Here is a 137,620-nt window from a genome sequence, read left to right as displayed (position 1 = left end):
TGGACCCTGATGCTATTCCTGTCCACTGCCATGTATGGTGCCCATGCACCATTCTTAGCACTGTGCCATGTGGATGGCCGAGTGCCCTTCCGGCCCTCCTCAGCTGTGTTACTCACTGAGCTGACCAAACTATTGTTGTGCGCCTTCTGCCTACTGGTGGGTTGGCAAACGTGGCCCCAGGGCACACCACCCTGGCGCCAGGCTGCACCATTTGCACTATCAGCCCTGCTCTATGGCGCCAACAACAACCTGGTGATCTATCTGCAGCGTTACATGGACCCCAGCACCTATCAGGTGCTGAGCAATCTCAAGATTGGAAGCACAGCTCTGTTGTACTGTCTCTGCCTTGGGCATCGCCTCTCTGCACGTCAGGGGTTGGCACTGCTGCTGCTGATGGCTGCAGGAGCCTTCTATGCATCAGGTGGCTTTCAGAAACCTGTGAACGACCTTCCTGGGCCCCTGTCAGCAGCCGGAACCCATCCCATGCCCTTGCATATCACTCCTCTGGGACTTCTGCTCCTCATCTTATATTGCTTCATCTCTGGCTTGTCATCGGTGTACACTGAGCTAATCATGAAACGACAGCGGCTGCCCTTGGCTCTCCAGAACCTCTTCCTCTACACTTTTGGGGTGATCCTGAACCTCGGATTGTATGCTGGCAGTGGTCCAGGCCCAGGCTTCCTGGAGGGTTTCTCTGGATGGGCAGTGCTTGTGGTGCTGAACCAGGCAGTAAATGGACTGCTCATGTCAGCTGTCATGAAGCATGGCAGCAGCATCACACGCCTCTTCATCGTGTCCTCCTCCTTGGTGGTCAATGCTGTGCTTTCAGCAGTGCTGCTGCAGCTCCAGCTTACAGCCGTCTTCTTCCTGGCCACACTGCTCATTGGCCTGGCTGTGTGCTTGTACTATGGTAGCCCCTAAGGCCTTGGCCACCCCCACTCTCACTTGTGGCTGTGTAGATTAGATGCAACCACCAGAGCCACCTCCCATCTCACCGCCACACCACATCCCAGCAGCCCTGTAACAAGTGCCTTGTAAGAAAAGCTAAGGAGGTCACGTTAGCCTTTGGATGTTAAGATGGGTGAGCGTTACCCCTAGGAGGCATAAAGGGTGGGCTTGGTTAAGGAAACGCCTAACTGCATCCCTATAAAGAACTGGGAACCCCAAACCCAGGCTTAGGCAGTCTATCCTTGAGGAACCCGGCCTTGTCCTGCATGAACATGGCTACTTCATGTGAAGTTTTGTTCCTGTCTGCAGTGGTCACTCCTGAAGACCCCTTGCCCTGAAGCTTCCTGCTGTCTGCTCCACACAGCATGACTTCCACATAAGGGATAATTAGTTTGCCCACTCCACAGTGCTGTTCCTCTTACCCAGCCGTTCTGGAAAGGTCAGAGGGGGGCTGGAGCTTGACTCATCTCAGGGAACACTGCCCCTGGACCCTGGCTTAAGCCTACACTCCTGACCCCTGTGCTAACTCAGGGGCCCTGTTGTAGCCCACTTCACCTCTAAGGCACTTAGGAGGTACTGTTTTTCCCACTCTTGCCCCCTCCTAGTGGTGTCCCAGCTCCCAGCAGCCAGGGAAGGCTCTGCAGAGTAACCAGGGACCAGGTACAAAAAACATTTATAGCTAATCAGTGTCTAACTACTTAAGCAATAAGGTCTTAATAAAGTGTTCAGGGTGTAGGGTGCTTCCTACAACCATTCACAATTGTCCATGTTGTGTGTGTTTCATGGCTCCCCTCAAATGACTTCCCTGAGTTTCCTAAGTAATTTAGGCTTAACATCTAGAGTAGGAGAGAAATCTCCCAGCTGTTACCAGTAGCATTGGTTGTGGATCTGATACCATCTTGGCCTGTTATGGTGGGGCACATCTGTGATTCCAGCCCTCCGGGAGGTAGGACAAGAAGAACTCGGGTTCAAGGTCAGGCTGAGCTACTTGATGAGACCCTGTCTCAGAAAAAGAAGCATTGAGGGTGTGGTGATGCAAATGTGAGCCTCTCCTTGGGAGAGAGGCAGAAAGACCAAGAATGCAAGCAAGTGGACCTGGCTAATAATGGTTAAGACTGCATGCTGCTCCTGCAAAGGACCCAGATACCCAGACAGACACAGCCACGTATATAATTCCATCCCTTGCCCTCCATGGCACTCATATCCACAACACGTAAAGTGTGTGTGTGTGTGTGTGTGTGTGTGTGTGTGTGTGTGTGTGTAGTGGTTTTTTGAAACAGGGTTTCTCTGTGTAGCAACTCTAGTTGTCCTGGAACTCCCTCTGTAAACCAGACTAGCCTCAAACTCACAGAGATTCGCCAGCCTCTGCCTCCAGAGTGCTGGCATGCACCACCACTGCCTGGCTAAAAGAAGATAGATAGATAGATAGATAGATAGATAGATAGATAGATAGATAGATAGATCTTTTTTTTTTTTTTAATGAAAGACCAACCTAGGCTACATAAGAGTTGATCTCAAAAAGAAAACAGAGCCGGGCAGTGGTAGCGCACGCCTTTAATCCCAGCACTCAGTGGGCAGAGGCAGGCGGATCTCTGAGTTCGAAACCAGTCTGTTCTACAGAGCAAGTGCCAGGACCGCCTCCAAAGCCACAGAGAAACCCTGTCTCAAAAAACCAAAAAAAAAGAAAACAAAGGCCAGGTATTGTAGTTCAATAGATAAGCACTACTTACTTGCCTACACATATAAGCCCTGTGTTTGATCCCCAGCACTGAAAAAAATATTTGTTTTTAAATCAAGCCCTGAGATGTTTAGAGATTCTTGGGACTGAAAAGTACTCTTCTCAGCAGAACAAATTAGGCTAGAAAACACTTAAGGCCACAAATATGTCTCGAGGCAGGGTTTCACATCATAGCCCAGATTACATAGCCCAGGCTGTCCTCAAATTGGAAGCAATCCTCTTACCCCAGGCTCCAGAGTGCAGAGTTTATGACCATGAGACTCCATACTCAGCCACTGTTTTGATTCATTCCCTCTGGTTCTGTCATGACTAGTATCTGTTGTCTGTCCTTTGAAACCCTGGCCAGAGAACTTTCAGACACTGCTCCCCAGAACACTGTACCCAATACTTCTGTTGTCCTGGTGCCAACCTGTAATCCCAGCACTCCAAAGTTGGAGGTATTAGAGTCAGTAGCTCAAGATCATCCTTAGTTATATAGCAAGTTCCAGGTCAGCCTGGACTGTATGAGACCCTGTCTCGAAAAAGAAAAGTTGCAGGGTTAAAGCTGTTGTTCAAAAGTAGAGGCCCTGGGTTCCATCCCTCGCACAGGAGGAAGAGGGGAAAAAGAACTTTTCCTTTGCTACTTAACTGACTGTTCTTGGGCAGTTACTAGGAGAGGTTATCTCTGAAATGATGGTTGAATGGCACAAACACAGGGAGGGGGGTTAAAAAAGCAAAATGAAATAATAGGTATTGGGTGCTTAGAAATTGGTACAAGGGGGGCTGGAGAGATGGCTCAGAGGTTAAGAGCACTGGCTGCTCCTCCAGAGATCCGGAGTTCAATTCCCAACAACCACATGGTGGCTCACAACCATCTGTAATGAAATCTGATACCCTCTTCTGGCCTGTAGGCATATATGCAGACAGAATGTTGTATTCATAATAAGTAAATAAATCTTAAAAAAAAAAAAAAAAGAAATTGGTACAAGGAGCCAGGCGTTGGTGCCGTTGGTGGCGCATGCCTTTAATCCCAGCACTAGGGAGGCAGAGGCAGGCAGATCTCTGTGAGTTAGAGGCAAGCCTGATCTCCAGAGTGAGTGCCAGGATAGCCTTCAAAGCTACACAGAGAAACCCTGTCTCAAAAAACCAAAAAAAAAGAAAAAAAGAAAAGAAATTGGTACTAGGAGACATGGTTAGATGGTGGTAATTGCCTGTAACGAGGGCCATCTTCATTGATATGCCCCACCTTCCTCTCCCTTCTGTGGCCCTCATGAATGAGGACAACGGAAAGTAGCCCCATAGCGTCCCTGGTCAGGTTCCTCTCCAGGCAGAACTCCAGCACAATCGGCACTCTGCTCAAGCTGCTGGTTCCTGGACTGGAGCTCCTGGGTCTTCAAGGCCAGATCAATGGTGTCTTGGAGGACTCCAGCCAGCAGACTGCGGTGATGGTGTTCTGTGGCCATGGCCTTCTCCTCCCACAGCCCCTGCCAGGCTTGGAAAACCTGTGTTGAGTCAGATATGCCTGTTGGTCCACCAGCCTTGGCACCAAATTAAGGTCTGCCCTCTGTCTCCACTGACCTGCAGCAAGTGGCATGTCCGAGCTCTGGTGGCCTGTACATACAAGTCATAGAGGGCCACCAGATCATGCTCTGCCATGTCCCGTTCTGCCTGCAGGGCTTCCACTTGAAGTTTCAGCACTGTCCGCTCCTTCCACTGTGTCTCTCCCTCCTCACAAGCCTGCAGGTAAAGTTGCAACTTTTGGTGAGTGCCACTGGCCAGGCTTTGTGTGCAATACTTACTGCACGTGATCTCATTTTATCCCAGTCAACCTTATTCGGACATTTCCCTTTTCCAGATTTGCAAATAGTGCATCAGGGAAATGATCTGATTGGCCAAATTCTATGTCTATGGAAATCTTTTAAGCAGACCAAGCTATACAACTGTCACATGTATGTAGAGGACCTGGGTCAGTTAGTCCCATGCAGGCTCCCTCATTGTTGGTTCAGACTCTCTGAGCTCCTATGAGCCAGGTTAGTTGTTTCTGTAGGTACATGTCTCCTTCCTTTCTCCCTCCCTCCCTCCCTCCCTCTTTCCCTTTCTTTCTTTCTTTCTTCCTTTCTTTCTTTCTTTCTTTCTTTCTTTCTTTCTTTCTTTCTTTCCTGGTTTGTTGAGACAGGATTTCTCTGTGTAGCTTTGGAGCCTGTCCTGGAATTTGCTCAGTAGACCAGACCGGCCTGGAACTCACAGAGATTCTCCCGTCTCTGCCTCCCAAGTGTTGGGACTAAGGCATGTGCCACCACCACCCAGCTACATTTTATTTCATAAACAGTCATTTTCTGAGCAACTTCGTGATGAGCACTGACTGCCCTCAAAGAGCTGAATGCAGTGAATTCCTGGGCTGACTGGTTTTCCTGAGTCTCTACTTAGACCCACTCTCCTCTGGTCCACTCCAGCCTGGGTAAAGTGGACCTCATTGTTCCCATCACAGAAACAGCACTGAGTGTGGCCTCTTCTGTACCCCATAGGGCATTTGGACCAGTCTGTTATGATTGAGTTTAAATCCTTGCCTAGGTACAGGAGCCTCAAGCCCCATACTTCCCCCCTCCCTCCTCACCTCTTCTGCCAACATTCCTTTGCTCTGTTTACAGGCTCCTCCCTCCTGATGTTCCACGTGTTTCAGCTCTTCCTGGATCCAAATCCGGTATTGCTCTCGAAGTCTCTGCCTCCGTGCCTGGGCCAGAAAGAACTGCAGGGCCACATCTGGGGCCTGATGGGCCTAAATGGCATCGTTTGAGGCTTATGCATTACATTTGGAACACAGACACCAACCTTTCCAACAGAGCTTCATTGCCAGGGCTGTTCCTAGAATCTAACTGGCTGAGGAGAGTCCAGAGACTCAGCTGTGGGTGGAAGGAGGAGATCTGCCCCTGCTGCTGGTGCTGTATAAGGGCCCCCTCACTATAATCCGTCCCAGGACAGCAGCTCCTCCCATGACCCTCCCCCACCCCAGGAGATCCTGGAAGACTTTATAGGTCCTTGTCAGAAACTCCATATTCCTCCCTAGTATCAGCACAGGGCTTGAGGGCTCCTTTCTCCCCCAAGTTTCCAGTTGTTTTGGGGGTACAAGAAGTGTTAATAGTACCTGTTCCTCAGAGTGCCTGAGAGGATGTGTTTGGTGGAGCCCAGACCCTAAAAATCCTCCTCTTCCTGCCTCTGGAGGAAAGTGTCATTAGTTACATCAAAGCTCCCCCCCCCCCACACACACACACACACACACACACACACACACACACAGACACACACACACACACTGTAGACGGATGAATAACAATGTAACCAAAGGCGGTGGGGGGGGTGTGTGTGTGAAGGGCTGGTTTCAACCATCCTACAGCAAATCCTGGAAGACACATCTTCCCCTTTTGGGCAAGAAAGGCTTTGTCTAAAGCTGTGGTTCTCAACTTGCTGGTCTCGACCCTTTCATAGCAGCCACCTAACACTATCAGAAAACACAGATATTTACATTACAAACCACAACAGTAGCAAAATTACAGTTATGAAATAGCAGTGAAAATGATTTTATGGTCAAGGATCACACAACAAGGGGAAGGTTGAGAACCACTGCACTCTAGAGGGATTAAAGCATCATTCCAGGGCCTAGGGTGAGACTGTCTGTGACTCTAAACTACTCATATTTCTTTTCTGAGCCTCAGTTTGCTTACCTGAAAAGTGAGTGAAATGTCTTCCCTGCATACTGTAGCTCGGTGGCTCACCTTTCACCTTCAAGAGAAAATCTGAATGTCCCAGGACATTTCCAAATCCATTCCTCCATCTCCAATCAATTCCTGACTATTCTCCAGCCGATTAAATTGCTTGCAATTCTCCAGAGATCTGCTGGTTTCAGTTTCTGTGTGGTTCTCTCTGCCTGGAATGCTCTTTGTTGTCTTTACAAACCTCCATCGGGAGTCACTTCCTATGAAATCTTGCTTTCCTCTTTTTTCAAGGCTATATTGATGCCTTGAAGAGTCAGTTTTGCCAAGCCTTTCAGAACATTGACCATGGCAGTGTGATTGTTTCTTCTCAGACTAAACTCTACCAGGGCAGGGAAATCCCAGGGCTAACATGGCTTTGTACCCAGCATATTGTGCATGGTCCATAAATGTCTGGGAATCAATAAATAAGTGGGATATTTGGTAAACAAAGAAGAGGGAGGCAGACATATACAGCATCCCCAAGAGTTTGGATGAGAAAATGTACCTGTGGCTCTGGGAGCTGCACAGCTTCAGCTCTAACCCCGTTGGGTGCATGGCTTCTTGGTCCCCAGGCTTTTACCACCTAGGAGACAAGGACTTGAGTGGGGACTGGCCACTTCTGATCTGGGTGTCCCCAGCCTCATCTCACTCACCTGTAGCTCCCAGAGTGCCCTTTCAAATTGGCTCAACCCACCATCTGTCAAAATGTCTCCAAGAAGGACTGAACGAAGTGTCTTCAGAGTGTCCCTGCGGGCCCTCATCTCCTCTACTGCATTCCACAAGGTGGGCCTCACCTCTTTCACCTGCACCCTCTTTCCTGAGGCCCCCAACAGAGCGGCCTGGAGCAAAGTCGGGGAGCTACCTAAAAAGAGACGACACAGTAGACTTCTCTTTCTGGTGGCTGAGACAAGATAGCAAGTTCAAGGCTTGGTTTCACAGATTAGTGAGCCCATCTCAAAATAAAAAATAGAATAGGCTAGGGATGTATCTCAGATGTAGACTTGCCTGGCATGTGTTAGGGTCAAGGTTCAATTTCCAGTCCAAAATCATCATTATCACCTTTATAGTCATCATCAGTGCCACCACCATCATTTTCATCTTCAACAGCACCATCACCATCATCACCACCATCACCTAAGCTCTTAGTTGACTTTCACTGTACTTAATGGCCTTGTCTCAACTTCTCTTGGATTTATATTTTTATCCACAGCAACTCTAGTCTATCTGCCACTTAAAGCTTGTGCCATTTATCAGAATATAAAACCAGCCTGCAGATAAACACACACCTGCCCCTCCCTGCATGTCTGCCCTCCCTTTCAGACAGGTGTTAACCTGTAGATTGGTTTTACTTTCTAATTAGTATCTCAAGGGAGTGAAATGCTCCAACTTATCTTCTTCTTCCATCCATCTTGAGATAGGGAGGCCTGGGAACTTGTAGCCAAATGAATGTTGGTTGTAGAGACAGGGTTTTTCGAGACAGGGTTTCCCTGTGGAGCTTTGGAGCCTGTCCTGGAAGTAGCTCTTGTAGAGCAGGCTAGTCTTGAACTCACAGAGATCCGCCTGCCTCTGCCTCCCAAGTGTTGGGATTAAAAGAGTGTGCCACCACCGCCCGGCTTAACTACTGCTCTTTTTCTCTTTTTATTTTTTTTCAGATGCTGGGAATCAACTCCAAGGCCTTAAGCATGCTGGGCAAGTGCTTACCAATAATCTATTTTCCAACCATTCCTTGATGTTGTTTTCCAGTGTGTGAGACTATCTGGCTGTGTAACCCACTCTAGCCTTGAGTTTGTAGTATTCCTACCCCACTCACTCTTCTGAGTGTTGGAATTACAGGTATGTGCCACCAAATTAGGCTTCATTGACATTGTGGTCTAATCTATATCCCCCAATGTAACCTCCTCCCAAATCTGGTATTACAGCTTCAGGATCCTCATTTGTAATGGGTATGTGGAAATAGGAAAGTGTTTTCTCCTCTGTAGTCCTTTCCTAATATATAAGTTAAGCCTGCCTCCCTCTCATTTGTGAATTAGACTTGCATTCTGGGATGTGGCTGCTTACTCCTGGAATCCCAGCACTCAAAATGCTGAGGCAGGCAGACTTCCAGGAGTTCAAAGCCAGTTTGGGCTACAGTGACACCCTGTTGAAGAAAAAAGGTGTTAAAATGCTTGATAAAGATCCTGAATATGGGGGCTGGAGAGATGGCTCAGAGGTTAAGAGCACTGACTGCTCTTCCAGAGGATCCGATTTCAATACCCAGCAACCACATGGTGGCTTACAACTATCTATAATGAGATCTGGTGCCTTCTTCTGGTGTGCAAGCATGCATGCAGATAATTGTATACATAATAAATAAATAAAATCTAAAAAAAAAAGTCCTGAATATGGTGTGGTGGTGGTGGCACATGCCTTTAATCCCAGCACTGGGGAGGCAGAGGCAAGTGAATCTCTGTGAGTTCGAGTCCAGCCTAGTCTACAGAGGGAGTTCCAGGATAACCAGGGATACACAGAGAATCCCTGTCTTGCAGAAAAAAATAAATTAAATTAAAAATTGAAAAAGATCCTGAATGAGGTGGCAAACAACTACAACCCCTGTAACCCCTGTAACCCCTGTAACCCCTGTAACCCCTGTAACCCCTGTAACCCCTGTACTCAGGAAACTAAGACAGAAAGATGGTGAGTTCTAGCTAGCCTAGGTTACATATATACTTCAAGAATAGCCCAACCTTCCTGAATGCTGGCCTCCCCAGAGAGTCAAGGACTCTCTCTGTCTACAACAGGGCAGTGGCTGGTTGAGTAGTAACATGAAACAAGCCTACCAAATCACAGAGCTTTCCAAAGAACTCTACCCCCACCCTCACCACCTTGTGGGTCCAGACGAAGAAGTAAGCTACTATAGCTGTTTCCCTCCAGGAGCCAGGAGACAATCCAGGGCAGAGAGCCCTCCTCCTCCCCAGCAGCCTCACCAGCCAGCACTCGAAGCAGGGGGCAGTCTCTGCCAGGGGGAGAGAAGAAAGGTGATGCCCTATGAGAAGGACAAACACTGGCCATAATCACCCGACCTAGACTTTTTCATTTTTTCCACATACCCACCAGACTGAGGTTAAGAGGACTTGCTGCTCTTGCAGAGGACTGGGTTCAGTTCCCAGTATCCACATCAGGTGGTTCAAACTGCCTATAACTCCAATTTTAGAGGATCCGTAAGCTCTGGGCACAAGCAATGCACATATAGACAAACGGATACATGAATAAAAATGAATTTTTTTATTTTGTGTTTTTAATTTATTTATCTTTATTTTATGTGCATTGGTGTTTTGCCATGGGTGTCATGTTCCCTGGAACCAGAATTACAGGCAGCTGTAAACTGACATGTGGGTGCTGGGAATTGAAACCAGGTTCTTTGGAAGAACAGTCAGTGCTCCCAATCACTGCGCCATCTCTCCAGCCCATAAATTATTTTTTTTGTTTTTTTTTTTGAGATAGGGTTTCTCTGTGTAGCTTTGGAGCCTATCCTGGCACTCGCTCTGGAGACCAGGCTGGCCTCGAACTCACAGAGATCCACCTGTCTCTGCCTCCCCAGTGCTGGGATTAAAAGCATATGCCACCAACGCCCAGCCTCATAAATGAATTTTTAAAGAAAGAATCTTAGCTGGATGTTGCTGGTGTACACCTTTAGTCCCAGCACTTGGGAGGCAGAGGCAGGCAGATCTCACTCAGTGAGTTCGAGGCCAACTTGGTCTACAGAGCGAGTTCCAGGACAGCCTCCAAAACAATACAGAGAAACCCTGTCTCAAAAAACAAACAAACAAAAAAACAAAAAACAAAAAACAAAAACAAAAACAAAAAAAGAATTGTAAACAATAAAAAAAGAAGAAACCTTAGAATACTCTGAAATTTAGGTTACTTTACCCACTTCTTTTTTGATTTCTATTTTGTTTTTAAACACTTCTGAGTTTGAGAATATTCCTGTGGTACTACACATTTTGAAAACTGGCCTGAAATGATTATTCACTATGATAACTTGAAGTTTTCATTATTATTATTGTTATTTGGGGGGGGGATTTTTTGAGTCAGGGTTTCTCTGTGTAGCTTTATAGACCAGGCTGGCCTCGAACTCACAGAGATCCACCAGCCTCTGCCTCCTGAGCGCTGGGATCAAAGGCGTGCACCACCACCGCCCAGCTGGTTTTCATCATTTTTATTTATTTTATAAATAGGCATGCTCTTTCTGCATGTATGCCTTTATGCCAGAAGAGGGCATCAGATACCACATAGATGGGTGTGAACCACTGTGTTTGTTAGGAACTGAACTCAGGCCTCTGGAAGAGCAGCCAGTGAGTGCTCTTAACCACTGAGCCACTCCTCCATCCTCCAGTTTTCATTATTTTTGAACACTGAGGGAAAGGTATGAATAGGGCGAGAAGATGGGCTGGCTACTTGGGGGAACTTTCCAATCTTGGCTTTGAACATTTAGATTCATATCCATACTTTGGTGTCCACCTCACCTTCCAATGCAACCACAAGACCTCCTCAGACTTACGGGTCTCCTGGAAGCTGCATGATCCTCAAGGAACCGCGACACACCTGCTGGCTCTCAGGCCCAGGGCAGGACATGGTAAGAGTGAGCAGAGAGCAGGCCCTGTAGAGGACATGGCCGGCTTGGGAATGAAACCTACAGTTGTATAAGGATTGGGGGTGGGCAGGGTGACAGGTGTCTTGTCCTCACCTGGCTTCATGCCCAGCAGCCTTCAGGTACAACTCAGAGGCAGCTCGGGCGTCAGACACCTCCACTTCACGGGCATCTTTCACCACCCTGAAGAAAGGGAGGTTGAACACAGCCCTGTAGCCCCTGTGCTATGCAGCAAGCTCCGGCATCTCTGTGTTCAAAGCCCACGACAATGTCCATAGCACACAAGAATCATCCCAAAGGCTCGGAGCTCATTATACCTTCTTAAATGTCTCTCATCTTCCTAACCTTGTTTTTCTCATATGGTCTGCCCAGGAAGGGACCATTTCAAAGATGGAAAAACTGCTCTGAGAGGTGTTTGGAACCACTAGGTGTGATACTGGACTGATTCAGGCCATGAAGATGGGCATGAGAGCTGAAATGTATTTGATATGAAGGGAGTGAGATGTGGGAAAGGAAAGAGAATGGGGAAGAGATTCTGGGAGTCCATCTAGGCCCAGTAAGCACGACTCCAAGTGGAGGACTTCATTCTCCATAGTTGACAGAGTAGAACCCTCATCCCAAAGCTTATCTTGATCTGGTTTATCTGGAAGGTGTCACTGTGGCTTTAAGGCTAGCACTCTTGTCCCATTGGGCCTTAACACTTACAAGCCCAGAGGGGTCACATCCAGTACTGGCAGGTCCTCCAGACATGGTGAGAGCAGGTCCTGAGTCTGCCCACTTGGGCTAATCTGGGATCACACAAAGACATTCATCAGAGGCTAAGCCTTTTCTCTCCTATAGGTCCTATGAACTAAGTGAAGATAAGAACTCAGCTATTAGCCAGTGGTGGTGTCACACACTTTAATCCCAGCACTCAGGAGGCAGAGGCAGGCGGATCTCTGTGAGTTTGAGGCCAGCCTGGTCTACAGAGTGAGCTCCAGGATAGCCAGAGCTGCTACATGAGAAACCCTGTCTGAACAAACAAAGACTTCAGCCATTGACCTCTGGCATATAAAGGTGATCCCAGAGAGGCAATCCCCAGCTGGAGTAGCAGGGAAGGCTGGACCCATTTCCCTTTCCACTCTCCACAAGCCTCCAGGGGCTTCTGTGGTGTCACTTAGCTCTGCACCCTCATCCACCCCCCTCCCCAGTTTCCCCTTCTCCTTTTTTCTTCCCCCAGTGATCTCACCTGCACCAGACTGAGAGTACAAAGCACAGGACCAGAGCCACAGAGAGGCAGAGCCTCCTCAAACAGTACCTGCAGGACCTAAAATAGAGAGAGGGGCTCAGTGGGGGGGATGAGAAAGCATCAGTCTGTCCTCCGGCATTTATCTGTAACAGGCCCTATGTGTACTGGGTACACAGTGGACAGAACAGAAAGTGTGCTAGCCCCCCTCCTCCCCTGAATGCAGACAGACTAACAAGCAGGCTTCTTCAGTGGGCCTTCCCGTCGCTGGGCAGGGTTGTGGTAAGGTTCTGAGGCAGCTGTTTTGATTTGAAGGTCTTTTGATGAGACTTCATTGTAAAGCATTACGCGTACTATCAGCAGTATTACCAAGAAGTGTGGAAGCTGGATGTCTGTCCTGGGGATTTGATCTGTGTGTGCCACTTCTCCCTGCTTCTCTCATCCATGAGCCACAGCTTTCCATCTTTCCTAACTTCTCGGCTGCATAAGGCTGCATAAAGCGGCCTTGGTAAAATGTCCTCCAAGGACTAGAGGGTACACGGAGACCTAAGCTGTCCCTAGTCTGGCTCGATTGAGCAGGCAAAGATTTCCCAAATAATATTTGAACACCAGGAAACCCACTGGTAGCTGGTGGCTCCTCACCTGAGGCACAAACCGGGGTGCCTCTGTTTCCCGGCCCTGGAGCAGCAGAGCTGTATTGTACCCTTGTCCCACAGAGGCCAGCATGGGCTGGATTTGTGTCAACAGCTCCTGCTCTGCTTCCTGTAGGAACACAAAGGCACATCCCTCTGTGTCAGGTGACCTGGTACAACCTGCTCTGAGCAAAAAGACTAGACCAGTCAGAATCCCAGGATGCAGAGGCCTGGGAGCCTTCGTTCTCCTCCCCGTCCCTTTCTCAGAACCCTACCTGAGCAGCACCAGGGCCCAGAACTCTGTCAAAGATGAAGCAGTGTTCCTATGGACACAAATGGCGTCAGTAGTGGCATTTTCGTCTTCCCCTGATCCCCTCAACCCACACCATCTACCTGAGGCTCCAGAGTGCCTGGTTGAAGTAGGCGAAGGCTCTTGGATCCCTCCAAAAGAAGTGTGGGGCCATGGCTTTCCTTGAGGCCTGAGAGGGGTGGGCTTCATGTAGGTTTTCCTGAAAGATGAGCTCAGGGATTCCTCAGTCTTGCCTTCATCCCCAACCTCCAACCTGAGCTGGCTTAGCCCCTCCTCTCTGGCTGCCCTCCTTACAGCCTTCTTTTCTTCTTTTTAATGCAATTTTGGGAATTAAACTTGGGACCTCTCATACACTAGGCAAGTAAGTATTCTACCACTAAGCTACATTCCCAGTTGTTGTTTCTTCCCCCTTCTTTTTTGATACAGGTTTTCATGGCTTGTGGCTCAAGGTGGCCTGGAACTGTTATTTAGCCAAAGATGACTTTGAACTTCTGATCCTCCTGCCTCTGCTTTCCTAGTAATAAGATTACAGGTACGTGCCACACCGAAGTTGGCTTATGCTGTGAATCAAACCCAGGGCTTCACGAACGCTAGGCAAGCACCAACTGAGCTACACCCAGGCTCCCCAAAGTGTCTTACCTGATCCTTGACCGGGCTCCACTTCCACCACCACAATCAGTTTGGCAGGTGGGATGGGAGAGGCAGTGTGAGCCCCTTGAGGGCACAGAGCTTTCAGGTCCACAGCAGGCCCTGTGCTCACCACCTTTCCAGGCTCCATAGCTTCTGAGCCTCTCAAATTCCCCTTAATAATTCACTCCCCTCATCTGTGGGTGGGGTGGTCAGTGACTCTGGGCAGGTTACCTCTCAGAGGAAGTGACACTCCTTTCTCTTTAGTGTGTTTATCCCTTTATGAAAAAGTTCAGACAGTGCAGTGGTGGGAAAAACAGTATAATGAACCCTCAGGTGACCAGCTTCATCAGTTACCAACTTCTGGCCATTCTTATTTCTTTGGTTTCTCTTCCCACTAAACAAACTTTTAAAAAATGATTCTTTAACACCCGACTTCATAACTATTTCAGTATATACTTCTCATTTTTTTTTCTTTTATTCTTTTTCGGGACAGTGTCCTATCTAACCCAGGCCGAACTCACTATAGCTGAGGCTGGCCCTGAACTCCTGACTATTTTGTATGTCTGTTCACTCAGGTCCGTGAAAGAATAGGGGTCCTTCTAGGATGATTCTTGGCCTTTCCAGATGCATGGGAGTCAGCTTCTGGTGAACTGACTGTAGCTTCGCAAAAAGGGTTTTTATTGTTATACAGTTTATACCTTAGCAAGTCAGTTTCTGCATACCAAAACCTCTTATCTGAAGCTCCCCAAAGCAATTTCCAGTCACAGGACATCTCCTCCCAGAACCAAGTTTTGCATAGGCTTTGAACCTTTAGGAAACTCTCAGATAAGATTAAAATACTTCAAACAATAGGTAGCAGCTACAAAAGGCAGATCAAAGCCAGGTGCTAACACTAGGGAATCAAACCATCTGCAAGGCTCTGCGGGAACTCAGGATACACCGGAGCCTGCTGCGCCCACCTCCCAAGTGCTTCAGGGTACAGGCGTGTGCCACTATGCCAGGTTACTGTACATATTTCTAAAAGATAACCATTATTTATTTTTATATCAGTTCTGTGAGATGATGTAATTCATATGACATATAATTTATCCTCTGTGTATGTGTATGGGGGTGGTGTGTGGAGGCCAGAAGCTGATGGTAGTGTCTTCTTCAATTGCTTCTTAATCTTTTTATCTGTTGGTTAGTTGCTTTTCTGTTACTGTGCTAAAATACCATGACCAGAAGAAACTTAACAAAGAAATTTGGATTATGGTTGCAGTTGCAGAGGGCTAGAGTCCATAACATGGGGAGAGCGGGGGGGGGGGGGAGCACTGATGGAGAGAGGGGTGGGGTGAGGATGGGATGGGATGGCTACAAGAGCAAGCAGTGGTAGCACACACCTTTAATCTCTGCAAGTTCAAGGCCAGCCTGGTCTACAGAGAGAGTTCTAGGACAGGGCTACACAGAGAAACCCTGTCCAGGAAAAAAAAAAAGAAGAAGAATGGAAAGCTGACTGATCACATTTCTTTCACACACAGGAAGCAAAGACCGAGAACTGGAAGTGGGGCAAGTCTTTAAACTTTCACATCTTACCCAGAGACGTCCTTCCTCAAACCAGGCTCTACTTACTAAAGGTTTCATGGCCTCCCTAAACTGATCAGGAAGCAAGTGCTTCAAAGACCCTATAGAGAACATTCTTTTAAGTTACCACAGTGAGTTATTTAAATATTTATTTGTTTGTTTAGAGACAGCTTTGAATTTAGCCTTGGCTGGCCCAGAGTTCACTATGTAGATCAGTCTGGCCTTGAACTCACAAAGATCTGCCTGACTCTGCCTCCTGAATGCTGGGATTAAAGGCATAAACCACCATGCCTGGTTCATTTAATTTTATTTTGAAAGAACCCCGGAGGCTCAGGCCCCTGGGATCTTGGCCCAGGACTGCAGGGACGCTAATCATGGGCCTTTCAGCCAACCATCATGACGGATGACTGGGAAAAGACCCTGAGAAACCACAGGACAGAGATCTTATAGGGCAGCGTAAGGGGAGTGTCTAGGGGTACGCACAGACTCAGGATTGGTGTGCCTCCAGGCTTGGAGGGTTTGCCCTGTGTTGATTGGTCAACTGGTTGTTATGGTCCATAGGCCCTCCCAGGGCAGTTGCTATGCTCTGTGCATCATTGCTGTGCACTTGTCCATAAAGCACACCCAGAGCTGTAAAGCATAGCACCACTAGCTAACTTCTGATTGGTTCCTTGCCATGAGGCAGGCATCTGACCTCCTAGTGACTAAGGCAAGGTCAGGCAAGCACGTGTTAGGCTGTTATGGCTGCCAAAACGGGGAGCTGGTCCCTTCAATTTCATTTATTTTAGGACAGGTTCTCTGTTTTAGTGTTCCATGGCTGTAAAGAGACACCATGACAAAGGCAACTCTTATAAAAGAAACCATGGGATCACTTACAGTTTCAGGAAGTTAGTGAAAGGTTCAGGCATTATGCTGGCCTGCCTCTGTTACCTGGCGCAATCCATTCAGGCAGTACCCTGGTCAGCCCAGGGTTCCATGGGAACTAAGTCTACACACAAGTGTAGAGGACCCCTTTAAAAGACAGACCCCTGCCCATTTACTCTCTCTACTCTTCTCTTTGCTCTCTGCTCTGCTCTTCTCTTCTCCCACCTATGCTCTGCCTCTCTATGGCAAACGGCCATGGCGGTTAGCCATCAACCCTGTTCCTCTACTTTCTTAGTCTCCCTACTCTGTCGGGCCTATAATAAACTGGTTAATATGTCTAATAGTCTCATGTCTCATCTTGCGTCTCCTCTTCATTTCTAATTTAAGCAAAAGAATAACAGTCCATTCTCATGGTAAGAGCAGGCAGACAACCTCCCAGTGACACATCTCCTCCAACAAGGCCACACTTCCTAGTTCTTCTCAAGAGTCTACCAACTGGGGAACAAGCATTCAAATATATGAGCCTATGGGGGCTTAATCACATTCAGACTACCCAGTCTCTCTCTGTAGCTCTGGCTAGCCTGGAACTCATTACATAGACCAGGCTAACCTCAGACTCACAGATCAGCCTGCCTACGTCCTCTGAGTAATGAAATTAAAGGCATTTGACACCACACCTGGCTTTGTGAGTTTTTGAAACAGGGTCCATTTTGAACCTAGAACTCATAAATTTGACTAGTTCAGCAAGCCCCAGAGACTTTGCCTCCCTAGCTTTGGGTTTACAGGCATATGTGGGGAGTTCAGTTTTTTTATGTGGGTATTAGGGATCCAAACTCATGCCTGCATAGCAAGCACTGAGCCATCTCCTCATCCCTTCTCACGTCTTTTGTAAATAGGGCATCACTAAGTAGCCCAGGCTGGCCTTGAACTTGTGATACTCCTCCCTAACGCTGAGAGTGAGTTTAGGAGTGTACCACTATGCCTAGTTTACAACTCATCATATGAAGTTTAATTCACTGGCTACCAGTATATTCTCAGACATGTGTAACTACCCCAGCACAGTTAATTATTGAACATTTCCAACACATGAAGAAACCTACCAACTCCCAAATCCCTCTGCACTCATCTCAACCTCAACACTCAAACCTAAGAAGACATCACTGATCTACTTTCTATTTCTGTAGATTTAATTAGATTAGACACTGTATAAACAAGTTCATATATTCCATCCTCTTCTGAGTCTGGTTTCTTTCAAGTACCATAACATTGTCAGTGTTTACTTATGTTGTAACATGAATTCATGCCTTTTTCATTCCCATAGCTGAACAGTGTTCTATGTAGGCCCTGCCATCACCTACCTGGAACCCAATAGAATTTCACTGTAAGGTGCATGATCTCCCACAAGGTTGTACTCACTTCAGACACCAGACTCAAGCACAAGGTCTCTGAGCCATCTTTGTCCCACCTAGCTGTTTACAGTTCAGTGTTTCTTGGCTCTCCCTCACAGAACTTGTAAAAGCTCTATGCTTACTGCATTCAACAGAAACTTTTAAAAAAGATTTGTTTATCTTTATGTGTAGGAGTGTTTAATCTGTATGTATGTATTTGTGTCATGTGCATTTCTGTTACCTTTGTGGGGACATGGAGGGCATTAGATCCCTGGAACTGGAGTTATAGTTATGAGCCACCATGTGCTGGGAACAGAACCTGGGTTTTCTGTAAGAGTGGCAAATTCTCTCAGCCACTGAGACATCTCTCCAGCCCCTCCTCCCCACCCACCACCAACTTTCTGACACCGGACAAACGTTTTACAATTGAATTTTTGTTTTTTTAAGACATATTATTGCTTTGAAGCTTTGGTTTGCCTGGAACTCACTTCCTGTCTCTGTTCTTCAAAGTCTGAGATCATAGATGTTTGCCAGCCAGCCTGGCTTATAATTGAATTTAATTTGGACACTGACTACGTGGAGTTAATGACAGTGACCACAAGTTTAAATGCAAACAGACGGCCTTTAACTTAGAGGCCAGCCACAAGTGAAGTTCCCAGGACTTCTATACTTCAGTCTAACTTCGGGGTCAATAATTCATTAGAGGGGCTGGAAGTATAGCTCAGTAGTAAAGTGTGTGCTCAGTACCAATTCATAACACCGGGAATGATGACAATAATGGCTGGGGAGAGATGACTCATGGGTTAAAAATGTTTCCTGCCCTTACTTAAGCAAATGTTTTACTATTAACTTTGTTTCCTTATCTTAAAGATTTATTTTTATGTATGTGATTGTTTTGCCTGCATGTTTGTCTGTGTACCATGTGTGTACTTGCTATCCACAGAGGTCAAAACAACTTATCAGATCCCCTAGAACTGGAGTTATGGATGGCTGAGAGCTACCATTTGGGTGCTGGGGACTGAACCTAGGTCCTCTGTAAGAGCAGCAAGTGTCAGAGCCAACAACTGTTTTGAGTGCTCCTGTTCTCTACCATACCATCACTTTAAAGAAAATATGCAACATAACGTGTCCATTAGACACTAGATATATCTCTCTGCTCACTATTGGATACTGTAGGCTGTAAAATTTGATTCTTGGTTACAAAAAAACAAGACAAACAAACAAAAAGAGTGGCCCAAACTAATGTGGTACCTGTTGTTTCAATCATTTGCTGGTATTTTGTTTCAATCATTTGCTGGTATTTTGAGTAATCCCCTCACCCAGGAATGGATTTTTTTTTTTTTGCACTGAATGTGAAAACTCAGATAAAATAAGTGTCTATTGTTAGATTTCTGCTTAAATTAGAAAAAGAGAGAGACTCAAACTATAGAGAACACATTAGCCAGTCTACTACAGAGAAGAGAGACACAGTAAGAGAGAAAAGTGAAGCGAAGGGAGGGAGAGAGAAGGGCCAGAGAGACAGAGAGAGAGAGACTCGGGGAGGAAGTTGGAACCGTTAAAGGAAAAATCGAGCATGCGCACTGAGGTACCACACATGCGTAGAGCCCTCACACAGGCCCGTAATGCGTAATGCGTGTCAAGTGACGTGATGATTGCATAGCAGTCCCTGTGCATGCCCTGCCTGTGGTCAGTTGGCTGGGTCAGCCAGGTTGTCCGTCCTAACATCTATGCCTGTCAGGATGTGATGGGGGCAAGGCAGAGAGTTCTCCATTATGTCTTCTTATTGTGGTCTTTTCATATGTAACTAGAGTTTGATCTTGATAGAGAATTCCACGGAAAATTACCCCAATTCTGTTCTGTTCTGTTTTCTGTCCTGTCCTGTTCTATTTATGTCAAGATGACCCACTTAACTTACCTTAGCTTCCATTCAACTGCCTGCTTGTAGAAAAACCTCACTCTGCAGTTGCAGAACAAGACACCAGGGTATGGTTTTTTGCCTTTAAGATTTCTTTCTCTAAACACTTGGGGCTATACATAGGTCCCTGAATATCTGATAGTAGTCCCAGCAGCTGAAATAAAGACTTAATTAGCTGCGTCTGGGTGGTCCCCTCTGGTAGGTTCGCTGTCACATGGACAACAGTTATGACATTTTATTCTTCCAAGGGTGAAGGATGGATGTCCTTGCTGCTTCAGTGACTTACTGTTGCTGAAGGGGGTCTCAAGGTGTCCCATGATGTGATGTCCAGGTTCTTTGTGTCTTGAACAACAAACTGGACAAGCTACTGAGTAGTAGTGAAAGTACAGATTCATTAAAAGTGAGAGTAAGATCACAGGAATCATCCCACGGGATGGGAGCAGGGCCTAGCAAGGGCTCTTTCTGAGCTTCTTTTTATGAATTTAGATGAATGGAGATGAAGAGAAAATTATGGGGGCACGAGGACGAGGAGGGTCCCCTCACTCAGGAATCTGGTTGAAGCCTCTGGATACCATAGAAACAAGAAGTCCAGCACAATTAACAACAGTGTCTCCCTGCCCAGCAGTACACCTGGAATTTCTCTGGAATCTCATCAGAAACTCGGTTTACAGGGAAAGAACATGTACCACCTGCAACCCTACTGTCCTAGTGTCCCTCTATAACACCATCCAGTTATGATTAACTGGAGTCAACCTACAATCTCACTCATGGAGAGTAAAGTAAATGTTTCTTAGCAACCTTTTGAGATGTAACTTGAGAGCTAATAAAATGATAAGCCTGCTAATGCTAACACAGCTCATTGTGACTCTCCCTTGAGGAGCCAGTAGCCACACTTGGACTGTCTTAGCTCCTTCCTGTCCCTTAGGATGCATGCAGGTGTGACTCTCTGGGCATCTCTTTCCCCCTTAACTGTCCCGCTCAAGCTTCTAACTCTGCTTCAAACTGGAGAGACCTGAAATTCTGTTCTGCTTTGAAGCCACCAGTCTGATTTGGCCTGAGTCAAGGTCCCTGAAAGATCAGAGATATTCCTTAGGCCACTGAGGGTGACAGGGTAGAACTTGATCTTTGTCCAGTCCCGGCCTTCGGAGGGAAAGGTTTCTCTCTGCTGGGAATAGGACGCATCCTTGCCTTGATTGACAGATCGTCTATTATGTAGCGCATACTCGGACATACATCTCATAAATTTTATACATATTCACACCCACTTATACCGTATAAACTGGTGATATGACTGCTCCATGGTGTGGTTAGGGAAAGGTTTTTGTTATAGCTATGAGAAAGAAAACAGCCAGAGACATCTGGAGGAGACCAGAGCAGAGAGAGAAAGGAGCAGACTGAACATGGCCAGTGCTCCCTGAGAGAGGGGGGAAGAGTAGAGAACAGAGAAAAGGGGCAAACAGTGAGTCTGGTGTGGGCCACTAAAATGCATAACAAGTACTTGTGAGAGGGACTCAGGGAGCCTGGAGGCCAGCACAGTGCCACAGGTTATGTTAACTGGAGAGCCATAAGCTCCTTTTGCAGGAAGTAAGGGAAATGACCCTTGAGGAATGCTGGCTTCTATCTAACCACCAGAAATCCTCTTGTAACCAAGCTTGAGCTCATTCTGGATATTTGGACAGCCTTTTTGACTTAGGGAATTGGAGTTTCCTTTGGACCTGACACATACAAACAAGAGAGGGCAATTAGGGGTTTTCCCCTGACAGATTGCTTTTAGAACAGATCAACTCACACAGTGTTTGTGCCCAGTGTCCTCTAACCCTTGTTTATTCTCTCCAACCAGGAAGTGACTTGCACTGAATTACTCACTAGTAGGGAGGTGCTGGGTGTTGACCTGCCAGGAAGAGGCCCACACATTTTTCCAAGGGAAGTTGCTCCAGAGCATGGGGCTGTTTCTACACTTGCCCATCTCTCTACAGCCACTCATTTCACGCTCCTAAGTAGTCACCTCAAGTGACTGTGTTGGGAAATTTCCTTCCAGTTTCAGAACCTTGTTCTAAAAGCCTTCCTTCATTCTATTTTTTAAAAATAACTTATTTTATTTGATGAGCAGTGATTGATGTTTTTGCTGCATATATGTCTGTGTGAGGGTTTTGGATCCCCTGGAACCAGAGTTCCAGACAGCTGTGAGCTGCCATGTGGGTGCTGGGACTTGAATCTGGGTCCTCTGAAAGAGAAGTCAGAGCTCTGAACCATTGAGTCATCTCTCCAGTCCCTCTACACTCACTTTAACCTTTCAAATTTAAATAGTGAATTCCATAAGGGCATTCCTTTGTTTGTTTAATTATTTTTTGGAGACTGTCCTCAAACACATAGAGATTTGTTTGCCTCTGCATCTCCAGTGCTGGGATTAAAGCTGTGAGCCACTGCACCCTGCTATCTATTTTGAAGAAGAGCCTTGCTATGTAGCCCAGGCTGGCTTGGAACCTGCTATACAGCTTAGGTTGGTCTCAAGCTCGACATCATTCTACCTCATGTGCCCTGGCAGGGGTAGGCCTTTGATAGGCTAGCTTTCTGTTATTTCTCACTGACCCTTTGAGCAGACCATCAATTCCAGTTAGGAGTCCATAAAAACCAAATGTAGGAGCAAACAGCATTCAGTTCAACCCTCTGAGTTGATTTTTTTTATTTAAAGATTCATTTATTTATTAACTACACAGTGTTCTGTCTGCATGTATGCCTACATGCCAGAAAAGGGCACCAGATCACATTATAGACGGATGTGAGCTACCATGTGGTTGCTGGGAATTGAACTAGAGACCTCTGGAAGAGCAGCCAGTGCTCCTAACCTCTGAATCATTTCTCCAGCCCTCTGATCTGGTTTTTAGATCAGAGCAGTGGCTTCCCCCGAGAAGATGCTGAATGCTCACTTGGAAGTGCTATTATAAACCAGCATTTCTTCGCTGGTCAGAAGACATGGTCAGATGATGACTGTATCTGGCAACGTCTCAATCCCAATTTCAGGTTTTAGGGCAAAAAAAAGGAGAAGAAAGAAAAAGAAGAAAAAAAGAAACTTATATTTTCTAGAGAACATGGTGAATATGTTATCTCCTTTCAGTTTCCCACTATCATGGTCTTATATAAACCATTGGCTTTTTGCTAAAGAACATTTTTGAGTATTTCATTTGCCATGAAAGAGTTTTCCTAATACCTCTAAAACATGCACATTTCAAGTCTAAGTCTTTCAGTACTATGGAAAGTGCCATTTAATATCTAACAGCAAACTTGGAATTTTTCCTCAAATGGAAATCTGGTCCAAAGTGTCAGCCGTCAGCCAGGCAGGGGATTTTAATGCATGACTTTAATCCCAGCACTCAGAGGCAGGTGGATTTCTGTAAATTCCAGGCCAGCCTGATGTAGAGAGTGAGTTCCAGGACAGCCAGAGCTACACAGAGAAACCTTGTCTTGAAAAACAAAATGAAACAAACAAAAATCTCAGCAGTCATCACTGGCTGATTCCCACCAGCTCTTAATGTAAACTCTTGATATGTACTTCATACCAGCCGTTATTTCTCTTCTTAATGGCACTTCTTTTCTATACTCCCCTCACCATCTCATCTCTCTCTTTCTCTCCCTCTTTCTTCCTCTCCCTCTTTCGAGAAAGTATCCTGTAGCCTATGCTGGCCTCCAACCCCATGTAGATATGAGGTTGACCTTGAACTGATCCTCCTACTGCTACCACCCAAGTGCTAACATTGCAGCCGAGGGTCACCATGCTGGGTGATGGGGTGATGATGATCAAACCGAGCGTTTTGAACATTCTACGAAAGCACTCCTTGCTGAGCTGTTTCTCCAATAGTTCATCTCCCTTCCTTCCCTCCCTTCCTCCCTCTTCTTCCCACCCTCCCTCTCTGTGTTCCTTCTTTCTTTCTGCTGTGATCAAATCCAGGGACTGCTTATGCTAAGCAAATGCTCTACCTCTGAGCTGTATCTCCAGATCCCCCATTGACACTTCAGCTTCTTTTTAAAACTTAAAAAAAAATATTTTATGTGTATGGATGTGTATTATGTGCATGAGTGTGTGTACAGATGGTTGTGAGCCACTGTGTGGGGCTGAGAACTGAATCTGAGTCCTCTGTAAGAGCAACTAGGTGTTCTTAACCAATTCCCAACCCCAACTTCTTCTGTTGATTTGTTGTTGTTGTTATTGTTGTTATTTCTAGACAGGGTTTCTCTGTAGCTTTGGAGGCTGTCCTGGAACTTGCTTAGTAGACCAGGCTGGTCTCAAACTCACAGAGATTCACCTGCCTCTGCCTCCTGAGTGTTGGGATTAAAGTCATGGGCCACACCACCCCACCAGCTTCTGTTTTATACTCATCAAGATTAACAACCTGTGTAGATTTAGGCAATCTTATTGGTCCCCATTTAGCTTACCCATTTAATAAGGTTGTATTCCTTCTAGTTTACATTACCAGGGAGGGAAAACATTATCCAGTTCGGTATATTGCTCCTCAAGTGCATTTAGCTATTAGAGAGGTTATTCACATGTAAAGTCTGTTAAAACATATCTATTTTACTTATTTGTTTCTTTCACTTGAAACAGGGTCTCGCCATGTAGCCAGGCAGGTCTGGTCTTGAACTTGCAATCCTCCTGCCTCATTCAGTCTCCTCAGTACTGAGATCATAAATACAAGCCAAAACTTGTTAGGTTTCGTTTGCTCTTTGCCACGTTTTCACCATGTAGACCAGATTAGCTGCCCCTGTCTCCTGAATGTGAAATTAGGAAAGATGGCTCAGTGGTTAAAAGTACTTGCTGCTCTTGCAGAGAGAACCATAGTTCTGTTCCTAGTCCCCATCACAGTCAGCTGTAACTCCAGTTTCAGGGAACCCTTCTGCAGGGCACCAGACATGTCCATGGTGCACATATGTACATGCAGGCAAACATCTTTTTAAAAATATTCTGACTTCCTTTTTATTTTTAATTCCTTTTATCTCTTACTTTATTTTTTTATTCATTTTTTATTTTATGTGCATGGTGTTTTGCCATGGGTTTCAGGTCCCCTGGAACTGGAGTTACAGAGAGTTGTGAACTTCCATACCAGTGCTGGAATCGAACCCCGATCTTCTGGAAGAGCAGTCAGTGCTCTTAACCATTGAGCTATCTCTCCAGCCCCCAGAATGAATAAAAAAAAAAAAAAAGTGTGCCACTACATCCAGAAAAACATAGTGGGTTTTTTTTTGTTTGTTTGTTTGTTTGGGGTTTAGGTTTTTGGTGCTTTTTTATTTTGTTTGTTTTTATTTTTTGTTTTTGTCAAGTTTGGGATGGGGTCTCTCTGTCTCTATGTAGCCCTAGTGTTATGCCCAGTCCACAAGACCCCCAGAGAGGCCACCACTTGGAGCTGACTCTCCGAAGGCAAGCACAGGGTTTCTTTATTGAATTAAAGCCTAGGCAGGAACTTCATTCCACTGATTGGTGCAGCAGCTGCAGGAGGAGGTCATGAGCCTCATAATCTAGGGATTCAAAAAGCAAAGATCACAGAATAGGGTTAGGGATACGGGTTTGAAGCTGATTGGCTGCAGAGTCCAGGGGTACTGGGGACTTTCCAGGGTTTATCTCTTGTTCCATTTGTCCCCATAAAAGTTGTTTCTCAACTTTTCAGGTTGGTGGCCCTGGGGTCAGGGCCATCTGTCTCCCCTTCCTGCCTGCAGGGCGATTGTAGTTATCTCACTTTTCTCCCTATAAGCTTTTCCGGGTGGATGGTGTAAGCCATCTGCACAAGTCTTGGGGCCAGGGTCTCACATAGTGCTGTTTTGGGCCCTTTTTCTCTAGGATGGCTCTGGTTTGGCCTTTCACTAGCTATCATGAGTCTCACTGCTGTGGAATAATCCTTTTGTACACTGTGAAGATGCGTTGCTCTCATTATTATTAAGAGCTGCTTGGTCAATAGTTTGGCAAGAAGAGATTAGGTGGGAGAGCCAAACCAAGCTAAGGTGGGAATGAAGAAGGTTGGAGTCACCAGTGAGATGCAGAGGAAGCAGGAGAAGAACATACCATGCTGAAAAAAAGGCGGTAGACATTCCACATAGAGGAATACTCCCTGAGCCAAGACACACAGGGGTGGGCCTAGGCCCTATCCCAAAGGATATGATAGACTCTGATGACGCCCTATGGAAGGCCTCGCCATCCAGGGGGAGCAGAAAGGGTATGTGATAGGAAGGGTTTTAGCTGGGGGGGAATGGTGGTAGGGGAGTAGGGGAGAGAGAGGGAACTGAGATTGTCATGTAAAACAATCTTGTTTCTAATTCAAATAAAAAATCTGCAGAAAAAATAAGACATTAGAGGCTGATAAGAAACATGGGTTAATTTAAGTTGTAAGAGCTAGTTAGTAATAAGCCTAAGCTATGGACCTAGCATTTATAATTAACAATAAGTCTCTGTGTGGTTATTTGGGAGCCGGCTGGTGGGACAGAGAAAGTCCTCCAACATCTGACAATGTAGACCCGTTTGGCTTCAAACTCATAAAGATCTGCCTCTCTTGTCTCTGTCTCCTCAGCACTAGAATCAAAGGCATGAGCCAGCACACCAAGCAATGACAAGTTTTCGTTCATGCTTTGGCCTTACTTTCATCAACCCTGGCAACTCTAACTTTAACCTCCATTAGAACAGCAAAACACTTTAGTTTACATACGCTAAGTAAGGAAAGTGTTCCCCATTCAAACATAACATTTATTCCCAAAAACTACCCAGATAAAGCAGGAAACAGTTTCCTATACACCCTGTTTCAACAATACACGTCCATGCTTTAATTCCACCGGTTTGCCTTTGAATATGGTCTTGGTCTAATTGTGGTCTCCACTAAAGCTTCGCTAAGGGAATGCTATCACAAATATGGCTCCAACATCAGAAAGTCCCCCAAATGTCTCTTTCCCATCCCTGGCTACTCTCCTCATTCATGTGCATCCTAGGTGCTGGCGTAGGAGCAGAGAGGTTGAACTGAAGGGCTCTGGCTCTTTGTTTTTAGTCCCTGTTCTTGTTTGGTTGTGGGGCGTTCCCCAGGTGATTCAGGTCAGGCTTCTTGAATTCCTCCAAACAAAGGTGAATAAATCACATTGTGAGAGCAGCATAACCAGCTCCCATTGATCTGCCTATCCTCTCAAGAGTGTGCATTACATTCTACCTGTTCTGTTCACTCTGGGGCAGGAAGAAAGATGGGGAACACTAAGAGGCAGGGCATGGGAAGGACAAGAAACTTCTTATCCTGGGCTCTTAGTTTTTGTTTTCTGCTGGCAGAGAATCAAGACAAATATTTATCATGTAACATAACTGACAAAGCCAAAGTTACCTAAAGATATTGGGCATGTTTTCCTGAAGTCATTCTTACCAGAGTCATTAGGGACAGAGCATGGACCTTGGCAGTGCCTACAAGCTGGGCATGGCCACCTATTCTCAACAGGCCAGACAGACATATAATAGTGAAAGGCAGAGGGAAAAAAGTTTATTCAGTGATGCCACTTTGGGGAGAGGAACCAATAAAAGTCCTAGTGACCACTGCCAATTCCATCTTGACATTCTGACCCGGGGTTTGGTTTAAACAGAAGGCAAGAGGCATACCTAACTAATAGGTCTAGCTCAAGGTGCTGTTAGTCCTAGTACTGACCCACCTTTGTCTGGGCTCCAGTACTTCCTGCAAGGGGGTTTACCAAGTTGTCAGAACTGTGAACTCTCAAGCCGGCTGTTGGTGGTGCCAGCCTTTTATCTCTGCATTCAGAAGGCAGAGTTCAAAGCCATCCTGGTCTGCAGAGCAAGTTCCAAGACAGGCTCCAAAGCAATATAGAGAAACCCTGTCTCAAAAGAGGAAAAGAGAGAGAGAGAGAGAGAGAGAGAGAGAGAGAGAGAGAGAGAGAGAGAGAGAGAAATAAAAACCAAACCAAACAAATATTGTGAACTCTCTCCCAAGAGACAACTTTCCTCTCTGGCTGGCATCAGGCCTCAGCCCTTTTCGTTTCCCAGCAGGAGATGAGATTCCTGGCCTGGGGTGGGGATTCCAATTTATCTGGGGTTCATTGTTTCAATAACCTGAAAGCCAAAGGCAGGGGCACAAATGTCTCTTTAGAATGTTTTGATTGGACCAGGATGGTTACAACATCTCAAACAAGAATGTTAAAAATAGCAAACTTACTTAGAGCCAGAATGTCTGTGGTTGACCTTTTAGCATCCTTTTCTCAATGAGTCTCATAAAACATCCTGAAATCTAATTTATAAAAAGAAAGAAGGGAAACCTTTGGGGCTGAAGGGAAGGCTCAGCAGTTACTAGCACTGACTGCTCTTCCAGAGGACTCAGGTTCAATTCCCAGCACCCACACAGCAGCTCACAACTGTCTGTAACTCCAATTCCAGGGCTTCTAACACCCTCACACAGACACACATTATGACAAAACACCAAAGCTTGTAAAACAAAAATAAACAAAACAAAACAAAACAAAAAACCTTCAACACAAGACAAGCAAGGGCTGTTGCTGTCACTCAGTACTAAAGTCCTGGATTTGATATCCAGCACCACAAATAAACACCTTTACATTGGTGAATTTGATTTTGCCTAGTGCGGTGGTGGTATGTGTTTTTTTTGGGGGGAGGGGTTGGTTTTTCGAGACAGAGTTTCTCTGTGGCTTTGGAGGCTGTCCTGGAACTAGCTCTTGTAGACCAGGGTGGCCTTGAACTCACAGAGATGCCCCTGCTTCTGCCTCCTGAGTGCTGGGATTAAAGACGTGTGCCACCAACGCCTGGCAGTAGTGGTACGTGTTTGTAATGCCAACACTTGGAAAGTGGAGGCAAGAGGATAAAAGCCAGCCTCAGGGACACAGTGTGACTGAGGGGGCAGTAAAAAAAAAAAAACTACAAAAATGGCCACCCCATGGTTAGGGAAAGGTTTTTATCATAGATAAGAGAGAGAATAGCAAGGCTTCTGGGGAGTCAGGGAATGGGGAGAGCAGGGGTGAAAGGCAGAGAAAGGAGCAGCCTGCAGATTGCCAGAGCTATCTCTAGGGCACAGAGAGGATAGCAAAAATGGTGGGGAAAGTCCTGCCAGTTCTACAAGGTTATACTGAGGCATCAGGAGGGTGGCTTGGCTGGAACAGCCTAGAAAAGAGCATCAGGCTATGATCTGTTGGAGGCTTATTTGAGTTAATAAACTAAAGCTTGAGTTAATAAAGAACTAGATGCTTTCTCCAGCGGTTCAGGGAAGGGGGTGGGGCCAGGTAAGAAAGCAAGCTTTTCCTGGCAAACAGAAACACACTCTACAAGATTTTTGAAGAATGCTGACATTTACTGGGTCAGAGTTCAGCCTGAGCTGAGCCCGAACTGTCATTTTGGTAGAATGAGACTGAACACATAGATCTAAGTTTTCTAGGCTATATGAGAACTGTCTCAAAAGCCCTGGAAAGAGAGAGACAGAGAGGGGGGGGGGGCTAGACCACCTTGTATGTTTTTCACCTTTCCACCCCAATTTTAAACTTTGCTTAATATTTAAACCTTGCTTTAAATTGCATCACTTAGATGATATAATTCAAAAAGCCATAAAATCATCTATATAGCCACTGTAAAGATACTTAAGGAAGTCTCTGCCTTTTGAAAAGCCCACACCTGTGCTTGAGGTGTGTAAAACAAAATTAATTTTGTTTTACTCCGATTTGTCCTAAAATTCTCTTCTGCATGTTCAAGAATCTGACCTCGTCAGACTGAAGGTTGTGAAGAATGACTGCCTCCAGGTACCAACAGCAGTGCTGGCTGTGTCTTTCTGCTGCTTCTGACAATTCCATTTTATTTAAGTTTTTTCTAGTTTTTTGTCTTTGTTTCTTTTTGATGCACGGTTTCTCTGTGTAACCCTGGCTGTCCTGAAACTCACTCTGTAGACCAGGCTGGCCTCGAACTAAGAGATCCACCTGCTTCTGCCTCCTAAGTGCTGGGGTTAAGGAATAAAGGAGAGTGTCACCATCGACCAGCTGACAATTCCATTTTATTAATAACTGTTTAAAGATGGATTCCTTGACCCTCCTTGCTTCTGTTCTTCTCAGACTTGGGCTAATAATCTTTTCTGTTGCCTCAGTATACTGCTCCTTTGGAAAGGGCTCTGAGAACATACATACCTCAGGTCAGCCAGCATCTAAGTAACTCAACCAGCAGCTTCACCAGTTTGTTCCTTCAGTGAAACCCTGAGACTGAAGACTGGGGCTCAAACCAGTAGACAACATTAGGGTCCATTTTTTCCTATCTTTTTAGTCATTAGCAAATTGTATGCTTAGCTTTAATTTGTTTATCATTTCGCTTTTTAAATAGTATGTATATGTGTGATCATAGGTATAGGTTGTGCCAATGGCTGTGGAGGCAGAGAATGGAAACACTGTTCCTTGGGTCAGGAATGTGCCCATCTTCTTAAAGACAGGGCCTTTCACTGTCCCGGAGCTCACCAGTTAGCTTTCTTGTTGGCCAGGCAGCCAGCCCTAGCGACCTGCCTGTCTCTGCCTCTACAGCACTGGGATTCCAGTGTATGCCATCATGCCTGGTTTTTACATGGGCATTAGGAGTTGAACTCGGAACTTTGTGTTGTAAGATGAGTACTCTGTCAGCTGACATATCCTCCAGCACCAAGTTTAAATTTTCCTACACATGAAGTGACCCAAGTCCACATGAGTTGGATAAGTAACTTCTAAATTCCACTTATAATTTTATTTCTAATGACTAATCACACAGAGCATAGCTGCTCCTGCATGGTAGGGTTAAAACTGTGGCAACCTACCCAGGAATTACAGTTCCTCATTTTCCTTCCTTTTATTTCTTCTCTTCATAGGTCATACCCATAAGTCTCCCCTTATTCATAGCTTCAGGCACCTAAGGTCAACTGTGGTCAGGAAACAGCAAATGGAAAATTCTAGAAATCATCCATAAGTTCTCAATTGCACCCCATTCTGAGTAGCCTGATGAAACTCGGTGCTGCCTCATCTAGTCCTGACAGATGTGACTCATCCTTTCACTCAGGATCTTGACGCCATGCGCTGCTACCTCTCAGCCACTTACTGGTCAGAGCCATGTTGTAAGCACAGTAATTGTGTTTGTCACAACTATTCTATTCTATTCTATTCTATTCTATTCTATTCTATAACAAGTCATCATTGATAGTGTCTTCCTGTGCCTTATTTTAAAATCAGGGTTATTCATTTTATTTTATGTGTGTTTTGCCTCCATGTACATATGTGTACCCCTCTAGTGCTTAGTGTCCTCAGAGGTCAGAACAGATTTCCCCTGGAACTGGAGTTACAGGTGGTTGTGAATCACCATATAGGTGCTGGGAATTGAACCCAGGTACCCTTCAAGTAACAAGTGCTTCCAACCACTGAGCCATCTCTCCAGCTCCTCCTGTGCCTAATTTATAAATTGAACCCCTAACTCTCTTCCTTTTACCACTTGAGTCCTGTGGGTTACAAGCATGTGACACCAGGTCTAGTTTATATAGTGCTAAGGACCAAGTCCAGAGCATTCTAGGCAAGCACTCTACCAACCCAGCTATATCCTGGCCCTGTGAGATTTTGTTGTTATTATGTTTTCAGATAGAGTATCATATAGCCCAAGCTGGCCTAGAACTCACTGTGCAGCTTTGGATGAGCTTGACTTCCCTGGGTCTTCCTGAGTGATATCTCAAATGTCCTGGAACTCACCATTTAGTCCAGGCTGGCCTCAGACTCACAGAGATCCCCCTGCCTCTGCCTCCCAAGTGCTGGGATTAAAAGTGTGCAGCACCACACTCAGATCTTCTGATTTTTTTTATTGCGGTAAACATATGCTATTAAATTTGCCATTTGATCATGTTTGAATGAATTAATGTTGAATTGGTGTTTATATTGAGGTGAAGAGCCAATACAGTAAAACGTGATCTTATTTAACTTCACAATGTCATGGAGCCTTCGTCATTTTTGTTTGTTTGTTTGTTTGTTTGTTTTGAGGGGGTGTGTGTTTCAAGACAGGGTTTCTCTGTGGCTTTGGAGACTGTCCTGGAACTAGGTCTTGTAGACCAGGCTGGTCTCGAACTCACAGAGATCTGCCTGCCTCTGCCTCCCTGAGTGTTGGGACTAAAGGCGTGCGCCACCACGGCCCGGCTCCATCATCATTGTTAAGGATGCTTTCCACCACTCCAAACAGAAACTCTGTTTTTGTCAAGCAATAACATTCCCATCTACCCTATTTCTAGACTCTGGTAACCTTCAAACTATTTACTATATAATTTATCTTCTAAATGTTTAATATAAATAGAGGCACAGCATGTTTGCCCTTTTGTATGTGTCTTATTTCATTTTACATATTTATTTCCAAGGTTCATCTTTGTAGTTGCAATTAGAACTCCATTGTTTTTGATTGCTGGATAATATTCTATTAAATTCATTTTGCATATGCATTCAACTATTGATTGGGTCTTTTACAAGTTTTTGCTATTGTGAATAATGCTAAAATGTGTGGGAATGCTTTTTCCTGAGAAATGTCTTTTTCCCTCCTGAGACCAGTTCTAGCTGTCCTGGAACTCACTCTGTAGATCAGGCTGGCCTTGAACTCACACAGAGATCCATCTATCTCTGCAGCCCAAGTGCTGGGATTAAAAGGAGAAACGCTTTTACAAATCATACTTTCACTCAACTTATAACCAAGTTAGTAATGTGCTTCAAGATCGTTTTTAACTAAGTATTCATTCTGCTCACATACAGTGTGCTTAACCTGTTTGGAATGATCTGACCTCTAAGAAAAATGATTCAGCCAGTAGTACAGTACTTTAGACTTCCAACATAATTAACTCCTCCTAGCTCAGCCAAACACACAGCTCTCATTGTCCCATATTCTGTGTTTTTCTTTTTTGAAGAAAGACATTCCTGTCTCTGACTCAGAACACTGTGTATGTGTGAGATGTGGTGATGACCAGGTGTGAGATCATTCTCTGGGAGCAACCAGGCATTGAAAGGGATGTCTTTCAGCACCCCAAGTTATGGGAAGCAAGCGATACCTGGTGCCTTTGTGTGGTGTTCTGAGTCAGTAGGTCGAGAAGAATGATTTTTGCCTGTATGAGATGCTTTAAAAGGTTGATGAGGACAAAAATTACTTTATTCACTGTGCTCAGTGTACAGAGAGGATGCTTTCATGTAAGACTTCCTGTTTTAGATCAGACGTCTCTTAGATTAGATCTTTCTCTTCCAGACTAGACTTTTTTTTTTTTAAAGATTAGACTGCCACACCCAGCTTTGGTTTTTCTATTGAGATTTTAATACATCCATTGGCCCAAGTTACTTTGATACATTACAAGGTGGCACCCCTTTATGGGTGAGTTATTATCCTGTCTATGGCTCGTAGGTTCCACCAGATATTATTGTTTATGTGCCCAAAAGGTGCAGTGTCATCTGCCTCTGTATTTGACCATAGGATGTAGTCAAATGCTGTTTGTACAGCCAGAAAAACCACTGTTTTACGCAACACAGAGCAACTTGGAACAGGGTGCAGCCTGGTGTCAACATGAAAGGAGACAAATGTTTGGAAAAAGAAGAACTGAGTTAGAAAACTCATCCTTACCAGTTTCAAATCCTATTGTTTAAGCAATTGTCATCAAGATAATGTGGTAATAGCATAAGGTAGTGATAGACATCAATATAAAATAAATGAGAGCCCAGAAATAAATCAATGTGTCTATCTATATACAATGATTATGAAAATGGTGTTGATAGAATTAAATGGAAACCACTGTAGTCTCAACTAATGGTATAGTGACACCTAGATTATCCTCCTATGGATGGATGAGGTTGGATCCTTTCTTCATACTATATTTGAAAATCAGTTCAGCTGGCATAGAGGGCCCACTCAGAAAGGTGTGACTTACGGTTGTGAGAAGCCATGTGGGTGCTGGGTTGTGAACCTGGGTCCCCTGCAAGAGAACACTTGCTCTTGACTGCTAAGCTGTCTACCCAACTCCAAGTTTTCACATTAGTTTTGAGACATGTTCTCTCAATGAACTGGGAGCTAACTGTTTCAGCTAGACTGAGTGGCCAGTGAGCCCTCAGACCCACTTGCCTCTGCTCCCCACCACTAGTGCTGAGGTCACACCTATCTGCTGCCAAGCCCAGCTTTTCCTCGGGTGCTGGGGCTCTGAGTCCAGGTCGCCACGCTTGTCAGTAAACACTTCACTCACATAGCCATCTTCCCAGCCTGCTCTGTTTTGTTTTTGAGGCAAAGCCATGCTTTCCATGATGAATTTATCATGACCAGAACCTCTAGTAAGTTGTTGACTAGAGGCTTGGGAATATACATCCTTGTGTTGTTAATGATCTTAGGACAAAAACAACTAGTCTTTCATCATCAAATACGGTCTCAGCTGACATTTTTCTGTACACTCCTTTACTATGAGAGGAAAGTCCCTAAATTTTTCTTTTGTTGAATTTTTTTCTCATGAAAGATGTTGGATTTTGTCAAAATTTTCTTACGAATCTATTCAAATACTCAGAGAAAAAAGTTCTTCCTTTGAGGTGGGGTAGTACAGTGGTTTGAAGAAATCCAGCCAGTCTGAGGATTATGGTTCATGCCTATCATCCCAGCACTTGGAAATCAGAGGCAAAAAACAAAACAAAACAAAATAAAAAACCAGAAATTCAATGTCATCCCCAGCTGACATAGTGACTTCACGGCCACTCTTGGCTACTTGAGAGCCTGTCTCAAAACAAAACAAACAAACCATGAAAAAAGGAAGATTTAAGCCAGCTTTGTATCTAGGAATAAATTGAATCAAGACACATACTTCCTTTTCTCTTTGCTGTATTTGTTTTGCCAGTATTTGCTGAAGGTTCCTGTGTTCATATTTATTAAAAGACACTAGTTCTCTGCCCCACTTGTTTATTTTCTTTCCTAAATATCACAATATCATGCTTACTATATACAATTCAATACCACATCTTAGAAAAAAATTTAGTAGGGCAGTGATGGCGCACACCTTCAGTCTCAGCACTTGGGAGGCAGAGGCATTGCATCTCTGTGAGTTTGAGGCCAGCCTGGTCTACAGAGCTAGTTTCAGGACAGTCAGAGCTGTTACACTGAGAAACCCTGTCTTGAAAAACAAAAACAAAAAAGAAAAGAAAATGCCTTGCTAGCTTTGCACAGTGTCAGTATCATAGCCAATTAGGTTTATCTGAGGCTTGATTACTGCTAATTGAAAAACTTTTTTTTTTGGGGGGGGGTTTCGAGACAGGGTTTCTCTGTGTAGTTTTGGAGTCTATCCTGGCACTCGCTCTGGAGACCAGGCAGAGATCCGCCTGCCTCTGCCTCCCAAGTGCTGGGATTAAAGGCATGCCCCACCAACACCCGGCGAAAATCTTTTTGATGATGAAATAATAAATATCTTAAATATCAAAAGAAAGAAAATGCCTTGCTAGGTGTGATGATACCTAGCACTCAGGATGTAGAAGCAGAAGGGTTTCCAGTTTGAGGGCTGTCTGGTTCTATAACGAAGCCTCAAAAAGCTTTGCCACAGATTTAAATTATGCCTCAGATGTTCTTTATGGAATATGATTTTAAGCCACTTAAAAAGATCTTTGTGTGATCTGGGAGAATGAGCATTAGAAAAGGTGCTGGGGTCTGGAGAGATGGTTCAGAGGTTAAGAGCACTGACTGTTCTTCCAGAGGTTCTGAGTTCAATTCCCAGCACCCACTTGGCAGCTCACAACTGTCTATAACTCCAGTTACAATGGATCCGACATCCTCAAACAGGCAAAACAATGTACATGTGAAAAAAAATATATAAAACATTAAAAAAAGAAAAGGTGCTGGAGGGTGTAGGTTGGAAGGAATACACTGAGTAAGTAAACAAAAAAAAAAAAAATGAATTTGTGTTCAAGGTAAAACTCTTCTTCTGGACATCAAAAACAAGACCCAGGGTGTGTTTTCTCCAGATGTCAGACAAGCGAAGGAAGAGGCGCGAAGGGATCAGCTTTTGGCTCAGAAAAGCCCAATGACCACATATCACTCTTCAGCAGAAAAAAAGCCATCCCACATCAGATATCTGGCCACAAAGCGCCATGTGGAACCCTCACTTCTCTAATCCCGTCCCCTTCCTTCCTTTCTTCACTTCCTTCTGTCTCCGGCAAGGGTGAGTGTCTCAGCCTTGCTCTGTCAGTTCAAGTTTTTCAATCTTGGATTTTCTCCAGGATGTCTTGTACCTCTCATTTCAACTGTAGATCAGCACGTTTCCTCTCTAGGTTACTGAGCGCCATCCAGAAAAACATATATCATGGATGTTGACGCTGTAAGCGGGACACAGTCTCCAATCTGTCTAACCTCCAAAGTTGGCTAGGAAAGTTTTCTTGTTCGACCTTAGCGTATGTGCTATTTCACATTGTTTTCTGTGTCTTCGTGGTAGCAACACCCAGCCCTACACCCATTCCTCTCTTTCAATCAGTGTTCTAGTAAAGACTGGCGGAGCGCTTGCTGGGATTCACGTAGACGCTGGGATTCACTTAGGCACCACAGTGGGGGCTGGGATTTAGAGCTGAATACGGAGGCTCCTAGTGTCATTGAGCTATGTTGTGTATCACAGTTGCTTGACCACTTTATGTCCCCATGGATGAGGGGTGTCTCCCATCAGCTAGCTCTCTGTGGGTAGTGAGGGAACACCGCTTGGGGAAAGCTGCCCATGCGGAAAGCTCACATGCCTTACAGTGAGGATAGATGCTGGGATAGAGAGAAAGATTAAGGGTTAAAATGGCAGAATTTAGAGCACTAATAAAGATGAATAAGAGGGCTTGTCACAGGGTGTATAATAGTCAAACTAAACAGATAAGTAGGACAAGGATCAGCTGGGCGGGGATGGTACGTGCCTTTAATCCCAGAACTCAGGAGGCAGAGGCAGGAGGATCTCTGCGAGTTCGAGGCTACCCTGGTCTACAAAATGAGTTCCAGGACAGCCAGAGTTACACAGAGAAACCCTGTCTCAAAAAACAAAACAAAAAAGAAATGTGGGCACGGGCACTGCGGGTACGTTTTCCGGTTCCCCTGGACCGGGGCCGAGGCTTCGCTTCCAAAGCGGGTCCACAGGGAAAGGTCCAGGAGGTGAGGCAGGGGACCCACAGCCCACGCCTTGCCTCACAGGGCGCCGGCCGCGTGCCTGCTGCCAAAATCGAGCATCTGGAGCGTCTGGCGCTGGTGGACTTCGGCAGCCGCGAGGCGGTGGCCCGGCTGGAGAAAGCCATTGCCTTCGCTGACCAGCTGCACGCCTTGGACACCGACGGAGTGGAGCCCCTGGAGTCCTTACTAGAAGACAGATGTGTCTACTTGAGATCTGACAATGTAGCAGAAGGCAACTGTACTGAAGAACTACTACGAAATTCCCATCACGTTGTGGAGGAGTATTTTGTGCCCCTCCCAGGTAATGTTTCTTTGCCAGACATGGTAAACAAGACCCCTTCTCCTACAGCAGAGTAGCTATTCCGGGAAAGGGGAGCCCTATCAAGATGGTGGACTCCCAAGGGTGGTCATTTGCTACTGTGAATTCTAGTGTAAACTGGACATTTATGGTTTCTTGCTAACTGTCCTGACAACAAAACTGGGAAACACCCAGCTAATAGAACACCACAAGCCTGCTTCCAAGGAAATGGATCAAGTACTCATAGGCCTGTTCTGTATGAAAAACATCCTCTATCTCCTAAAAAACTATCAAAATGTAAAAAAAGACAAAGCAAAACAAAAAAGAAGTACAAGGATCTGGGCTAGTCCATATTCCTCCCACATACCTTACTTCACTCTGAAGCCTTTGATGGACATATGTAAGGCACAATTGGCCTTTTGTATATTCTTCTTCTAATACAACTAATTGTTAACAGACTAAATTGATAAGTAAAGACATCTTAATAAAAAGCTTCCACCTAGGAGACTGCTCCTTAGACAAGGTGCTACACATGAAGTAACCAAGAAAGACTACAGCCACATCTCTTGAAGATTGGGTAGAGTAAACTCTCTATCACGATAAAGCTACAGGCTGAGCCTGTAAATGTGCAATTACCAGCAATTGAGTTAACTGCAAGGTCAGAGGGTAGTAACAAATGACTGACAGATAGCAACTCAGCCAAAGCTTGAGTTGGAGATGAACAGAGAAGCTTCAAATATCCCTAACTAGGTGGGTAGTGTGTGAGCAACACACGACCATCATCCTGGTTGGGTCAAGAAGGATATACATGGTTTGTACTCTTCATAGGCTTGACCTATGATATCACAGAATTAACCAGTTGTAACAGAGATTACTTCAGCTGTCCAGTGTCTGCCATTACTCTATAACAGTCCCAGATGGGACTGGAGAGATGGCTCAGTGGTGAAGAGCAAATTGCTACTCTTCCAGAGGACACAAGTTTGATTCCAAGAAGGACCCCATGTTTGATGGCTCATAACCTTTTGTAACTCCAGCTCTGAGATCCTACACCCTTTTCTGTCTTCCACTGGCATGGCACACAAATGACATACACAAAAACATATACACACTAATATTTCTTTCTTTTTAAAAAATATTTATTTTTCTTTTATGTTCATTGGTGTTTTGCCAGCATGTATGTCTGTTTGAGGGTGTCAGATTTTGGCGTTACAGACATATATGTGGGTTCTGGGAATTGAACCAGGGTTCTCTGGGACAGCAGTCACTGCTCTTAACTGCTGAGCCATCTCTCCAGCCCCTAAATAATATTTCTTTAAAAGAAAAAAAAAAAAAAGCCCTGGACAAAGGAAAGTCAATGGCCTTTCCCCCTTGGATGGCCCTCCCAATTTGGGGGGGGGTTCTCTCTTTTCTTCAATTTCTTTCTTTCCCTCCCTCCCTCTTTCTTTCTGAGACAGGCAGATGGGAACAATGAGGTCCACTTTGTGCAGGCTGGAGTGGACCAGAGGAGACTGGGTCTAAATAGAGACACAGGAAAACCAGTCAGCCCGGAATTCACTGCATTCAGCTCCTTGAGGGTGGTCAGTGCTCATTACGAAGTTGCTCAGCAAACAACTGTTCACGAAATAAAACTTAGCTGGGTGGTGGTGGTGGTGGCACATGCCTTAGTCCCAGCACTCGGGAGGCAGAGACAGATGGATCTCTGTGAGTTTGAGGCCAGCCTGGTCTACTGAGCAAGTTCCAGGACAGGCTCCAAAGCTACAGAGAAACCCTGTCTCAAAAAACAAAAAGCAAAACAGAATGAAAATGGCCTTGTGTTTTATTACCTTTGGCTCTTGAAAGTTAGGGATCAAACAACCCTTTTATGGGGGGTCACTTAAGACTACCAGAAAACACAGATATTTACATTACGATTCATAATGGTAGCAAAATTACAGTTATTCAGTAGCAACAAAAATAATTTTATGGCTGGGGATCACCACAGCATGAGGAACTGTATTAAAGGGTCACAGCATTAGGAGGGTTGAGAACCACTAATTTAGAGGGTCAGTTAGAGTCTGTGACTATCATGGTAGGGAGTGTGGCAGCAGGTATGTCCAACAAGATGAAATCTCATGTCTAGATCCTAGAGCACAAAGGCAGAGAGCTAACTGAAAATGGCCTAGGTTTTTGAAACTTCAAAACCTATCCCCCAGTGACACACCTCCTCTAACAAGTCCACACCTTCTAATCCTTTGCACAGTTTCACCACTAAGGATCAAATATTCAAACACATGAGGCTGTGGTGGCCAATCTCATTCAAACCACAACAATTACCATTTAACTATCCTTGAACCCAAGTGCCAGCAATCTGTTCAGAAAGCCCTCATTACAAATTCATTGTCTCCCACTTCTCCGTTCCTTTGTTCCTTCCGACCCTGCAATTCTTTTCTTGAGGGGAGGTAGGGTTTCTAGGGAGTTGGAGAAAGTCTAAGAATGAAGTCCTCCTCTGGCACTGAGCCTGATGTGCTGTAGATACTCAGTAAAGATCTATGGAGTGAGTGACATGGACTCATGATTATTTAAACTGAGCTCGAGGCACAACCCTTTAACCACAGCACTCAGAGGCAGAGGCAGGCAGATCTCTGTGAGTTTGAGGCCAGCCAGGGCTACATAGCCAGACTGTCTCAAAAAACAAACAACAAAACCCAACCAGTCAAACAAAACTAACAGATTGTTATTTTAAAAATATTTATTTTGTGAGCACATTTGTATGTATATACACATCCACACCCACTCACAACTGTGTCACAGCACTATGTGGAGATCAGATGAACAACTTTCAGGAGTGAGTTCTTTCCCTCTGCGTGGATCTTGAAGATCAAAATCAGGTGTCAAGCCTGGGGGCCTTTACCCATTGAGCCGTCTAGACTGTCTTTCTTCCCTTACATTGTGGTTTAAGATTTTAATAACTGTAAGGCAGAGGATTTGTTGGTCAAGAAGTTCTGATCACCCTGACCAGGACCCTCAGAAGCCAGGACAAGGTAAATGTTCCTTTTTCTTCCTTTGGCATTAGGCAAAAAGGCCAGCTCCCTGGAGCACAGCCAAAGCTCCTAACACACCCACTGCCAGGGATAAATGCACTGGGGCTGCCACTACACCAGAGTCTGACTCCCCGGAGTGGGGTTCAGGATCTAAAAAGGGGTTTCCTTCAAGCGACAGTTTATCCACCTTGGGCAGTTCCTCTGGCCTAGGTTTCCTATCCAGCTGGTTGTAACTGAGATCAAGCACCTCGAGTTTGGTTGGAAGTCCCTGGGGTACCTGCCGTAGTCCAGCGAAAGACAGATTGAGCGAGTTTAGCTTGCTAGGCCAGTCACACCCGGGAGTGCCTGCAGTATCCCGCAGTGAATTGTGACTAAGGTCCAGGCCTTCCAGCTGCACACTTGCTGCGGCCAGTGCAGAGCACACACCGCTGGGTGTCTCCATCCCTGCGTTGCGCAGTGCTAAAACTTGGAGAGTCGGAAACTTGCTGGGACACAGAGCCGAGATCAGTCCTCTCTCTCCCAATTCAGGGTTGTTAGACAGGTCTAAGGTGACTAGGGCCGGGAAGACTCGGACCTGTTCGCAGGAAAAGTTGAGTGAGTGTGCCTGAGCAATACGCAATATCTTGAGTCCAGGCTTTAGCCACTGCTGCAGTTCTGCTAGCCAGGCATCCCCTGTCGCCCACGACACGTTGCTAAGGCTCAAGGTGTTGAGATCCGGTCCGGTGGCTTCCAGAAGCGGCGGCAGCGTGGTGCCGGTTACCTCGAGGTTTTCAAGAGTTAGTTCCTTGAGGCCGGAATACCCGAGCATACGCAGGACCCCGAATAGCATCGGAGCAGGAACCCGCGCGTCCCCCACTCTAAGCCGCTGCCAGGGCAGGGACCTGACCACATCTATGAAGTGTCGCAGGTCTGCTTCGGTGTCCACACGCTTTAGAAAGTGTTCCAGGCTGCGGCCGCCGCCGTAGAATTCCACGTCCTGCGCCCCGGTACACAGAAAAGCGTTGGACCAATCAGGCTGCGGATCTGAGAAGTTGCAGGAGCAGCGGACACCCTGCTCATCCAGCTCGCAGGGCTCCGGCGTGGCAGGAGAGGCATGTGTCAGCGTCAGTAACACCAGCAACAAGGCAAGCACAGGCTCCTAAGAAGACAGCAGTGATCAGGGAGACTCCAGCCAGTCCCTGGAGTTCCTCCGATGGGCCCGGTTCCACCCCAAGACCGTCTGACTCACCATGGTCGATAGACTCTGAGAGTTTCTACGGCCCACTTGTACGCGGTGTTCTCTGGCTTCCACGTACCACAGGCTTGTTGCCCTCTTTGGCAGCCCCTGTGAGTTTATGTAATCGTGGGATATCACCCTGATCCCTCCTCTGTGAACTCTAATCACTTCACCACTTCTCTTCCTCCTAACAGCCCTCCCTACTCACTTCTAGTAAATATTGCAATGAAGTATTTTACAGGGAGGTACCAAAAACAGGAAGAATTCTTCATGGCCTTAGGGCACTCTGTGCCAGAAGGATGACCTAAGCGCCTTAAGCTTGTCTGGTACATACAGGAAAAGGATGAACCACAACGGTACCTTAATAGTATTCTGCCGCCCAATCCCAGAGATTCAGCCCCGCTTTCCCCTAGTCTGTTTGTAACAATTTCCCACCATCTAAATCCAAGTCCTTGATTTTCTTCATGGGCTTGACTGGTCATTGTGGAAAGTTTGTGAACTTATCTATGGATTCCAGAGGGAAAATAAAGTTCAAGGTTGAGAGTTAGCATGAAGAACAACCCACCCTTCCTTCTCTCCATCTTTTTTTTTTTTTTTTTTTTTTTTTTTTTTTTGAGACAGGGTTTCTCTGTATAGCTTTGGAGCCTATTCTGGTACTCACTCTGGATACCAGGATGGCCTCGAACTCACAGAGACCCGCCTGTCTCTGCCTCCCGAGTGCTGACATCATTAAAGGCGTGAGCCACCAACGTCCGGCCCTTCTCTCCATCTTATTCCCTTGTTTAACAATTAATTTCCCTCCCACTCTCTCTTTCTTTCTTCCCATGTTCTTTCTCTCTAGTAGCCCAATCCGGCCTGGAACTCATTGTGTAGCTCAGGCCAGCCTTGAACTCATGATTTCCCCCCTGACTCTGCTCTCAGCTTGTTTAACTTTTTTTTTTTTTTTTTTGAGACAGGGTTTCTCTGTGTTGCCGTGGCTGTTCTGGAACTCACTCTGCCCATCTCTGCCTCCTAATTGCTGGGGTTAAATGTGTGTGCCACCATTGCCCAGCTAATAATTTTTTAAAATAGGTAGTTAGGCTAATAGGGCATTCCTTTAATCCCTACAGTCAGGAGGCAGAGATAGGTGGATCTCTGTGAATTCAAGCCCATCCTGGCCTACAAAGAGAGTTCTAGGACAGCTAGAACTTTGTTTTAAAAATAGAACAAAGTAAAATATGGTTATTGGTAGATATATTGGCCAAATAACATTGTCATGTACAACATCCCCTAAATTGAGAAGCAAGGTTTATTATTAGTATTATTTTACAATTACTATTTTGAGATGGTTTCACTATATCCTGGCTGGTCTAGAACTCACTATGTAGACCAAACTGGAACTCACACAGATCCATCTGCCTCTGCCTCCTGGGATTAAAACCATGTGTCACCACAGCCAGCTACAGCAAGATGTTTTCTAAAGCAGTTTTCCCTGTAGGACACCCCAGATGTCCTCACTTTTTTATCGTCTTGACCAAGAAATTCAGAGTGCCTTGATAGTCTGTCTTAACTACATGCCAGTTATTTTCTGAACCTAAGCCAGGGCCTTGGACAATCCTGGGCATTAACCAAGGTATTTAGGTTGTTAAAACACTGAAGGAGGAGCTGGAGTGATGGCTCAGAGGTTAAGAGCACTGGCTGCCCTTCCAGAAGTCCTGAGTTCAATTCCCAGCACCCACATGGTGGCTCACAATCATCTATAGTAGGATCTGATGGTCTCTTCTGGAATAAAGTTGATACAACACTCTATACATAAAAACAAACAAACAAACAAACAAACACTGAAGGAGACCAGCTGGAGCCCTTAAGCCTCCAACCCTCATATAAACATTCTGTGACATGGACATATGTAGGAGGAACAACTCTCTCTCACTGTCCATTTTGGGGATGCTGCAGCTCTGTTGTGGTAGGTAAGTTCTTCAATAAATGCTTTAGATGGATCATCCTAGTATTTAGTGCTTTTTCCTTTGGATACCCATTGACCCCATCTCTAAAGATTTGGAGGCACTCCCTGTGAGAGGAAAAGAAACAAGTGTCCTATAGGTGGAAGTCTCTAGCCACGTTGAGGAAGGCATAGCAGTGTGAGTGAATTTGACTAGCAGTGAAGTTGGGAGCAGTTTGAAGATTGCCCCTTTGGTCTGAGCTGAGGTAGAGGTAAGAGCTAGTGGCTGACTTGCTTTGCTTCTCTGATTTTCAGTTTGAAGCTTGAACCCCAATATCTGTCTATGGGTATTTTATTTTTCATGCTACACTGAATCATGCCCCAAATCCAGACCAGGCCACTGACATCCCTTACAATCTCCACTAAGCATAGCTGATTACACACATAACGAAGACCTAGGCATGGAATCCTAACTCTACTGTTGAGGTTATGAGATTTGGGAAAGTTTCTTGACCTCAGATGTTTGGGCTTCTCTCTCTCTCTCTCTCTCTCTCTCTCTCTCTCTCTCTCTCTCTCTCTCTGTGTGTGTGTGTGTGTGTGTGTGTGTGTGTGTGTGTACATGTGTGTGCATATGGAGACCAGAGGTTTATGTTCAATTTGTCTTCTGTTGCTTTCCATTTTATTTGTCTAAAACAAGGTCTCTCACTGAATATGAAACTCATCATTTTGGCTAGATTGGCTGGCCCTTGGATTCTCCGTGCCTTGATCTCAGGGTTGCCTTGCTTACAGGTGTTCCACTTGTCTGGATAACTCCAGTGATGAAGATGAGGATCCAAACTCAGGTCTATAGCCAGTCTTTCTTTGAACTTCCAGCTCCTGAATAATGGCCCAGAGACTTTTTTTTTTTAAAATTAATTATGAAAACTTGGCCTTAGCTTAGACTTGTTTCCAACTATGTCTTTTTTTGTTTGTTTGTTTTGGTTTTTGAGACAGGGTTTCTCTGTGTAGCTTTGGAGCCTATCCTGGCACTCACTCTGGAGACCAGGTTGGCCTTGAACCCACAGAGATCCGCCTGCCTCTGCCTCCCAAGTGCTGGGATTAAAAGCGTGAGCCACCAACGCCCAGCTAGCTCTTATAACTTAAATTAACCCATTTATATTAACCTACATTCTGCTATGTAGCTTATTACCTCTCCTCAGTACTAGACGTCTGACTTCCTCTATGTCTGGCTGGTGAATCTCCTCTCCTCTGATTCTTTTTCACGAGTTCCTATCTCTCCCTGGAAGTCCTGCCTATCTTCTCCTGCCTAGCTACTGGTCATTCAGCTCTTTATTAAACCAATCAGAAGGTGCCTTAGGAGGTGATTCATGACAGAGACATATCTTCTTCACACAACGAACAAAAGATTATCCCAATACAGGTCCTCCAAGCCAACTCTTTAACCAGGTCCTAGTTTAAAAGCCAAGATGGTGGCAGTACAGGGCATGGGGCTGATTCTTGCAGAGTTACCAGTGTTGTCAGACAGATGGATGTAGAAGACAGTTTGGGCAGAGATAGCTGTCTGAATGGACACTTCAGGCAGGACATGGCTTTGCCATAGAGCTCATCTCATCTTCTCAACCAGGAGTTAGATGTGAATTTAAGAGGCTGTCTTGGGGTCAACAAGTGGTAGAGTGCTTGCCATAAAAGCCGCACATCTGAGTTCAGTCACTTGAAACGACATAAAGGTTTAGGGAGAGAACCAATCACATGAACATGGTCTCTTACTTTCTCTACATATATGCAATGGCATGCACATGCCTTCTTCCCACCAGTGTGAAGGAAGAGGAGAAGAAACGGCCACTGCCACTGATGGAAGCTTGTTGCAAGAGGAAGGGGTCAAGACTCCAGCTCCATCACCACAGGGAGGTACATAATAGGTGCTCAGTAAATAGCTGTCCAGGGGCTGGAAGGATATTGGGCTTGGGGAGATGGTGGTATGGGATGCTAAGTATCTACAGACATTTAACTGACTGTTTTGTAGATTAGAGATTGCAGACTTCATTGGCTGACTACAAGGGGTAGAAAAATATCCAGGAGAAGGAAGTTGATGTGTAAAACAATTTGTGGAGAGATTTGTGGAGTTGTTGTGTAAAACAATTTGTGCTAAAAGCGTTTGCTCTCACTATGGATTGGGTTCACCACCCCTACATGGCAGCTCAAAACCACCTGCAACTCCAGGTCCAGGGGATTCAGCATCCTCTTCTGTTCTCTGTGGGCAATAGACATAGGTGTAGGGTACATACATATACACACATGGCCAAAACAGTCATACATATAAAATAAAAATCTATCCTTTTTAAAAAAGAACAATTCCCTTTATTTATTTGTATTGCTACTGATGTTATGGTCATGAAAAGGAGATTTATTGGTGTGACCACATTGGGAAAAGGAACTGAGACACAATGACCACCCCCACCCCCAACATACACTTCCTGTCTATCTTCAGGATCCTGAAGTGAGGTTGAAGTTTATGTAGAGGGTCAAGTCTATACATGTCTAAGCAGTCCCCCAGTCATGTGAACTTGCCTATCATCATCTGGGCACTCTCCCCAGCAAGTGGTCCAACAAGTCTTCAGCACTATGTGAAACTGATTTTCCTGGAAGACCAAGTCCTCCTCTGACCAGTACCAGACATTACTTATCCTTTTTCTTTTCACAGCACAACATTCCTGGAACTTTTTTTCTGGATGGCAAGTTCCTTTTTTTACCTGGCATGAGGAGAGAAGCCATGGGTTTGGCTTTAGGTTTTCTTTCCCCAGCATGAGATATCTGGGACAATTCCATTTTATTGGAGTCCTCTATTTCAAGAGTCTGAAAGCCAAACTAAGAGACACAACATCTCTTCAAAAGACCTTCAGTATTGCCAAAGTGTCAAAGTTTGCCTAAGTTAAGTGGCAGCTTCCTAAAACTTAGAGGCACCAAGGAAAATTCCCATGTCTTCAGAATGCTAATTCTCTTGGAACTGGGAAGGGAGAATGGGAAGAAAACATCAACTGATTTCACTGTGACTGAGTGACAGCTGTGAAAGGAAGAACACAAGGAAGCAAGTGACTTCATGACAGACAGGTTTAATGTGAGAAAACCTGAGGAAGAGAGGCCTCTAAAGGGGGAAAACCAGACAGTTTGCTGACCACTTATAGACTAGGGAGAAAGTTGGAGAAGGGATTGGAGAATGGGAGTGTTCTATTGCTGCGATAAAACACCATGACCCAAAAGCAACTTGGGAAGGAAAGATTTTATTTCATCTTACACTTCCAGGTGACAACAGTCCGTCACTGAGAGAAATCAGGGCAGGAAGTCAAGGCAGGAACTGAAGTAGAGGCTATGGAGGAGTACTACTTACTGGCTTGCTCTGCATGACTTGCTCAGCCTGCTTTCCTACAGAACCTGGGACTATCAGCCTGGGGTGGCCCATCCACAATGGGCTGGGCCCTCCCCCATCAATCACTAATTAAGAAAATGCCCTACATGCTTGCCCACTGCTTGATCTTATGGAGACATTTTCTCGGTTGAGGTTCCTTTCTCTCAGATGACTCTATCTCTTGTCAAGTTTACATCAAACTATCCAGCACAGCAACTTATAATAGAAGAAATAGTTGATTTGGGACTTATAGTTCCAGAGCAGTAAGAACCCATCGATATCATGGTGGAGGAGCATGCATGATGGAGAAGTGGGCAGGCATGGTGGCAGGGAACCAGAGAGTTTGCATCTCAAGCTGCCAATACTGAGCAGAGAGAGCAAAGTAGAACTGTTGCAAAGCCTGCCTGCAGTGACATGTTTCCTCTAGCAAGTCCATACTTCCTAAACTTACTTAAACAGCACCAAGTGGGGACTAAGTATTTAAATGCACAAGACTATGGGGACATCTCTTTTAAACCACCATACATACCATGGTTAACAGTTATGATGCCATATGTAAGAGGGGCAATAGTCTAATGGTCTGGAATATGTGGCATTGGAACTGACATTAAGGGTTTATTGAGAGTCTTGCTATGTAGTCCAGGCTGGCTTCAGACTCATGCAACACCTTCATCAGCCCCCTGAGTGTTAGAAACTGTGTATGGCTTGGAGTTGGGACCTTGAGGTTGATGTTTGGGAAAGTGCAGGCAACAGGCAGAGTTCTAGGCAGAGGGAATGACTTGTGCCTCAGTCCAGAGGATGGAGAAAACACCACTAATTCAAGAGAAAAATTGAAGGTCCTTGGGATGGGTAAGGTGAAGTGCCCTTCAATCCAGACCAGAAGAGACTTAGAATCACACCACATATTACCTAATCGGTTATAATTTGGATTTGGAGTTGTGAGGAACTTTCAATTTACTCAGTACCTTTCCTGTATCTTAAAAAAAAAAAAAATCAGGACAGTCGTGGTGCACGCCTTTAATCCCAGCACTCGGGAGGCAGAGGCAAACAGATCTCTGTGAGTTTGAGGCCAGCTTGCTCTACAGAGTGAGTTCCAGGACAACTGGAGCTATATACAGAGAAACCCTGCCTTGAAACCTGCCTCTCCCCCTCAAAAAGAAGGGACATGAGGTAATTATAATCTCATTCATAAAATGGGAATAATGCTCCTTGTGAATCATCCAGGCGAGCATTGGTGTTGTTTTTTGGTTGGTTTTGGTTCTTTTTTTCCTTTCTTTTTCCTTTTTCTTTTCTTTTCTTTTTTTCTTTGAGACAGGGTTTTTCTGTGTAGCCCTGCTTGTCCTGGAACTAGATCGATCTGTAGACCAGACTGACTGGCCTCAAACTCACAGAGATCTACCTGCCTCTGATTCCCATGTGCTGGGATTAAAGGTGTATGCTACCATTGCCCAGCAATTTTGGTTTTTCAAGACAGTGTTTCTTTGTTTAGCCCTGGCTGTCCAGGAGCTCACTCTGTGGTCTGTGGTCCAGGCTGGCCTTGAATTTAAGAGATCCATCTGCCTCTGCCTCCTGAGTGCTGGAATTAAAGGCATGGGCCACCACTGCCTCACCATTGGGAATTTTTTTTGGGGGGGAGTTTAAGTATTATTTTTTTCTTGGGGATGGAGAGATGGCTCAGCAGTTAAGAGCACTGGTTGCTCTTCAGATGACCTGTGTTCAATTCCCTGCATCCACAGGGCAGCTTACAACTATCTAAGTTGGTTAAGTCTGGTTCCAGTGAATCTGTGAATCTGATACTGTCTTCTGGCCTCCACAGGTACCAGGCACATAAGTAGTGTACAGACATACACTCAGGCAAAACACTCATATACATAAAATAAAAGTAAGTAAGTCTTTATTAAATAGATTTATTTTTATTTCCTTCCCCCACCCCCTTCTTTCTTGACAGGATCCCTCTGGCTGGTTTGGAACTTGCTATGTGGGCCAGGATATCTTCAAACTGACAGAAAATTCGCCTACCTCTGCTTTCTGAACACTGGGATTAAAGGCATGTGCCATCATGCCAAGCAAGATTTATTTTTATGGTATGTCTAGTGTGCCTGCATGAGTTTATGTGCATCATAAGCGTGCAGGAACTGGAGTTACAGGTAGTTAGCTGTGAGCTGCCAGAGGCGAGTGCTGGAAATAGTAAAGAGTGGTAAAATGAAGAGTAGTAAATGTTCTTAAAGCTGGCTCTCAAATTTTCAATGAGATATTATGCTTCAAGAATTTAGGAAATGCTCATCAGTGGAAGCCGAGTATTTGGTGAAACCGGCCGTTATACTGAGCGTGGAGGGCACGGGGTAAGTTGTTTTTTCTGAGCGGAGGGTGTCACTGAGAGCCTATGGAGATCAAGGCCCAAGTCTCTTTCCTGAGCTTGAGTGCTGAGAGACAACAGTAGCCTAATTACCAAACTACTGCTATTGAATTCCAACTCTATCACGCCCCTTCTTCGCCTCAGCACACCGCCCTTGCCCCGCCCTCGCCACCGAATCCCGCCCCTTACGTACAGCCCCGCCCCTCACCCCGGTGCAGAGTGGATTCCCTTGGCCTTCGCGTTCGGCTCAGCGCCTGCGCAGTTCTATGTTTCTTCGGCCGAGCTGTTGCCGCTGAGCAATGTGGAGTCGGCGGCAAGGCCGTCTCAGTACGCTGGCGTGCGGGGTGGAGGAGCTGCGGTGCCGCCGGCGGGAGCGGGAGGCAGGTGCGAACGGATGAGGGAATCGGAGGGAACGCGAATGTGGCGGTGGGGAGTAGGGGAGGAAGACCCCTGGCTCTGAGCCGAGTGTCTGCTGCCTCGCTTCCGCTCTGTAACTGAGACATCCCTCTGCCCCCAGCCCTGCGGAAGGCGCGGAGGGAGCAGCAGTTGGTCAGCAAGAGGCTGCTAAGGGAAGATGCTCCGGAAGAAGCCGGAGGTCAGAGTGCAGCCGTGCTCCTTGGGGAAGCCGAGGTGAGAGGGCAGGCAGGGCGACCCAAACCTGAATGCCAGCTACTGCTCACCATCAGCCATCCGCTGGATCAAGCCGGAAACAGAAATACCCTGTACAACTCAGTGTCCCTCATCCTTACATCAGTCCATAATCAAATCAAATATTTGCCTTTTAAAAACGTCTTAAAGAGCCGGGCGTTGGTGGCGCACGCCTTTAATCCCAGTACTCGGGAGGCAAAGGCAGGAGGATCTCTGTGAGTTCGAGGCCAGCCTGGTCTACAGAGCGAGTGCCAGGACAGGCTCCAAAGCTACACAGAGAAACCCTGTCTCGGAAAAAAAAAACCAAAAAATCAAAAACCTCTTAAAGAGAGAGGCGGGGCTGGAGAGATGGCTCAGAGGTTAAGAGCACTGACGGCTCTTCCAGAGGTCCTGAGTTCAATTCCCAGCAACCACATGGTGGCTCACAACCATCCATTATGAGATCTGGTGCCCTCTTCTGGTGTGCAGATATGCATGGAAGCATAATAAATAAATAAAATCTTTAAAAAAAAAAAAGAGAGAGAGAGAGAGGTTAGTGTCCTCTCCATCGTAGGTGTCTCTGCCATCTGGATACTACAGAATCTTTATAAAAGGGTCTCCATTTGTCATCCTGATTCGTTGTAGAAACACAGAAACCAAAATCCTTCAGTGACCTGCTAAACTACGAATAGCATAACCTCTTATTGATTTTAACAGTTACTCAATCCAACCACTGTCATTTTTCAGTTCCTGGAACATATACCAGCTGTCTCAGGGTCTTTACTTTTTCTACATCTGAAGTTTGTTTTGTTTTCTTAGTGTCACAAACTAGCAATTCTCCTGCCATAGCTCAGGTACTAAAATTAGTGGTATGCACCGCCATATCCATCTCCTCAAACTAGACTTAACTGGACCCTGTTACAAACTCTGGAGCAGTCTCTAGCCCTTTAGTAGAGTGCTTCAGGCCCTAGATCCAGACCTCCCGTGTGAAGGGATAGTGGTAACATGAGGCAGGTGTGGTGCTCTCACCTGTAATTCCAGCACTTAGGGAGCTGAGGCAGAAGGATCCTGAGTTTGAGGCCAATTTTTGGCTACATACCAAGACCCCATTTAAAAAAAATCCAGACACCTGCACAATATCCGGAATAAAGCTGTTCAATGCTTTTTTGTTATTGTTTGCTTGACAGGGTCTCTTGTATTCCAGGCTGTACTCAAACTCTTAAGTTGAGGATGACATTAAACCATGATCTTCTTGCCTCCACATCCTAAGTGCTGGGCTTGTAGTTGTTCACCACCACACTTGGTTTATTGGGTGCTGGGAATCTAATCCAGGAATTTGAGTGAGCTAGGCAAGCCTTTACCAGCTGTGCTGCATCCCTAGCACAGATTTACATTCAGCAGGCTTTGCTTATGTCTTGTTTTAGTAGTGCCTGTGTTTATATTTTACTTCTACAGAGCAGTTATTCTTAGGGTATGACACTTATTCATTGTATGCTTCCTTTATGCTGGGACATTGAGGATTGAGGCACACAGACTGACAAGATAGTTTGAAGTGTTCAGAGACAGGGCTAGACAGATGTCTCAGTGGTTAAGAAAACTGGCTGTCCTTGCAGAGGAGCCAGGTTTGATTCCCAGCACCCTCATAATGGCTCACAGCTGCTTGTAACTCTGTTCCAGGAGATCTGATGCCCTCTTCTGACCTCCACAGGGACCAGGCACACACATGGTAAACAGACATATATGCAAAGCAAATCATTCATACAATAAAAATAAAGTAAAAGATAGAACAACAACAACAATAACTGTTCAAAGGCCAATGAAGGAAACCAATTTCCTGCTATTTTTATCATGGGAGGAAACCTGAAGCACAAGAGAAACTCAAGTTTGTTGGAGGAAGCCTGAAGGTGCTAACCTCCCTGAGGCCATGAAAAGCAGAAATCTGAAAGACTTGGTAGTCTGGAGTGTACCAGGCAAAGGTGATAGATGTGCAAAAGCTTGGAAGTATTAAACATATTATTGTAGGTGTTGCTGGAGTGTAGTTTGCTTTGGGAGGATAACTGGAGGAAGGGAGGTTTTGCCAGGCAGAGGGGCTTAATATTGTCCTGGAAATCGCCCTGTAAGAAGGCAGAGTAAGCCAGGTGGTGGTGGGGCACATCTTGAGTCCAAGGCCAGCCTGGTCAAAAGAGTTGAGTTCCAGGACAGTCAGGACAACACAGAGAAACCCTATCTCAAAAACCCAAACCAAACAAGGCAGAGTAGATGTCATTCTAATTTTTTCAGATGAGGAAGCAGTTTCAGATTCTTTGGAAGTTAGCAGCAGGACTGTTACTAGGATCCTTTACCTGTCTAACCTGCCAAAAAGATGATGCTTAGTAGCTATTTTAATTTTTCATTGTTGTTTTGTTTTTAAGATACGGTCTCTCTCTCTCTCTCTCTCTCTCTCTCTCTCTCTCTCTCTCTCTCTCTCCCTCCCTCCCTCCCTCCCCTCTCTCTTTCTAGTTCTAGCTGTCCTGGAACTCACTATGTAGATGAGGCTGGTCTCAAACTTGATGAAAACTTCCTGCCTTTGCTGTGATTAAAGGCTTGTGCCACCACACCAGGCCATATTGTTATAACAAGTTCTGAGTAGTGATACCATAGTGGTATTGAGGATGTCACAGATGAAGCTAGTAGTCAGAGACTTGGCACATGCTTCATGGCAATTACATGTCATTCTTTCCCTGTTTTGGGATTCAGGTACAGCAGTTCCTTCGGCTAGCCCAACGGGGAACAGATGAAAAGGAGAGGGAGAAGGCTCTGGTCAGCCTTCGTCGAGGCTTGCAGCACCCTGAAACACAGCAAACCTTTATCAGGTCAGTGTGGGTGGTGTGAGTAGTTGGCTGGGGCTTTCCAGGGACAAGAGAGAGTGGATGGGATAGACCACAGGCTTAGTAGGCTTCTGGTGTCATTCATGTAGGCTGGAGGGCAGCATGCGGACCCTTGTCGGGCTCCTGACCAGCAACCGGGCCCTGTTGCAGCTTGAGGCGGCTCGGTGCCTACATGAGCTCTCTCATTCTGAGCAGTCTGCAGTGGCGGAGGCCTGCCTGCCAGCCACTTCTTACCTCCTCACCTACCTCTCTGGTCACAGCTCAGAATTCATAGTAAGGCTTGTTCCTTTTAATCTTGCTCTGGGCTTAGAGTTTATATATATGCCTTTGGGGCCAGCTTGAGCTGGCAGGTATAGGAAAGTAAAAAGCAGTGCACATACCCATCATCTCTCCTCTCTTGTGAGCTTCAAGGACAGGGACATGCCATCCTCTTTCTCCCATCCTGGCCTGGTGTGAGATGAGCCCAGCCCAGTACTTTTGTTGCCTGCTCTCAGGAGCTGTGTCTGTATACACTGGGGAACCTTATCGTGGAGAGTGAGGCTGTGAGAAAGCAGCTCCTGCCACAGGGCATTGTTCCGGCCTTGGTTGCCTGCATCCAGGTGAGTGCTTCCTTGGTCTCTCCTTGGTGAGCCTCCTCTAGCTTCTCTCCACATGTTCTGCTGACTTAGCAGGGTAGCTCCAACCTCTGCCCTGTATCAAAGGGGTTAAAGACTTGTGGGTCATGAGGACCCGTTTTCCAGTCAGATTCCCTCCCCTATCTATTTCTAGTCCCCTCATGTGGCTGTGCTGGAAGCCCTTGGATATGCCTTGTCCCAGCTTCTACAGTCTAAGGAAGCTCCAGAGAAGATCATCCCGTGAGTAATGTCTTCAGATACCCAGCCATGGTTGACCCTCATGGCAGTGTAGCCCATGGGTGCCTGATCAGACCTGCTTTCCACATTTTCCACTCTCTATCTGGCTAGAGAGAACTTGGGGTTTGGATACTTTCTTGCTGTGTTTGAGAGGAGCCATTGGTATCTCTGTGGTTCCTGCTCACAGCCTACTTCTGCTGGCAGCTCTCTTTTGGACTCCAGTCTTCTCCAGCACATGCTACGACTGATGCAACCAGGCCCAAAGCTGAACCTTGGGGTTGCTGTGGAGTTTGCCTGGTGCCTTCACTACATCATTTGCAGGTAACAGCCCAACTGGGAAAATGTCTTTCCTGGGGCTTCCTACATATGATTCAAGTCTTTGGACTGAATTTAGTTTCTAGAATTGCTTTGGTGAGTCTTCATCTCTCTGTAGTGCTTTCTTTGGCTCAGGACACCCACTGAACTATGTTGTTTTGTAGCTTAAACATAGGATTGACTTGATATTGACTGCTTGCTATCTCTTACCCAGCCAGGTCAACAATGCTATGCTTCTCTCCCATGGGGCTCTGCCTACGTTGGCAATGCTGCTGTTGGACATGGCTGGGGCTGCTCAGAGAATGGATGATGCGGGACTAGAGCTAGTAAGTAAAAAGGATCTGTGAGCCTTTCCTTATACAATGCCCTTTTGTATCTGCTGCTGCTTCCTCCTCCCACCACCCTCAACTTGTCCTAGCAGCTTGCATGCCCTGTGTTTCGGTGCCTGAGCAACCTGTTGACTGAAGTGCCAGTGGAAGCCATGGGAGAGCAAATGGAGCTCAGAGACGAGCGAATTGTGGCAGCATTATTTATCCTTCTCCAGTTCTTCCTTCAGAAACAGCCCACCTTGCTGTCTGAGGGCCTGTGGCTCCTCAACAACCTCACTGGTATGTTATTACAATCTGCATAGGCCTGGTCTTTTATCGCCCTTAAAATATTTATTAAAACCAAAGGAGGGAGTAGATTTGTTAGAAAACAAAGTACAGATTAGAGGGAATGGAAGAGAATAATAAGGGGGCTGTGGCAATTCAGATGCTATAGGCGGGGCCCACATCTTTTGCCTACCCTGTCAGTGAAGTCTCCCTTCTCATAACTATCTCGCAGGGGTCCCTGGGCCCCTGAAAGGACTCATTTGTACTAAGACCATACCTCCATCTACCCATGGCTGTCGGCGATCTTTTCCTCCCTACCTTACCAATAAATTGCTTGGGTCTTAGTTCCTTCAGGGTTAGGACAAAAACAATCTCAGGGATCCCTAACTTTCCCTCTCTTCCAGCCTTAGCTTGTTCCCCAGAATTGCCAGAGATGCTCAGTAAATAATACTCTATTACAGGTTTGGTGAGAAAAATCTTCTCACTTCTTGCACACCCACCCAGCCCCATGGTCTCTTCTTCCTACCTAGTCATTCTGAAAATTCTGGGACAGGTGGTAACCCTAGGTTTCATGGGGGTTCCTGGAGTTAGGAGACTGAAAATGTAGTAAGAGCTCCCCCATGTGGACACGCAGTTTCTTGCAAACCTGAGACTGGAGCTCATCTGTAGCACACACATAAACGTGCCCCCCTTAACCTCCTAGTATGTGCTCATATGTCGGGTACTGGGTGCCATGTATATGCAGGCTACAAACACAAAACCATTTCTTTCATGGTATGCTTAGCCTCTTGGTAGCTAAACCTCAGAGCTTGAAGCTACTGGAGACAAGAAGTAGGAACAAATTTTTTCAGTTTGGCTGCGAGAACCAGGGGCAGGGGTCTTCAGAGACAGGATGGGTATCTTGGAAGATGATCTTGTGGAAGGAAGTGGAGTGTGGGGGAGTGGAGGCCCAAGAAGATGCAAAAGTCCTCTTGTGCGTGGTCCAGGAACAAGTTTGTAGCCATCAGCGTGTACATGTTTCCTGCCCTCGAGGGCCCATATGCCACCTGTTTGGTCAGCAGCAATACTTCAGATTGAGCAGGATCTGGACCTTTAGATGTTGAGGATAGTTCCTTATGGCCTAGGCTGTAGTGGGTCAGATTATGAGGGCAGCAGTTCAGAACTATAGGTACTTCATATGACATTTTCCTTTTCAGCAAATAGTCCTACTTTGTGTACCTCCTTGCTTTCTCTGGATCTGATCGAGCCCCTCTTGCAGCTGTTGCCACTGTCAAATGTGATAAGTGTGCTGGTATGTATTGGTATCAAAATTTGAGTCCTTGAACTGCTGGTCAAAGCAAATAGGAAGAACAGACCTGGGCTCTCTTAAGTACCCTTAACTGGGAGCTGGTAGGTAGTATGGTTTGGTTTCAGAGCTAGTACAGTCTAGGTATAAGTTTTCTTTTTTTTTTTAATAATTTGCTTATTATTTTATGTGTATTGATGTTTTGTCTGTATGTATGTCGGTGTGAGTGTGTCATATCTTAGAGTTACAGTTATCTGCCATGTGGGTGCTAGGAATTGAACCCTGGTCCTCTGGAAGAGCAGTTAGTGCTCTTAACCACTGAGCCATCTCTCCAGCCTCCTAGGTGTAAGTCTTTAAGCTAGACTACTTGCTTATGGTCCCTGGGTAAATCACCAAACCATTGGAAGCTTCAACCTCTTCACTTATAAATGGGTACTATTGAGGCTGGAGAGATGGCTCAGGGGTTAAGAACACTGACTGTTCTTCCAAAGGTCCTGAGTTCAATTCCCAGCAACTATATGGTGGCTCAGAGGCACCTTGAATGAGGTGCCCTCTGCTGGCATGCAGGCAGAAGACTGTATAGACTGTATACGTAATAAATAAATAAAAATCTTTAAAAAAAATAAATGGGTACTATCTGAGAGGTGGTTGTGGGAATTACAAAAGAGCTTGTACTAATGCTTGGGCACATAGTCAGCCTTGCTTATACTTAATTCTTGGTTTTCATCCTTTTTGGGGGGGGTGTGTCCTTGTGTCTGCAGGTACTTACAGTTCTGTGCAATATTGTAGAGAAGGGTCCAGCTTACTGCCAGCGGTTGTGGCCAGGGCCCTTGCTCTCCTGCCTGCTCAATACACTGGTTCTCTCTGACATTGAAGTAGTAGGCCAGAGTTTGGAGCTGTTGCAGCTGCTATTCCTGTATCAGCCAGAGGTGAGTTTGGTTTCCAATCCTTTGTCATGGTGCCCCTCTCTTCTAATCCTACCTGTATTTGTTCTCTGGCCAAGGCTAGCCTGTGTGGGCTGAAGGTCAGAACCTTCATCTTGTTTGGAATGTACTGTCTAAGAGGTGGGCTGATTGTGGAACCAGGAATTGGGTTTTAGGATCTAAATGTTGGCCCTTTTCTATCCTCAGGCTGCCCAGGCCTTCCTGCAGCAATCAGGGTTGCAGGCCCTAGAAAGGCATCAGGAGGAAACCCAGCTTCGGGATAGGATACTTGCTCTCCAGCAGACAGCTATTCATGGATGACCTGGTTGCCTAATGTCACCCCTAACCCCTGTGGTCTATTTATCCCAGGGTATCCAGTTTTGTTTTAGAAGCTGGTAGCTTTTTGTGTCTTGAACTTGAGATTGTCTTGTTTTCATCCTCTTAAGCAAGTTGGTTAATGACATGTGACACCACAGCTGGCAGCTGGTGGTTTGTGATGAGAAATAAAATTGTATTTTTATGTAAAACTGCTTTGCCTCAGTGTTTGCACAAAGAGAGAGAGGAGACGGGAATAAGAACAAGAACATTCTGAAGTAGCAGTAAGCTTTATAAGGAAAGGGAGACCACATTTCCCCACATTGTATTCAGTCCAGTAGAGCCCAGGTTCTGGTGCTCTTGCTCACAGTCCTTCATGCTTTGCCACTCATCACATTCTCCAGGGCTCTGGTTACCTCATCAGCACTTAGGTTGTTCAGAGACACATTCTTCTCTTGACCGAAAGCTGAGGAAAGGTGATTTAAATGAATAGTCTGCATAATGGGCCACAGAATCATAAAGGAAAGATTCATGTCAGTTCCAAGATGGCCACAGCTGTAGCCAGCAATCCTGCCTTGAAAAAAAAGTGCTGTGCTTAGCTTTTTTGCTATGCTTAGCATTAATTCAGTGAATCTATTTGGGAGTCCCAGATCCTACTAGAATTTTATTGGGAAGAAAGGTGTCTGAGTGATGCTTTAAGGAAACTGTAGGTATTAACTACCAAGCGGTGGGGGTCTATCCTTGCCTGACTGTTCATTTTTTGGCTGGCCATAGTCTACTTGTCCATTTAGCATAGTAAGTGGCACTATGCACACATAACACTACTCTTGTCTGTGCCCTTCGGTGTGCTTTAGGAGGAACCTGTTTTATTAGTATATAGGAGTCTTTGGTTACAACTAATCTGTAGTAGGATGTGACTCTCTCCACTCCCAGATAGTCCTTTGACATGGTTGAGATGACTAAAATCTCACCATTTAGTGCACGGATTACCTACCTACTATTGGTTAGTCAACATGTTAAGAAAATAACAGACTGTAATAAATAGGATTAGTGTAATGTAATAGGTAATGTTATTACTGGTCTGGGGATGTGTTATTTTTGTATTGATAAACCCAGGACCTCCCACATGAAAGACAATCACCAGCTTTCTTTGTACCATTAAAATTTTGAGACAAGATTGAACTAAATTTCCCAGTCAGGGCTTGAACTCACTATAGCCTCAGATAGTCCCTGAGTTTGTGATTCTCCTGCCTCTGCCTGGGAGGATCTGTAGCTGGGATTCACAGTATGGTTCAGGAATGCCTTTTTTGAGACAGTAATAATAAAGGTTAGATGCAAGTTATAACCTGGATGATGGGAGCCAATTGTATTAACAGTTCACTATAAGAAAGGGGCACAAAACGTAAAAGCTCAACCCTGTTCTATTCTAGCTATATAATTTTTGGCTGATTCTATGTTTAAGTTTTCTAGTATCTACGAAAGAAAGCACCCATTCATAACATTAATGAAGACTAATGGGAATGAGTAAGGTACACAGCACAAGCCCTAGACATGAAGTGCTCAACGTTATTGAAATTCTCAGTCCCTGAATTTGCACTGACTAAGGCATAATTCGGAAGGACCTACATTGTCACGGAGAAGCATGTTTTACCTGAAGTCCCCTCTGAACTGCAAAAACTAGTGGTTCGTACAAGATCCAGTCAGACTCCATATATATGTTGTCAGTTATAAAAAGCATCACACAACTAGGTAAATGTGAATCTCATCATCGGAAGTTCGAGTTTTGGTCCTCAGCCGGGCTTTCCCACGACGGTTGGGAAGCACCCCGCCCCCCCGCCTTGTTTTCTTTTTTGTCTAACCCGTATTCCGTGACCCGGGTCCCTGCCTCCGGTAGTCAGTACTCACCGTAGCGGGCCCACAGCTTGGGCTGCACCTCCGAACATTCGCGGATTAGAATGGGAAGGCCGGGGTGCGCTTTCTTCAGATCCACGTAACGTTGCTGGATGAAATCCCTGTAGGGCCGGGGAGACCGACGCTAGTGCTACGGGCACTGACCCCTCCCCCCCGAAGGTCAAGGTCATAACTCCAGCTTCCGAAGCCCACTCGCCTCCCCACGCCACGCCTCACCTCACCTCACACCCTGGCTGCCCGGCGAACGCTGACATAAGTGGATGCGAATCTCACGCAGCGCCAGCTTGGTACCGATCACTCGTCTAGCAGCGGCGGCCGCCATCTTTGCTAACACAGAGGCGCCCAATCACGACTCTTCACCCACCCATCGGACCAATAACAGGTCCTCTAGTCTCCTCCCCCCGATTGGATGACGAAGGAGGGGCGGGGTAAATCTCGCCAATGACTTGAGGCCTTTTTAGCGGCTGTGAGGTGAGACGCTAAGGAAGCCGGAAGGCCCGGAACGCAAAGCACTGGGGCAAGTTTTCGCGGTGCACTGTGGGAAGAAGCTTGTCGCTGTTGTTTTGTAGAGGAGATTTTCACGATTGCCGGCTTTGAGAGACCGCGGCCAAAATGCCAGAGCGAGATAGTAAGTCAACCACTGTTTTGTGCCCGCCGGACTAGAGATTTAGGCCAGGTGCTAGGTACAGATGGAGCCGCGCCAACCATTGGTCGTCAGGAGAGGCCCGGACAGCCCAGCTGCAGCCCCTGAGTTTCGTACCTAGGTTGAGGAGCGGCGTTTTGAATTTGTGAGGCAGACCCACCTCCCTACCCTCTCCTGAGTAAATAAACCCTGGCTGTGCTTCCTTTTCGGGGACTTGGTTTGTTTATCTGACACGGGAGGGGAGGAATTCGTCAGGTAAACCTCAAAAGTCCCGAGTATTTGGGATTGCCGGATGCTGGGCTCTTTCGTGTAGTAGTTTAGAAGCCATCTCTTGAAAAAAAGTTTTTGATTCTCCACTTCGTTTAAGAAAACCATCTTCATAATTTTTTTTTTTGAACAAGTGAGACGGAATCTCGAACCTAGGCGGTTTTCAAATTCTTGATCTCTTTCTCTACCTCTCAAGTGCTGGGGTGATAGCCTCAGGCCACCACAAACATCCCTTTCCCTCTTTTTTTTTTTTTTTTTTTTTTTTTTCGAGACAGGGTTTCTCTGTGTAGCTTTGGAGCCGGTCCTGGCACTCGCTCTGGAGACCAGGCTGGCCTCCAACTCACAGAGATCCACCTGCCTCTGCCTCCTGAGTGCTGGGATTAAAGGTGTGCGCAGCCACTGCCCCGCCTGCTGCACCTCTTGTCTTCTCTTCTGTTCGTTTTTATAATTGCCAGTTTGTGCATGGAACCTCACACATTTAACGACTGATAATGTAATGTCAATTTTTCTTTTTAAGGTGAGCCCTTTTCTAACCCTTTGGCTCCAGATGGCCACGATGTGGATGATCCTCATTCCTTCCACCAGTGAGTATTTTGTCTTTGAACCACAGAATGAGTTGAGTAATGAGCAGGAGGGATGGTAGAGATAGTGAAGGAATTCTGAATATTTTGTTGGCAAGAATGGTCAAAAAGTTCATAGGATGTGGTTTATTGAAAGGAAAACGCTAATCTGTACAACATGCTGTATTTTCCCACAGAAAGCTTTATCATAAGTTCACTTACCTTACCAAGATATGTAGTTTTGCTTAATTTTGTTAAGTTATACAGAATGATTGCATTGCTTTGGGTGTCTGTTTTTTAGTAAAGTTGTGCTTATGAACCAAAAAAAGAAGTTTGGACCATTTATCTCTGTGAACATTGTGAATCATGTACACTACATAAGAGTATTAGAAGAGAAATTATTAGAAGAGTCTGGTGTTTGTGTTGCTGTGATATATATATATATATAATAAATTTTTTTTCCTGGTGAAAACTAAGCGTTGGAAATGAGAGTAAAATCGTCTTTTTTTACCTCATATTATTACTTGGAGTGTGTGAGTGGGTGCACATGTGGAGGTCAAAGGACAACTGTAGGTTGTCTTCATCCTCCACCTTGTTTTGAGATAGGGCATTTTTTGTTCATTTCGGGCAGCCAGATAGGTAGTTCTGTAAGCGTCTGGTAATTCTTCTGTTTCTGTCTGGTGATAAGGCTTGTGCTAAGATTACAGACACTTTTATTACTGTGCCCAGCTCCTATGTGGGTTCTGTAGACCTGAACTTAAGTAGTTAGGCTTGCATTCAAGCACATCTCTCTCCCCAGCCCTCTTTTTTTTTTTTTTCCTAGAGATAGATTCACACTTTATCCCAAACTGGCATGGAACTTGTGGCCTTCCTCCTCCCTCAAGTTTCCTGAGTGCTGAGATTGCAGGCATTAACTACCGTATCTTCTTTTTTTAAATTTTTATTTATTTGAAAGAGACTTCAATCTGATCATCCTCCTGTCTCAGCCTCTCAAGTGCTGAGGCATGTGCTCCTGTACAATAATCCAAGACACCTCCCTTCTCCCCCCCCCACATTTTTTTTTTTGTTTTGTTTTGTTTTTTGGTAATACTGAAGATTGAATCTAGGGCCTTATACATGAGCTAGGCCCTTGTCCTTTAGATACAGCCCAGGTTTGCTTCAAATTAGCAGTCCTTTTGCCTCGTTTCCAGCATTTGCCACCACTGTGCCGCCATGACCAGCAAGTCTCATTTTTGACTAAGCCTTGTCCTTTGTTGTAAAGTTTTAGTAAAGAACTAAGCCCCCACTCCAGCATTCCTGCAACTGTATGAGAGTATCCATGTTTTGCCGAGTATTAGTGGCGCAAGCCTTTAATCCCAGCACTCAGGAGGCAGAGGCAGGCGGATCTCTTTGAGTTCAAGACCAGCCTGATCTACAGAGCTAGTTCCAGGACAGCCTCCAAAGCCACACAGAAACCCTGTCTTGAAAAACCAAAAAAAAAAAAAAAAGAGAGAGAGTATCCATGTTCTAAAATTTCAATCACATTTGATTTGATAAAACTTTTAAGCTAGATGGTGGTGATGAACATCTTTAATCCCAGTACCTGGGAGGCAGAGGCAGGCAAATCTTGAGTTTGACGCCCACCTGGTCTACAGAGTGAATTCCAGGACAGCCAGGGTTACACAGAGAAATTCTGTCTTGAAAAATCAAAAAACAAACAAAATCTAACTTCTATGTGTTGAAAGTGGCATGTCTGCTTTCATTTGTGTTTCCCTTGTTTTAGTAAAGTTAACTGTGTGTTTTAAAGGTCTCTTTTCTGTTTCCTATTGGCTGCTAATTTAAAAAATCTTTGCAATTTTTTTCTAGATCAAAACTTACCAATGAAGACTTCAGGAAACTTCTCATGACCCCAAGGGCTGCACCTACATCTGCACCACCTTCTAAGTCACGTCACCATGAGTAAGTCTTCTTCTTTCCTGTCAGTCTGCTTCTGTGTGTGGAGCTAGCATTTGGTAGGTTCTTGAAAACCAATCCTCTTTTAAAGCCTCTTTCTGATTTTTTTTCTCATAAAGACTGAAGTTTTCGCTATGTCCAGGATGGGTTCTTATTGTTCTCTCATTAATACTTGTAATAAAGTCATTGCTGGTACAAATGGACAGATTTCTGGGCCTGTTGTTACCTTATAGACTCATGCTCCACAACAGGCTTTTTAGGTGATGTCTAATATTAACATCAATTAGATGTTGATGATGCTTTTTTAAATTGAGAGATACAGATATTGATAATATTATGAATGCATGATCAACACTGGCTTTGTGTTTTTTTTGTTTCCTTTTTCTCTTTTACTTAAGAATGGTCTGAATGTGTAGCCATAGCTAGCCTAGAACTCACCATGTAAACAAGGTTGGTCTTGAACTCAGAGATCTGCTTTCTTGAGCTCAAAGGTGTGTGCCATCACTGCTAGCTGTTTTTCTCTCTTATTTATTTATTTATTTATTTGTCTATTTATTTATTTATTTTTGAGACATCGTCTAGATTAGACTGGAATTTACCATGCTGTCCAGGCTGGGCTCAAACTTACCATCCTGTTATTTTAGCCTCTGATGTGGCTAAAACCCTCCAGGCCTTGTGGGTTTTCAGGGCCGGTTATTATTTTACTATGAGTGAATTTCTTGTGTCTTCTAGGATGCCAAGAGAGTACAATGAGGATGAAGACCCAGCTGCACGAAGGAGGAAAAAGAAAAGGTAAAGGAATGGTAGAAGATGATTGCTTTGTAAGGTGGATACTGTTAGTGGAGAAAGGAGTAGAGGAGTTCTATAGTACCAGATGGAGTTTCCTACTGTGAAAGTATATCTATGAAAGGGAAGTGGTAGTAGTTAAAAAAAGTTTGAGTTGGAAGAAACTGAATTTCTGATGTTGAGGACTGCCAAGAGGTGATGGGCAGATCTATAAAGACAAACATAGTTTTCACCATGGAGAACTACTTGAAGTTATAATAAACAAGAACAATTGTGTTGACCTTGAGATATGAGCTAGTAGGACTCACATACTCCCTTTTTCTGGTCACAGTTATTATGCCAAGCTACGCCAACAAGAAATTGAGAGAGAGAGAGAACTTGCAGAGAAATACCGGGACCGTGCCAAGGAACGGAGAGATGGTGTGAATAAGGATTATGAGGAAACTGAGCTGATCAGTACCACAGCCAACTATCGGGCTGTGGGCCCCACTGCAGAGGCGTGAGTACTGCGGGGTTCCCAAGGCCCATTTGCATCCTATCAGGGACATATCCACACTATAAATGTTTCTTATAATTTACCCTACTCTGGAGCATGCTCCAGACATCTCAGAAGGAATTTGTCATTCATAAAGGACTGTTTCAATAAGGTTCTTTCACTCTTTTATTCAGGGACAAATCAGCTGCAGAGAAGAGGAGACAGTTGATTCAGGAATCCAAATTCTTGGGTGGTGATATGGAACACACCCATTTGGTGAAAGGCTTGGATTTTGCTTTGCTTCAAAAGGTGAGTTCTATTTACAGAGGTGGAAAGAACTACTAGTGTAGAATGCTAATGTTTGGACCTTTGTAAAGTGAAAGACACATGATTGTCTAGACCATTTAGTTTGGCAGTGGAATTAAAAATGGCCTTTCTGTAGAACTTGTGTCTGCGCATCTTTCTGTTAATCAGAATTCCTTGGGGACATCTTCTCTGATCACTCTGGTGTGATTAAGGCCCAGATCGCTCACTTCCCTCTTTGTACACTCCTACACTTCATTAGGTACGTGCTGAGATTGCCAGCAAAGAGAAGGAGGAAGAAGAACTCATGGAAAAGCCCCAAAAGGAAACCAAGTGAGTAAAGAGCAGTGAGGGCTTGAAAATTTAGAAGATGACACCTAAGGTAGAACACATTTTAGCATCCCCCACCAACATTTTCTTCTTCTGTTTTCAGGAAAGATGAGGACCCTGAAAACAAAATTGAGTTTAAAACACGACTTGGTAAGTACTTTCCATAGTAGTGATTGCATTTTAGGTGGATTATAAGGAATATGATACCACTAGGCTATGCTTTCCTCTTTTTGCCCCTGAATCAGCTTTTCTCCCATAATATACTTTTATAGAACTCAGACATAGATTATTTTCCATGTCATTTATGTCTCCTTAGTTAGACTAAAAGCCTTTTCATGTCTTTAATATGTATGCATCAAAGAAGGTAGAATGGTCTGGAGGTGATGCTGTGTGCTTATAGTCCTAGACCTCACATGGCTGAGGCAGGAAGATTGCCAGTTAAAGGCTAGCATTGGGTATATAGCAAGACCCTTCTTCAAAAACCCAAACTAGCTGATAGTATGGTGGTGCATACCTATTATCCCAGCATTTGGGAGGATAATCAAGAGTTGAGTCAGCTTGAGCTTCATGAGTCTCCCATCTCAAATAAATAGTAAGTGAAAGAATAAATAAGTAAAGCCAATTAATTTTTTAAAATGTGAACATAAAATAGCAAAAATATGAAGAATGTAGTATGAAGGACTAGAGAGATAATTCAGTGTTGTTGTTGTTTTTGCAAGTACAAGCAGGAGGAACTGAATTGATACTCAGAATACATGTATAAAAGCTGGATGTGGTGGCACATTCTAGTAATCTCAGTGCCGGGGACCTAGCCACAGGTGGGGTTTTTGTTTGTGTTTTTTTGAGACAGGGTTTCTTTGTGTAGCCCTGGCTGGCCTGGAACTAGCCCTGTAGACCAGACTGGCCTTCAACTCACAGAGATCTGCCTGCCTATTCCTCTGCCTCCGGAATGCTTTTTTTAAAAAAAGATTTTATTTATTTATTTTGCATGCAACATCTGCTTCCATGTATATCTGCACACTAGAGGAGGGCACCAGATCTCATAACGGATAGTTGTGAGCCACCATGTGGTTGCTGGGAATTGAACTCAGGACCTCTGGAAGAACAGTCAGTGCTCTTAACTCGATGAGCCATCTCTCCAGCCCCTGAGTGCTTTAAGGTGTGTGCTACCACTGCCTGGCAGCTTTAGTATCTTAACCAGTAAAAAGTAGTAACGCCCATCTCACAGCATAGGGTTGTTTGAAGATTTAATGTAGCAGAGCACAAATAGCACTTGGCCTGGTGCCCAGCACAGAGTAGGTAATTCATAAATGTCTTCTGTAACGGTAGAAGTTTCTCATTGACTCATTGTTAATCTTTCCTTTTGTGTAGGCCGCAATGTGTATCGAATGCTTTTCAAGAGTAAATCATATGAGCGAAATGAGTTGTTCTTACCAGGCCGTATGGCCTATGTGGTAGACCTGGATGATGAGTATGCAGACACGGATATCCCCACCACTCTTATACGCAGCAAGGCTGATTGCCCCACAATGGAGGTGAGTAAACTAAGTTCTCTATATGAGAACTATCTTCAAATCTATCTTGTCCTGTTCCTCATCTTCGGTTTCCTCATGTTCTGTCTTTTTATTTTTATTTTTATTTTTATTTATTTATTTTTTAATCTCCTCAGTCTCAGTTGAATCCATCCTCTCCACCAGCAATATTCTTGTCTAAACCACAATTTCTTACTGGAGCTATTGAAAGACTGTTTTTTTATCCCACTCCCAGTCCAGTGTATTGTTTTTATTGAGATGTAATTCACATGCCATGTAATCTACCCTTTTAGTTTCTACTTACAATAGTTTTATCATAGTCACCAAATTGTATAGCCACTATTATAATTTTAGAGTATTACCCAGAAGAAATCTTCTTTTCTTTTTTTTTAAATCACAGATTCTTTATTTATATATGAGTGCTCTGTTTACATGTGTGCCTGTATGACAGAAGAGGGCATCAGATCTCATTACAGATGGTTGTGAGCTACCATGTGGTTGCTGGGAATGAACTGAGGACCTGTGAAAGTACAGCTAGTGCTCTTAACCACTGAGCCATCTTTCCAGCCCACCTTGTACTCTTCTAATACCCATTACCTGAATCTCTCCACTCTGGCTTCCACTAATGGATTTTACACATGACTAAGGTGATGTTTTATAAATGCAGATTTTTGTTTCACCACTGAGTAGAAGTTTTCTGTGGTTTCTTGTTCTTAGGGTTCACAGTAAAAAATCTGTGAACCCTTGCAACAGTTAGACTTTCTAGCTTTTTTCAGTATGACTCCCTGTTTTTTCTCCAGTTTTCCTGTGTTTCTGGAATTTTTATATTAACTTTTGATCCAGGGCTTTTTTTCCATATTATTTCATCTGTTGGATTGTACATGTCATCTTCCTAGCTAACAACTTATATAACTTGTCCTTGAATTTAAGTGAATGGATAATAGACAGTGGGATTCCTGCTAAGACGGATATTATTCTTGTTTCTTGGATTTTCCAGGCTCAGACTACACTAACTACAAATGACATCGTTATCAGCAAGCTTACCCAGATTTTGTCATACCTGAGGCAGGGTACCCGAAACAAGAAGCTCAAGAAGAAGGATAAAGGTACGGATTCAAAGGGAAGCAAGCCTTATTTATTTTTTTCTGTTTTGAGGCAGGGTTTCTCTGTACCTTTGGAGCCTATCTTGGAACTCACTCTGTAGACAGTGTCTCTCTATGTAGTCCTGACTACCTGGAACTCCATATGTAGACGCAGGCTGACCTCAAACTCACAGAGATCCTCCTGTCTCTGCCTCCTGAGTACTGAGATTAAAGCCGTGCACCACCACCGCCTGGCTGGAAGCCTTACTGTTGTAGGGGCATTTGGTGGTGTAATCAAGGTCTCTTGAAGCCTCTTTCTTGTAGACATTGAATGGCTTCTAGACAAAGGAAAATTTTGAAATGAAACATTGGGGCAGCCAAATTCTGCTGACCCACTCAGAGCCCAATGGTTGGGTTTGAAGTGTCAAGGAGAGTGGGAAGGTTTGTCTATTCTAAACAGCAGATGGTTAAAAAGGTACTGAGGCCACTGGAGAGGCTCAGCAGTAAAGAGCATCCAGGCTTGATTCCCAACACTCTTAGGGGTTGCTTGCTATCTGGAACTCCAGTTCCGGGGAATCCAGCACCCTCTTCTGGCTTCTGAGTGGTACACAGACATATGGGCAAACACCCCATAAAACATTTTTTTTTTTAAGATAGGGTCTCTCTCTATGTAGCCCTGACTACCCTGGAACTCCATATGTAAACAACGAGGCTGGCTTTGAACTCACAGAGATCGCCTCTGCCCCCTGAGTACTGAGACCATGCTTCACCTTTTTTACAGTTTATATATATATAATTTTTAAAAATTTAAAAAGGCAGCCAGGCAGTGGTGGCACATGCCTTTAATCCCAGCATTTGGGAGGCAGAGGCAGAGACAGGAAGATCTCAGAGTTTGAGGCCAGCCTCGTCTACAGAGTTGAGTTCAGGACAGGTTCCAAAGCTACTCAGAGAAATCCTGTCTCGAACCACGCCCCCCACCCCCCCAAAAAAAAAAAAATTACATAGGCACTGAGACAAGCTCTTTACATTACAGGGAAATTGGAAGAAAAGAAACCTCCTGAGGCAGACATGAAGTATGTATCCCAATCCCATGCATCTGTGAGCAAGAGATTTGTGTTCTTGTCTCTGGCCCTTTTGGAGAAATGGTTGGCATAAGTATGTATGATTTTAGTAACTAATGATACCTGTTTTTCCCAGCATTTTTGAAGACATTGGGGATTATGTTCCTTCTACAACCAAAACACCCCGGGACAAGGAGCGGGAAAGATACCGGGAACGGGAACGTGATCGGGAACGGGACAGAGACCGGGAGCGGGAGCGAGACCGGGAACGAGATCGGGAGCGGGAACGCGATCGGGAGCGGGAGCGAGAGGAAGAAAAGAAAAGGCACAGCTACTTTGAGAAGCCAAAAGTGGATGATGAGGTAAGATGTGGGCTCTTAATACCAGGCTGTCAAAGATGCCCTGAGAGATGTCTTTCTAGACAGGACCCTTTTCTTCCTCAGCAGCCTCATAGCTTCACAGCAATAACTGGGCCAACTAACCTAGGGTGGGAACCATCTTGGAAATGGGACAGGAGTGGATTAGGGAACTGATTGAGACTTTAGGGAGAGATGAATGGAAATTCCTCATAATGATATTCACTTGCAGTTTTTGTTTTCTTTTCAGCCCATGGATGTTGACAAAGGTGGGTTGTATCAATGGCATCTTGCTTTGTGATAGCAGTCCTGCTCTCCTTGCAGAACCCTGCTGCTCTCAGCTGACTAAGGTGGTATTTGGGGGACTGCCTAGTTTTGGGCTCTCTTAAGAACCATGTCTCAGGGCGGTGGTGGCTCATGCCTGTAATCCCTGCACTCAGGAGACAGAGGCAGGTGCCTCTGTGAGTTCAAGACCAGCCTGGTCTATAAGAGCTAGTTCCAGGTCAGCCTCCAAAGCCACACAGAAACCCTATCTTGAAAAACCAAAAAGAAAAGAAAAAAAGAACGTGTCTTAATTTATGGACTAGACAGGGCACATTTGCTTTTACATATAATTACTTCAGTTCTGAGGTTTTGAGGCTGAGGTTGACTATACAGTGTTCTAGAGATCCTACTGTTAACCAGAGCAGCTCATTAGTTGGAGTTTGGTTAAAGTTTTGATAGATAAAAGGGTTCCTTTGCTTTAAAAATGTTTTAATTAGCAAGATGTGGTTGTACTTACCTATACTCTCAGCATTCTGGACGCTGAAGTATGATCAGGAGTTTAAGGCTAGCCTAAACTCCATAGTTCTAAGTCAGCCTAGGCTACATAGTGAGACTGCCTCAAGTGCAAACAAAACTTAAAAAACAAAAACAAATCCCCCAAACTACCACATTTATTTATCTACTTGGTGTGTGTGTATTTGGATTTGGTTGTGCCAGGACATGTGGAGGTCTAAAGTCAATTTTTGGGAGTTGGTTCTCTCCTTCTGCCCTGTTGGTTCCTGGAATTGAACTCAGATTGTTGGGGTTGGCAGTAAGGGTTCTTACCTGCTACTGTCTTGTGAGCTCAATAGAAACACTTTTAAAGTTAGAATCGGGTTAGTGGGAGGAGGTTGTAAAAACATAGGTTCAAGTCTAAGCAGAGTTGTGTTTTCTTCCAGGACCTGGATCTGCCAAAGAGTTGATCAAGTCCATCAATGAAAAATTTGCTGGGTCTGCTGGTTGGGAAGGCACTGAATCATATCCTTTATTTGCATTTCTTCCTAGATTTTAATTGCTTTTCCTTATTTATATTAAGACAGCACTTCTGTCTTTTGAATGCTGAGATTAGTTTCTGGGTTGTAGGAGTTATTTTCTTTTCATCCAACTCCAGTTGTTTCTCTGTTCCTGTTTACCTGTCTTTGCTCTCTTGCTTTTATACTGTGTGTTGGCTGGGATGAAATCATGCTTTGTATCAACTAGAGAACCAATTCAGGTTTATAGCTGGTTTCTGAAATGTTCATGTGAAGCTTCTAATCTCTGGTCCCTCTTAGTTGAATCTTTTCTGCAAGTGATGGAATTTTTCTTAACATAGCATATGTTGAAGAAGCCAGAAGACAAGAAGCAGCTGGGTGATTTCTTTGGCATGTCCAATAGTTATGCAGAATGCTATCCAGCCACGTAAGTGAGGCCTAAGTAAGGGAGCTTGGGGTGATTATGAGATTTAAATTTGATCTGTTGGGAGCTAAGGGTACTTTTTACTTAGGTGAATTCTTCTATTTAGTTCTGAGATGTTTATTAGGTGGGTTCCTGAATAAAATATAGTAATATGGATCTAAAGCATCTATTTAACTTCTGTTTCTTTATAGGATGGATGACATGGCTGTAGATAGTGATGAAGAGGTAGATTATAGCAAAATGGACCAGGTATGAAGTTAAAAGTGTATTAAGGATGTTGGGGACCTTTGATTAGTAATTTTTAATTTTTTGTTTTATATTAGTGTATTCCATAGCATGAGTGTGGAAGTCAGAGAACAACTTGCAGGAGTCAGTTTTTTTCTGAAGTGATTGGCTAAGAACATATTTTTTGTTGTTTGTTTGTTTGTTTGTTTGTTTTGTTTTTGTTTTTGACAGGATCTTGTAGCCCAGGCTAGACATGTTGCTGAGGATGACTTTAAACTTCTTATCCTCCTGCCTCCACTTCTCTAGTCCTGAATTATGTGCACTACCATGCCCATATAAAAGACATTTTTATTTATTTTTCACTGCTGGAGATTGAACCCAGGAATATTTTATATGCTAGGCAAGTACTGTACCACTGAGTACATCCCAGACTCAGAGAAACTTCTTTTTTTCTATTGTGTTAGGGATCAAACTGTGAAGTCCTAGGGCTTCACATAAGCTGGGCAAGTGCTCTACTGCTGAGCCACATACCCAAGAACATGTATTAATCGTGGAGCCTTGTTTAGTTTTTTCTGTGCCATTTGCTTGTTTTGTGACCTTGCCATGTTCTTTCCCTGTTTACAGCTACCTTTGTTTCTACATCATAAAAATAGAAATATAATTCTCACTTTAGAATTTTTGTAAGAATTGAGATCTGTTTAGTGCTTAGAGTAATGTGTATAGTGTAAGTACATAGGAAATATCAGGGTAAGATTTGTTACTAGTGGATTCTTATTGTGGATTGTGGACATCTGGTTTTGTTCAGAAAAAAATTTTTTTCCACTGATAGCTCTTCCTCCCCATCTGCTCTACCACAGGGTAACAAGAAGGGTCCCTTAGGCCGCTGGGACTTTGATACTCAAGAGGAATATAGCGAATATATGAACAATAAAGAGGCTTTGCCTAAGTGAGTAAATACGGGCAGAGAAGGGAGGGTATGGCATTTTGGTGGACTAGCCCATATTGGGTTAGGGTCTGTAGTCTAGCTGCAGTGTTCCCAGATAGGTACTTGGCCCACAGAGCCCTTTCAAAAAATCTTACTGCTGTGAAACTGCTAATGCCTTCTTCTCACAATGACCCTTTTCAGGGCTGCATTCCAGTATGGTATCAAGATGTCTGAAGGACGGAAAACCAGACGCTTCAAAGAAACCAATGATAAGGCAGAGCTTGATCGCCAGTGGAAGAAAATAAGTGCGGTTAGTGGACTCTTTCTTAGGAGGGAGGGTTTCAGTTGAGAAGAGACACTTACTGACAGACCAGACACAGACACAGACACAGGGTTGAGCAGCCATGGAAATTGAGGGAAGTTACCTTTGGGCTTTAGGTGGACTTAGATTACTAGCAGCATGCTTATAAACTATTACTGTTCTTGTACAGATCATTGAGAAGAGGAAGAAGATGGAAGCTGATGGGTGAGCAGCATTGCTCTTTCTCTTTGGGCCTGGTGGGAATTGTTGTGGCTGATCCTATGCTGATCTGCTTCTCCTTTGATTTCAGGGTTGAAGTGAAAAGACCAAAGTACTAATCCCTAGTTCAACCATCACCACATGGCTGTTCTTTTAGTTGTTTGTTCTACAATTCCTAGAAAGGTTGCAAACTATTTTTGTTTGTGAATGTTTATAAATGTTTATTGTATAACTATTTGTTTATAGATCTGCCTCCCAAGTGCTAAGATTAATGGCATGCAGCACCATGCCCAACATGTTCCATTAAAATTAGTTAAACCTGCTGTCTTCTTTCTGTGTTGGGCATTCTTTCTTGATGGCCCCTTGAAGGAGGTAATTCCAGTAGTTGTGTGAATGTTAGGTCTCATGTAAGAACCCGTCTTTGGGGGGGCTTCAGTTGGATCTCATCAATTTGCCTGGTTCGTACTTAGAGAAAGAGTGTATATTGAGAAAATGGCAGGTTGGGTGCCAATATATAGGGGGCTACTACAGTCTCAACTGAGGTGCCTACTAATATATCAGAGCTGACGTTGGTCACCAGGTTCTCCCAGCATACCTCACTCCTAGACTACAGGGTCCTCCTGGCTGGCATACTCAATGCTCTACCCTAAACTACCAGGTACTAGGCTGGGCTTTCCCTTCTCCCAGCTTCTCTGATTCTTATATAACCAAGCCATTTTGGTTATGTGCCCCTTTGGTCTCTTGGCTACTGCTCTAGGTTACCCTCTTCCTCTTCCCTCTCCCCTTCTCACGTGGTCTGGTTTAGGGTCATGTTCAGTCTGGACCCTTCCAGCTACCTCTGGCTATGCTCTTCCTCATATCTACAATAAACCTCTACCATACCTAGGAGCAGTCATGCCCTCCTTTTCTTTCTTTCTCTTTTTTTTTCTTAAAGATTTATTTATTATATATACAACATTCTATCTGCATGTATCCCTGCAGGCCTGAAGAGGGCACCGGATCTCATTATAGATGGTTGTGAGCCACCATGTGGTTGCTGGGAATTGAACTCAGGACCTCTGGAAGAGCACTCAGTTCTCTTAAACTCTGAGCCATCTCTCCAGCCCTTCTTTCTTTCTTTCTTTCTTTCTTTCTTTCTTTCTTTCTTTCTTTCTTTCTTTCTTTTTTTCATTCAGTGAAATGCTCTTCTGTTTTTCCTGCATTGATTCTAGGTTCCTAGACAGTAAGGCTGTTTACTAGCCCAGGAGAGAAGGGAAGGGAAGGAAGGGTCACTGATGGGCAAGAGAGATGTCAAGTTGAATGGCTAGACATAGTTCTAGCTGGACTCCTAATCTGAGAGTAGAGATTCTTTGGGGACTAAAATGATCCTGATGGGCTGCTAGTGATGTCCAGGCCACATAGGATTGAGCTCTTGGGGAAAGTCCTTGGCTAAAGGACTAATGGGGGGTTGGATGGGATGGGTGATTCCTTGAGGGTAAAACTAGTATATCCTTCTGGTCCAAAAGGTTTTGGTGTCTTTCATCCTGAGAAGTTTGTCAAGGCCCAGGGTAGGTGGATTGTCTGGTGTTCACTAGGGTCTCCACTTGTTCTGGCTTAATACTGAGCCTAACATCTGTGGTTTCACCAATTCCAAGGGAAGCTAGAATGTCACTAAGCTTAGCTATTGACTTTGATTATTTTCCTCTTGATAAGAAAGGGCATGTTTGTTTTGGTGGCATTACATATCAAACTTAGCTCTTTGCATACTCGACAAGCACTCTACCACTAAGCCAAACCCACAGCTGAAGGAAAGGGCTTTTTGAGGAATCCAGCTCTGCCAATAGTGCTTAAGAAGTAGAAAATGGACTGTTTCAACAGTACCTACAATGGCTTTTAGACAAATGATGCTTTGGTCTTATGGTTGTAGGTCACAATTCTAATTAGGAAAAAGGTCACATGATTCATATGGATGGATACCTAGAATCAATAAGAACAAGATCTGAGGTTTGGCTACCAATTTCATGTTTCTACAAGTACCCTAACCCTCTAGTCACTCTGCAGATAGGATGTTTCTGTACTTTGAAACCCTTAACCTCACCTCATGTTCACTTTTTTTTTTTCCAAGACAGGATTTCTCTGTATACCCCTGGCTGTCCTGGAACTCACTCTGGAGACCAGGCTGACCTCCAACTAGAGATCTGTTTGTTTCTGCCTCCCCAAGTGATGGGACTAAAGCGCCACCACTTTTCACTATGTAGACCAGGCTGGCCTGGAATTCTCAAGAGATCCACCTGTCTTTGTCCCCCTCCTCCAAACATAAGTGCTACCATGCCAGCACATGCCTTAGAAGGCCTAGTAGCACATTAACCTGAGTAGGTCCTTTTAAGCTAGCCTCATAGATTGCCCCACCATGTAGAATAGCCTCATTTTTGGAACCTTTATTAACAAGGATGCCCAGAACATCAGCTGTCATGCTTGTTTTCCTGGGTAGCCTCAGTACAATTGGTCATGCCTCTCAAAGGTCAACAGCTAAACTGTATTACAATCATACTGTTCACTGTCTGGATGCCTGAAGATGTTGGTGAGGGCAGCTGTTTAAACATGCATGAAGGTTGCCTCCTGTTAATGATCCCTGTCTGTTAACTTAGGGATGCCTGGACTCTTTCCTCCTTGGGCAACATGCCTGCCCCTAGCCTTGGTTTTGGGGTTCACCAAGTCAGGAAAGATTAGGATTCCCCTGTTAGGATAGGACTGGACAGAGGGAAGAATATAGGGTATTCCCAAATATGTGAAGCAGCTTGGGAGAGAGGGCAGGCCTTAAAGGTCACACACAGTCTGGCTGGCCCAAGCACAGGCCACAGTTGGTCAAGTAAGTGGGATGGGGGTGGGGGGGAGGGAGATGGCACCGCCAGTAAGTTGGTTGTAGAGCAAACCTTAGGATCTGGGTTTGACCACAGGAACCTGCTTAAAGGTGGGAGGAGAGAACCAACTCCATAAAGTTCTCTGACTTCCACACGCACGCTGTGACAGTAGTGGCACTCGTCACACACGAAAACACGGAGGGACCTGGAATCCTCTGAAAAGACGCCCATAAAACAAAAAACCTTTAAATGAACTGCAATTCAACTTCACTTAAATAAAAGGGGTAAGGTATTATTCTTTGAGGATGCAGAATGCCGGGATTGCTCCACACACACTGGAGGCGACAGGCCCTCCCCTTCCGACGTCCTCCCCAGTGCACTTCCGATCCCGCCTCCTCCCGGAAGCAACGCCCTAAGCCACGCCCCATGAAATGTAGTTGGTTTCTCTGTGCGCGTGGTTCCTATGGATCCCAAGTGTGAGGAGAATCCCACAGAAGACTCAAGCAATGAAGAAGACCTTGACTCCACGAAGGCACCCCGGATCCGTGATACCCCAGAAGACATTGTGCTGGAAGCGCCGGCCAGTGGCCTGGCGTTCCATCCCACCCGAGACCTTCTGGCAGCCGGGGACGTAGACGGGGACGTGTTCGTGTGAGTGGCGTGTAGGGCGGAGGCGTGTGGGGCGTGTGGGCGCCAGGGTTTTAAAGCTCCTTTGGGATGGAGGTGGGGCTGGAGAGCGTGGCGGGAAGACATTTTATGAGACTCAGACGGCCCGATTCGTTCAATAACATTCAGCAAGTGTGCTGTGGAAGCCTCAAGTTGATTCCAGTATCTTTCCACATCTCTCTCCGTCTTTTTTATTTTATTTTTAGGCAAGCTCCAGGTTTTGAGCCTGGAGCTCGACGATCCTGGCTAGTTCTGTTTGTTTGTTTTTTTCCAGGCAGGGTTTCTCTGTGGCTTTGGAGGTTGACCTGGCACTCGCTCTTTCAGAGCGGGCTGGTCTCGAACTCACAGAGATCCGCCTGCCACTGCCTCCCTAGTGTCGGGATTAAAGGCGTGCGCCACCACCGCCCGGAGGATCCTGGCTAGTCTTAACTAGCTAGTTATTTTGCCTCAGGGTTCCCATCTCTGCTTCCTAAATGCTAGGATTAGAGTTGACCACCATACCTGCCCAACTTTTACACAGGTTTTGGGTATCCCAAGGATAGAGGCAATCACTTTATCCACTGAATCATCTCCCGAGCCCTCCACCTCTGTTTTAACTTGTCAGCACGGTGACATTGGTCAGAATATACAGTAATTAACTGTGTCTTTCTCTAGCTTCTGTTGACTCTGTTATTACCCATCCAACTTCTGGGACTAGATTTCTGTTTAGTTATTTCCTTTGAGACAGGGTCTCCATATGACCCAGGATAGTCTTAAAAGATCCTCTGGCTCCAGTCTCAGATCAGATGCCCCCCACCCCCTTCCTTGGATTTTAGACAGATTTCTCTATGTCTCTCTTGACTGTCCTGTTAACTTGCTCTGTAGACCAGGCTGGCCTCAACTCACAGAGATCCATCCACCTGTATCTGCCTCTGCTGGGGTTAAAGGCATGAGCCACCATGGCCGGGCTTCAGGCGCTGGCCTTTGAGAATGGTAGTCTCAACACATGGAAGGATGAGACAAAAGGAATACAAAGTCTAGGCTAAATCTGTCGTTGGTGGCTCACATCTTTAATCCCAGCTCTTGGGAGGTAAAGGCAGATGAATCTCTGAGTTTAAGGCCAGCCTTGTCTACAGATGGAGTTGAGGACAGCCAGGGCTACACAGAGAAACCCTGTCTCAAAAAGAAAAAAAGAAAACAAGTTCCAGGCTAGCCTTGACTATTAGTGAGACCTTGTCACAATCTGATCCATTCCCCAAAATAGTCCTATATAAATATACCTTGAATATGTACTGAAATACGATCTAACATTTGAAGTTAATTTAAAATGGATAAATGAACCAGGTGGTGGTGGTGCACACCTTTAATTCCAGCACTTGGGAGGCAGAGACACAGGTGAGTCTCTGAGTTTAAAACCATTCTGGTCTGTGAGTACCAGGACAGGGCTACACAAAGAAACCCTGTCTTGAAAAACCAAAAAACATAAATAACTAAAAATTTAAAAAATTTAAAAGAAAGGAAATGGATAAATAGGCTGGGTGTGTGGCTCAATTGTAGAGTTTTACCTAGCATGAGTGAAGGCTTGAGTTCCATCTCCTGTTCTACAAAGAAAATTGATAAACAGAATGGTAAGCTCTTCGGTCTTGGAAGTACCCTAACCACATGGGATGGTTGGTTTTTGTGCTCCATGTGTTTCAGGTGTGGTATGGAGTCATTCACTCTCTTCCTTTCCTCAGCTATTCATACTCTTGTCAGGAGGGAGAAACCAAGGAACTTTGGTCCTCAGGACACCACCTCAAGTCCTGCAGAGCTGTTGTCTTCTCAGAGGATGGGCAGAGTAAGTGCTAGGGAAGGCAACCAGCCATATGGTAGAGGGCAGAGGGCAATGAGCAATACCATAAGCTGGGCCTTTTCCCCCTAGAGCTTGTTACTGTCTCTAAGGACAAAGCAATCCATGTATTAGATGTTGAACAGGGACAGCTGGAAATACGAATTTCTAAGGCTCACAGGTAAGGAAAATTAATTAGGTATACATGCCACCTGGTAAGGGGTAAGGACTGAGAGGTGTCTATTAGAACAAATTCATATTGTTTCTCCAGTGCCCCCATTAACAGTCTGCTGCTCGTGGATGAGAATGTTCTAGTCACTGGGGATGACACAGGTGGTATCCGGCTCTGGGACCAGCGGAAGGAGGGCCCTCTAATGGACATGCGGCAGCATGAGGAGTACATTGCTGACATGGCCCTGGACCCTGCCAAAAAGCTGCTGCTGACAGCCAGGTACAACCCTACACCTGCCTCCCTGCTCTTTTTCTCCTTCTAGACTACTTGGTGATGTAGGTACCCACATTATATTACTGTCTTCAAGTGGAACTTGCTATTCAATCTGTTTGTTCTCTACAGTGGGGATGGCTGCCTTGGTGTCTTCAACATCAAGAGACGCAGATTTGAGTTACTCTCAGAGCCTCAGTCAGGCGATCTAACTTCCGTCACCCTTATGAAAGTACAGCTGGGTATGACGGGATGGGGTATATATGCTAGGGGGTTCATTCTCAAGTGGCTCCACAAATACGGTTTATTAACCTGCAGTACGGGAAGAAGGTGGCCTGTGGATCTAGTGAAGGTACCATCTACCTTTTCAATTGGAACGGTTTTGGGGCTACAAGTGACCGCTTCGCACTGAGAGCAGAGTCCATTGACTGCATGGTTCCAGTTACTGAGAATCTGCTGTGCACTGGCTCCACGGATGGAATCATTAGGTAAGGGAAGCCAAAGCAGCCCTGGAGCACAGGGAGTACAAGCCCAGCTGCTCAGTTCCTAACACTCTTCTCTCCTCAGGGCTGTGAACATCCTGCCAAACCGAGTGGTAGGCACCGTGGGCCAGCATGCTGGGGAGCCTGTGGAGGAGCTAGCCCTATCCCATTGTGGCCAATTTTTGGCCAGTAGTGGCCATGACCAGCGACTCAAATTTTGGAACATGACTCAGCTTCGAACTGTGGTTGTGGATGACTATCGACGCCGCAAGAAAAAGGGAGGGCCACTTCGTGCCCTGAGCAGTAAGGCCTGGAGCACTGATGACTTCTTTGCAGGGTTGAGAGAAGATGGAGAGGATGCCAAGGCTCCAGAGGAGGTGGTGAAGGAAAGCGATGATGACAGTGACTGAGGGCATGAGGAGAATGTCAAGACAAGGAACTGTTTTCTGGGACAGCCCCTAAAGAAATGTGTTTTTTGATGCTGTAGATTGAATCTACAACCTTGAATATAAGCTTAGCTCTACCACCAAGTTAAATCCCAAGTCCGCAAACGGGAATTTCCAGTACTCTATTGTATGAACTCATGGCCCCAAAGTGGGCCTACTTACCCTACCATTATTGTTTTTTTTGTTGTTTTATGAGACAGGGTTTCTCTGTGGCTTTAGAGGCTGTCCTGGAATTAGCTCTTGTAGATCAGGTTGGTCTCAAACTCAGAGATCCACCTGCCTCTGCTTCCTGAGTGCTGGGATTAAAGGCGTGTGCCGCCACCACCCCAATGTCCCTACCATTGTTGTTAAACTGTGATGACAAGACAGCACAGACAGACACATCTGTAACAACCAGGGGTTTAATATAAATACAACCAGCATAGAAAAAAAAAAGGGCCCTTTGGCTCAGCCAGTTCTCCAAATAAAAACAAAAGATTCATAGTAAGCTCTTGAGTGGGTATGATGAATTATTTGTCAAACTGGGAAATGACCAAAGATATTACGTCAGAGGTCAAATCAGATCCTGGGTTCAATGGGGAAGGGCAAGTTTCCTCACAACTAAAGTAGCACTTAGGCATGACAGGGTCCTGCCTCAGCAAAGAGGCTATCACCAGGCCCCTGTCCCTTTTCGACCCAGTAGTTACTGCCCAGGCCTGCTGGGCTGGGGTTTGACACAGGTTCTGCCTACCCATTTAGGCTGCCTGTGTGTGTGTGTGGGTGTGGGGTGGGGGTTTACTGCTTAACTATAGTACCTGCTTCAGCCCTAGGAGACCACAAGCTGGTCCTAGACTCACTCAGTATTTCCAGCAACTGTGCAGACACAGCATCCTTGGCCACCTCATGCCCATCCTGCCAATCAGAGGCCAGCACAACCCAAATAAGGCCACTAAAAGGCACTGGGTGTCCAGGGATTACAACCTGGTACCAAAAGCGATGCCAGCCAGCAGGCCCTGTACCTAAACACTTGGTAAGGAACATTGGGCTGCCCAACTTCATTCGTTGACACAGCAGCTGCAGAGCAGCCCGAGCCCCTTGGGACCCTAGCCTGTCCCTGCTCTGGGCTACTTGGCTGCCCTCTGGGCGTAAGAACCGCAGTGAGGGGCCCGCAAGCTGTTGGCGGAAGTGCTGCTTCAGGTCTGGCTTGAGCCACTCCACAGCGACCTGTTCTCCACAAAGGCGTGACTGCCCTGCAAGAAAAAGGCAAGAGAAAAGGGCAGATCTAAGTACAGGGACTGGAGCCAAACATGTAGAAGTTGACCTGTGAAGTGACTAGCCACAGGCTATGTCTAATGCCTCTCTACTTCCTGGTGGTGTGACGACTTCCACAAGCCTCATTGCATTTGTTTGTAATCCCTGGGGCAATACAGGGCATTCAGGCTTTATTTATCTAATCACCATAAAAATAGCTAGCCTTTCAGGTCAATGAAAGCTGAAACAGGAGACAACACTGCTTAATTCACTCAGGAAGCAGACACTACAAAGATAGGCAGGCTCATCTGAACTCTTGTACAACTCTAATCTTTTTCCCTGGAAATATTGAGGACTAAAACACGATAAAATGGCAGGCGGTGGTGGTGCAGTACACTTTTTAATCCCAGCACTTGGGGAGGCAGAGGCAGGTGGATTTCTGTGAGTTTGACGACAGCCTGGTCTACAAAAGCAAGTTCCAGGGCAGCCAAGGCTATACAGGGAAACCCTGTCTCAAAAAAAAAAAAAAAAAAAAAAAAGAATACAATGCATAGGAATTTAGATAAGTGGTAGCTTAAATTTAGGTAACTAGTGGCTGTAGCACTATTGTATGGTGGCAGTTGGTGGACTCTTACGATTTAGGGATATGCTTTTAAGTAGCCAGCCGCCCTCCCGCAAGCTTCCACCCCCTACCTTCTACCAGGGCCTTTTTGGCCATGGCAGCGGCTCGGTGCGTGCTGAACTTGAGCAGCGCAATCTGAGAGGGCGCCGACCCCGGGCTGGGTAGCAGCAACGTCTCCTGCAGACAGGGACCCAGTGGTTGTAGGGCCAGCAGTAGCATATGGCGGTTCAAGCTCGGAGGCAGCCCGTCTACTGTCAGCTCGCACTTCTCGGTGCTTCGGCACACCAGAAGCTGGCAAGAAGGACGCAGCTGGTGGTTGTGTAGCGTAGCAATCGCGGCCTGAGCACCACGCCGCGAGCTGTAGCGCGCGTAGGCAAAGCCGCGGTTCAAGCCACTGAAGGTCATCATCAGGCGGAACTCATAGAGGCGCCCCACGCGCTGGAAGAGTGGGATCAGCTGGTGCTCATACACGTCCTGGGGTAGTCGTCCGATAAACACCTCGGACCCTGAAGGTGGTGGGCTGCCCACCCAGCCTGGAGGGAGAGGATACGGAGGGCTTCTGTCGTCTACTGAGACGGTTCTATTTCTAAGCCCCAAGAAGCAGCTGGGGTGTGGGGGAAGGAGGAAGGCCATCTAGAAATATCGACAACCCTCTGGCTCCCGGTCGTTAGCATAAATTGGGCGACTGGACTGCGTAAACAACTAGGATGGCACCGAGTGGGTGTACTATCCTCGACGGCCAGAGTGGAAGGGAAGACAGACAAATACCCGAATCTAATTAGAGATTATGTCAGGTAGTTTGGGTTTTCTGACTTTGGAGCCTAGGGACGGGCCCTTCCCACCAGAGTGGCCAAGGCTGGTGTAGAGCCACAGGGGGTGGGGCTACCATACCTGGGGGTGGCCCGCCATACTTCCTTTGCCCGTTGACCTGCACCAGGCGGATGCCAGTCTCCCTTACCCACGCCTCCAGGGCTGCCTTGTTCTCTGGATTCACCCTCTCACACCATTGCTGGGGGAAAGAAGTAGGTTGGAATAGCGCATCACCGGCCGGGTCCCACCTCGCCCGAGGTATTGGGGTCACTGTAACCGCCCCTTTTGCAGGCGGAGGGTCCAAGGACCCCTTAGGCTTTCAATTACTTACCTCGCATTCCCGTTTCGACTGCATAACTCTCCTCTAGCTCGGCCAGACTCTTTAGAACTTCCTTGAGCTTCTGCCTCTGGAAGATTCCCTGCCCTCCACGCCCCCCTCAAGCTCTCATTGGCTCTGAGAGCGACCCCGCCTCTCCAGGAGGCATTCATTACACGTGCGCGAGCCCCTGGAAATCTGGAAACCCTCTTAGGACCGTGTGTGGGAGGAGCTCCATCAACAGAGGTGGGGGTGGGGCTGAGTCGGGGCAGGATGGACACCGGGCGAGCGCACTGGGTGTCTTTTAACCAGTGGGTTTGCAAAGGCGTCCTCCCGTTCACACCAGTCGCTAAAGTGGTTTGAATGATTCAGGACCTGAGGAGGAAGGTACCACTAGGCATTATGGACACAGACAGGCGTTAGCGGGGGAGACATTTATTGGACTTTTTGGCGGCAGGTTGTAGGGAGGCATCCATTCATCTGGTATGTGGCTCTGCAAGAAGCCATCTCAGGTTCATACAGGAGTTTAGGAGTCAGTCTTGATTAATCCACCTATACTGACCTATACTGCTCCTCCCTATTCCCGACTAGGAAACTGTAGCACCTGGCCTTTTTTTCTTTTCTTTTCTTTTCTTTTTTTTTTTTTTTTTTTGCCAGTGATTACCGATAATAACAAATACAAATAAAAACAAAAAGCCTCTGTTCTGACCACCCTTCAGTCTTCTGCTGGATCAGAAATGTGCAAACTATTTAAGTACATATGCAGTTTTGTTTTAGTTCAAATAAGGCCAATCCTGCTTCCTCTGCTAGTCTGCTTGGTTCAGCAGACGTAGAGGGGCTGATTTGTTCTTCTTCTGATCTCCTCCACAAGGTCTTCTCTTCGGACATCCACCTGGCCAGGATGGAGGAAGAAGGTATGAGCATCTTCAGCTCAGCTATTCACTGATGGGCTACTTCTAGTTATCATGTTTGGCTCACTGGGACATGTACCCAATTAGACACCCCAGGGTAAATAATGCCCCTAGTAAAACACTTGCATGTGGATCATGGAGATCTTAAATGCCATGATTATAGTTAAAGGTTCATGATAAGTTAGTACTATATGAGGCTCGGGTCTCAAACAGGCCTGGGCCAGCATCTGATGCCCCCTTGTCCCTTAGCCTTCCTTCTTGCCTCCTTACCTCTTCTCTGCTAGCCACTGAGCGGAGCTTGATGACACCATCCTTCAGCTCCTGCTCACCAATGATGGCTACCAGTGGGATGCCTGTTTCCTCACAGTACTGCAACTGGTTCAGTAACTTTGGGTTCTTTTTGTAGAGCAGCTCGGCCTGCAAATGACCAAAGAGGAAAACAAAGGCTTCTGTTGCTCTCAGGGAGAATATTTAGGGGTGGGGTTAGGAGTGCAGCAGGTACCTTGCTCCATCTCAATAAGTAATGAAAGAGGCACTATGTAAATTTCTATTAGTTTGTGCCAAGTACTCCCAAGTTTGCTGCCACCCTGGGGATTGCCTCCTGTACCTTGATCCCAGCATCCCACAACTCAGAGACAAGCTTTAGTCTCTCCTCCAGCAGCTTCTTCTGTGCAGATGCCACAAGCACCTGTGTCTCAGTGGTCCGAACTTTTTCCTCTAAAGCCTAGGAAGAGGCAGGCAAGAGTCAGAGCAGGACTAAGTGATCAAGGAACGACAGGGAAGGCTGTAGTTAGGATCCTGAGAGACTAGGTCCAACTCTATGAGCTCAGCTAGGGAAGGGTCCCAGCCTTCTCATCTACCTGCAGGACATAAAAATAGTTCTTAGAAGGTGTATGACTTGTATGACTTGTCAGAATAAATGATGAATGGAAAGCTGGGCACATCTATAATTCTAGTACTTGGGAGGTGGAGACAGAAGGATCAGGCCTTCAAGGCTTACCGTGAATAAGCCCCCCAAACCCAAACAAAAAACAAAACACTAAGAAAACATGTAAGGGGGCTGGAGAGATGGCTCAGCAGTTAAGAACACTGGCTGCTCTTCCAGAGGTCCTGAATTTGATTTCCAACACCCACATGGCAGCTTACAGCCATTGTAATTCCAGTCCCAAGGGATCTGATGCCCTCTTCTGACCTCTGTGGACACCAGGCACAGACATACAAGTAGGCAAAACACCTGCACACATACACACAAAAATTTATAGAACAAAACACCAAAATACAACAACAGCAAAGAATAAATATCCCAGGGTAGCAGTACAGTAAGTCAGGAGGTGGTGGCACACACCTTTAAGTGCTCAGGAGACAGAGGCAGGCGGATCTCTGTGAGTTTGAGGCCAGCCTAGTCAACAGAGAGTTCCAGTACAGACAGGGCTGTTACACAGAGAAACCCTGTCTCGAAAAACCAAAAATCAAACAAATGAAAACAAACTCCTTTCCATCTAGGCTAGGGGCCACAGCACAATCACAAAGGAGTACTATGAGGCCATCTCAACGTATCACTGGCATCTAGTCTTCACCTTCTACTCTCTCATCTGTAAGACTAGGTATGTGTGAATACAGGAATAAAAAAGGCTGCTACTGCCCCTCAACTTTTTTCTGGAAAACTATTTCAAAGTTACAACTTAAGATGCCTATTAGAATAATAACCTCAAGTGGGGAACACAGGTGGTGTCATCCTAGAGAAAACAGACAGGAATAGTGGGGAAAGTTGCTAGAGCATTCCTGAAAATAAAATGCAACAAACCATTTAAGAGTACCAGCAACAAGCAAGTGGGAACTCATGAACCTCAGTCTGACAGCTGGGGAACCAACATAGGACCAAACCAGGCCCCCTGAACGTGGGTGTCAGCTAGGAGGCCTGGGCAGTCTATGGGGCCTCTGACAGTGGAACATATGCACGAATGGACTTTGGGAGCCGAGTCCCCATGGAAGGATACTCTCTTAGCCTAGATACACAGGAGAGGGCCTAGGCCCTGCCCCAAATGACTCGATAGATTTTGATGATCCTTCATGGAAGGCCTCACCCTCCCTGGGGAGTGGATGGGGGATGGGATGGGGGGACATGGGAGGATGGGAGAGAGAGGGAACTGGGGTTGACATGTAAAATAAGATTGTTTCTAATTAAAAAAAAAAAATACCAACAACAGCCAGGCAGTGCATGCCTTTAATCCCAACATTCTGGAGGCAAAGGCAGGTGGATCTGAGTTTGAGGCCAGCCTGGTCTACAGAATGAGTTCCAGGACAGTCAGGACTGTTACAACATAAAGAAACCCTGTCTCAAAAAATCAAAAGAGTATCAGCAACAAAGGGGAGCTTCCTTGGTGTTACTCTAGGTCCCAGGGAATCAGAACAGCTATTGGAGCAAGCCCAGGGCCTTGGACATGTTGTCCTCTGAGACAACATTAGAGTGGTTAACGGTAACACTTAGGAGTTTTGATGATCTGGATTCACACTCTGACTCTCCTACTTACAAGTGTTATGACCTTGAGCAAATTATTCCTTATCTGAAGAACAAAAATAACAAAAGGCCACTCTTAGTGGCTTTGTGTCAGAACTATATTAGCTGAAAACACACCCTGCATGTAGGCCTGGCACATGGCGGTCATGTTAAATATTCCACCCCAAGGAAGATGTGCATCTTACATACACCAGCCTGGATTCCTGGTAGCGCTGATCCAGTGGAGAAAGAATAAAGATCCACAAAACTGTTCTAGAAGCCAGGCCTAATGGCTCAACCTAGCCCAGCTATTCAGAGGCTGAGCCAGGAGAATTCAAGGCCCACCTGGGCTACACACTGAGTTCAAAGTCACCCTGGACAACTTAGTGAGATCCTGTGAAAATTAGCATAGTGGTAACAGTGCTTGCCTAGCATGCACAAGGCCCAGGTTTAATTTCCAGTATCATAAAACATATATACAGACATACACAAAACCAGCCTACAAAGGAGTGAGACTCTCTGAAGGCTAACAACCATCTCCTCTGCATTGCTCAAAGATGCTCCCTGTCCAAAGCAGCACCTGCCCCTAAGAGATGAAAGGTAGCTTGGGTACCATCATCTGCCTTTCTGTGTTCTACCCACCCCCAGGACTTACCTCTAATCGTTGCTCTACAATGGAGAAGATCCGCTCTACTCCAATACTGAGCCCAACGCATGGCACTTTGCGTCCTTTGGGGTCAAACATGCCCACCAGCCCATCATAGCGCCCTCCAGCAGCCACACTGCCCACACCCAGGGGCTCTTCCCCAGCCTCGGTTGGCATCTGTAGCAGCACTGCCTCATAGATGACCCCAGTATAGTAGTCCAGCCCTCGAGCAAGGCTCAGGTCAAAGGAGATCTATGGAGATAAGGTCACGGTTAGTACCAGATTAGAATCAGGGACCCCAAGTCACAGAGGTCAGCTAGGGCTCCTATCTGCAACTTAATTACCTTGTCATCAATGCCAAACAGGGTTAGATATTCAAACAGCAGCTTTAGGTCTCCCAAGCCCTCCACAGCCTGTTTGTTTTGAGAGAGTTTAGGATCCTGGAGCAACTGCTCTACCAGACACACCCCACCTGGGGAAACAAATCTGTAGGTCAGACTGACAAGAAAAAACAGAAGCTCTGCATTTTGTCTGGGCTGCAGTACATGTTCATGTGAGTACACACACACACACACACACAGAGTGATACGGATGCTGGGTTTTTTCTCACCGTGCTGCTGGACATAGTCCCCAATGCGATCAGCCACTTCTGGTGCAAGGCCCTTCTCTCCCACCATCTCATTCTTTACTTCCTCCCAGGAAACCTGGGCAGACAACAACAGTCAGAAGCCACTATATAGCTTCCCTACCACAGAACAAGTGTGGACCCTTTTCAAAAAGCAACCTGAGACCAAAGCTGCCCTAAAATCTACATGCTGGAGCCAGAACTTCTCCAGTGGGCACAGAGGCAGCTACCTCTCCCTCCTAAATTTTCTCATTGTTAAAACAGAGTAGGGCCTAGAAAGAGTCAGGTGTCTGGGTTATTACCTTATCTAGTTTGTCCACTGAGGAGCAGATGGTACGGAACTTGCTATCAGGAACACCACAGACAGCAAACATTCCATCTAGGATGCGCCTGTCATTTACCTGTGAGGACAAGGTACAGGGAAGAAGGAGTCTGCTTATTTTGCACAATTCCCAAATGTCTCTACCACACGGGCTACTGACACCTCTGCACAAGGGCTTCTCCCTGTGAGAGGCCAGGCCCTACCTTGACCGCCCAGTCCCATCCAGTTCTGACCTTGACCAGGAAGTTGCCTATCTGAAGTGAACTCAGGATCTCACACATGATCTTCAGGCACTCTGCATCAGGAATCATGGGATCAAACTGGCCAGCGATGTCAAAATCCTGCAAGGAAATAGAGAGGAGGAGAGGGGTGGCATGTGACAGACTCCCAAAACCTCTGCTGTCTGCATCGAAGCACTTCATTTTCTGTTTCATCATCAGCTCTCGGGCTCTCACCAGTCCTGCTACCTTGTCCATTATGGAACTATTCTTACTCAGCATCCACTTCTTCATGTCCTTCCTCAACTTCTCCTACTGTTGTGGGGGCAGATGCCCAGCCTTAGTCACTGTGTCTATGTCTGTCTCTCTCTCTTTGTGGTAATCCTGGGTATTAGACCTAGGGCTTCAAGCATGTGAGCACATCACTTTACCACTGAACTACAGCCCAAGTCCTTCCCACCTTAGTCTTTTGCTATTTTTTTCTGTCAGAAGTCCTGCCATATTCTAGAAGACTGGACAGCAACACACATTGAATTTGCTCATTCTCTGTTGTGACTGCAATACTATGGTTTAATATAAAGAACCTGGAGCTAGGGATGTAGGTCAGTGGTAGAATAATTGCTCAGTGTCCTAGTGTGTACAAGGCTTGCATCCAATTCCCAGTATTAAAATAATAATAATAATAATAATAATAATAATAATAATAATAATAATAATAATAATAAAACAACCCAACCCCCCACACCCCCAAAATACCTAAAACTACACAGGCCCCAAACCCCATATTTGATTGTCTTATTCTTCATCTTCACTAAGCCATTATGAAGCTTACATGAAAATATCATAGAAATATAAGAGCATTTTTGAGGCCATCCAGTTTGTTCAGGATATTATAGCATTTGGTAGAGCCTCTTAGAGAAGGCCTGAGTTACCCATCATGCTCCACATTTTTCTAACACTCACACACTGATAGAATTCACGATAACGGCCTCTGGTCATAGCAGGGTTATCCCGGCGATACACCTTTGCTATGTGGTAACGTTTAATGTTGGTCAGCTTATTCATTGCCAGATACCGTGCAAAAGGGACCTGATAACAAAGCGTTAAGGAAAAGGCCTCCTGTGGCTGCTGGAAGTCACTGTCACCCACAGAAGCTGGGGTCTAACCTGCTTATATAGATAAAACCACTCCCTGTAAGAGTGACAGCACTTCTGACCGTCAGAAGAATTAAGTGTGTAATTATACGAGGCAGCTGAGCATGAAAAAAGACTAAGGTTCCTTCCTTTCCCTTTTGCTCCTGTTTCCCCTGGACTATGCTGACTAGGGGTGAGAGGAGGACTTGGCAGATTAGACAGATCAGGTTAAGGGTGTGTGGAATCCCTGAATGGATGATTCTCAGAGTGGCTTGATGTGGTGGTCTGAATAAAACTGGTCCTCACAGACTTGTGTATTTGCACGCTTGACTCCCAAGTGATTAACTGTTTGGAAGGATTAGGTAGTTTTGGAGGAGATGTGTCACTGGGAGTAGGCTTTGAAGTTTCAAAATCGCACCCTGGTCCCAGTCTGTCTGTCTGTGTCTCTCAGTTTCCTGCTTGTGGATCAGGATGTAAAGTTCTCAGCTACTTCTCCAGCATCATACCTTTGTGATACCATGCTCCCTGGCATGATGATAGCAGACTGACCGTCTATAAACTGTAAAAAAGCCCCCAATTAAGTGCCTTCTTTTATAAGAGCTGCCTTGGTCATGGTGTCTCTTCACAGAACTAGAACACTAACTGAGATACTTGGAGATAAAGGAAAGATTGGTCAATTACAGAAAATTCTGTCTACTGGGAGGGCATGGGAGAGCTATTCTTGAGCCAGGAGATTGTTGTAAACTGGGAACGGGGCCCTGACAGAAAGATGATTTCTAAGGCTATATTCTGCTTAGCCAAAGTCCTTTATCTTGTGTTAGAAAATAAATCTTAATTGTAAATGGCTTCATATTTAATCTTACCTATGCCTGCTGTCCCTAAACCCAAGCTCAACCCCTGTGAGTGCCAATCATCCAAAGTCTTAAGAACGAAGTTCAGAAGGATACAGTGAGGTCATAACGAAGGGACAGTAGCTCCCCACCCTGATCTTTCAGGTCATAGATGAGCTTTGAGTCTTCTCCATACTTTCCAGTCAGTGTTTCCTGGAGAAAAGAAGAAGAAACTTGATCATCATAATAAACTATACCTTTTATTTTTTATTTTTTTTTTTGAGACAGGTTGTTACTATGTATCCCTGGCTGGCCTTGAGCTTCCAGGGAAATCTATCTGCTTCTACCTCCAGAACGCTGGGATTAAAGGCTTTAGCCACCTCGCCTGGATAGAAACTACTTCATTATCATTATTACATTATTATTTCGTGATGCTAGGGACTGAACCTAGACTTCGTACTTGGTGGGCAATCACTCTATCACTGATCTGTATTCCCAGCCCTTAAAAGACTATTATGGACATAAAAACTTACGACTCTAACATGACTAATTTCAACTTTTGATAGTTCTATAATCATTCTGCTTTTTATCCTAATGCTTACAAGTCTGATATAGTTACAATAAAAAAAAGTGCAACAGGCACACCTTTTATCCCAGGACAAAGAAGGTACAGGCAGGGAAATCTCTGTGAGTTCAAGGCCTGCCTGGTCTACATAGAGAGACCCTGTCTCAAAAAGACAAAACAAAACAAAAATAAAAGGGAATAACAATTTTCTATTGATATTCTGCTTTTTTTTTTCTTCCTGTTTTGTGGAAAAGCTTAATAATTACTTTTTGCCCTGTTTCATTTTTTGAGACAGGGTTTCTCCGTGTAGCTCTGGCTGTCCTAGAACTTACTCTGGAGACCAGACTGGCCTCAAACTCACAGAGATCTGCCTGCCTCTGCTTCCCAAGTGCTGGGATTAAAGGTGTGTGCCACCCCCATCTCCCAAAAGTATTACTTTTCATTTATTCTTTGAGAAAACAATCATTTACTTATATCGTGTGCGATCATATGCCATGGCATGCATAAAGTCAGTGGATAACTTGTGAGAGTTGGTTCTCTTTTTCCATCTTGTGAGTTCTGAAGATTAAATTCAGGTTATCAGCCTTGGTAGTAAATGTCTTTACCCAAGCTGAGCCATCTTGGTCAGTCTTAAGGTATTATTTAAAATAAAAAAAAAATTTATGTGTTTGAATGTTTTGTGTATGTGTGTATGTCTGTCGCATGCATGTCGGGTGGAGGTCAGAAGATAATTTGGATCCCCTGGAACTAGAGTTACAGATAGTTTTGAGTCACCATATGGATGATGGAACTGAACCCAGATCCTTTGCATAAGCAACAAGTGTTCTAACAGCTGAACCATCTCTACAGCCCCAAAAAAGTAGTTAGGAGTTTGTACCGATCTTGCAGAAGACCCTAGTTCGATTCATAGCTCACCACGTACTATAACTCCAGCTCCTGGGGATCCTATAACTTCTGGCCTCCTCGGGCACCTGTACTCATGTACATACATTCACATATAACACATAATTAAAAGTAAATCTAACCCCCATCATTAAAAGGTAAATAAATAAAAAAGATGTAAAAGGTAAATAAATAAAAAAGTTAGACTCTTGGGGCAGTGAGATACACCTACAACTGTTGCACAGGGCTTGTGGTTCAAGGCCAGCCTGGTTAGAATGAGTCTGTCTCACAACAACAGTACACAGCTCTGCACTTTGTTTGCTAACAGCATCCTAATAGATGCTTATGTTGTTCCAATTAAAATACATTCCAAAATATGTCAGCAGTCATATCTGTGCACACAGCTTTCTGGTCTGAAATATTTTTCTTGGAGATAAGCTTGCAGGAATGCATTATCAGGTTAGCAAACGTAGATGCTTTTATAACATCTCAGACTGAACAATGTCAGAAACCAAAATAGAATGTCTTCAGGATGTTACAACAGTCTATGCCTTCTGATGTCTTCAACTGGTTATAATATATCCGACCAAATTGGCCAAGATTTAAAAAGCTTTAAAATCCTCAGTGTGTGGACCTAAACATTTGAATTTTGGGGGTGTCACAGACTGGACTCTGCTGGCCTCAGTGATGTGTTGAAATTCTAACCTTAGTAACCTTAGACCCCTTCACTGTCCTCTTGTATGCTCACAAGTGCACAGCTCCACTATTCAGTTTCTCCTTTCCCACCTCTCACCTTTAGCTCGAACACAGGAGTGTCAATCACTTCTGCCCCATGGCGTTTGAAGCAGCAGATGATGACGTCAAACACCTTTTCCCGAACTGCCATCTGCCGGGGACTGTAGTCTCTTGTGCCCTTCAGAGTCAAAAACAAAACTCAAGGATGACATTTAAAACAAACAACAACAGGCTGGAGGGATGATGGCTCAGCGGTTAAAACATACTGGCTGCTCTCCCAGAGGATCCGGGTTCAATTCCCAGCACCCACATGGCAGGTCCCACCTGCCTGTAACTCCAGCTCCAGGGGACCCCACACCCTCACTCACACATATACACATGCAGGCAAAACACCAACACACATAAACTAAATTAAAACAAAGAACAATAAACTGCAGAGCTATCCAAAGTCTAGCTCAGCAACAAGGAACACAAATGATGCTGCAAGCATGGGTCTTCCTACAGGCCACCAAGTGGGAAGACGGCTCAGAACAAGCCCTGTCAGTCCCAAGAGTCACTGCCATCAGCGGGCTAGGCTCTGATTCACAGAATTCAGAACCATTTTCTCAACGAAAGTTTTCTGAAAACACAGGAATAACATTTGCTTGTATAGCAGACAATACCTACCAGACAAGCATATTGTCAATTCAAAGTGGTTCAACAGATTGAATTCAAATGTTTACATGCAATTTTTCAGCATAAGTTTCTTTCAAATTCTATTTAACAAAATTGTTTCCAATAAACAGCTCTAATGAAACTGGCTATGGTGGCACTTGGAAGCAGAGGAATATGGATCTCTGAATTCAAGGCCAGCTTGGGCCATAATAGTGAGACCCTTTCTTAAGAAGGAAAAAAAGTTCTAATCCAGGTCTGGCAGATACATTTTATAGCTAAACTATAGGCTGTCAAGAAGTCAAGTTATGGCTGGGTGGCGATGGCGCACGCCTTTAATCTCAGCACTCGGGAGGCAGAGGCAGGAGGATCTCTTTGAGTTCGAGGTTAGCCTGGTCTACAAAGTTAGTTCCAGGACAGACTCCAAGGCTACAGAGAAACCTTGCCTTGAAAAAGTTAAGTTACTACCTAAGAGGACTTAGAAAGTCTGTAGGTCTCCCATCTAGGTCAGAGTTTTTAGTCTGGGCCATTATAACCATGCTTCAAAACCTTTGGTGGAAGGACCTTTTCACACTCTTAGCTACTATCAATTCAAAGTATATTATTTCTATGTATGTTTGCAACATTCCAAATTAAAAGTGCAGAAATTTATCAATGTATCATTACAAATTAACACAAATAATATTTTGAGAGCCTGGGCATTGGTGGCGCATGCCTTCTTTAAATCCTAGAACTTGGGAGGCAGAGGCAGGTTGATGTCTGTGAGTTTGAGGTCAGCCTGGTTTACAAAGCGAGTTCTAAGACAGTTAGAATTGTTACACAGAGAAACCCTGTCTCGAAGAAAAAAAAAGAAAGATCTAGGCAATAATCTGAGAGAATTAAAAAGTGAAACAAAAAGAGTTAAGTCAATTATTCAATTATATTTTTGTAAATCTTGCTTTCAATCTTATTTTTTTTTATGTGTATGGGAGCTTTTCATGCACGTATGTCCATGCATCACTGCCATGTCTGGTACCCATGGAGGCCAGCAGAGGATGTCAGATCCTCTGGAACTGGAGTTATAAGTAGTTGTAATCTGCCATGCTGGTACTAGGAATCAAACCCAGGTCCTCTGGAAGAGCAGCAAATGCTCCTAACAGCTGAGCCATCTCTCCAGCCCCATTTCTGCAAATCTTCAATGTTTTCTTTAGTAAAAGTCAGCCAATTTTCCTATGTGCTTTTTGTATTAATTTTTTTTTTTTCGAGACTTTGAAGGCTATCCTGGAACTAGCTCTTGTAAATCAGGCTGTTCTCAAACTCACAGAGATCCACCTGCCTCTATCTCCCGAGTGCTGGGATTAAAGGCGTGCATCACCAATGCCTGGCTTGTATTAAATTTCTATTGTTGTATATTCATCTGGTTGAAAAATATGAAGAAACTCTAATCTTACATAGGTGTGTTCTTATTCTAATGAGCTTCTCAACTGTGGATATTCTTTTTTGATGCTACACCAAAATCCAACTAGTGCTTGTTTCTTACAGACTGGTTGCAATATGCAATCTGAAAGCGACAGCAATGGATTTTTTCATATTGTTACATTTACAAGCACTAGTCAACTGGGCGGGTGGTGCATGCCCATAATAGCAGTGTTTGGGAGGGAGAGGCTGGAGTATCAACATAGGTTCAAACCAGTTTGGTTTGTCTCAAGAAAACAAAACTAAACAAGCACTATTCTCAGTCATATAAGGTAACTAGAGTTATTAAATACATGGAGACAGTGGCATAGTGATCTCCTATAGGTTGAAAGGAGGATGGAAAGGGGAATATTGTTAAATGGGTACAGTTTCAATTTTGAATGATTAAAAAGTTCTGGAAAAGCAGGTATAACAGCTCCTGTTTCCACACTTGGGAGGCCAAGGCAGGATTGTGATGAGTTACAGGTCAGCCTAGGCCATAGACTGAGGCCCTATCTGGAAGAAGAAAAAAAGATGAGTAGTGCTGATTATACAATAATATATTTCATGATGCAGAACTATTCATTAAAATCTACCATTGAGCCAGGCAGTGGTGGTGCACACCTTTAATCCCCAACAAAGGCAGAGGCAGGCAGATCTGTGAGTTCTAGGTCAGCCTGGTTTACAAAGTGAATTCCAGAACAGCCAGAGCTGTTGAGAAACCCTGTTTGTAAAAACAAAACAAAACAAACAAACAAAAAATCTACTATCTTATACGCTGAATGGATCTTTTACTCATATATGGCTTTATGACATCTACACTGGTCATCTAGAAAACACTGGCTCATTGGTAACTTACAAGATCTTCATAATACTGACATATCTCATTATATGGTACTCAAAAAAATAATTTATTAACACCACCACATATCTCACCAGGAAAATGTAAATATCGAGAAGTTGTCAAGCTCAGGGTAAAAGACTTATAGGGATTCCAAAACTTTTATATGAATACTTGAGTTTCATCATTAGCAACATATTAGTACCAGAAGATTTCCAGATTTCCTTTTGTGGTAAAGAACACTTCTTTTATTATCACCAAAATGTCTGCTGGACAGTCAACTCTGAAAAGCCATCAGACGTCTGCTTTATAGCAGAAATGCTTTATATATGTACTTGCTTCCTACTCGTTTTCCTATAACTATTATAGGCAAGGGTCAAGAATCAATACAATTAATAATTTTAACTATAAAGAACAGTCTTTATAATTTTTTTAGATTTATGTGTATGAGTGTTTTGCCTGCAAGTATCTATTTGTACCATGTGTATGCCTGGTGCCCATGGAAGTCTGAAAAGAGCATCAGATGCCCTGGGATTGGAGTTACAAATGGTTGTGAACCTCTAGCAAGTGCTCTTAACCACTCAGTAATTTCTCCAGGGACATGCCCCTCCCCCCAAATATTCTTAAGGTAAATTCAACTTTTTTAAAAAAAGATTTATCTTATTTAATGTGTATGGGTGCTTTGCCTACATGTGTATGACTGGTGTCCACCAAAGTCAGAAGAGATGTTGAATCCCTTGGAACTGGAGTTACCACAGGTTGTGAGCCTCTTTGTGGATGCCAGGAGTCGAACCTGGGTCCTTTGCAAGAGCAATACCACTGAGTCATCCTTCCAGCCCCATTTTTCTTTTTTAATAGCGAGTGCACGGAGTGTGGAACATACAGCTGGTTTTCTGTATCTGCAGGTTCCATATCCACAGAGTCCATAAACTGTGCACTGAAAATACTTAGGATTAAAAGAAAATTCTGCCTGTATTAAATAATATAGTTTTTCACATCATTATCTTTGAACAATAACTACTTACATTGTATTAGCTGTTAGTAACCTAGAGATGACTTTAAAGTACATGAGAGAATTGCATAGGTTATATGCAAATACTACATCATTTTCTAAAAGGGACTATTCAGGTGTAGATTTTGGTATCCACAATCAATAGTAATCCCTTAATACTATCCAATACCAAGTGTGTTCAACTTTCCCCAATTATCTCACTAATATCTTTTTATGATTATCTTAACCATATTCTAAACATATTATATTTAGAGGACATGTCAATTTAATCACAAACAGCTTTCTCATTTTTCCTTTTTTTCTTCTTTTGTGTTGTCTGGTTTAGATCCCAGGCCTTATAACACTGAGCCACACTCTTATTCCTGTCCCTCTATGTTATTTATTTGTTGAAAAAACTGGATAATTTGTCCTAAAAAGTTTTTCACATTCTGGACTCAGTCAACAATACTACTGATATGCCATTTAACCTGTTCTCTACTTTGCATAGCTCCACCTTAGTCTGAAGGCCTTAATAGATTCAAATTCCCCTAACAAGAACTCATCGACAGTGATGTGTACTTTTTATGGTATCATATCAACAGAAACATGTCTGTTCTTCTGCTTTATTGACACAGAGACATTAAGCCCCCCCCAGCAATTATTGATTATTATTTCTTTAATGCCATGTGTGTGGTTGTCCTTGGAGGCCAGCTGGTATTAGAGAAGTGTGAGCTGCTATATGTGGGTGCTGAGAACCTAGCTCAGGTTTCTAGATGACCACCAACAAGCACCCTTAATACTGAGCCATCTCTCCAGCCCCCATTTCTTTGAGATTTTTAAATTTCTCTTCAACCTTTGAAAAAGAATTATGTGGGATGTGTGGGTGGTAGAACATGCCTGTAATTCTAGCACCTGTTAGGTGGAGACCTGAGGATCAGAATTTCAAAACCAACCTCTGTTATATAGCAAGTCTGAGGCTGGCCAGACTTGCGGTTTTTTTTTTTGTTTGTTTTTTTTTGTTTTTTTTTTTATGCATAGAAAAGCACAGCTTAAATGAATTTGGCTGAAAGAATTAACCTCAACACAGAAGAATTAATCATACCAGCCATCTCCACCCCTCCCCCACCTTTTGGACACAAGGCCTTATTTTCTTACCAGGTAGTCCTCACTGACCTGGAACTTGTACACCGAAGTCTGTCCTGACTTCGGTCCCTAGCACCTAGGCTGGGCAGCTTATAACTGCCTGTAACTCCAGCTGCCCCCTCACACAAGGACACACAGGCCCACATAGCCAGAGCTTCGTAGAGATACCCTGTCTCAATATAATAAAATCTCAGATTGAAGCTATTGAATAAAGTAGAAAATGGGGAGTTTGTGATAGATCAGCCCTTCTTTATTTAAACACAATGATCTGTCTTAACATCACTAAACTCATAGATATCTGCCTGTCTCTGCTTACTGGGTACTGGGATTAAAGAATGTGTATCACCACACATGGCTTCTCTCTTCTTTGAAAATCAACTTAAAATATATTCATTAGATAAATGTTTATTTCTAGGCACTCAGTCTTAGCTTCTGCTAAACAAACTTCATGAACCACTAAAAAGTTGTTGCAGAGGTCAGGAGTGATGGCTTAGCAAGTAAGCACACTCGATGCTCTTCCAGAGGACATTAGTTCAATTTTCGGTACTATGGCTCACAACTGCCTGTAACTCCAGCTTCAGGGAATCTGACATCCTCTCCTGGCTTCTGCAGTTACACACACACACACACACACACACACACACACACACACACACACACTAAGTGAAAATTAAAAATCAGTGCAATGACAGAGCTATCTATATATGAAGTGCCAAGAGAAACCAATGAAGGTGCAGTGTTCTGTTTATAGAACTTACAGAACAGCATCAGAACTGAAGCTCTGAGGCTGAGCTCAGCATCTCTGACCTTATTTGGTTCTATTTGTGCAGGTCTTCTTCTGGTTCCTAGTAAATATCAAAGCTCTTTTCTGCTTCAGGGTTTCCATACTCTACTGAGCCTATTATCCTAAGTCTTTCCCTGGCTATGTCCTACCCACTTGAGAGGTACATCAGTATATCACTTTCTTAAGTGTGGCTTCTCAGATTCCCCAGCTACCCCTTATTTTTCTCAGAGCATCTCTGTAACTTTCTTTTTAAAAGTTTCTTTATTACTTTTATACATGTGGGTGTATGTGTATCTATGTTATGATTATAGGTGAACGTATGTTATGTGAACGTATAGGTGTAGGTGCCTACTGAGGCCAGAGGCATCAGATCCCCCTGGAGTTGGAGTTACAGACAATTGTGAGTCACCTGATGTAGGTGCAGGGACTCAAATTTGAATTCTCTGCACTCCCCTAACTGCCGAGCCATCTCTCCAGCCATAACGTTCTTCATATCACCAGTTATATTTTGTAATTGCATAGCCCTGGGTGGAATTATTGTCTTAAATATCTGTCTCAGTGGGATCAAGCATCACAAAGACAGGCGTCCAGTATGGTATATATTCAATGTACAGTACCACACACACAGACCTACTCAATGTGTATGTAATGAATGCAATGAGTAGCAGTTAGCAGGCTGACTCCGCTGAGCCGCCTTGTTTCTGTCATCACCGAATGACTCAGGTTGAGATCAATCCAGCCCAGTGCCTACACCAACTACTGACTCCTTTGCAATATTACCGATTGTGAACAGGACCTCCCTCTAAGGCCTCTCACAGGAATAGTTTACCTTGGGGGTTTTGAGCACAAACTTCTGTTTGCCTTCATCATGGCCCAGCTGTGCCTTCAGTTTTAGGAGTTTCGCCACCTCCTCCTCGATCTGTGGAGGGAAAAACGCCACTGCATTGTCCATTTGTCACTCCCCTCCCTCCTACTCGACACTCCTCTCTCTTAGGTCTAGCCTCGCTTCTCTCGGGACCCACCCTGGCTACCTTCTCGAACTCAGCCCCTTTCATTCTACCAGCCTAGTCTCTTCATTGACATGCCTGTCCTCCAGCCAGACCACCATCTGTGTTCCTCTGGTTTTGTCCGGCCCCTCTCCTTCCATCTGAGTCGCACCTGGTCAGCGGAGGCTTTCTGCTGTTTGAGGCCCCTCACATGCTCTCCCTGGAGTCGCACCAACTCCTCCAGCGCAGCACGATCTGCCATCCTGGCTGCCAAACGGAACAGCCTGCTGTCTAACCCCGCCTTGGTAGACCTAGCCTACGTTCGGATGACTTCCGGCTATCGAGTCACCGGCTTTCGTGCCTAGAACGTCTCTAGCGAGAGCACAAGCATTTCCGGTTCAGGGAGCGTGAGATATTTGGAGTTCATTTCCACCCCCTTCCCAACCCGGACTAACTCCGATCTCAGGTGTTTTCCAGAGCTGGTGCTAGGCTCTTCAGCTCTCTGTCGCCTTTCTGAGGTTGGGCTGGCCTCGTTCCCAGGCCATTGGCTCCTCTTCAGGAAGCCCGGTGTCCTGCTGCATGATGTCCCACCTGGGGCCCCTGCGCTGCGGCGCCTGGGCTGCGCTGCTCCGCCAGCCCCTGCGACCTCCGCGCGCTCTGTGCATCCGGGCCGCAGGCTGTCACAGCCAGGTGAGCCACCCTGAGCCGGCTCCGCCGATTCCCGGAGGAGCCCCCTGCCTGAAAACTTAGATTTGCAGCCTATATTGTATTGTTACAATTGGTTTTTACTTTTTAAAGGTCTGTTTCTTTTATGTGTATGGGTATTTTGCGTACCTGTATGTGTGCACTGCGTACGCGCCTCGTGTCAGCAGAGATCGGAAGTGGCGTCGGATCTCCTGAGACTGGAGTTACAGGCGGTGGTGAGCCACCATGTGGTTGCTGGTGATGAACCCAGATCCTCTAAAAGATCCGTATCTCCAGCCCTGAAATTGGTTTTTATTGATTAGCCACTTTGTACCTGCACTGAACTAAGAGTTTTGGATGCTTTTGTCATTTTGTTATTGGAGCACTCTCAGAGGTTGCGGGTTTTATCTCCATTTTTACAGTTGAGTAAGCGGAGACCACAGGATTAAATGACTTACAGGGATACAAAGCAACTAAATATTATAATGAGGTTTACTCTCAGTCATCTGAAATTCTTGAACATGTTAGAATTTGAGCCAGATCTATATAGTCTCCCAAGCCATAAATAAACTGAGTTAATACACATCAACAAATTTACCCTAAAATGAATCTCAGAGAAACATTTTCAGCGACAGTTGAATTTTGTAATTAGAATAAAGAGTTATGGACTTGAACTCACACTTCTCTTTAGGGACTCTCCAGAGTATGGAATTACCACCATTTGTATTTCTGGAAGCCTGATTCTTTTTTTTTTTTTTTTTTCCAAGTACATTTATCTATTAATGTGTGTGGGCATTGGTGTGCCATGGCACATTTCTGTTCTTTTCTTCACTTGTAGGGTATGGGGATTGAATTTAGGTGGTCACGATAAGTGTCTCGCACCATTACCCACAAGCCAATTTCACTAACACTGAGTTAGTGGCTGTCACCTCTCTCTGAAAGCAGATGCTTTTTACTGTCATGCTCAACAGGGTTCAGATCTTTTATTCATTTTAAATCATAGCATTTTGCTGGTCTGTTTTACTTTTTCCAATCAGGAAATTTATTCCTATCATTCCATAGGTTTTATTGTGTGTGAATGTAAGTACGTGAGAGGGACAACTTGTGGGAATTGGTTTTCTCTTTCAGCCATGTGAGTGGGTCCCCAGATCTAACTCTGGTGGGTGGGTTTGGTGGATACCCACTGAGCCATCTCCTTGGCCCAGGTTTCTTTTTCTTGGGTTGGTTCTGTCTTTGTGTTCCATTTACCCTGTCTTCAGGTCTGATAAATGACTCCATTTGTTTGTTTTTGAGACAGGGTCTCACTATGTAGCCTTGGTTGGCCTGGAGCTCACTGTATAGACCACCTTGAACTTGTAGTGATCTGCCTGTCTCTGCTTCCTGACTGCTAGGTGTAAAGGCATGTGCCACTTTCTCCTTCTCTCTCTCTCTCTCTCTCTCTCTCTCTCTCTCTCTCTTTCTCTTTCTCTCTCTTTTTCTATTTGAGTAAGATGGGAGAATTTGCGTTCCTTTGGTTTATTTGTTTGAGACAGGGTCTTACTATGTAGCTCCAGCTGTCCTGGAACTCACTTTGTAGATCAGGCTGGCCTCAAACCCACAGAGAGCCTCCTGCCTCTGTCTCCCAAGTGCTAGGGTTACATGTGTGTGCGACTGTGGTTAGCTGAGAACTGGAGTTCTAATTCCTACTTGTAGAAGTTAGTGGCAGTTGTGGGTTCTGTGTCTTTTTTATTCTCAGGGGTTTCAACTTCTTTAGACATTCAAAAACTCCAAACAGCGAAGAAGCTTGTGTAATAAAGACTGAACTTATTATGTATTACAGGCATAATTGGAAATTCAACATGGATTATTGAGGGTGGAAGGAGATCAGGATAGACAAAATGGTATGCAGGAAACTTTTTGCGTGGGATCAAAGGTCTTCTCAGGTTGATGGTCCACAGAATCAAAGATGTCACAGGTCTTAGCCAGTATCCAGAGAAGGTACATCTCATATTCCCTTTTCTTCCAGGTTGCACAGGCAGTGTTAACATCCCAACTGAAACCACATGAAGAGAAACCAAATTTTATCATCAAGGTTCCAAAGGTAACAATGCCCTTTGCCCACCTGTCTGTCAGAGTGCTGTGGAGGGCAAGCCAGCTCTCTTTACCTCTCCTGTCTAACCTAAATCTTTTTTTTTGGCAGAGTGTGTGTGTGTGTGTGTGTGTGTGTGTGTGTGTGTGTGTGTGTGTTATTGCTCTTGAAATTTTTGGTGGGGCTCAAGTTAGTTTCAAACCTTAGACTGTGGACATGATTTAATCTTTGGCCTTAAATGGTCTTGATTTTTACTTTGACTACTTTTGTTTTCCAGGGCACCAGGGATTTCAGTCCTCATCAGATGGTTGTGAGGGAGAAAATTCTTGAGAAGATTATTAGCTGCTTTAAACGTCATGGGGCAAGGGGGTTGGACACGCCAGCGTTTGAGTTAACAGTAAGGGCAGAAGGTGCTGAGAACACCATGGTTTCCTAGCCTTCAGTTTCCCACTGGCTTCTCATCTGTGTTCCCTAGCCAGTCACAGAATGGTGGCTCATTCTGTCTGACTCTTGCAGGAAATGCTCACTGAAAAGTATGAAGACACCTTTGGCCTCATGTACGATTTGAAGGATCAAGGTGGAGAGTTGTTGTCTCTTCGATATGATCTTACTGTATCCTTCTGAGTGCTGGAGCCTGACCTGTTTTCTACTCGAATCCAGAGGACTCTGTCTGGCAGAAGGGAGTAGAGGGATTTTGATGGTACCTTTCATTTCCATTTTCTCCCAGGAGGCAATTCTGCTATCAGAGCCTAACCTAAAGGCCCCGTTATTTAACTTCTGTGCATATGGAGACTCTTTCCAGGAAGTTTGCAGAAACAGATTATTGAGCCTAGCTCCAGAGATCCTTAAATGCTGTAATTGGAGTGGTGTTTATAAATGTGCATGTAAAAGGAAATGATTATTGTATGTGTGTGTAGACAGATGGTGTTCATGTGGACATGATGTGCAGATCAGAGGACAGCTTTGTGGAATCAGTTCTCTCATGATACAGGTTCTGGGGATAGAACTCAGATTGCCAGACTTGTGCAACATGTCCCTTTTCCCACTGCACCATCTTGCAAGTGCTAACCCAGAGGTTCTCAGCCTGTGGGTTGTGACCTCATAGGGGTTGAATATCAGATGTTTACATTACAATTTATAACAGTAGCAAAATTACAGTTACGAAGTAGCAACAAAATTAATTTTATGTTTGGGGCTCACCACAACACAAGGAACTGTATTGAAGGATTGCAGCATTAGGAAGGTTGAGAACTGATACTCTAAACAATTCTGGAAAATATGCATTTGGTCTTTGGCCTGTGCCTTCAGAAAGTGAAATGCCTTCATCAGCACCAGCACTGCTAGGCTTCAGAGACAGTGGGAAACAAGCCTGGAAAGGTCCATGTTCTCATCCTGTAAGATAGGATGATTTCTAGGAACCCAGTTTTCCCTCCTGTCTGAATGGTGGGTGTAAACATTGAACATAGTATCTTTCTTCCTCAACCTGTTTACATAAGGTCCCTTTTGCTCGCTATCTGGCCATGAATAAACTGAAGAAGATGAAACGCTATCAAGTTGGAAAGGTGTGGCGGCGAGAGAGCCCAGCCTTAGTCCAGGGCCGCTACAGGGAGTTCTGCCAGTGTGTGAGTGACCTGACCCAGATATCATAGTTTGGTTATAGTTAAGTTGGGGATTAACTCATGGGTGGGAGGTTTGTTTTTCTCCTTTTTTGTTTGTTTGTTTTGTTTTGGTTGTTTTGTTGAGACAGGTATTTGAGACATCTGTGTATCCCTGGGTGTCTTGGAACTGACCAGGCTAGTCTTGAACTCACTGAGAGCTCCATCTGCTTCTACCTCCCAAGTGTGCCATTAAAGGCATGTGCCACTAGGACTTGGCTTTCTTTCTCTTTTTTTCTGTAGGATTTTGATATTGCTGGTGAATTTGACCCTATGATCCCTGATGCAGAGTGTTTGAAGATCATGTGTGAAATCCTAAGTGGATTGCAACTCGGGGACTTTCTCATTAAGGTGAGGCCAGCCTGGTATACATGGTGAGGGAGAAGTTTGGTTTAGGACTGTGAAATTGTCTTTCTATTGCTTTTTATGAGTGAAGAGATTTAGAGATGGTCATTGTTTTGAGGAAAAGGACATTGATTGACAGGACACGGGTTTATTCCATTGTGTTCACAGGTAAATGACCGGCGGGTTGTAGATGGGATGTTTGCTGTCTGTGGTGTTCCTGAGGACAAGTTCCGTACCATCTGTACATCAATGGACAAACTAGACAAGGTAACAAAGAAAACGTACTTTAAACACACCCTGTCTGGCTTTCTGCCCCACCCTCTAATCCATGTCTTTAGGGAATAAGGAGACCATGGCTGGAAGTAGCTATTTATGGGGAGAGAAAAGGTTAAGGAGACATTTTTAAACAAAGTCTGAGTTATGCCATACAGTGGGATTGTGGCTGGGTTTCCTAAGTTGTCTCTGGCTTTGCTGAATTTACCATTAGTTTCTTAAGATATCTGTACCAAATGAAAATGAGGTATCCTGTTTCATCTAGGTAAAGAGGAGCTTGGGGTTGAGCTGATGTTTTTTAATGCAGATGCCTTGGGAAGATGTGAGACATGAGATGGTGGCAAAGAAAGGCCTAGCTCCTGAGGTGGCTGATCGAATTGGAGAGTATGTCCAGTGTCATGGTAAGCAAGAACCAGGGTTTTCAGGCTGAGGGCCACATGTGTCCAGCTTCTACCAGCTCTAGAGTCTGGCCTGGATAAAGTTTCACCTTTATGTATTTTAACTGCTTTATGTTTTCTGGGCAAAGACAGAAGCAGAGAGGAAGGTTTGGTCGGGAGACCAAGGTTGTGGTCTCTTTAAAGAGAATGAGCAAGATGGATGAGAGCAGATACATTCAAGCTGGCTTTGGTGGTGCATTTTTAACCCCAGCAATCAGGAGGCAAGGGCAATTGTAACTCTATGTGTTCAAGGCCAGCCTGGTCTACATTGTGAATTCCAGGCTAGCCAGGGATATGTACAGAGACCCTGACCTAAACCAAACAAGCAAACAAAAGCCCAAAACAAAACAACAACAACAAAAATGTAGATAAATTTGGATGAAATACACCTGGGTAAACAGCATAGACTTTACCTGACTTTTCTTTGCAGGGGGAATATCCTTGGTAGAGAAATTGTCCAAGGATCCCAGACTGTCCCAAAGCCAGCTAGCCCTGCAGGGCTTAGGGGACCTGAAGCTGCTTTTTGAATACTTGACTTTATTTGGAATTGCTGAAAAGGTAGGCAGAGCTGGGATTGGACCTTCTGTTGAGCTCTTAGGTTCTCAGAGTCTGGTCTGGGACTGACTGTAGCTTTTTTCTTACAGATCTCCTTTGACTTAAGTCTGGCCCGAGGCCTAGACTATTATACAGGAGTGATCTATGAAGCAGTACTACTGCAGTCTCCAGGTTGGGCTGGAAAGGAGGCTCTGAATGTGGGTAGTGTGGCCGCTGGTGGACGCTATGACGGGCTGGTAGCCCAGTTTGATCCCAAGGGCCATAACGTGCCCTGTGTGGGGTTGAGCATTGGAGTAGAGAGAATCTTCTGTCTTGTGGAGCAGAAGATGAAGGTGGGTCCTAGGTAGAAGTGAAGTGACCTTGAAAGTTAATAACTAGTTTCTGGAGGTGCATTGGACTTCTTTTTTTTTTAATGATCCTTTTGCTTTTTGGAATTGATTGCTAGTGCAAGGGGAATCCCTCCCTCCCTCCCTCCCTCCCTCCCTCCTTCCCTTCCTTCCTTCCTTCCTCCTTCCCTCCACCACCTCTTTCATTCAAGATTGATTCTTTTTATGAGTGTTTAGCCTGGATGTATGTGCATGCCTGGTTCCACTGGAGATCAGAAATGGGGGGGTCAGAGCTATGGGTGGTTGTGAGCCACCAAGTCAGTGCTGAGAACTGAACTTGATCCTCTGAAAGAACAAGTACTCTTAACTGCCGAGCCATCCCTCCCTCTTTGCTCCCCACACCCCCTTTCTTATAAAAGAGCTTTCTGTTTTGTTTTGTTTTTCGAGCTACGTTTCTCTGTGGCTTAAAAGAGCTTTCTGAAATAGGATTTCTTTCTGAGCTCAGGAGGGCCTTGAACTTAAGGTCTTCCTGCCCTAGGTACCTGAGTGCTGGGATTACAGCTGTAGGAGCTACCCTAGGCTGTTGTTTTAGTTTCTTCTCTCTGTTTTATCAGGCTTCTGGTGAGAAGGTTCGAACCATAGAGACCCAAGTGTTTGTGGCCACACCCCAGCGGAACTTTCTCCGAGAACGGTTGAAGATAATCACAGAGCTTTGGGATGCTGGGATCAAGGTATGGTGGCATTGGTATCAGAGTGACCACAGAGTGTATGTGGAAACGATGATCATGGCTCATTCCTACCATATGCCTACAGTGGTACTCAGTACATTTTTAGCTTACCACTAGAGGGCTAGCTATTTATTTCTGGCTCCCTTGGAAATGTATGTTCTTGGACACTTATGTGCTACAACCACTTTAAGTCCCCTACTTTCTTTTTATTCTTTTCAGGCAGAGATGCTGTATAAAAACAATCCTAAACTGTTAACTCAGCTGCTTTATTGTGAGAAAACAGACATTCCTCTGATGGTCATCATTGGTGAGCAAGAACAGAAAGAAGGTGTCATCAAGCTTCGTTCAGTGGCCAGCAGAGAAGAAGTGAGTGGGAGCTTGCAGAAACACAGAGTTCTAAATGTTCCACCTCCACCCCTTTAAAAGACAGGCTCTCACTGTATAGCTCAGACTGGCCTGGGATTGTGTCACCCAGGCTCTCCTTGAACCCTTGACCTTCCTGCTTCAACCTCTCAAGTGCTGTGGCAACAGGCATATATTGTCATGCCTAGCTCCCAGATTCCGTTTTTTTTTTTTTTTTTTTTTTTCTTCTTCTTCTTCGAGACAGGGTTTCTCTGTGGCTTTGGAGCCTGTCCTGGAACTAGCTCTTGTAGACCAGGCTGGTCTTGAATTCACAGAGATCCACCTGCCTCTGCCTCCCGAGTGCTGGGATTAAAGGAGTGTGCCACCAACGCCTGGCCAGATTCCTGTTTTTTAGACAAGATTTCGCTGCATAGCTCTGGCTGTCCAGTGGACCATGCTGGCCTTGAACTCAGAGATCCACTTGCCTCTGCCTCCTCAGCACTGGGATTAAAGGTGTGCACCACTGCCACCCAGATGATCCCAGATTCTTTTCAGAGATGTGTTCTCTGAGGAAATAATTATAAAACTTTTTCTTTTAAATTGCATTTATTTGTGTGTATGTGTATTTGTACACATATATTCCATGCATGTGTGTATATGTCACCTGGTAGGCATCACTTCTCTCCTTCCACCAAATGGGTCTCAGGTGTAAATAGTGAGAATGGATGCAGAATGAAGTGAATTTGGAAAAACTGGCCAAGACATTAATACCATTTTCTAGTTTGTCACAAGAAGATTCTCTTATGTTTCAGGTGACCATTAACCGAGAAAGTCTTGTGGCTGAAATTCAGAAGCGTCTGTCTGAGTCTTGATTGTTGCCTGATTTCCATCTACTGCCCTTAGAAGAACAGTTTTCATCTAGGACCGAGTTCTGGTGGACGTTGGTTACAACAGCTGGCCAGCATGGATGTTGTATGAATGCCTTCTGCTTTCTTCCATCCTGGATACAGAAGTAGACAGTCCTAAGGATCAGCAGCTACTCTGCTTGAGTGAACATGGCTGGCATGCTAAAGAGGCACACTCTAGCTGCAAAGGGAGATCTGAAGGGCTTCTGAATTCTGTCAAGTGATGTTAAGATGGGTACCATGAGCAAGACTCTGAACCACTGAAATGAGAAGCTAAATATGTACTTCACTTTAACTGTAGCATGGGAACCAGATTTTGGAGAATTTATCTACATCAGACAATGGTTTGTCCATGGAGTATTAAAAAGACACAAGAATGGACAGTGAACCGACATGATATCCAAGGACCCAGGAGTGCGGCTGTTGATTCTTCCAGTTAACAGTAGAAGGATGGGGCTGTTTAATAATTTTGGACATTGAACTTAATGGATGATAAGTTAGTGATCTGATAGTTTGAGATTTTGAGATTTTGGACACCATTCCCTTTGCCACAGTAACTTGTCTTGGTTGTCCCATAATCTGCTCAGGAGGTTGTTCTAGAGTGGCAATATAGTGTGTTGCATTTCAAAAATGTACTAGTGGGCTGGAGAGATGGCTTACTGATTAAGGGTGCACATTTTGCACCCTTTTGCTTTTGCAGAGGGCCTGAGTTCAGTTGCCAGCATCCATACCAGGCTGATTACAGCTGCCTATAATTCCAGTACCAGGGAATCTGAGAGCCTCTTCTCAGCTCCATAGATACCTGCACTTAATGTGCACATGCACACAGACCCACATACATAATTAAGAATAAAATAATTTAAAAAGTAAGTCTACTTTGAGTAATTTGTTACCAAAGGATTAATTTGTGTAGACCTTAGAAAGTGCTTGAATATATACTGGAGAGTCCTGTGAGCTACAGGTAACCTTCCTAGGATGATGCTTCTGTATTCCGTGAAGGGAATGGCTAGAATTCCTTCTCTTCTCTCTACCACCAACATGCAGGTGCAGTCATGTTGCTAAAACAATCAACATTAGGGCAAATGAGTTGGCTCTGCAGGTGAGGACTATGACCTGAGTTTGATTCCTGGTGGGAGAACAGATTCTCTTGGGTTGTCCTCTGGCCTCTACACACTTGCTATGACATGTGAGGCACACATGCAGTGTTGTATACAAAATGAAATGTAAGAAACAAAACCCCACCAAAACATCAACTTACAACTAGGGAAATAGCTCTCTTGATACAATGCTTGTCTAGCACTTGGGAGGTGAAAGCAGGAGGATGAGAAGTTCAAAGTCAGCTTTGGGGCCAGGCAAAGTGGTACATGATTTTTAATCCTAGCACAAGAAAAGCAGAGACAGGCTAATTGTTTGTGAGTAGTAGGCCAACCATGGCTACATAGTGAAATCCTGTCTAGAAATAATTATGTGGTGGTGCACATCTTTAATTCCAGCACTTGGGAGGCAGAGGCAGGCAGATCTCTGTGAGTTCGAGGCCAGCGTGGTCTACAGAGCGAGTTCCAGGACAGCCAGAGCTACAAACAAAACCAATAAGTAAAAATAAATAAATAAATAAGCAAGCAAATAAATAAAAATTCAGCCTTGGGTTTACATGAGACCCTTTTTCAAAACAGCAAAACCTCTGCCTGATGGTACACACTTTTAATCCCAGCAGTGGAGTAGTGGGGCAGAGGTAGTAGAATCTCTTTGAATTTGAGGTCAGCTAAACAAGAATAAAGATTAAAACAAAAGCTGAGCACAGAAAAAGGGAGGATGTTCAGACAACAGGCTGGATGGATAGATGAGGGAAAGCAACCTCAAAGAGGGAGGTTTTTCTTTATTGGGAACACAGATGGGCAGAATCTTGTGACTGTAGAAATACACCAAGGGAACTATACAAAGAGAGTTTCAGGTCAGACAGGTCCAAATAGATCTCATCTAAAAACATACCACTCTTAGCTGGGTGTTGGTGGCCCACGCCTTTAATCCCAGCACTCAGGAGGCAGAGGCAGGCGGATCTCTGTGAGTTCGAGGCCAGCCTGGTCTCCAGAGCGAGTGCCAGGATAGGCTCCAAAGCTACACAGAGAAATCCTGTCTCGAAAAACCAAAAAAAAAAAAAAAAAAAAAAAAAGCCAAAAAAACCAAAAACCAAAAACCAAAACAAAAAAACAAAAACAAAAACAAAAACATACCACTCCTATAATCGTAGCACTTCTAAAGTGGAGGCAAGAGGTTCAGGAGTTTAGTCATCCTCTGCATCATAGTCTGGTGTACATGAGACCGTTTCTCAAACACTACCCTCTCTCACAAACTAGTCAGAGTGCCGAGTGCTTCATTTTGGGGCTGCTGGCTGATGAGTTTCAAGATTACTGTATTGTATAAATTGAATGAGTTTAAATGTTCTCCAGACATGGAAATAAGTGTAACCAAAGTGAAGCATCGTTGTTTCAAGGGAAAAGGACTCATTTAAAAGTGCTTGTCTTTTGTGCATAATTTAGAGCCACACTCAGTACATGCTGGTGAATGGGACTTCCAGAGCCACTGATAAGTGTTTTAGCTTTTAAAATAGATCTAGGTTTACTAGGCAGAGAGTGTGGCTCAATCGGAGTGTTTGATAGCATGAAAGAAGCCCTGGGTCCGAGCTCCAGCACCGCATGAATGGGGCATGGTGGCACACGCCTGTAAACCCAGCGCTTGGGCAGTGGAGGCAGGAGAACTAGAAGTTGAAGACTAGCCTCCACTACATAGCCAATTAGAGTTCAGTCTGAGCTACTGGAGAACCTGTCTTTAAAAATCAAAAAAGTTTAGAAACCCTGGAGATGCAGGTAAAGTTGTTCAGATCATGGGGCACTGTTTCCGAACCTCCAATTCTTTGTAAAATAGAACAGATGAGCTATTATTCTTCCAAGGTTTGTTTTGAAGAAAAACGTTGGCCGGTGCCCTTACTTCCGTGTTGCTTCACGATCCTTTTGCGCTTGCGCCGGCTCATTGGAACAGAGGGCGGGGCTAACAGGACAACCTTAGAATCGCTCCAGTCCTTAACGCAGTTAGAATGTGAGGCTCGAATCTTATTGGAGCGAGATCTTGCCTTATGGCTTCCGGGCGCATTTTACGGCATTTTACGGCTTTCCATTCACTTCGCTGTGAAGATGGCGTCGGGCAGCGGGGTAGGTGTTGGTGTGAGGAGGTTTGAGGGGTCTGGGGTGGTTTTTCGGAGCTAAATAGAGACAGACTGTGAGACTTGGCCGACTTCCTGACACCTCTTCGTGATCTCAGGGTCAAGGTTCGAGAACTCCCCCCGTAAGGCCTTGGCGCAGGGACAGAGGAATCTCGGAAGTCTCTCGGGTTGGGGTCCCGAGTACCCCAGACCCCCGGGCGTTCCAGAGAGACTTCTCTTTCGAAAGGTCCTGGGCCGCCTTGGTGGCAGTTAGGCGGTTCCCTTAGTTTCTTCAGGGGAACAGGCACAACGACGGATCTTGAGCACTTTTTCCCTCTGCAGACAAAAAACTTGGACTTTCGCCGAAAGTGGGACAAAGATGAATACGAGAAACTCGCGGAGAAGAGACTCACAGAAGAGAGAGAAAAGAAGGATGGTGGGTGCTCCTTCATGAAGGGCTAAGGGGATGGTAGAGTTGATGCAGTGGCTCGAGAAGAAATGTCCCAGCAACAGGATGGTTTCTGTTAGCGTGTGAGGACAAGCAGGCAAAAAACCTAAAGCTTCCTCCTTTTCTTTTACGTGAGCTGCCCCAGGGTGTGATCCATATTCAGGGTGGGTTTCCCCATCTTAAATGATCCATCCTCCTCCCAACAAAAATAAAAAATAAACTGCAAATAAGTGTGCCCAGCTGCTTGGGTGTAGTTGATTCCAGATGTAGCCTAGTTGATAACTAATGTTAGCCATAACACGGCATGAAAACATTGAACATTATGCTACAAAGAGTGAATTACTGTCTTATGAAAGGTTTGCTTCTAGCAAAAATTCAGAACTCAGTGGAGGTGGACAACACCTAGGAAACGCTGTTTAAGTTTGCTGTCTTTAAAGTTGGGAAAAGCTCTTGAGAGTTAGAATCACCATCACAAGTTTGAGGGCAGCCTGGTCTCCATAGTGAGTTCCAAGCCAGTTAGAGTTTTTTTTCTGGCTTCTTTTAACTTCTGCATAAAGTATCTGTTGTGTCCCTTCCTTGAGGAATCCAAAAAAAGAAAGAGTAGTCATCTGAATTTTGGGATTCATACATTTCTTTTCCTTTCTGGCTAATAGACTGTAATACTCACCATTGATCTGATCCCCATACTCAGGAGAAGAGGCAGGGGGATCTCTGTGAATTTGAGGTCAGCCTGATCTACAGAATGATTTCTGGTACAGCAAAAGCTACAAAGAGAAGCCCTGTCTTAAAAACAAACAAAAATAAGAAAGAGAGAAAGGAAGGAAGGAAGGAAGGAAGGAAGGAAGGAAGGAAGGAAGAAACTGTAATACTGAAAATTGTAATACTCTTTCTCATTCTATTTCAGGAAAACCAGTGCAGCCCGTCAAGCGGGAGCTTCTTCGGCATAGGGATTACAAGGTGGACTTGGAGTCCAAGCTTGGGAAGACAATTGTCATTACCAAGACTACCCCACAGTCTGAAATGGGAGGGTGAGTAGCTTTTTGTCCTCTAATACCAAGGCTGGCCTAATATTTATATTGGTTTTAGGATGTGTTGACAAGAATCTCAGGCCAGGGATGGCAACCTTATCTACCATAACTCAATGGTTTGTTTTTCTTTGTCCCCTGAAGTTTGAAGTCTACCCAGTCCCAATTTCAAGAAGGGGTGTTCTGTGGGCTGCTTCATATCAGTAGTATAGTATTTTCTTGATATTTTCAAAGGGGTTATATAATCTGTCATGAAAGCACTGAGGTGTTTTACATGGAACTGTTAACAGTAGTTATACCCCAAGACTGTGACCTATAGAAGAGTTCCACAGAGCTTGTCAGCCTTTTGCCACCATTCCTTCAAGACTGTCAAGTTGAAATTTATATCAGGAGACTCATGCAGATAGTAGTTAGCTACACTTTCTCAGATTCTTCAGTAAACCCACTGTTTTGATGTCTTTGCTGTATAAAATAGCAAGTTAAATATTAAATATCATAAAATAATAATAATAGTTCATAGTTTGTGGGCATAGAATTGAGGGATAGTTGGTTACCGTGGAGATTCTTAATCAGAGTCTCCAATGAAGCTGTAGTCATGGAATTGGCTAAGTTTGCATTCACTGGGGCTTAAATAAAGTTGAAGATTCTCTTTTAGGCTTTCATATGCCTATGGTTTGGAGGCTGAAGTTAATCCTGTGGGCCTATTTGTAAGATTGTTCACAATAAAGCATAAAGAGATGAGTTTCCCTAAATCAAGTCATCCTCACAAAGGCAGAAACCATTCTTTATGATGATATAGTCTTGGAAGTGATATACTATCTCTTTTGACATGTTCTGTTCGTTGCACAGAACACTTTGGCACAGATTGGGAGGAAGCTACAAAGGGTGGGAAGACAAGGAGAGTCAGGCTGCCCTGGAGGATGGAGACTATTTTATAAGGCTTTATGAAAATGCTTCTAAAAAGGTGCTGGGAGCCAGATGAAGTGGCTCATGCCTGTAATACCTGTACTTGGGAGGCTGAAGCAGGAGCAAAGTTAAAGCCTACTTGAGCTACAGGGTTAGAGCTTTTCGTTAAAAACAAAACAAAAAAACTCCCAAAACAACAACAACAACAACAAAAAAAACACAACCAAAAAACCAGGCCTGTGGTACACACACACACATTGTAATTCTAGCACTTAAGGGGCAGGATGAGCTCTGTAAATCTGAGTGAGTTCCAGACCAGTTAATGTCTCGATTAACAAAACAGACTTCATACAAGTTTACCAAAAATTTGAGTTTCTTCACTGAAAACAGTAAGATCCTTAAAAACCAGATTGACCCATGTGCTGTTTCTTCCCATTTGTCAGCTATTACTGCAATGTCTGTGACTGTGTGGTGAAGGACTCCATCAACTTCCTGGATCACATTAATGGAAAGAAACGTAAGACTTGGAGGTAGTTCATGACTGGAGCTAGGATTGGGTTTTAAAGGTCTGGTGGAGGGGAAATGTGGTAGAGTGGTTTTCTTAGGCTGTGTGTGTGTGTGTGTGTGTGTGTGTGTGTGTGTGTTTACATATCTGTATTGCTGAGTATGTAACACAGAGGCTAGAGGAGAGGTTAGCTGATAATCTTTGTAGTAAATGCAGCTGAAAATTACGTGCTTATTATCTGGGACTGCCACTTCTGAGAGCAGCTGAGACCCAGAGCCTCTTTCAGTCATAGTTACTTTTGTTGTGTATTTTATTATGTAAAGGTTAAAGGGGGGAAAAAAAAGCCAGGACCAGACTTTTTGAGGGGCTGAGAATTTTATAATGACTGGTTGCCCTCACTATTAACCTCACCCAGATCAGCGAAACCTGGGTATGTCTATGCGCGTGGAACGCTCCACTCTGGATCAGGTAAAGAAGCGTTTTGAGGTCAACAAGAAGAAGATGGAAGAGAAGCAGAAAGATTATGATTTTGAGGAAAGGATGAAGGAACTCAGAGAAGAGGTGAGACTCTCCTGATCCTGCTCCCCACTTTACAGTTTTACCTTGTGAATTGGAGATGGCCCTCTTCCTTGGCTGGCTCCCCAATCTCCAGTCTTGTTCCTGGATTTCTGTGTACTAGGGCATCCTTGTTTGAGGTTCATGAGAAATGGCTCAAAAGCTATCCATTTCTCTTTAGCTTTTTAGACCAGAGTGCTTTGCGATTATTCTTTTGTTTGTTTGTTTGTTTTAGTTTTTGGAGACAGGGTTTCTCAGTGTAGCCCTGGCTATCCTGGAACTCACTTTGTAGACCAGCCTGGCCTCAAACTCACAAAGATCCACCTGCCTCTGCTTCCCAAGTGCTAGGATTAAAGGCCTGTGCCACCACCGCCTGGCTTATTTGGTTTACTTCCCAATGCCATTGTATCCCCATGAATGCACATATAATGTCCCCTGTACTTCTTATTCCTTTTTAAACTATAAGAGGGACTAAATAAATGGAACTAGTCCCTAGTTGGCCTATGGCTCCAGGTTATAGGGTCAGAATCCTTTTTCTTCCATTTGTTTGCATCAATTCTGGGGAAGTTGAATAACCTCAGTGTACTTCATTTTCTGCATGGGAAATCTTTGAATAATATTTACACAGAACTGAGAACAGATCTTAGCATACGCTGCATGCCCCATGATGTTTTCTGGTTAGAACTAGAGATGAACTAGGGTGTATAATTAAACTCCAGAGACTTAATTTCTTCTTATCCCTTAAAATCTTTTCTTACAATCTACCCCCATTGCTGTCCTGGGAATCAGTCTCAGGGGCTCATACAAGCTGAACAAGTGCTTTATCACTGACCTTTTAATCTTTACTTGTGGCTTTTATCGTGCTTAACGATGGAAAAGAATCTTGAAGCTCACATATCTCTTTCAACAATATCAGCTCTGGAATGAACTGATTCTGAGTAATTTTTTCTCCTTTGCCCTTTAGGAGGAAAAGGCTAAAGCATACAAGAAAGAGAAACAGAAGGAGAAGAAAAGGAGGGCGGAGGAGGACTTGACATTTGAGGAGGATGACGAGATGGCAGCTGTGATGGGCTTCTCTGGCTTTGGTTCCACCAAGAAGAGTTACTGAGGCATTCTCTTTGGCCTAACTTTGGCCTATACTGGACCTAACTTTGAGTGTGTGTCGAGGTGGGGTGGGGTGTCATTTCTTTTTTGGTACTGGAGAAAGTCCTTAAGAGTGTTAATGGGCAGGGCTAGAGGGTGGGTTTTTGTGGTTTCCCTCTTCCTTGGGGATGAAGAGGTGATGCTGTGGCAGGTTCCGTCAGCCTCAGTATATTACTGGAGCCACAGAACCTCTGCCCATCTGTGTTCCCAATAAAGAAAGACCTCCCTCTTTGAGGCTGCTTTCCCAACTTCCCCTGCATCTTTCCCTCTTCATCTATCCAGCCTCTTGTCTGAACATCCTCCTTTTCCCTGTGTTCTGCTTTTGTTTTAATCTTTACTCTTGTTCAGCTTGCAACAGAAGGGTTATCTGGGTCTCCAGTATATGGGTGCTGGCCTACCCTTGGTCAGCTCTTCCTCCCACCCCACCCAGCGGCTCTCTAGCCACCTGTGCATGCCTGTGACTTCTGCCTGGGTCAATGTGTGTGTGGGTATGTGTGCATGATACGTCACAAAGAGGGGCCTGAGCTAGAATCTCAGAGCATTGCTGCCCTGGGGCCTAATGTTCTTGGTTTCCTTGGTGCATGTAACAGGAAATTAAATGGGATGAGTGTTTGGTGTTGCTTGTGTCTGGTGAGTTTTTAACCTTGTTTCACTGAGGATTTCTGTTTTTGTCTTCCTCGGGAACAGGTTCTTGGAAGAACCTGTTTGATGCAAAAAAAGAATGAAAACAACAAGACAAAAGAACCCTAAAACCAAACAAACTCTGGGAAACCTTGGTTCTCAGACACTGTTCAACATGTACAATAAATGACACTGACTGGGCCTGTTTCACATTCGTTGGGAACATTTTCATATCATCCCCTTTCCCACAACTTCCTATACTAAGTAAGGATTTCTACATAGAGCCTTTCCCTTTCATTTGAAACCTCTCCCCTCCCCTTCCAGTATAGGTTTCTTCAATGTGGGTTTCCCCCTGTGTTAATAGGATCTGTCCCCTTGACAGTCTGAACAAAACAGTTTGGCCTCCTGTAATTTTAGCATCCTCTGATTCTACCAGAAATGCTCAGGGTTGAACCTAACTGTCTGCAGTTGGGCAGGCGCTGGGTTACTCAGTCTTGGTACTGTTGACGATGAGCAAGGTAAGTCTTTGAGGTTTTTGTTTTGTATTTTTGAGACAGGGTCTTAACTTGTCTGGCCTTGAACTCGGAGATCCACCTACCTCAGCCTGTTCAATGCTGGGATTAAAGGTTTGTGCCTCCATGACTGGCCAGGTCTGTTCTATGTACTGTAGGATGTGGAGCAACATCCCTGGCCTCCACCTAAGTAGATGTCTGTAGCACTCCCTTCCATTCAATTTGTGACAAAAGTACTTTTGATCCCTGGGAATGGGTAAATGGCTCTCCCATTGAAAATGACAAAGAAACACTGGTGTAGCTTTTAAACTCCATGACATAGATTAGTCAACAAACTTGCACCCCTCCCCCCAACTCCCTGGATCACGTACTGTGCCTTGTGTAAGGGATTCAAGGGTGAGATGGGGATGAGGGCAGAGGGGACAGTCATACAAGTCATGTAAACAGATGAAACTCCATTTGCTGGCTCTATGCTCTCAATAAAGGGGTCCATTTGAGTTAACAAGACTGCCATAATATGACTTTCTCTGACCCATGTAGCTCCTCACCTCATGTAGCATCTGAAACACTGGATCCCACAAAGCCCTGGACCCTACCCTTTGGGTTTGTGTGTAAGATTTCCTTACTGATAGCTCTGCTTCCTGCTTAATGAATCCTCTTAGAATCTGGCCATTGAGAGTGCTGTATAAATATGTGCATCCATATGTTGGCTCAATGCCTGACTGAGGAATTTAAATAGTGTTGAGCATGGTGATGTAGCCCCAGCACTTGGGAAGCAGAAAGCAGGATTGTTCTAAAATCATGGCCAATCTGGTTTGTATAGCAAGACCTTGTATCAAAGAAACCTTACAGAGTTTGCAGGTAAGTTCATGTATGCATTCATTGTCAGGATTACTTACACTCCCTGTCCTAGAGAGAGTACCCTGGTTGAGTGGATCCTTTTATTTTTTCAAGGCTGATAAAGTTTCAGTGAGAGGAGATTGTAACCTTGGGAAGTCACTCATTCAACTCAGCAGTGATGAGTTTTCTGTCTATTATGATGAGATCATCTCTGCCATCTCCATTATTATGTAGTGCAGGTTTTGTAAGCCCTGGGGACGGGTAAATGATGTGGCTAGGTTCTACTGGGGGGATGGGGGGAGAGGGTACGGTCGTGGCTCATGCCTTTAGTGCCAGGACTTGGAAGGCAGAGACAGGCAAATCTCTGAGTTTAAGGCCAGCTTGGTCTACAAAGTGAATTCCAGGGCAGCCAGGGCTACACAGAGAAACCCTGTCTTCAAAGCAAAAAAACCCCACATACACACAAAACAAGATGGGAGCTTGGAAGGTGGCAACAGATTTGGGTGGGAATTTAAAACAATCCAAGATAACTGGAATCTCTGAAAGAGAAGTTTAATCTGGAAAATTTTTTATTTTAGTCGAGTGTACCTGTTGTCCTACTTGTGTTATTTATTAAAATGAATATTTAGGAGATAAACTTTGGGACAATCTTAAGATTCCTCTGCCTTGGTTTCCCATGTACTTTGGGATTATAGGCACACATGACCATGCCAGGTAAAGTCATTGGTATCTTCTGCAGCAAGTAAGGTGTCAATATCCACAGGTAGAGGATTTGGTGGAATTGCTGTTTGAAATACCCAGGAGCCAGGTGTGGTGAAGCATGCATTTAATCTCATGACTCAGAAGGCAGAAGTGGCAGATCTCTGAATTCAAGGCCAGCCTGGTCTACATAGTGAGACCCTGTGAGACCTGAGACAAAACAAAAACATGGAATGCAAAGTGTCTCCATGGCTTCTCAGAGGATACCATTTAGCCTAGTCTGGCCTTGAATTCACTATGTATCCAAGGATGGCCTTGTATCCTGTTCCTCCTGCCTCTACTTGAATTAAACTGGGATTATAGACATTTGCCACCAAATTGGCTGTAAGTATCTTTAAAAACACTTGGGGGGCTAGGAATATAGCTCAGTTGATAAAATCCTTGCCTAGCATGTGCAAAACCCTAGGTTCAATCCCTGGCAACTCTATAACTGGGCGTGTGGAGCACACTGTAATCCCGGAGGGTCAGAAACTCAAGGTATATAGCAAGTTCTAGACCCTGCTTATATGAGACCCTGTCTACAGACAAAAAGTGGTTCTTGTGGTATACATAGCCTTTATGAGGTTTGATCCCCAGCCCTGCAAATACAGAAACAGGTTTGATGGGCACGCTATAATCCTTTATTAAGGAGGTTGAGGCAGGAGGATGGCAAGTTAAAGGTCAACCTGGGGTAAGGAGTGGGACCTTGTCTCCAAAACAAAAGTCATACAGAAATAGCACCCTTCTGTATACATCAATAGAAACAAAGGAATGTTTAAAATTAGTGCATTTAGCCCACGGACTCCAGGCTGACAGTTGGGGAACCTGCATAAGACCGAAACAGGTCCCTTGAAAGTGGGTGTCATTTGGGGGGCTTGGACAGTTCAGTATTTACTCCTAATGCATGAACGGACTTTTGGAGCCCATTCCTTATGGAGGGATACTCTCTCAGCCTAGACACAGCGGGGAGGGCCTCGGTCCTGCCCCAAACTATGTGACAGACTTTTGATGATCCCTCATGGGAGGCCTCACCCTCCCTGAGGCGTGGATGGGGGTGGGATGGTGAAATGGTGGGGGGAACGGGAGGACAGGAGGGAGAGGGAACTGGGATTGATATGTAAAATAAGATTGTTTCTAATTTAAATAAAAATTAAAAAAAAACTTGTGCATTTAAGGCAGACACTACAATGGAGGTGACTTAGGTATATACCACAAGAAAGCTCTCCAAGACTTAGTTTTGTTGTTTGAGACAGGGTCTTATGTAGCCAGCCACTCCCTTCACCTTCCAAATGCTGTGTCTGAGACAGTTACCTAAGTAACCCATCAAACATTCATGGCAAAACAACGAAAGTTCTACATCGTGTCTGAGAGAATCCACACTGGAATATTATGGAGGCTAACTGTAAAGACAGGAAGTTTGAGGAAAATTAGTTGTTTTCAGTATATAAAAGGTATAAATAAAAAGTTGATCAGGAGCCGGGCGTTTTTGGTGGTGCACGCCTTTAATCCCAGCACTCAGAAGGAAGAGACAGGCGGATCTCTGTGACTTCAAGGCCAGCCAGAGTGAGTTCCAGGACAGGCTCCTACAGGCTCCTGTCTCGAAAAACCAAAAAGAGTTGACCAGCTATTTGAAATTATATGGCAGAACGAATGTGAATATACATCTGGGAGAGCCGCTTTAAGCAGCGAAGTTTCAAGCTCCATCTGGAATAACCTTTTGCACTTTGCAAAGCTTCCACTTCCTTAGGTGAGACAGTAACTGAAAAAGCTTACGGTAATTCAGTGGCGAGCGTAACAAGGGAAGCAGCTCTGCACCGGGTGAGCGCTGGATTCCGCGCAGGCGCTGCGGGAAGCACTAGCCTAGTGGCCGGAAAGGGATCCGATTGGTCAGTCTCAAACGCCCTATCACCACAAAACTCTCCGGGGATGACGTATGTATCTTTCTCTTACAGTCATGTAGATATATCCAGGAAGCAGATGCCGGGCTGGCTTTAGCTCAGCGGTTACTTCGACAGTGCGTTCTGCTTGGTACCTGCCACTCGTGGTTGTGTTCGAGCTCCGCCACCAACTGCTTACAAAACATGTGAGTGGTTGGTTCGAGACCCGCGGGCGCTCTCCAGCCCTTTTGTTGCTGCTAACTCTCGGCTACTTTTACACGTTAAAAATAACTAAAACTTCTTGAATAAATTGCGGTTTCAAATACTGAGATCATTGGCACGTCTTACGTAGCTTCAGAAAGTAACGGCCGGCCTAATAACAACAGGACTTGGTTTTAAAAATTAGACTACTTAGTAAAATAGGTATACTTGTCTCTTTTACAATGCCACCCCCCTTCCTTCCCTTTGAAATCTGGAGGATTTTTTTCATTTAATTAAAATTTAAGAAGATTTTATTTTTATTAATGTCTCTGTGATTGTGTGGAAGTCTATTAAATGTGGGCTATCTTGGGTGCCGAGAACCGAACTCAGTTTCTCTTAATCGCTGAAACATCTCTCCAGCCTCTTTTAAATTTAAATTATTTTCTAAGATCTCCTCATAATTTGCCATTCCAGATAAGTTCCTGTAACACTTTTTTTTTTTTTCCAATGTGCAGACCCAAGTTTTATTTCCACAAAGTTTTCTGATGTTAACTCTTTTGAATTCTTTTCTTTGGGAGCTTTATCCATCACGTTCTCCAAGGACCTGCTTTCTTGATTTTACTTTTGTTTCTTTCCTTATTATCAGTAGCTATATTTAAATTAAAATTTCTCTTAGGACATTTAATATTTAATTTTGTCCCTATTTTTTCTGAATTCATTTTTTCCTCAATGTCTTGTGACTTCAGCCAATTCTGTTCTTGTTCTTTTAGTTTTTTTGTTAATTTCTGGATTACAGTTCTGGTTAGTGTTTTTTTCCCCCCTCACGTCATTAAGTGATAATTAAGCTAATTTAATTTAGATTGCAGTGTTGCGCACAAGTTTTCCTATTTCATGGTTAATTTTTAAAAAAAGATCATTGATTTTAATTTTTAATTTTCTTCATGTAATGCGATGCCTGCTATGTTGTGTGTGTTTTGAATGTTTTGTTTTCCTGTTTTATTTAGCATTTGCCAATGAGTGATCAGATTTCTGTATTCAAGCGTGCCCTCTCGTGTCCGTAGAGCAGAATGCACCTGTTTGATTGGATAGAGGTCTGATTCTGTATGCTTTCTTCTCACAAAATCAAGCTTTCCACATGTACATTCCTTCACATCATCTCTTGCCGCAGGAAGGGATTGCTTCCCAGACTGCTGTTTCTCGTTTCAAGCTCTTCAGGGCATTCCTTTAGCTTTCTCAGTTCCTTTCATCTGCAGGTCTCAGCCCTACATAGTGTCATAATTTTTCCAGTGCAGTTTTCTGGTGATGGATTTACCTGTCTTTCACTGTTGGTTGGCCCCTGCTGCTTTCTAGATCAAGGTGTGCCGTCTTGGCCTCACAACCATCCGTAACTCCAGTTCCAGGGGATCTGACTCCATATTCAGGCTTCTGCAGGCACCAGACACTTGTGTGGTACACACACACACACACAGTCAAAACTGCTTATACTTCTGTCTTAGTTAAGGTTTTTGGTTTTTGTTTTGTTTTGCTTTTTGGTTTTTGAGACAGGGTTTCTCTGTGTAACAGTCCTGGCTGTCTTGGAACTCACTCTGCAGCCCAGGCTGGCCTTGAACTCACTTAGATCCTCTTGCCTCTGTCTCCCAAATGCTGGGATTAAAGGCATGTGCCACCACTGTCCAACTTAGGGTTTCTATTGCTCTGAAGAGACACCATGACCATGACAACTTTTATAAAGGAAAGCATTTAATTGAGTCTGTCTTACAGTTCAGAGGTTTAGTCCATTATCATCATGGCAGGAAGCATGGAGGCAGACATGGTGCTGAAGAGGTAGCTGAGAGTTCTAAATCTGGATCTGTAGACAGCAGGAGGAGAGTGACATTGGGCCTGACTTTATCATCTGAAACCTCAAAGGTCACCCCCACTAACATACTTCAACCAAAAAGGCCACCCCTACTCCAACAAAGCCACATACTCTAATAGTACCAATCCTTATGGGCCTATGGGGGCCATTTTCATTCAAACCACCACAACACATAAAACAAAATAAATATATATAAACATATGAAATTGTTTGATTATGGTAAAGTACACATAACAAAATTGAGTATATTAACATTTTCCCATTGTTTGATTCAGTAGTAGTAGGCACATTCAAGCAATGACCTTCACTGTACATCTACAGAACTCCTTATTTTGTAAGACCTTGTAAAACTATAACTGTATATGAACTATTTAACAACTTCCCATTTCCCTATTTGTAAACCTTAGCAACCACTGTTCTGTTTGTCCCCACAGATTTTACTAAGAATATCATAAAGGTAGAATACTACAATATTTGTGTGTTTATTTTTATTTATTGTGTTTTGAGACAAGGTCTCATGTATTCCATACTAACCATGAACTTATGTAGCAAAGGATGGTCTTTAACTCCCATCTCCAAATGCTGAGATTACAGGAATGTACCACACCATACCCAGTTCCTATTTGTCCATCCATCTGTCCTTTCTTTCTTTTTTTCTTTCTTTCTTTCCTTCCTTCCTTCCTTCTTTCTTTCTTTTGGTGTTTTGAGACTGGGTCTCACTATGTAACTCTCCAGCTAGCCTGGAACTCTCTACATAGACTAGGCTGGCTTCAAGCTGACTGAGATCCATCCACCTGCCTCTGCTTCCCAAGTGTTGGGATTAAGCTTTGTGTTTGCCACCACACCCAGTTCTATTTGTCTTTTCTTTTAATTTTATTTTAATAATTTATTTAATGTTTATTTTACACGCATTAGGGTGAAGGTATCAGATCCCCTGGAACTAGAGTTACAGACAGTTGTGAGCTGCCATGTGGGTGCTGGGATTGAACCCAGGTCCTTTGGAAGAACAGTCAGTGCTCTTAGCCACTGAGCCATCTCTCCAGCCCTCTATTTGTCTTTTCTAAGTGAATTTTTTTACATAGCATAATGTTTAGAAGGTTCATCTATGTTGTAGCATGTGTTGTCAGAATTTCATTCCTTTAAAAAAGGGTAGACAGGGACCTGAGCCATGGCAAAGCAGTTAAGAGACTTAATGCTCTTCCAGAGGATTTGAGTTTGGTTCCTATGTTCACATCAGGTGGTTCACAACTTCCTATGACTCCAGGGGATCTAATGCCTTCTTCTGATCTCTTGGGGCTCCTGCCCATATTCGGGATACACTCAGACACATACACTTATATCAAAATAAAAATACACCTGAAAAACATGAATATGCTAGAAAATAATATGTTTCCTGAAATGTTACATTTTGTTTAAGCATTTATCTGGACATATGGGTCATTTAGGTTTGCTAAACACAATGCTTCTATGAACATGGGTATACAAATACATGTTTAAATTTCTGTGCTTAGTTATTTTAGGATCTATCTAAAATAAGAGCTTCTGTGTTATGGAAATTTTATTTATTTATGCTGGGTACAGTGATATACACCTTTAATTCCACCACTTGGGAGGCAAGGACAGGTGGATCTCTGTGAGTTTGAGGCTAGCTTGGTCTACAGAGTGAATTCCATGACATCCAGGACTATGTAGAGGGACCCTCTTTCAAAAAAGAAAAAAATCTATTTATTCATATTTTTGCATGTGAGTGTTTTGCCTGTATAATATATGTGTGCCATGTGTGCCTGGTGCCCCTGGAGTTAAATCCCCTGGCACTGGAGTTAGAGATAGTTGTGAGTTGCCATGTTGGTGCTGGAAACCAAACCCTGGCCCTCTGCAAGAGCAGTAAGTACTCTTAACTGCTTAGCCATCTCTCCAGGCCCTGTAATTCAATTGTTAATTATGTAAGGGACTACCATTCTGACTTCTATAGTGGCTACATCATTTTATAATCATACTGACAGTGCATTCGTATTTGAATGCTTCCACATTCTTTCTTACACATTGTTGTAGGTGGGCTTTTCTTTGGGTTAACTTGGAGACTTATTATTAATTATAAAAGCTCAGCTTATAGTTTAGGCTTGTCCCACTAGCTCTTTTAACTTAAATTAACCCATTTCTATTCATCTACCTGTTGCCATGTGACTCATAGTTTTTACCTCTTCTCCTGCATGTCTTGCCCCCCCCCCCTGTCTCTCGAGACTCTGCATTTCTTCTTCCCAGCATCTTCTTTGATCCAAAAATCCTGCCTAGCTATCGGTCGTTCAGTTTTTTTTTTTTAAACCAACAGAGTGACACATCTTCACAGTGTACAAAAAGATTATTCCACAACACATCTTCTTCCCTCCCTCCCTCCCTCCCTCCCTCCCTCCCTCCCTCCCTCCCTCCCTCCCTCCCTCCATCCCTCCCTTCCTCCCTTCCTCCATCCCTCCCTCCTTTCCTCCCTTCTTTTCTTTCCCCCTTTCTCTTTTTTTTTTTTTGAGACAGTTTTTTTTTTATTAGTTCAAGTTAGGGAACAAGCTTGTTTCACATGTAAGACCCTTCTCCCTCTCCCTCCCCTCACCCCCATCCCTCCTCCCCCACCTCCAACCTACCCCCACCCCATCCACCCACCACTCCCCAGGCAGGGTAGGGCCCTCAACAGGGGCTCTGCAAAGTCCACCAAATCTTCCTGTGCTGGGCCTGGGCCCTTCCCCATGTGTCCAGAGCCAGAGTGTATCCCTTCATGTGGGATGGGCTCTCAAAGTCCCTTCTCACACCAGGGAAAAATAGTAATCCACCATCATGTGTCTAGGCTGAGAGAGCAACCCTCCATGTGGAATGGGCTCCCAAAGACCTTTCTTATACCAGGGATAAATACTCATCCGCTACCAGAGGCCCCATAGAGTGCCGAGGCCTCTTCATTGATATTCACATTCAGGGGTCTAGATCAGTCCCGTGCTGGCCTCCCAGACATCAGTCTGGGGTCCATGTGCTCCCCCTTGTTCAGGTCAGCTGTTTCTGTGGGTTTCACCAGCCCGGTCTTGACCTCTTTGCTCTTTACTCCTCCCTCTCTGCAACTGGATTCCAGAGTTCAGTACAGTGTTTAGCTGTGGGTGTCTGCCTCTGCTTCCATCAGCCACTGGATGAAGGCTCTAGGATGGGTATAAGGTAGTCATCAATCTCAATATCAGGGGAGGGCATTTAAGGTAGCCTAACCACTATTACTTAGATGGTTAGTTGGTGTCATCCTTGTAGATCTCTGGAAATCTCCCTAGTGCCAGATCTCTCCTCGAACCTATAATGGCTCCCTCTGTTATGGTATCTCTCACCCTGCTCTCCTCTATTCTTCCACCGACTCAACCTTCCTCTCCCCCATTTCCTCCTTTCCCCTCCTCTTCCCCCCCTCTCATTCTCCCGGCTCCCTGTCCCCTACACTCATGCTCCCAATTAGCTCAGGAGATCCTGTCCCTTTCCCCTTCTCTGGGGTCCATACATTCTTCTCTTAGAGTCCTCCTTGTTTCCTAGTTCCTTTGGTGGTGTGGATTGTAGGCTGGTAATCTTTGCTCTATGTCTAAAATTCATATATGAGTGAGTACATACCATGTTTGTCTTTTTGTGACTGGGTTACCTCACTCAGGATGGTTTCTTCTAGTTCCATCTATTTTCAAGATTCCACCACTCTTTTTCCCACTGAGTAGTACTCCATTGTGTAAATGTACCACATTTTCTCTATCTATTCTTCAGTTGAGGGGCATCCAGGTTCTGGCTATTACAAACAATGCTGCTATGAACATAATTGAACATATGTCCTTGTTTTATGAATGTGCATTCTTTGGGTATGTGCTCAAGAGAGGAATTGCTGGATCATGAGGTAGACTGATTCCCATTTTCCTGAGAAACCGCCATACTGATTTCCAGAATGGTCTTACAAGTTTGCACTCCCACTAGCAATGGAGGAGTGTTCCTTTTTCTCCACATCCTCTCCAGTATAGACTGTCATTGTTTTTTATTTTAGGCATTCTGGCCAGTGTAAGATAGTATCTCAGAGTTGTTTTGATTTGCATTTCCCTGATGGCTAAGGATAGTGAGCACTTTCTTAAGTGTCTTTCATCCATTTTAGATTCCTCTGTTGAGAATTCTCTATTTAGTTCTGCACCCCACTTTTTAATTTCATTGTTTGGTGTTTTGGTGGCTAGCTTCTTGAATTCATTGTATATTTTGGAGATCAGCCCTATGTCAGATGTGGGGTTGGTGAAGATCTTTTCCCATTCTGTGGGATGTTGTTTTGTCTTACCTACTGTGTCCTTTGCCTTATAGAAGCTTCTCAGTTTCAGGAGGTTTCAATTATTAATTGTTGACCTCAATGTCTGTGCTACTGGTGCTATGTTCAGGAAGCAGTCTCCTGTACCAATTCATTCAAGGGTACCTCCTACTTTCTCTTCTAAGGGGTTCGTTCAGTGTGGCTGGATTATGTTAAGGTTTTTTGATCCATTTGGACTTAAGTTTTGTGCATGGTGATAGACATGGATCTATCTGCAATCTTCCACATGTCCAGATCCAGTTATGCCAGTACCATTTGTTGAAGACGCTTTCCTTTTTCCATTGTCTAACTTTAGCTTCTTTGTCAAAACTCAGGTGTTCATAGGTGTGTGGGTTAATATCAGGGTTTTCAATTCTATTCCATTGGTTTATCTGTCTACTTTTGTTATAATATCAAACTGTTTTCAGGATTATGGCTCTATAATAGAGCTTGCGGTCAGGGATGGTGATGCCTCCAGAGGTTCCTTTATTGTACAGCGTTGTTTTGGCTATCCTGAGTTTTTTGTTTTTCCACATGAAGGTGAGTATTGTTCTTTCAAGGTATGTGAAGAATTGTGTTGAGATTTTGATGGGGATTGCATTGAATCTGTAGATTGCTTTTGGCAATATTGCCATTTTTTACTATCTTGATCCTACCTATCCAAGAGCATGGGAGATTTTTCCATTTTCTGGTGTCTTCTTTTTTGTTTTTGTTTTTTGAGACAGGCTTTCTCTGTGACTTTGGAGGCTGTTCTGGAACTCGTTCTAGGCTGGCCTCGAACTCACAGAGATCCGCCTGCCTCTGCCTCCCGAATGCTGGGATTAAAGGCGTGCGCCACCAACGCCTGGCTTTCTGATGTCTTCTTTAATTTCTTTTTTTTTAAAAAACTCAAAGTTCTTATGATACAGGTCTTTCACTTTTTTGGTTAGCGATACCCCAAGGTATTTTATGTTGTTTGTGGCAATTGTAAAGGGTGATGTTTCTCTGATTTCTTTCTCATCACATTTATCATCCATATATAGTAGGGCTACTGATTTTTTTGAGTTACTCTTGTATCCTGCCACTTTGCTGAAGGTGTTTATCAGCTGTAGGAGTTCCCTGGTAGAGTTTTTTGGGTCACTTATGTAGAGTATTCATATCACCTGCAAATAATGAAAGTTTGACTTCTTCCTTTCCAATTTGTATCCCCTTGAACTCCTTTTGTTGTTTTACTTGTTGTCTAGCTAGAACTTCAAGTACAACATTGAAGAGATATGGAGAGAGTGGACATCCTTGTCTTGTTCCTGATTTTAGCAGCAGGCCTGGAAAGATCCAAGGAAGGGGTGATGGCGGGAGTTGGGTGGGAGCAGAGGGGACACTCACCTCAGCAGAGGTCAGGGCAGAGAGGGAACCAAGAGTGAGGTGTTTCCGGACTCAGGGATTTTGTTGGCGCTTTTAAGCCAGCCCATTTTGGCCTTTGAAGGGAATGATAAAAGGGAGGACTTATGGGCCAACTGACCTGGACTAGGTTGCCAGAAGTTTGAAAAACCTCCACACTCTTTCATGAGGCCTTAAGCACTGACCTTCCTGACTTTCTGGCAAAGGTATCCAGAGAGAACCCTGTTACAGTATGTGGATGACTTCCTATAGCCTCAGAAATAGAGGAGAAATGTAAGATGGCCACTGAAGTGGCACCAGCTCTCAGCCAGGAAGGTCCAACTATATGCACCCCATGCCACCTACTAGGGAAACAATTAGAAGGAGGCAAACAAATGATTTCTCAGAGCCAAATCTCAGTGAGCCTGTGGATCCCTGCACCTAAGACAAAAAAGGTACAGTGATTTCTGGGAGTGGTAGGGTATTGTTATTTGTGAATACCTGGGATTGCAGAGCTAGCTTAAGCCACTGTATACCAGCGCCAGTGGTACCCAGCTGCTACAATGGACTGACTGAGCAAAGACCTTTAGAGGTCTTAAGAAGGCCCTTATCTCTGCACCAGCCCAAGCCCTCCTGGAAGTCTCAAGCCAGTGGTTCTCAACCTTCCTAATGCTGAGATCCTTTAATACAGTTCCTCATTTGTGGTGTCCCCCAACCATAAAATGATTTTCATTGCTACTTCATAACTGTAAGTTTGCTCCTATTATGAATTGTAACATAAATATCTGATATGCAGGATATCTGATATGTGATCCCTGTGAAAGGGTCATTTGACCCCAAAGGGGTCATAACCCATAGGTTGAGAATTGCTGCTCTAATCCCTCCCACTTATAAATGAGTGGAGCCTGGGGTATTGCCAAGGGAGTCCTTGCCCAGATGCTGGAAACCTATGCAAAAGACTTGATTTTGTTTCTGCCAATTGACTGACTTGTCTACAGTTACTTGCCACTACAACCATGCTATTAAAAGAAGATCATAGACTGACTTTGGGACATGAATTGTTCCTAACCACTCTGTAGAGGCCCAGAGAGGTGGATGTTCAACCCCCAAGTATATATTATCAAGCACTTCTATTGGACCAGCTCCATATCCAATTCTGTAAAACTTCAGCCATCAACCCAGCTGGCCTTCTGTCAGATGATAACCCAACAGAGCCTTTCCATGATTGCCTGGAAGTGACTGATGTGGTCCAATCCATCAGACCTTATCTAACAGATGTTACACTATGATAATTGGAAGAGGTACTATACACTGACAGGACCAGTTTTGTTCAAGATGGAATCAGGTGTGCCAGGGTCACAGCTGTTACCTTGGGCAGGACAGTGTGGGCCCAGTCTCTCAGCTGAGGGACTTCAGCACAAAGGGTAGAGTTTCTGTCATTTACCTAGGTGCTTTGATGAGGGAAGGGCAAAGTCATTACTGTGTACATGGGCAGTTGTATCTTTTGCCACAGCCCTTGCCCATGGGGTTCTCTCTATATAGAGGGAGCTCCTCCCCTCAGCTGGTGTCTTAGTCAGTATTCTGTTGCTGTGAAGAGATACCATGACCATGGCAACTCTTATAAAAGAAAGCATTTAATTGGGTCTGGCTTAAAGTTTTAGACATTTCATTATAAGCATGACAGGAAGCACGGCAGCACGCTGGCACACATGGTGCTAGAGAAGCAGCTAGGAGTTCTACATCTCAATCCACAAGCAGTTGGAAGATAGAGACACTGGGTTTGGCTTGAGCATTTGATACCCTAAAGCCCATCACCAGTGACACACTTTCTCCAATAAGGCTACTCCAACAAGGTCACACCTCCTAATCCCTGTCAGGTAGTGACATTCCCTAATAAATAAGCATTCAAATATATAAGCCTGTGGGGGACATTCCTATTCAAATCACCATATTCCACTCCCTGGCCCCATAGGCTTAGAGCCATATCATAATGCAAAAATGCATTTTTCAACTTCAAAAGTCCTTGTATCCTATCAGAGTATCAACACTGCTTAAAAGCCAAAGTTCAAAATCTTTTTGGAGACTCATAGCAATCTCTTAAATACAATTCCCTGTAAAATCAAAATCAAAAGAAGATCACATATTTCCAGTATACGGTGACACAGAATATCCATTACCATCCCAAAAGGGATGAAAGGAAGAATAGTGAGTGTGCTAGCTAGTCTTATGTCAACTACCGCCACAAGATCCAGCTGTAAGGCATTTTCTTAATTAGTGATTTATGGATGAGGGCCCAGCCCAATATGGGTATTTCTACCCCTGAGCTGGTGGGTTCTTGGTTCTATAAGAAAGCAGGCTGAGCAAGTCAAGAGAAGCAAGCCAGTAAGCAGCACCCCTCCATGGCCTCTGCATCAGCTCCTGCCTGCAGGATCCTGTCCTGTTTGAGTTGTATCCTGCCCTGTCCTGACTTCCTTCAATGATGAACAGTGCTATGGAAGTGTAAGCTGAATAAATCATTTCCTCCTCAACTTGACTTTTGGTCATGGTGTTTTATCACACCAATAGAAATCCTAGCTAAGACAGTGAGGAAATATTGAACCAAAAACCAGCAGGGAAATCTCTAAACTCTGCATCTTTGATTCAAATTGCTCTTCAGATCTCCAACTCTTTTCAGCTTTGTTGCTGCAACATACTTCTCTTTTGGGTTGGCTTCACACCCTGTTAGCAACTCTCTTTGGCAGGTATCCTACAACTCTGGCATCTCAAACATCTTGGTGTCTCCAATGTAATCCAGGCTTCCTGTAGTGGCCTCTCTGGGTCTCCATTCAGGGACACCTCTGACATGTGCCTGGCCTGAGGAGCTTTCCTTAGTCATGGAGGAAGATTCCATAACATCTTTCTTGTATCCTTGACCCTAAAGCCAGAACTATGTAGCCAAAGATGTCAAGTTCTTCTGCTTGCTGGGGCTGGAACACAGCCCTCTCACTCAAATACATTTTTATCAGCTTTCTTTTTCCAATGGTTTCCTTTACTCCTAAGCTTGGCTGTCCTTGAACTCACTCTTATAGACCATACTGGCCTCAAACTAAGAGATACACCTGCCTCTGCTTCCCAAATGCTAGGATTAAAAGCCTGTGTCACCACACCTGGCTCTAAGTTTTTCTTTAATTCCTTTTGACAAGTTGGAAGCTGGCTGGAGTCTTGCCCTGAGGCCACTAATCCCTTTGTTCTATTTTGTATCTATTGTTTCCTTTAATCTTTTTATCTCCTTGAGTACTGGACTTAGATCCATTACATTTCTTGGTGCTTTTTTCTTCTCAAACTGTATATTTTGTATTTTCCTTACTCCCTTTCATGATAGATCTGCAAATATGTGATCATTAATAACCATATGACACAGTCACTACTAGGCTGACTTGAAATCTCCTCTGCCAACACCATTAATCCAAAACTATTCAATTTAGCCTCAGTCAGAATTTTTGGACAAGGGTAGAAAGCAGTCATTTTTCTTTTGCCAAAATATTTTGATCTAGGCTGGTTACCAACATTCTTCTTCTGTGAAACCTTTTGAGCTAAGCTATCATAGTCTACATTACTCTCAGCATATCTTCCATGCTTCTATTAGTATGACACATTAAGCCCTGCTTAAAAATGTTCAATTGCTTTCTTGATACAAAGTCCCAAAGTCCATGTGTTGGTTTGAATAGGAATGGCCCCCATAGATTTATGTGTGTATGTAAATGCTTGGCCCATAGGGAATGACACTATTAGAGGGTGTGACCTTGTTGGAGTAGATGCAGACTTGTTGGAGGAAAAATGTCACTTTGGAGGTGGGCTTTAAGGTCTTATAAGCTCAAGTATAGCCAGGGTGACACATTTTTTTCCTTCTGCTGCCTGTGAATCAAGATGTAGTACTCTTAGCTCCTTCTCCAGAACCATGTCTGCCTGCATGTTGCCATGTCCTGCCATGATGATTATGGGCTAAACCTCTGAAACTGTAAGTCAGCCTAAATTAAATGCTTTCTTTTATAAGAGTTGCCATGGTCATGGTGTCTCTTCACAGCAACAAAACCCAAAGTCCACATTCTACAAGAAGAAGCATGGTCAGGCCTGTGCCAGTAATATCCAACTCCTGGTACCAACTTCTGTCTTAGTCTGTGTTCTTTTGCCATGAACAGACACTGTAACCATGGAAACTCTTATAAAAAGAAAGCATTTAATTTGGGGCTTGCTTAAGTTTCAGAGGTTTAGTCTATTATTTGTATGGCAGGAAGCATGATGGCATGCAGGTAGACTGGAGAAATAGCTAAGAGTTCTACATCTGGATCTGTAAGCCACAGGAAGAGAGAGACATAGGGTCTGGATTGAGCATTTGAAACTCCAAAGCCCACCCTCAGTGACACAATTACTCTAACAAGGCCACACCTACTTCAAAACAAGGTCACACATCCTAATCCTTGTCAAGTAGTGCATGTAGGGGAAAAGGACCAGCCAAAGAAACCCACCCTAGCCCTGAAACCACAGCCAATGAAAGAAACACACCTTGCCCCTGAAACTAGAGCCAAAAGGTTAAAAATGGCTAATGAAAAAAAAACACACTTTGGCCCTGAACCAGAGCCAAATCTGCCCCTGACCAACCAAGCACTAAACCAACTAATCCCTGAGCAGGCAAACCAACCAATCCCTGAGGACAAAACCAACGAATCTCTGAGCACGAAATCTAGCCAATCTGAGCTTGTGCAAACTCAAGGGGATTGATGTCTGACCAATTCCCACCCTGAAAATTTTCTCTCTGGAAAATTCTACCCCTAAGAAGTCCTATATAAGTCTTGTGCCTGTTCAGTTGGCAGCTGCTGTTCTCCAACATGGCAGAGGCAGCTCCCAAATAAATCTCTTGAAAGAGTTTTTGGTAGAGACCTTATACTGGGAAGCAGAACAGAGAAGCAGATGACCCCTCTGCTGGGAAACTCCCTTAGGGGAGTGCAGCAGAAGAAACATCTTTTCACTGTTGCTACATTTCTGCAGGAGTTTCCTCTTAGCAGAGTGAAGCAGAGAAGAAACAACTTGGGCCAGCACTGAGAAGAACAGACTTCCACACTGGGAAATTCCCTAGTGGAGTGGAGCAGAGCAGCAATGGACACCTCTGCTGGGAAACTCTCTTAGCAGAGTGGAGCAGAGATCAGCTGCAGTGGCTGTCTTACTGAGAGGAACAGGATTGCCACATCTTTCTGGAAAACCATCCCTGATCAGAACCCAGCTTCAGGTATAGTCTGACTTCCCAACAAGTCAGGATACCTTTCCCTCCAGAGCTCTAACACTTGCAGTGCCACTCCCTAGTGAGTAAGTATTCAAATATATGAGTCTATGGGGGCCATTCCTATTCAAACTACCATAGCTGGAAAGGAAATCAAAAAACAAAGAAGAAATCCTGGCTCTACTAGAGAAAAAAGGCCACAAAGGAGCATGCTCCTGGGGCTATCGGCCCACTTTTTGAAAAATGGGGTTCTGATTTACCCAATATGATATCCCTCAAATTACCAAGAGCTGGCCAAATACCATTGTGCTGTAATTTTGTTAGTTGAGGCAATCCCGTATCTATAAAAGTTAGGGCCTGACAGGATCTGAAGGTCATTACTAGGTAACTGGCAGAGCCTGGGGAGTCTGTTTGTATGTAAATGGTCAAGACCAATGCAGCAAATTTACTATCCAAAGGAAACCTTCACCTAGGGTCACATATGACCCATTGACCCAAACTACCCGTGATAGTCTGAATGTAATTGGTCCCCATAAACTCATAGGGAGTGACACTATTAGTATGTATGGACTTATTGCAGGAAGTGTGTCACTATGGGGGTGGCTTTGAGGTCTCTATGCTCAAGCTACCCCAATGTGGATACAAACCACTTCTGCTACCTTCAGATCAAGATGTAGAACTCTCAGCTCCTTCTCCAGTACCATGTCTGCCTGCATGCCACCGTGTCCCAACAATATGATAATGGACTGAGCCTCTGAACTCTAAGCCACCCCAATTAAATGTTTTCCTTTACAAAAGTTTCTGTAGTCTATACTTGGCAACATAGCAAACCTCAACAGGTACAAAAAATTGGAATAACCCCCTGTATCTGACCAGACCACCATGCTTTAAAGTTAGAATTCAACAACAACACAAAACCTACAAACTCATGGAAATTGAATAACATGCAATTGCACAATTCCTGGGTCAATAAGGAAAGAAATAAAAGACTTCCTAGAATTCAATGAAAATGAAGACTCAACATACCCAAATTTATGGGACACTTTGAAAGCAGTGCTAAGAGGAAAGTTCATAGCACTAAGTGCCCACATGAAGAAACTGGAGATAGTCACACTAGCGAATTAGCAGCACAACTGAGAGATCTAGAACAAAAAGAAGCAAACTCATCCCAGTAGACACCAGGAAATAATCAAACTGAGGACTGAAATCAATAAAGTAGAAACAAAGAAAACAATTCAAAGAATCAATGTAACAGAGAGTTTGGAGGAAATCAACAAGATAGACAAATCTTTATCCAAACTAACCTAAAGGCAGAGAGAGAACATGCAAATCAACAAAATCTGAAAAGAAAAGGGGGACATAACAACAGACACTGAGGAAATACAGAGAATCTTCAGGTCATACTTCCAAAATCTGAACTTCACAAAATTCAAAACTTTAAAAGAAATGGACAATTTTCTGGATAGGTAGCTCTTACCAAAATTAAGTCAAGAACAGATAAGCAATTTAAACAGACCTATAATCCTTAATGAAATAGAAGCAGTCATCAAAGTCTCCCAACCAAAAAGAGGCCCAGGGCCAGATGGCTTCAATGCAGAATTCTACCAGGAATTCAAAGAAGAGGAATTGGTTGGTCCCTGAGGACCCAGGGACCCTGACTCTGCTGAGATTGCCGGGCTATTCCGGCCCCCACAGAGTGCAGAGGTGAGCTGCTTCGGCCTCTGCCTTGGGCCCAACTTCCGCCTGTCCACTCTGGGAAATCTTGCCCCAGGGTCTGCAGGCAGACTGAATCAGTCCCTGAGGACCCAGGGACCTAGACTCTGCTGAGATCGCTGGGCTATTCTAGCCCCCAAGCAGTGCAGAGGCAGATTGAATCGGCCCCTGAGGACCAAGCAACCCAGAGTCTGCTGACATCTCTGCACTAGTCCCACTCTCGCCCACCTGGAGAGCAAGTGCCTCAGACCAGCCTGCACCCACCTTGAGACCCATCAGAGTATCGGAGCCAATAGCACCCACCTGAAGAGAACCCCAGACTCATACACACCAGAAAGGAAGAGACACCACATGCACCCACTGGAAGAAGAGATGGGAAGATGACAATATAAGAACACATCCAACAACAGGAAAACCAATATGACACCACCAGAGTCTAGGGACTCTACACCAGCAAGACCTGAACATCCCAACACAGATGAAGCAGAAGAGAGCAACCTTAAAAACAACTTCATGCAGATGATAGGGACCCTAAGAGAGGAAATCAGAAAAACCTTCAGAGAAATGGAAGAAAAGATGAACCAAAAGATGCAAGAAATCAAGGAAGCCAAGAAAATACAATTAGACAGCTGAAGGAAACAGTTCAGGACCTGAAAACTGAATTAGAGACAATAAAGAAAACACAAACTGAGGGAATGCTGGAAGTGGAAAAACTGAGTAAACAATCAGGAACCACAGATGCAAACATAACCAAGAGAATACAAGAGATGGAAGACAGAATCTCAGATCCTGAAGATAAGTTATAGGAAATAAATTCATCAAGCAAAGAAAATATTAAGTCCAATAAATCCTTAACACAAAATATCCAGGAAATATGGGACACCGTGAAAAGACCAAACCTAAGAATAATAGATATAGAAGAAGGTGAAGAAACCCAAGTCAAAGGTGCAGAAAATATGTTCAACATAGAAGAAAACTTTCCCAACCTAAAGAAAGACATGCCAATGAAAGTACAAGACGCCTACAGAACACCAAATAGAGTGGGCCACCAAAGAAAGTCCCCTTGTTACATAATAACTAAAACACCAAACATACAGAATAAAGAAAGAATATTAAGAGCAGCAAAGGAAAAAGGTCAAGTAACATATAAAGGCAAACCTATCAGAATTACAACTGACTTCTCCATGGAAAATCTGTAAGCCAGAAGGACCTGGATAGATATTCTACCAACTCTAAGAGAACACGGATGCCAGCCCAGACTACTATACCCAGCAAAGATTTCAATCACTATAAGTGGAGAAAACAAGATATTCCACAACAAAACCAGATTTAAACAATATGTAACCACTAATCCAGCCCTACAGACAGTACTGGAAGGAAAACTCCAACCAAAGGAAATTAACTACACTCACAAAAACATAGGCAATAGATAATCTCACTTTACGAAAACCCAAAAGAAAAAGCAGGGTAAATCCACATACAATACTAGTACCACCAACAAACCCAAAACAAACAAGAATAAACACTCAATGGACCTTAATTTCCCTCAATATTAATGGTCTTAACTCGCCTATAAAAAGACACGGGCTAACAGATTGGATACAAAGACAGAATCCATCCTTCTGCTGCATACAAGAAACACACCTCAAATTCAAAGACAGACATTACTTCTGAGTAAAGGGTTGGGATAAGATATTCCAATCAAATAGACCCAAGAAATGAGCTGGGGTAGCTATCCTAGTATCTAACAAGTTAGACTTCAAACTAAAATCAATCAAAAGAGATGAAGAAGGTCATTTCATATTCATCACAGGAAAAACCCATCAGGAAGAATTCTCAATTCTAAACATCTATGCATCAAATACAAAGGCACCCACATTTGTAAAACAAACATTACTAAAGTTCAAACTACACATAAAACCTCACACACTTATAATAGGAGACTTCAACACCCCATTCTCACCACTAGACAGGACCACCAGACAGAAACTTAACAAAGAGACAAAGGAACTAACATAAGTTATGACTCAATTGGGTTAACAGACATCTATAGAACTTTCCATCCAAACACATAAGAATATACCTTTTTTCAGCATCACATGGAACCTTCTCAAAAATCAATCACATACTCGGCAACATAACAAATCTCAACACATACAAAAAGTTGGAATAACCCCCTGTGTCTTATCAAACCACCATGCTTTAAAGTTAGAATTCAACAACAACACAAATTGCAGAAAACATACCAGCTTATGGAAATTGAACAACACGAAATTGCACCGTTCCTGGGTCAAGGAAGAAAGAAATAAAGAAAGAAATTAAAGACTTCCTAGAATTCAATGAAAATGAAGACACAACATACCCAAATGTATGGGACACCTTGAAAGCAGTACTAAGAGGAAAGTTCATAGCATTAAGTGCTCACATGAAGAAAATAGAGAATAGTCACACCAGAGAGATGACATCACAGCTGAAAGATCTAGAACAAATGTAAGCAAATTCACCCCTGAGAAGTAGATGTCAGGAAATAATCAAACTGAGGGCTGGAATCAATAAAGTCAAAACAAAGAAAACAATTCAAAGAATCAATGTAACAAAGAGTTGGTCCTTCAAGAAAATCAACAAGATAGACAAACCTTTATCCAAACTAACCAAAAGGCAGAGAGAGAACATGCAAATTAACAAAATCAGAAATGAAAAGGGGAGATAACACTGGACACTGAGGAAATACAGAGAATCTTCAGTGCATACTTTGAAAACCTGTACTCCATAAAATTTGAAAATTTAAAGGAAATGGACAATTTTCTGGACAGATACCACTTACCAAAATTGAATCAAGAACAAATAAGCAACTTAAACAGACCTATAACCTCTAAGGAAATAGAAGCAGTCACCAAAAGTCTCCCAACCAAAAAAAGCCCAGGGCCAGATGGCTTCAGTGCAGAATTCTACCAGAAATTCAAACAAGTGCTAATACCAGTACTCCTCAAATTGTTCCACACAATAGAAGCAGAAGGTTCATTGCCAAACTCTTTATATGAGGCTACAATTACCTTGGTAACCAAGCCACACAAAGACAAAACTAAGAAACAGACTTACAGACCAATATCCCTCATGAACATAGATACAAAAATATTCAATAAAATACTGGCAAACCGAATCCAAGAACATATCAGAAAAATCATCCACCATGATCAAGTAGGCTTCATCCCAGGGATGCAGGGTTGGTTCAACATTCGAAAATCTATCAATGTAATCCACCCTATAAACCAACTGAAGAAGAAAAACTACATGATCATCTCACTAGATGCTGAAAAGCCTTTGGCAAAATCCAACATTCCTTCATGATAAAGGTTCTGGAGACATCAGGAATAACAAGAACATACCTGAACAGAATAAAAGCAATATACAGTAAGCCAACAGCCAACATCGAACTAAATGGAGAGAAACTCAAAGCTATTCCTCTAAAATCAGGAACAAGACAAGGCTGTCCACTCTCTCCATATCTCTTCAATATTGTACTTGAAGTTCTAGCTAGAGCAATAAGACAACAAAAGGAGATCAAGGGGATACAAATTGGAAAGGGAGAAGTCAAACTTTCACTCTTTGCAGATGATATGAAAGTCTACATAAGTGACCCGAAAAACTCTACCAGGGAACTCCTACAGCTGATAAACACCTTCAGCAAAGTAGCAGGATACAAAACTAACTCAAAAAAACAATAACTCTGCCAGATACAGATGATAAACGCAATGAGAAAGAAATCAGAGAAACATCACCCTTTATAATAGCTACAAACAACATAAAATACCTTGGGGTAACGCTAACCAAAAAAGTGAAAGACCTGTATCATAAGAATTTTGAGTCTTTAAAGAAAGAAATTAAAGAAGATACCAGAAAATGGAAAGATCTCCCATGCTCTTGGATGGATAGGATCAAGATAGCAAAAATAGCAATTTTACCAAAAGCAATCTACAGATTCAATGCAATCCCCATCAAAATCCCAGCACAATTCTTCACAGACCTTGAAAAAACAATTCTCAACTTTATACGGAAAAACAAAAGACCCAGGATAACCAAAACAACCCTGTACAATAAAGGACCTTCTGGAGGCATCACCATCCCTGACTTCAAGCTTTTTTATAGAGCCATAGTCCTGAAAACAGCTTGGTATTGGCACAAAAATAGACAGGTAGACCAATGGAATCAAATTGAAAACCCTGATATTAACCCACACACCTACAAACACCCGATTTTTGACAAAGAAGCTAAAATTATACAATGGAATAAAGAAAGCATCTTCAACAAATGGTGCTGGCATAACTGGATGCTGGCATGTAGAAGACTGCAGATAGAAACATGTCTATGGCCAATCACAAAACTTAAATCCAAATGGATCAAAGACCTCAACATAAATCCAGCCACACTGAACCTCTTATAAGAGAAAGTGGGATGTACCCTTGAATGAAATGGTACAGGAGACCGCTTCCTGAACATAACACCAGTAGCACAGACATTGAGATCCACAATTAATAAATGGGACCTTCTGAAACTGAGAAACTTCTGTAAGTCAAAGGACACAGTCAACAAGACAAAATGACAGCTCACAGACTGGGAAAAGATATTCACCAACTCCACATCTGACAGAGGGCTGATCTCCAAAATTTACAAAGAACTCAAGAAGCTAGTCTCCAAAACACCAAATAATCCAATTAAATAGTGGAGTACAGAACTAAATAGACAATTCTCAATAGAGGAATCTCAAATGGCCGAAAGACACATAAGAAAGTGTTCAACATCCTTAGTCATCAGGGAAATGCAAATCAAAACAACTCTGAGATACCATCTTACTCCTGTCAGAATGGCTAAAGTAAAAAACACCAATGACAGTTTAGGCTGGAGAGGATGTGAAGAAAGGGGAACACTCCTCCACTGCTGGTGGGAGTGCCAACTCGTACAGCCACTTTGGAAATCAGTATGGCGACTCCTCAGGAAAATGGGAATCAGTCTACCATAATATCCAGCAATTCCACTCCTAGGCATATACCCCAAAGAAGCACATTCATATAACAAGGACATATGTTCA

General features: G+C 44.3%; 12 protein-coding genes and 1 long non-coding RNA gene across 21 annotated transcripts in view; 8 read left to right on the top strand and 5 right to left on the bottom strand.

Annotated features, from left to right (window-relative positions):
* The window catches only part of Slc35a4 (solute carrier family 35 member A4), a 1,790-nt gene extending 77 nt beyond the window's left edge, over nt 1–1,713 (top strand). The window contains exon 1 of the mRNA XM_027400798.2: nt 1–1,713. This exon is cut by the window's left edge and continues 77 nt beyond it. Within this exon, the coding sequence (XP_027256599.1) occupies nt 1–921 (921 nt within the window). The 3' untranslated portion in view covers nt 922–1,713.
* A 2,140-nt stretch (nt 1,714–3,853) lies between these two features.
* Nucleotides 3,854–12,992, bottom strand: LOC100753856. The gene is made up of 12 exons (XM_035440189.1): nt 12,909–12,992; nt 12,270–12,347; nt 11,747–11,829; nt 11,138–11,224; nt 9,276–9,406; nt 7,068–7,276; nt 6,920–6,997; nt 6,385–6,442; nt 5,808–5,878; nt 5,280–5,441; nt 4,244–4,402; nt 3,854–4,167 (listed from the first exon to the last, which is right to left on the bottom strand). The coding sequence occupies exons 1-12, from the start codon at nt 12,990–12,992 to the stop codon at nt 3,934–3,936; spliced, it is 1,434 nt and encodes a 477-aa protein (XP_035296080.1). The 3' UTR covers nt 3,854–3,933.
* Nucleotides 4,909–8,705, top strand: LOC118238343. Its single transcript, XR_004768355.1, has 3 exons — nt 4,909–5,366; nt 6,987–7,197; nt 8,067–8,705. It is a non-coding gene; the product is annotated as an uncharacterized LOC118238343 (long non-coding RNA).
* A 23,593-nt stretch (nt 12,993–36,585) lies between the features above and the next one.
* LOC100754157 (glutamyl-tRNA(Gln) amidotransferase subunit C, mitochondrial-like) lies at nt 36,586–37,053 on the top strand. The gene has a single exon (XM_035439052.1). The coding sequence runs from the start codon at nt 36,586–36,588 to the stop codon at nt 37,051–37,053; it is 468 nt and encodes a 155-aa protein (XP_035294943.1).
* Nucleotides 37,054–39,780: 2,727 nt separating this feature from the next.
* On the bottom strand, nt 39,781–41,245 carry Cd14 (CD14 molecule). The gene is made up of 2 exons (XM_035438738.1): nt 41,231–41,245; nt 39,781–41,152 (listed from the first exon to the last, which is right to left on the bottom strand). Exons 1-2 carry the CDS (start codon nt 41,243–41,245, stop codon nt 40,043–40,045), a joined length of 1,125 nt encoding a protein of 374 aa, XP_035294629.1. The 3' UTR covers nt 39,781–40,042.
* Nucleotides 41,246–49,129: 7,884 nt separating this feature from the next.
* On the top strand, nt 49,130–56,898 carry Tmco6 (transmembrane and coiled-coil domains 6). 5 transcript variants are annotated; one of them, XM_027400807.2, is made up of 12 exons: nt 49,130–49,294; nt 49,428–49,540; nt 52,274–52,389; nt 52,494–52,677; nt 52,899–53,003; nt 53,173–53,258; nt 53,367–53,576; nt 53,785–53,896; nt 53,989–54,178; nt 55,360–55,454; nt 56,210–56,377; nt 56,579–56,898. In XM_027400807.2, the coding sequence occupies exons 1-12, from the start codon at nt 49,210–49,212 to the stop codon at nt 56,690–56,692; spliced, it is 1,578 nt and encodes a 525-aa protein (XP_027256608.1). In that variant the 5' UTR covers nt 49,130–49,209; the 3' UTR covers nt 56,693–56,898. The 5 variants fall into 5 exon arrangements, with proteins under 5 accessions (XP_027256608.1, XP_027256611.1, XP_027256610.1 ...); XM_027400810.2 differs by having other exon boundaries at nt 49,132–49,294; nt 53,460–53,576; XM_027400809.2 differs by having other exon boundaries at nt 49,132–49,294; nt 53,992–54,178.
* A 59-nt stretch (nt 56,899–56,957) lies between these two features.
* Nucleotides 56,958–58,979, bottom strand: Ndufa2 (NADH:ubiquinone oxidoreductase subunit A2). 2 transcript variants are annotated; one of them, XM_027400814.2, is made up of 3 exons: nt 58,819–58,979; nt 58,592–58,698; nt 56,958–57,180 (listed from the first exon to the last, which is right to left on the bottom strand). In XM_027400814.2, the coding sequence occupies exons 1-3, from the start codon at nt 58,917–58,919 to the stop codon at nt 57,107–57,109; spliced, it is 282 nt and encodes a 93-aa protein (XP_027256615.1). In that variant the 5' UTR covers nt 58,920–58,979; the 3' UTR covers nt 56,958–57,106. The 2 variants fall into 2 exon arrangements, with proteins under 2 accessions (XP_027256615.1, XP_027256614.1); XM_027400813.2 differs by having other exon boundaries at nt 56,958–57,152.
* An 86-nt stretch (nt 58,980–59,065) lies between these two features.
* Nucleotides 59,066–71,617, top strand: Ik (IK cytokine). Its single transcript, XM_027400806.2, has 20 exons — nt 59,066–59,225; nt 60,025–60,091; nt 61,913–62,005; nt 62,732–62,791; nt 63,117–63,284; nt 63,455–63,569; nt 63,826–63,896; nt 63,997–64,043; nt 65,265–65,428; nt 66,423–66,531; nt 67,541–67,580; nt 67,705–67,930; nt 68,175–68,193; nt 69,127–69,205; nt 69,545–69,625; nt 69,814–69,871; nt 70,705–70,793; nt 70,974–71,082; nt 71,264–71,298; nt 71,384–71,617. Exons 1-20 carry the CDS (start codon nt 59,210–59,212, stop codon nt 71,409–71,411), a joined length of 1,674 nt encoding a protein of 557 aa, XP_027256607.1. The 5' UTR covers nt 59,066–59,209; the 3' UTR covers nt 71,412–71,617.
* Nucleotides 71,618–74,525: 2,908 nt separating this feature from the next.
* Nucleotides 74,526–78,462, top strand: Wdr55 (WD repeat domain 55). Its single transcript, XM_027400819.2, has 7 exons — nt 74,526–74,783; nt 76,514–76,614; nt 76,699–76,786; nt 76,877–77,056; nt 77,180–77,279; nt 77,366–77,535; nt 77,615–78,462. Exons 1-7 carry the CDS (start codon nt 74,596–74,598, stop codon nt 77,937–77,939), a joined length of 1,152 nt encoding a protein of 383 aa, XP_027256620.1. The 5' UTR covers nt 74,526–74,595; the 3' UTR covers nt 77,940–78,462.
* Nucleotides 78,359–81,223, bottom strand: Dnd1 (DND microRNA-mediated repression inhibitor 1). Its single transcript, XM_027400820.2, has 4 exons — nt 80,969–81,223; nt 80,719–80,836; nt 79,899–80,360; nt 78,359–79,204 (listed from the first exon to the last, which is right to left on the bottom strand). Exons 1-4 carry the CDS (start codon nt 80,990–80,992, stop codon nt 78,750–78,752), a joined length of 1,059 nt encoding a protein of 352 aa, XP_027256621.1. The 5' UTR covers nt 80,993–81,223; the 3' UTR covers nt 78,359–78,749.
* A 149-nt stretch (nt 81,224–81,372) lies between these two features.
* Nucleotides 81,373–98,000, bottom strand: Hars1 (histidyl-tRNA synthetase 1). Of its 2 annotated transcripts, none has more exons than XM_027400816.2 (13): nt 97,982–98,000; nt 96,991–97,080; nt 90,376–90,495; nt 88,253–88,348; nt 87,136–87,261; nt 86,188–86,295; nt 85,935–86,033; nt 85,618–85,711; nt 85,352–85,479; nt 85,017–85,259; nt 82,472–82,588; nt 82,135–82,281; nt 81,373–81,845 (listed from the first exon to the last, which is right to left on the bottom strand). In XM_027400816.2, the coding sequence occupies exons 3-13, from the start codon at nt 90,466–90,468 to the stop codon at nt 81,774–81,776; spliced, it is 1,323 nt and encodes a 440-aa protein (XP_027256617.1). In that variant the 5' UTR covers nt 90,469–90,495; nt 96,991–97,080; nt 97,982–98,000; the 3' UTR covers nt 81,373–81,773. The 2 variants fall into 2 exon arrangements, with proteins under 2 accessions (XP_027256617.1, XP_027256616.1); XM_027400815.2 differs by lacking the exon at nt 97,982–98,000 and adding an exon at nt 97,320–97,480.
* Hars2 (histidyl-tRNA synthetase 2, mitochondrial) lies at nt 97,557–106,335 on the top strand. Of its 3 annotated transcripts, XM_027400817.2 has the most exons (13): nt 97,557–97,837; nt 99,837–99,911; nt 100,177–100,296; nt 100,416–100,511; nt 101,396–101,521; nt 101,798–101,905; nt 102,068–102,166; nt 102,480–102,573; nt 103,040–103,167; nt 103,254–103,496; nt 104,105–104,221; nt 104,438–104,584; nt 105,373–106,335. In XM_027400817.2, the coding sequence occupies exons 1-13, from the start codon at nt 97,727–97,729 to the stop codon at nt 105,430–105,432; spliced, it is 1,524 nt and encodes a 507-aa protein (XP_027256618.1). In that variant the 5' UTR covers nt 97,557–97,726; the 3' UTR covers nt 105,433–106,335. The 3 variants fall into 3 exon arrangements, with proteins under 3 accessions (XP_027256618.1, XP_035296077.1, XP_027256619.1); XM_035440186.1 differs by lacking the exons at nt 97,557–97,837; nt 99,837–99,911 and having other exon boundaries at nt 100,175–100,309; XM_027400818.2 differs by lacking the exons at nt 97,557–97,837; nt 99,837–99,911 and having other exon boundaries at nt 100,251–100,296; nt 100,416–100,599.
* A 2,179-nt stretch (nt 106,336–108,514) lies between these two features.
* On the top strand, nt 108,515–114,076 carry Zmat2 (zinc finger matrin-type 2). Its single transcript, XM_027400821.2, has 6 exons — nt 108,515–108,671; nt 109,004–109,097; nt 110,014–110,137; nt 111,484–111,557; nt 111,961–112,106; nt 113,065–114,076. The coding sequence occupies exons 1-6, from the start codon at nt 108,654–108,656 to the stop codon at nt 113,206–113,208; spliced, it is 600 nt and encodes a 199-aa protein (XP_027256622.1). The 5' UTR covers nt 108,515–108,653; the 3' UTR covers nt 113,209–114,076.
* Nucleotides 114,077–137,620: the final 23,544 nt, after the last annotated feature.

Source organism: Cricetulus griseus, chromosome 2 (assembly GCF_003668045.3).
Source record: "Cricetulus griseus strain 17A/GY chromosome 2, alternate assembly CriGri-PICRH-1.0, whole genome shotgun sequence".
Classification (NCBI taxonomy): Eukaryota; Metazoa; Chordata; class Mammalia; order Rodentia; family Cricetidae; genus Cricetulus; species Cricetulus griseus.
The sequence above is the reverse complement of the archived record's forward strand: the minus strand, read 5'-3'. Positions and strand labels throughout refer to the sequence as shown.

Bases quoted from the DNA above. Each gene is read 5' to 3' on its own strand.
- LOC100753856 (XM_035440189.1), bottom strand. From the start codon at position 12,992: ATGCTGGCCTCTGTGGGACAAGGGTACAATACAGCTCTGCTGCTCCAG. The intron at 6,443-6,919 runs GTACATTTTCTC...TTTCTCTTGAAG, and splicing joins TGCAGCTCCCAGAGCCACAG to GTGAAAGGTGAGCCACCGAG. The intron at 4,168-4,243 runs GTCAGTGGAGAC...GACTCAACACAG, and splicing joins GGACATGCCACTTGCTGCAG to GTTTTCCAAGCCTGGCAGGG.
- LOC100754157 (XM_035439052.1), top strand. From the start codon at position 36,586: ATGTGGGCACGGGCACTGCGGGTACGTTTTCCGGTTCCCCTGGACCGG.
- Tmco6 (XM_027400807.2), top strand. From the start codon at position 49,210: ATGTGGAGTCGGCGGCAAGGCCGTCTCAGTACGCTGGCGTGCGGGGTG. The intron at 52,390-52,493 runs GTCAGTGTGGGT...TCATTCATGTAG, and splicing joins ACACAGCAAACCTTTATCAG to GCTGGAGGGCAGCATGCGGA. The intron at 53,577-53,784 runs GTAACAGCCCAA...TCTCTTACCCAG, and splicing joins CTTCACTACATCATTTGCAG to CCAGGTCAACAATGCTATGC.
- Ndufa2 (XM_027400813.2), bottom strand. From the start codon at position 58,919: ATGGCGGCCGCCGCTGCTAGACGAGTGATCGGTACCAAGCTGGCGCTG. The intron at 58,699-58,818 runs GTGAGGTGAGGC...CCGGCCCTACAG, and splicing joins CCGGGCAGCCAGGGTGTGAG to GGATTTCATCCAGCAACGTT. The intron at 57,153-58,591 runs GTGAGTACTGAC...ACCTTTCCTCAG, and splicing joins CAAGCTGTGGGCCCGCTACG to CTTTCGGTCAAGAGAAGAAT.
- Ik (XM_027400806.2), top strand. The intron at 62,792-63,116 runs GTAAAGGAATGG...TTCTGGTCACAG, and splicing joins CGAAGGAGGAAAAAGAAAAG to TTATTATGCCAAGCTACGCC. The intron at 63,897-63,996 runs GTGAGTAAAGAG...TTCTGTTTTCAG, and splicing joins AAGCCCCAAAAGGAAACCAA to GAAAGATGAGGACCCTGAAA.
- Wdr55 (XM_027400819.2), top strand. From the start codon at position 74,596: ATGGATCCCAAGTGTGAGGAGAATCCCACAGAAGACTCAAGCAATGAA. The intron at 76,615-76,698 runs GTAAGTGCTAGG...TTTTCCCCCTAG, and splicing joins CTTCTCAGAGGATGGGCAGA to AGCTTGTTACTGTCTCTAAG. The intron at 77,057-77,179 runs GTACAACCCTAC...TGTTCTCTACAG, and splicing joins AAGCTGCTGCTGACAGCCAG to TGGGGATGGCTGCCTTGGTG.
- Dnd1 (XM_027400820.2), bottom strand. From the start codon at position 80,992: ATGCAGTCGAAACGGGAATGCGAG. The intron at 80,837-80,968 runs GTAAGTAATTGA...TCTTTCCCCCAG, and splicing joins AGTCGAAACGGGAATGCGAG to CAATGGTGTGAGAGGGTGAA. The intron at 80,361-80,718 runs GTATGGTAGCCC...CTCTCCCTCCAG, and splicing joins GTATGGCGGGCCACCCCCAG to GCTGGGTGGGCAGCCCACCA.
- Hars1 (XM_027400815.2), bottom strand. From the start codon at position 97,409: ATGGCAGATCGTGCTGCGCTGGAGGAGTTGGTGCGACTCCAGGGAGAG. The intron at 85,480-85,617 runs GTGAGAAAAAAC...TTGTTTCCCCAG, and splicing joins GGACTATGTCCAGCAGCACG to GTGGGGTGTGTCTGGTAGAG. The intron at 82,589-85,016 runs GTAAGTCCTGGG...GCCTCTTCCTAG, and splicing joins TTGTAGAGCAACGATTAGAG to GCTTTAGAGGAAAAAGTTCG.
- Hars2 (XM_027400817.2), top strand. From the start codon at position 97,727: ATGATGTCCCACCTGGGGCCCCTGCGCTGCGGCGCCTGGGCTGCGCTG. The intron at 101,906-102,067 runs GTGAGGCCAGCC...TTGTGTTCACAG, and splicing joins TCGGGGACTTTCTCATTAAG to GTAAATGACCGGCGGGTTGT. The intron at 102,167-102,479 runs GTAACAAAGAAA...TTTTTAATGCAG, and splicing joins CAATGGACAAACTAGACAAG to ATGCCTTGGGAAGATGTGAG.
- Zmat2 (XM_027400821.2), top strand. The intron at 110,138-111,483 runs GTGAGTAGCTTT...CCCATTTGTCAG, and splicing joins CCACAGTCTGAAATGGGAGG to CTATTACTGCAATGTCTGTG. The intron at 111,558-111,960 runs GTAAGACTTGGA...AACCTCACCCAG, and splicing joins TCACATTAATGGAAAGAAAC to ATCAGCGAAACCTGGGTATG.